Source organism: Lepidochelys kempii, chromosome 6 (genome assembly GCF_965140265.1).
Source record: "Lepidochelys kempii isolate rLepKem1 chromosome 6, rLepKem1.hap2, whole genome shotgun sequence".
NCBI lineage: Eukaryota > Metazoa > Chordata > Testudines > Cheloniidae > Lepidochelys > Lepidochelys kempii.
In genome coordinates this window covers 57477528-57621706 of record NC_133261.1, presented here as the reverse complement: position 1 = coordinate 57621706, position 144179 = coordinate 57477528, and the positions used below count along the sequence as shown (strand labels likewise).

General features: G+C 42.4%; 2 protein-coding genes and 1 non-coding gene across 9 annotated transcripts; 1 reads left to right on the top strand and 2 right to left on the bottom strand.

The window, feature by feature from the left end:
- Positions 1-28435: 28435 nt before the first annotated feature.
- Positions 28436-112840, bottom strand: TTC17 (tetratricopeptide repeat domain 17). 7 transcript variants are annotated; one of them, XM_073348040.1, is made up of 26 exons: positions 112616-112697; positions 110688-110782; positions 98278-98367; positions 96844-97013; positions 93425-93536; positions 92496-92627; positions 91619-91728; positions 89208-89352; positions 88643-88782; positions 88225-88385; positions 86919-87031; positions 84004-84150; positions 83336-83451; positions 82728-82902; positions 82050-82127; positions 78984-79208; positions 75349-75535; positions 48758-48931; positions 45819-46069; positions 44592-44757; positions 39688-39808; positions 37970-38129; positions 37158-37241; positions 34776-34895; positions 32234-32377; positions 28436-29552 (listed from the first exon to the last, which is right to left on the bottom strand). In XM_073348040.1, the coding sequence occupies exons 2-26, from the start codon at positions 110730-110732 to the stop codon at positions 29421-29423; spliced, it is 3498 nt and encodes a 1165-aa protein (XP_073204141.1). In that variant the 5' UTR covers positions 110733-110782; positions 112616-112697; the 3' UTR covers positions 28436-29420. The 7 variants fall into 7 exon arrangements, 6 of the variants coding, with proteins under 6 accessions (XP_073204141.1, XP_073204144.1, XP_073204143.1 ...); XM_073348043.1 differs by lacking the exon at positions 110688-110782 and having other exon boundaries at positions 112616-112840; XM_073348042.1 differs by lacking the exons at positions 110688-110782; positions 112616-112697 and adding an exon at positions 109268-110527.
- On the top strand, positions 94806-94878 carry TRNAV-AAC (transfer RNA valine (anticodon AAC)). The gene has a single exon. It is a non-coding gene; the product is annotated as a tRNA-Val (tRNA).
- Positions 112841-118659: 5819 nt separating the features above from the next.
- On the bottom strand, positions 118660-136084 carry API5 (apoptosis inhibitor 5). Its single transcript, XM_073348044.1, has 14 exons — positions 135877-136084; positions 133807-133968; positions 132065-132158; positions 131591-131656; positions 130999-131150; positions 130010-130216; positions 128208-128312; positions 127176-127265; positions 126152-126333; positions 125743-125836; positions 124054-124110; positions 122723-122799; positions 122090-122226; positions 118660-120925 (listed from the first exon to the last, which is right to left on the bottom strand). The coding sequence occupies exons 1-14, from the start codon at positions 135943-135945 to the stop codon at positions 120846-120848; spliced, it is 1572 nt and encodes a 523-aa protein (XP_073204145.1). The 5' UTR covers positions 135946-136084; the 3' UTR covers positions 118660-120845.
- Between the last annotated feature and the right edge of the window lie 8095 nt (positions 136085-144179).

Sequence of the window (144179 nt, the reverse complement as noted above, 5' to 3'; positions counted from 1 at the left end):
ATTGAATCAGACTTCAGCAAGGGGATGGGGAGGGTTTACAGTGGGACGCAGAGCTCTTTCGAGTGTCGTTATTCATTTTACATTGTATAAATTATGAATCCAGGTGGTGTGTATATTTTTGACTCTGCATCTGAAGAGAAGGTGATGGGAGCACCATATAAATGGGACAATGAACTAAATACAGTGGGTCAAATTCTGCTGTCCTTTACACTGATGTAAATCCAGAGTAATGCCTGTAAACTCAGGGGGACAGTTCCCCACAATTCACCCCAATGTAGCAGAGATCAGAATCTGGCCAGCTTTTATTGGGATTTTTCTCTCTTCTTTTACAGTCTCTGTCCTAAGCAGAATGTAACTCCAATAACACTTGATTCAAACATGAGAATCCACTGCATTCCTACCTTCTGAAATAGTGCTGGGCTAGAGGAGGAGGAGGAAGATTTCAGTGGAAATAAGCAGCCAGGGCAGGTGTCCTAACATGGGCAGGTGTAGGGGTGGGGGAAATAGGGACATAAACTCCTCTTGGTGTGAATGGCACTGGTAATTAAAGAGAAGATTGGGATGGTTGGGGGGGTATGGCAGAGGGTGGCAGAATTTCACACTATGGTGCTGGGAAATGCTTCCCTCTGGTTTTTAACCAGGTTGCTGTGGGTTTATTTTCCCCAAACACATAGGGGTTGTGTGTGTGTGTTTTAAAATATGGATTCAAAGTCTCCCAATTTCAGAGGAGAGGGCAGAGGCTGTGGCTTGGCAGACTGCAGCTCACTCCACCTCAGCCTGTGTCATGCTGCAGGGAAGTGAAGGGGGAATGCACTTCTGATTTAACCCCGTGTCCTGAGGAAGGTGTGATGTGTGTTGGCACTGAGCTGGTTTCATGTGCTGGAGTCACATGTAACTGCTCACACAAGGTGGTGGTGTGTGGGTGGATGAAGGTGGAGGGGAGGGGGGCTGCTGGTAAGGCCTTCCCCCCTTCTCACTGTCTCACTGCATGTCTTGGGATAGGAAGAGGGATCACAGAGTGGGGATGCTGCTAAGCTGAGCCAAATCCCCCTTAAAGGTTGCAGTTTGGTGTCTTACCGGGTATTATTTCTCCCCCGTTTTCCTCTCACCCTGGAGTTCTGTAGTAGCCCTGAATTAGCATGTCACGTGTACGGCATGTGGAAATGAATCAGGGGCATGTGAGGAGGAGGAGGAAGCCTGTGTCTGTGTTTGCATCCAAGGATCTCCTCTCGCTCTGTGTTTGCGTAGGTGTCTAGCTGCCTTCTCTCCCCCCTCCCTTCCCTGCCTCTTTCTCTCTCGCTCTACCTCCCTCTCATCCCTCCATCTGGCCAGCCCAGTCCTGCCTGCCAGCTCAAGCAGTACCTCAAGCAGAAACTGCAGCTTTATCACTGCACCCCATTAGGAAAATGGGATGTCCCTTAATCCCCTTAAACCTGTATAGGGAGAGATTACACACACACACACATGCATGCATGCACACACATGCCTCTTCACCTCTGCTCCCTTAGTCAGCACCTAAAGCCCTGCAGACTGCACCAAGGGCAAGGTTATTAATGCTAACCACAGAACATGGCTGTGAAACCAATCCCCAGTGGCTGCTTCTTTTATGGGGCAGGTCACACTTACCCCTTTTAGGAAACTGCCCCCAGCACAAATATGCATGTAAGGAAAGGGATGAATCAAACCTACCCACAGGCTGGCAAAGGAAAAAGCCTGAGGGGGAATGGAATAAGGGAGGCCAGGGACAGCTGGGGAGAGGGGAGAGCCCAGGATTCGGGGGGGGGGGGGGATGGTTCTCTGAGGGGGCACAATAAAAAGAAGGTTCTGGATGCTGGGACCACTTTGGAGTCTCTTACGCAGCCACGGAGGTTGTGCCACATCATCCCTTTACTGCCCTGTGTCTGCAAGCACCAGAAGCCAGTGTCTGTGCACAGGCCGTACCCTGAGGAAGGGAGGAGGATGGTGATGGGGGGAGGGGGGGGGGAGGAGGCAGGGAGGGTTGGGCAGTGAACATCAGCCCGAGTCATTCGTGACAGATGTCTGAGAGAACATGGAGTTCTCAAAGCTTTGAGATGTACATGACTAGCCCATCCCTGGCAAGCTTGGGCTCTGCTCTTGCACAAATCCCTCTTCCTCCTAGCTGAGCTGGGCTCTTCTACCCCCTCCTCCCCCCACCCTTTCCCATCAGGTGAACTCCACCCCCCCAAAACTTCTTTCTTCCAAGTGAGCCCTGCCCTCCAATCCCCATCGCTGCCATGTGAGCTGGGCCCCCACATGACATGCCCCCCCAAATCTCACTCCCTGCCAGTTGAGCATTACCTCTAATTCCTTCCCATACCCCTTTGTTCGAAATGATGGCTGCCTCACCCCAACCCTGTTTCCCACCCCATGTACTAGGCATGCTTGGCTCTGCCCTCACTTCCCTTCCTCTCCATACCAGACATATTCTGTTCCCTGCTTCTCCCATCTTTGCTACACCAGAAATTTTCGGCCCTCACTTCCCCCCAAAAACATCTCTGTGCCAGATAATCTCTATCCTCCCTGTACTCAGCATACTCTGCCCTCTGTTCCCTCTATAGGAGGTGCACTTCTCCTGCCCCCTACATCCTAGGCAAGCTGTGCCATCTCCTCCCTCCCCCTGCCGTGGGGGATGTGGCTGCTGGAAAGGTGCAGCCGCGTGTGGAGACAGACTATAAATAGCTCAATAAGCTCCATTCTCATTGACACCGTTTGGACAGAGCATGGAAAAATAAACAAAGGAAACTCCATCCGAATCCAGATCGAAACAGCAGCCACATTTCTCATGCTAAATAATAACTGATTTTCCACGAAGGTATATGGATAATATACAAAGCTGTGTATGAGAGAGAAGGAACCAAAACAAATTATACACACCCAGTGGATGTCAATATTTTGGTCCCCTTTGAGTCTCCCCCTGTAGTAGTTAAACACATGCAGATTGGCTATATTTAGAGAAGGCTATATTTTTAAATACTCTGAGATGGAGATCGCTGCCATTAATAACGGTGCAGCAAATTTAAGAAGGCAACCCTGGCTGGGAGTTGGGGATGTTGCTTTAGTGAGGTATTGAGGCTTGAGAGATAAAAGACAGGGAAGGAGGAGAACAAATATTTTGAAATCAAGCAGCAATTACCCCGAAGTTTGCAATTGTCTTGCTATTTTTACAGAGGTTGGTATATGTACTTGGAGATTATTGGTAGTTCCCTGAAGCAGGGGTGCGGGGGGGGGGGGCAGGAGGGGGCGGGTGACGAAAAGTTGTGTTGTCAAGAGTTTGTTTTATTTAAGTTGAGGACAAAACAAATTCTGCAACAGAAAGGTCTCACTTCAGCCCACAATGAATCAGGGCAGCAAAGGATACAGGGAAAACAAATGGTGTTTATGCACCAATTCAGAGATGCTAACTCAGCCTCACTTAGGAGGTGCAATAGCTGCATTTTACCATAATCTTTATTTCCCTCATCCTGTCTCTCCAAGATAACTTCTCCTACTCCAAAACATTTCTATGGGGATTTTAATGATTATTTCTTATTTATATTACAGGAATGCCTAAAGGCCACAATGAAGACCAGGGCCTTATTATACAATAGTAAGAGACAATCTCTGCCCTAAAGATCTATGTAGACAAGACAGAGAAAGGATGGGGGAAAGAGAGCATTGTCCTCATTTTATAGATAGAGAACTGAAGCAGAGAGAGATTAAGTGACTTGCCCAAGCTCATAGAAGGTGTGTCTGTGGCCAAATCAGAAATTTAACTCAGATCTTCTGAGTTCCAGTACAGTGCTTTAACAACAAAAGCAGCCTTCTTCTTAAAGAATCCCCTTGTTTTTCTCCCCAGATGTCTCCATATGGATTTCAGAGGCGGCCAGGTTTATAGAAGCATACATTCTCATAGCCATCCCTGTGTGATGGGATGGTGGGAAAGGAAAGATTGTCATTTCAGAAACTTAGCCAAAGTGGGATGTGTGGCTAGAGATGGTGACTGTGCCTCCATGGCCATATTTAATTCTCATATTTAATATGGAGCCACGAGCTGCAGTGCCTACAAAGACCCAGCAGGCAAGTCATAGAGTCCAAGGCCAGAAGGGACCATTGTGATCATCCAGTCTGACCTCCTGGCCAGAGAACTTCCCCAAAGTAATTCCTAGAGCAGAGCTTTTAGAAAAACATCAATCTTGATTTCAAAATTGGAAGCGATGGAGACTCCACCATGAGCTGTGGTGAATTGTTCAAAGGTTGTTTAATCTCACCATTAAATATTTATGCCTTACTTCCAATCTGAGTTTGTCTAGCTTCAACTTCCAGCCATTGGATCGCATTATACTTTTCGCTGCAAGACTGGAGAGCCCATTAATAAATATTTGTTTCCCATGTAGATACTTATAGACTATGATCAAATCATCCTTTTAACTTTCTCTTTGTTAAACTAAATAGATTGAGCTCCTTGAGACTGTCACTATAAGGCAGGTTTTCTAATCCTTTAAGCATTCTCATGGCTCTTCTCTGAACCCTCCCCAAATGATCAGCATCCTTCTTGAATTGGGTACACCAGAACTAGACCTCGTACTCCAGCAGCGGTCACACCAATGCCAAATAGAGATGTAAAATAGCCTCTCTACTTCTACTTGAAATTCTTCTGTTTATACATCCAAGAATTGCATTAGCTCTTTTGGCCACAGCCTTGCCCTGGGAACTCATGTTCAGCTGATTAGCCACCAAGAGCCACACATCTTTTTTCAGAGTCACTGCTTACCAGGACAGAGTCCCCCATTCTGTAAGCATGGCCAACATTCGGTGTTCCTAGTGTAGATAGGTACATCTAACCATATTAAAACACGTATTGTTTGCTTGCACTCCACTTACTAAGTGATCCAGATTGCCCCATCTTGAGCAAAACAACCAGGCTGCATTGCATTCTAACACATACAGTTTTCACCTGTGAAAACTCAGGGCAGCTGCAATCAGCTGCATGTGTTTATTGTTTAATTGTAGTGCTGGTGGAAGGCACCAGAGGGACTGCCCTAGAGACTGAGCTGATATACTCAGGCTGCAGGAGCGCTACCTTCCTTACCTTTCACTGCCCCTGTCAAGATGCCTCAGGCCTGACCTGAATGGACCCCACTAAGGGAGAGTGAGAGAGAAGTGCAGTCTCCTTGGTCTCCCTGTTTAGCTTTTACCCCTCACCTCTGCGAAGACGACTAGCATATTCCTCTTTGGTCAGGTCACTGAGAATGAAGCTCTTGGAGTGGGAAATTGAGGGGCTCTTTTCCCATTTCTGAGGGACAGTGATCTGTTCCCAGCCCCCGTGACAGAAGCAAATAAAAACTTACCTGTTGTGTCTAATCCTCCCCTTTCCTTCTCTCTCCTGCAGAGCACACAAGTTGTGCAGTTACTCACTTCCCACTGCTGCAGGGCAGGTTCACAAGCCTCTCTGAGCTGCCCGCAAGACCCATGAAAACAGACTTGCCATCAGATTTTAGGAGATGAATTCTCAGGCTGGTAGGGGGTTATGTGACATTGCAGCAAGTGGGATGATATGAATGGTATTGAAGGGAAGAGTAGCCTTTCAGAAAAGACAGGGAGTGGTGCTTTTCACACTGTGGCCTCATGGGATAGTGCCAGACTGCAACAGCTACAATACCTACTTATTTATTGACTTAAAACAATACACCCAAGCTTCCTAGCAGAAATTCATTTGAGCATCACCATTTATTACAACTTAATGGCATAACTGTGTCAAAAGAGGAAGCATTATCTAATGGGTAATAAAATACCAGGAATCAGGACTCCTGGGTTCCATTACCAATTCTGCCACCCTGTGACCTTCGACAAATCACTTTACCTGTGCATCTGTTCAATAGGAATTCAACAGGGCAGTTGTAGGGTTAGATTAATTAATCTCTGTAAAAAGCTTTTGCACCTTTGGAGGGAAGATGCTAGAAAGGAGATCAGAATATGGTTATAAACAAGCCCCTTTTCCAACCTGTTCTACAGACAGGGGAGGCTCTACCGATTTTGCCACCCCAAGCAGTTGCTGCCGAATTGCCGTCGCGGGACACGGACTGCCGCCCCAATTGGACTGCCGCCCCAAGCACCTGCTTGGAAAGCTGGTGCCTAGAGCGGGCCCTATCTACAGACACAGTCCATGCAGATGGTAATGTCCAAACTCAGCCCCTGTGATGGAGTTTGGTTTTATTAACAAAGAAATCAACATGAAAGATCAGTTCAGCTCCTAGGAGCTTGGCTAGGATTCTTGCCTCAGGACCACACCCAAAAGCAGCAGTTCCCAAACTGTGGGTCACACCATCAGCAGATGGGGTTCCAGCAATCCTTAGTGTGCAGGACACCATTTTGCTCCGTACAGCAGGCCCTCTCATGTACAGTGTGTGCAAGATCATGCTGCATGGAGGACACCATTTTGCTCTACAAAATGGCATCCTCTGCACAGTCTGACTTTGCATGTACCGTATGTATGAGGTCATACTCTGTGGAGGTCCTCTAAGCGACATGATCTTGCATGTATGGTGTGTGAGAGCTCACACTGTGTGGAGAATGCCATTCTGGTCTATAAAATGGTATCCTCCATGCTGTCTGGGGTCCTGGGAGGAAACAGTTCACTAAAATGGGGTCATGCTGGCAAAAAGTTGGGGAACCCCAGTCCTAAAGCCTGTGATGTCCTGGGTCTTGAACCCAAGCCTGCGAATTCCTAGACAGCTGTTGTATCCTGGCCTCTAGCCAAAATCTGCTGAAAGCTGCTGGGCCCAGGAGGTAGTAGGACTACAGCCTTAACCAAGGTGACACCCACAGTAACCCTGACTGGAGAATCACCAGCTCCACTGATTGGTCCAGCCACGCTGTTTAAGCCAGCAGGAGGCACAGAAAGTTATCTAAGCAACTAGGTGATTCTCTGTCGTTGCTGCACTGGACCCTGCTTGTGCCTGCACCCTACCCTGTTCCTGATCTGCTCCTGCTCAGTGGCGCGGGAACAATTTGTATAGTGGGGGTGCTGAGAGCCACTGAACCAATTGGTAAACCCTGGGTAGAATGGAAACCATTTCAAGCCAGGAGGTGCTGCTGCACCCCGCAGCGCCCCTAGTTCCAGCACCTATGCTCCTGCCTCACCCCTGCCTTTGCGCCTGCATCCTACTATGCGCCTGATCCTTGCCTCTCCTCAGGTTCCTGCCCTTACGCCTCACTTCAAACCATCAGTTACCAGTCCTGGCTCCTACCCCTGGCTCCAAGCTCTGACTTTGGCTTGATCCCTGGCTCTGGCATTTGGTATTTGACCCTGGCTCCAACCCTCAGGTTTGACCCTTGGCTCTGGTATTGGAGAGTTGACTCTGGTGCTGACCCTTGACTCATTCCCTGACCTGGGTGCTTGCCAGTGGTGCAAGTATGGTGGTCCGGTACACCATACCAGTAAGATATTTATAGCTGGTACAGCAGGGGTGGGCAAACATTTTGGCCCGAGGGCCACATCTGGGTATGGAAATTGTATGGCGGGCCATGAATGCTCATAAAATTGGGGGTAGGAGCTCTGGGGTGGGCCCATGGATGAGGGGTTTGGGGTATAGGAGGGGGTTCTGGGCTGAAATTGAGGGGTTTGGAGGGTGGGAGGGGGAGCAGGGCTGGGGCAGGGGGTTGGGGCTTGGGAGGGGGTCAGGGTGCAGGCTCTGGGTGGCACTTACTTCAAGTGGCTCCTGGAAACAGCGGCATGTCCCCGCTCCGGCTCCTACGCAAAGGCACGGCCAGGCGGCTCTGAGTCTGGGTGCTGCCCCTTCTGCAGGCACCGCCCCCGCAGCTTTCATTGGCCAAAGTTCCCCTAACTCTGGCTTCCCCACCCCCTACGCATAGGAGCTGGAGGGGGGACATGGCGGCTGCTTTCCGGGAGCTGCACAGAGCCATGGCATGCGTGGAGTGGGGCAAGCCCCCAACCCCACTCCCCGACGGGAGCTCTAGGGCTGGATTAAAAGGTCTGACAGGTCGTATGCAGCCCGTGGGCCGTAGTTTGCCCACCCTTGTTTTATGGCGTGCCGGAAAGACAGAGGAGGAGCCTGCTCCCAGCCCCACCCCCCACCCCTTCTTTCCATGGAGCTGTGTCTCCTCTGTCTGTACAGCAGCCCTCCAGGACGACTGGGGCTGGGGGGCGGTACAGCTGCTGGAGGAACTGATGCCATTCTGCTCCTTTCCCCACTGGGAACCTCAGCGGGGAAAGAAGCAGAACGCTGGCAGCTTTTCTGGCATGGCTGTACTGCCCCCAGCCTGCCCCCCCCTCCCAGTAATGTGGGATGGATGTGGATCATGTGTAGGGGATGGGGAGAGCGTGGAAACGCCGGGCTTCGGGCAGGGCGGAGTCACATGGGGGGTCACGTGGGGAGGTCACATGCCCCGCCTTTGTGTCCCTCTTTTGAGTGCAGCATACTGGCAAGAAATGATTTCTACTTGCACCACTGATACCTGCTTTGCTCATTACATCTGGCTTCTGCTCTGTCCACTAAGTGAGATCACCAACATCCCGATCCCTAACAAAGGCTCTCGCTGTCTAGTGCGGGGGGGGTGTGCGAGACATGCCAGATTTTTTTAGAAGGTAAATCATCGAAAACACAAATTTAGCACAGGCACATAAGTACAACTACTTTGTTTAATCAAACCTATGTATTTATTAATATTATACATTTTTAACGATTACTATAATATACAAACAGAAATATATCTAGGTTTAAAGAACTGACCTACTTCAACGATTTTTGATAAGGGGTGCGAGAACATATTTTGAGAACCAAAAGGGTGCAGGCTGCAGTAAAGGTTAAGAACCACTGGTCTAGTGAGATACTCACAACTCCCTTATACTCATGTTGGGTATAAATAAGCAGAACCCACTTTCCCCTTTCTCAGCTAGATTAATATCTGCTAACAGGGCTGGGCATTTCAGGGAAAGCCTGCTACAATTATTCAAAGGTGCCCCTCCTCCAAATATGCCTCTGTAGTTCAATTCCATCTTCTGCCAAAAGATGGGCATAGCCCGATACACTGTACTGGGATTTAATGGAGAACCAGAAGCAGAACTGTGGCCTCCCCACTGAGAACACCCACTTACCCCAGACCTCAGATCGAGAGGCTACTAGCAGAAGCCGCCTAGATGATCTCAACTTTCAGGAAGGTGCAGGAGAGGATTGGTCTCTAAGGTAGTATAGACACAATCTGTAGAGGGCTGTAGAGCAAAGTTTAGAATGGAATAATTAGCTACATCTAGGGAATTTCAGCTGCCCTCTGAGCTATCCATTATTAGTGGTAGTCAGAGTCAGGATACAGGAGTAGATGGACCATTAGCCTTCTCTGTTGTAGCAGGAGGTGGAATATTGAATTAGATCATTGGTCACATCTTCTGAGGCAGGAAACGAGGCTGGAAAAACCAGCTACTCCAATATGTCAATTCTTATGGTCCTGTGTGTGCAAAATCCCAGGCTTTTGTCATACGTTATTTATTTTCAAAATGAAAAACCACACCCACTTTTAAATATTCCTTTGTGAGACAAAGGGCTTGTCTACACTTAACGTGCTGCAGCGGCACAGCTGCACTGCTGTAGCGCGGCAGTGTAGACAGTACCTATGCTAACGGGAGGGGTTCTCTGGTCAGTATTGATAATTCACCTACCCAACTGAAGGCAAGGACCTTAGCTGCATTTGAAGAAATTTAGCTTAGAAAGACAAATGAGTTTCAGTAAAGTCCAACCATGCAAAATATGGGACTTTTGAGGTCCCAGGGACTCAAGAGGTCCCTGGTTCACATCCAGGTGCTCCTTTGAAAATTGTTTGGGAGGAGGGATAGCTCAGTGGTTTGAGCATTAGCCTGCTAAACCTAGGGTTGTGAGTTCAATTCCAGAGGGGGCCATTGAGGGATCTGGGGGCAAAAATTGGGGATTGGTCCTGCTTTGAGCAGAGAGTTGGACTAGATGACCTCCTGAGGTCCCTTCCAACCTGGATATTCTATGACTTTCCACTGATATTTTAATAACGCACTAGGGGCGTGATTCTCGCTGTCCAGAGAGATTCTCGCTGTCCGCTGTCTTGTGCGGAGCAAGCGTGCTGAATTATTAAACACAGCTCAAGCTGATTAAACAGGACCAGCTAAAAATGTGGTTGGGTGCTCCCAAACTTGGTATGCCAGCACCACACGCTGGCCAGATATCTTCCTTCTGTCTCATCTAGATCTGTGTGAGGCCTCCACATGACAGCCCTGCCATGCTAGCTCAGTCCCTCCAGTCACAACTTGCTTTAGTTTAGAGACAGGCTCAAGCCACAAAATCTGGATGCGGAGTTGGAACACTCCAAAACCAAGAGACATTTGGAAATGGGGCTTTAGTATAGCTCTCGCTCTACATTTAGGTGTGAGGTTGTCGGATGGATGGCCATTTTATGAACACCACAGATTTCAAAGACCTGCCCTTTTATGCTGAATGTTCCCCCACGTCCATATCAGAAGCAGATACACTCTATTCTTCATTGTGTCACAAATCTTTTCCTAAAGCCATTCTACTTTTCTCTCTTTCCCCCAAGACAAATACAACCAGGGTGGAGATTTTAGAGCCATTATGTCATTTTGTTTAAAATCCAGCAGAACAAAAGCAAATTAACATTTTCTCCTCTTTTTTTTTTAAAGTGAAACTTAATGCCTATTATAATCTACCTGTCCCTCTAAGAACCAGCAGATGTCACAGATGCTTAATAAGGGGAGAGTTTCAAAACGATAAGATTACCCAGGTCTTGTGCCCAGCTCCAGGAAACACTGGCTATTATGATGGCTGATAACAGACAGTCCGGAGACTTCTCCATCAAAGGTACTCACCAGGCCTTCTAAGATGCTAGTCATGTCAAGTCAAAACTGATGTGAGAGCCGAGGCCTCTTCCCCATAGACACACTGATCCTGGGGAACATGAGAAAATTATCCAGGTGCCACTCCCTCTAAAGTGTCAGGACGTCTGGAGATTTCCTCAAGGCTCCTCCAAGATTTTCTCTTCACAGCTGTGGGTACTTCAAAACCCTTGAGAGCAGAGCTATGAACCAGGGCAGGTGGGACTGATGTGAGGTTGTGAACTGCCCATGCATAGACGCAGCAAGAAAGGGATCAGTGAAGGAGACACCTGAAAATCAAACCCGCTCACTGTGCTCAGGTGGGGGACAGCAGGAGTTGTTGTGACTCCTGACATAACCAGTAACTGAAGTGAGCCCTTCCCAAATTATACTGCCACTAAGGCTAATGCTCCACTACACAAATGAAAGACTATGCAGAGAACAGGTGCTGAGCGTCTTTATTCTTTTGGTCCACTCAACCTATTGAGCATTCTTTGAGAGACGGGGGCCTTGTATATTCCCAGGAGACAGTGGTCCTTTCCCCCTTCCCTCTCAGGTACCATCAACAACGACCTCCCAAAGAAGATTCTGTTGGGTGGCTGGGATTGCAGCAGCTTTTTCCCTGCCGTTTTAGGAAAGGGAGGGAATGTGGTCCAATGCTTAAAGACAGAGCTGAGACTCCTGTCTCATGGGTTCTATTCCAACCACTACCCATTGTTTCGCTGTATGGTCTTAGGTGGGGCCCTTTGCCTCTGTGCCTCAGCTTCCTCATCTAGACAGGGAGGTTAATAATATTGGCTTATCTCACAGGGGTATTATGAGGGCTCATGAATTAATGGCTGTAAAACATGTTGCGAGCCTTAGATGAAAGGTGCTGTAGTAAAAGATTAATTATCGGTAGTAGTGCAATTTCTGCCCTTGCCCCATAGCCAAGATTCAGGAGACAGGGAAGCAGAATAGGGAAATTACGTTTCCATTTCTCTTCAGACCTTTGCTGCCTATGTCATGTGTCAGTTTCACAAGAGAAATTCTTTTGGATCCTTCATACAGGAAGAAATATCTTGGTCCCAAGGGTTGTATGGGGGGAGACAAATCTCAACATTTGCCAAACATCTATCTATCTGAATTAAATACATTTGTAGCACACAATACACCCTGCGAAATGGAGACTGTGAGGCTGGCTTTCTCAGACAGGAGAGAGTTAATCCCTATGGGGTGCTCATGTACGTCAGAGCAGGTTCCTGTCTGTGCAGTGCTTAGCTTGGATTGAGAGCTTCTGTTCCTTGTTGTTTTTCATGATTTCTTTGCATTTAATAGTGTTTGGATTCCTGGCTTTTTAGACAACATTTAAAGCACGTTTCATGCTGGCAAAAGGGGCCAGGTTGACAGCCCTGGAGATGGCTGCCTTCTGGGTATCCTCAGAATGGGTACAACTTGGGTATCAGCAGGGCAAGCTTCCCTACACTGAGCCCAGCCAATGTGCCCTGCCCTGGAGGGGCTACACACCCTAGGTGTGAAAGACTAGTTCAGACTCTCTCATCTCCCACTGAATTCTTGGGTTCTCATATGACACTAATATTTGCCACCAGGTTTTGGAAGGTTGACAGCTGCTCGCTAGGAGCTGGATTGAGACCTCCACCCCACATTTCCTTTCACCCAGGTCCCCAAATAGCCCTTGGACAGCAACTACTTGTCATTGCCGAGATGGGCCCCAGCTGAACTGGTGACCTAGAGATAAAAAGGTCGTGTCTCTCACTCCTAATTCCAGAGTTTTGACCTCCCCCACCCCCTTGATTTATTTTTAACAGAATCTGAGTCCATATGTCAGAAAGTGGGTCTGTGGGTCTCTGAAACCTGGTTTAAAACCAAATGCAGAGACTATTATATTTGAATCTGCTTGAGTTGGACTCTGGCCTACATTCTAGAAGATATAGAATACCTATGCTGAAGTGCCGTGTTCTAGGTACTGCACTGACAAATGCCAAGCAAGATAAATGGGGAACTCCCTGCAACTTGATTCTCCATTCAGCTCTGGACACCTTGGTACCAGAATCTGGGGAAACGAGCAACCAGTGTGATAAAGGAGCTGAAGAAATTGCTTATAAGGAAGGTCAGGAGAATTCATGAAATACGTATAGATTAGCCAAACAATGACTAAGGGCAGGAGGACAGAATGACCATCTACAAAGAGGGAGAGGAATTGTTTAGTTTGGTGCAAAGAATGAAACTGAACAAAGGAAAATTTAGCCTGAATATCAGGAGATTATTATTATTATTGTGGAAGAGACAAGAGGTGGAATATTATCCCTTGGAAAAATTATAGCTGGATTAGATAAAGCTCCATTGAATATTCTGCAGGGACCAATCCTGCCCTCGACTAGATCACCTCTATTAGCCACTTCCATTGTTAATTTCTCTGATTCAGTACTGGTTGTTTCCTGTCCAGTGCATACAGATAATTATTACTGCTTGGTCTTCAGTTCTAGATAACCTTCTCAGCCCACCCAAAATGCACTGGCACAAACCTCTCATAGTAAATGTTGAACTTCACAATGTTAAACTAAAGATCATTTAGATGGAGAAAAAGGGTGTCTTCCATGCTTTTTGATATGCTATGTGGCCAGACCTTTTAGAATGGCGCCCTCTTGTGCTCATGGAGCTCTGCTGTTTTTCTTTTTTGGAAAAGGTGGGTCCCAATAATAATGAACAACAATCATTCTTTGCGCTCTCTATAGTGATATTCATTTTCATAGTACTGAGGAAACATTAATTTAGCCTCACAATATATTCCATGACCTAGGGACATAATATTAATCCTGATGGAGAAACTGAGGCACAGGAAAACAAAGGGATTTGCTTAAGGCCAGAGGGAGAGTCAGAGGTGGAACAAGAATGTGCTCAGATTACAACGTTCTTTCTACTATGGTGTTTGTCCACAGCCCACAGTGGTGTGAGGGAACTGACTGCTGCATGCCTCAGACTATCTCTGAGAATTATAAGAGGCTTGACTTAGTTTATCATGGGGGTGGGTGTGTGGGGGTGGGGGGAGCTGTAATAATGATGTACAGTTTGTCGGTCATCTGATCTGGATGTTTCACAAACTACACATACAGGACCAGGGTGAAAGTAATATTAAATCCTTACTGGTATGGGGCCTTGGGCAGAAGGGGCAGGGCTGGGGTCAGCTGCCCCCAGCAAGCCCATCCACGCTGCGGGGCCCCACTGCCCAGGGCTCCGGCGGCGATTTAAAAGGGTCTGGGGCTCTGGCCGCGGCCATGGTAGCAGTGGCAGCCAGGAGCACCAGGCCCTTTTAAATCACCGGCCCTAGGGCAGCTGCTCCTTTTGCCCCTCCCCGCGTCGGCAGCCCCGGGCCGGGGCGGTGGGGGGCAGAAGGGGCAATGAAGTTAAAGCACAGCCGCAGTGCTTTAACGTCATTGCTCCTTTTGCCTCCCCTGGCGGTGGCCCTGCCACTGGGGTCCAGCAGGGCCACTGACGGGGAAGGGGCAGCCGCCTGGGAAGTGGGCTGCGTACAGGCTTCTTACCGGTGTGCTGTACTGACCCACTTTCACCCCAGTGCAGGATCCTAATGTACTTTACAAAGTACATATACATGGGAGTCATTTCACTTCCCCCCCTTCCCTCCCGAAATACAGCTACCTCTAAGGTGGGAAGGAGAATCCAGCAAACAACTGGTACACAGCATAGCGGGAAAGGAGAGCAGATGTACACCCTGGAAACCTGAGTGAACCCCCAACTCTCTCTTACCAAATGTGCTATGGGATCTTTAATATCAAATAGCGCTGTATCCAGATCCAAATCCCAGATCTGAATGCTCTGAACTTCAGGGTGTTTGAAATCTGAATCTCAATTCAGAGCCAAATTTTGTGGCCTGCAGCCAGTCCCTAATGTCCATGCAGAGCACACAGCACGTCAGTTTTCAAGGTCTCCTATGAAAAGACTCACACAATAATTTGCATGGAACTTAGCCAATGGATCCAGAGAAAGTGGAAGTAGACAATGGCTGGCTCTGAAAATGAGACACAGTGAAAGCCTACAGGCCTCAGTAACAAAGTGTGAAATCCTAACTCAAAGCTACATTCCAACTGTATGAGCTCATGATTCCTCTTTTTCAAACCATTGCATGTAAAGTGGTCTCAGCACTGTGACATCAGCAGAGCTCTAACAAGGCAATTCTCTGCTTTATATAGCAAATGAACCAAATATTTGTATTTTCTTTAGTGAATTTTAGTGCTGATGAAGGGTGCTGGACTGATTTGGGGGGCAGATGATGGTCCCGTTTGTGCACAGAGACAGGCACCATAGGAGCAGCAGCAGGGAAAGCTTTCCTCACACTCCTCCCTGCCAGTGGACCTCACCCTGGGAGGAACATCTTTACTAATAAAAGCACAGCTCAGTTTTCATTCCTTTTCCTCCAAGGTTGCCCTCAATAGGGGCGGGGGAGAGGGCGGAGAAATCAGTGCCAACAATGCTGGTGGCTTTGTAATACAGACCCCTGTCCACCTAAGCCATTTTACACAGGCTACCAAAGAATCAGGAGGTAACCTGATCATTCACTGTTAACCTGGGTTACACATGAACCAGTGATCTAAAGGTGAGAGCTCTATATTTCCATTACCAATCCCTAGAGGCACATATGCCCACCCATTGTGCTAACTGGGTGTGTGATGAATTAACCAATCATTAACTGGGAGGGTTACTGAGAATTCAGATCCTTTAATAATCTACAAGCCAAATTTCAAGAAACACTCTGTGTCCAGGCTGCTGAAAATGGCAGGAGTTTAAACTAACAGAAACCAGAGCCAAGCCGTTGCAATGGGGACACCCCCCACCCTTGTCCTATATTTGCTGCCCCTGTCTATAACAAAATACATGATGGGATAGGGAGTGGTGCATGGGGAAAACAGTGACTGTCTGAAAATAGGGGATCTGTTGTTTGTGAGAGGGGGCGTTAGAGGCTCAAAGAGGAGGGGAGAACCCTCTTTGTGTTGGGAAGGGCACGGCCTTCCAGCAGCCTTTGCCCCCCTCTAGTCTTCTTCCTTCCCCCACACAGTCCTGCTGTCTCCAAGCGCGGGGAGCTGCCCACCAGTTCCTGGTCATATTTGGCTGTTTGTATGAGTGCTCGTTTCCATAATGCTCAAGCTGGGGTCCAGCTGCCACCTGCAGGATTGAGGAAGCGTAGGCCTCAGCTTCTTTCCTTTTGACCGCTCACAAGTGTAGTGGGTGAGATATGCTTAGAGTGAAAGTGGCCCTTGTGCTGAAATCACCGAGTCCTCCCATTTCCAAAAGGCAATGCCGTTCCTCCCTCCTCTGGGAGGAACAAAGGAATCCAGCTCTGAGGCTGGTCTCTTTTGCCTCCTCTCTCTAGCATAGGGCAGAGTTAATGAGTGAACAGTATGTGCCTCTTTTAGAAATGTTTTTCTCCCTTCTAGCAGTAGATCTGGCTACTCCCCTGGATTATCACATGGCGGTCATTACATAAATGCTGGCATTATTGGTTCATGCACAAGAATTTTCCCAGTTGTAACCTGGAGATACCAGAGGGGCCCGTTTGCTGGTCTCAGTATTTTCCCCAGTGGGCATACGTTCATACTTTTTTTTTAAAAAAAAATCTCTGATTTAACAGATGTGTCTCAGAAAAGAAATAGAACAGGAAGAGCAAGGATGCTATAGGTTAGCGCTGCAGGGCATTGGCACAGCTGTATATGGGCAACCCAGAACTGGAATAGCAAGGGGTGCTGCAGGCTGGAGTTGAGGGAGCTGGCATAGCAATAGCTGGGGTGTGTAAGACTGGCATATCAGGGAGTGCTGTGGTGAAAATAGAGGGGTGTTGACAGAAAAGTGCAGGGCACTAGGACTGAAATCACAGGGGCTGCTGAAGGCCAAGACTGAGGTACATTGTCAGAGTTGCCTGGGGTGAGGCAGGAATGGGATAGCCGCAGGGCCAGAATAAGGTACTTTGGGAAAACTTGTATAGTGTTTACCGGGCAGTGCCATGCTGATTTGGGATTTGACACACTTCCAACGACTGCATGTTTTCAACAGGACATGGATTCCCCAGCAAAGCACACTACTGAGCAGGAAAGAAGCAAGTCTGACCTGCTCCCAGCAGGAGAGACCCTCATAGCTGTGTCCAGCTATGTCCAGTGTTTCCAGGAGGCTACAGTGATAAGCTGTTACAGATCACCTCTCAGCTATGCTGCAGCTTCCCATTTAACAGCTGAGAGGGCCATAGCAATGATAATGTTGGAGTGGTTCCGTATCTGGCTATTTTCCCAGCATGGAAGGAGGAAACCCTTTTAAACTAAGGGCAGGGGAACAGTGAAAGGTGTGGAGGAGCACACAGTTCAGAAAGACACATCACTTAGAGGAAGATTTATCAAAGGTGATGCTCTATATCCTATTAAATAGGACAGGATAGAAGTTGATAAAGTACAGGTAGGAACTGAAGAGAAACAGGCAAATGAAAGTGTCCCATTCAATTCCATCAGATAATGGCAGACAGCTAAATATTGATGAATTTTTTAAGTGCTTGTATACAAATGCAAGAAGTCTAAATACTAAGACAGGTGAACTCGAGAGCTGGGTGTTAAATGAGGATATTGATACAATAGGCATCACTGAAACTTGGTGGAATGACAATAATCAATGGGACATGGTAATAACAGGGTACAAAATATATAGGAATGACAGAGTAGGTCAGAGTGGTGGGGGAGTGGCACTATATGTGAAAGAAAGCAGAGTGAAATACAGTAAAAATCTTAAATGAATCCAACAGTACCATAGAATCTGTATGGACAGAAATTCCATGCTTGAACAATGAGAGTATAGTCGTAGGAATATACTATTGACCATCCAGCCAGGATGGTAATGATGATTGTGAAATACTCAGGGAGATTAGAGAGGCTACAAAGAAAGAAAAACCTAGTAATAATGGGGAATTTCAACTACCCCCATACTGAGTGGGAACGTCAGCTCAGGACAGGACGCAGAGATAAAATGTCTAGACATTATAAATGATTGCTTCTTGGAGAAGCTAGTCCTGGAACTGACAAGGGGAGTGCAGTCCTTGAGTTAGTCCTAAGTGGCATACAGGATCTGATCTAAGAGGTGAATAGAGCTGAACTGCTTGGTAATAGTAATAATGTAATGTAATTAAATGTAACATCCTTGTGGGGGCTGGGGGGTGAATACCAAAGAAATCCACCACAGTGGCATTTAATGTCAAAAACTACACAAAAATGAGGAGATAATTGAACAGAAATTAAAGGGAACAGTCACAAGAGTGAAATGCCTGCAAGCTGCATGGAAACTTTTAAAAAACAACATAGAGGCTTAAACTATATGTATACCTCAAATAAATAATAAAAAACAAAAAAACAACAACAACAGTAAGAGGACCAAAAAAAAAAAAAAAAAAAAGGCCAGCAGAGTAAAAGAGGTTGTTAAAGACAAAACATTTTAAAAATTTGAAGTCAAATTCTACTGAGGAAAATAGAATGGAGCATAAATTCTGGCAAGTTAAGTATAATTAGGCAGGCCAAAAAAGAAGTTGAAGAGTACCCAGCAAAAGACACAGAAACTAATAGCAAATATTTTTTAAAGTATATCAAAAGGAGGAAGCCTGCCAAACAATCACCGGACGATTGAAGTGCTAAAGGAGCTCTCAAGGAAGACAAAGACATTGTGGAGAAGCTAAATGAATTCTTTGAATTGGTCTTCACTGCAGAGGATGTAAGGGAGATTCCCACACCTGAGCAATTCTTTTTCAGTGACAAATCTGAGTAACTGTTCCAGATTGAGGTGTCAAGAGGAGGTTCTGGAACAAGTTGATGAATTAAACAGTAATAAGTCCCCAGGACCAGATGGTATTCACCCAAGAGTTCTGAAGGAACTCAGATATGAAATTGCAGAACTATTAACTGTTGTATGTAACCTATTGAGTAAATTAGCCTCTGAACCAGATGACTGGAGGATAGATAATGTAACACCAATTTTTAAAAAAGTCTCCAGAGGCGATCCTTGCAATTACAGGCTAGTAAGTCTAACTTCAGGTATCAGAAAAATTGGTCGAAACTATGGTAAAGACCAGCATTCTCTCTCTCTCACACACATGATATGTTGGGGAAGAGACAACACAGATTTTCTGAAGGGAAATCACACCTTGTCAATTTATTAGAATTCTTTGAGGAGGTCAAACAAACATGTGGACAAGGGTGATCCAGTGGATATAGTGTACTTAGACTTTCAGAAAGCCTGTGATGGGATCCCTCATCAAAGGCTCTTAGGCAAAGTAAGGAGTCATGGGATAAAAGAGAAGGTCCTCTAATAGATCAGTAACTGCTTAAAAGATAAGAAACAAAGGGTAGGAATATATGGTCAGTTTTCAGAGTAGAGAGAGATAAATAGCAGGATCCCCCAAGGGTCTGTACTTGGACCAGTTCAACATACTAATAAATGATATAGAAAAAGGGGGTAAACAATGAGGTGGCAAAGTTTGCACGAAATACAAAATTACTCAAGATAGTTAAGTCCAAAGCAGACTGCAAAGAGTTACAAAGGGATCTCACAAAACTGGGTGATTGGACAACAAAATGGCAGATGAAAATCCATGATGATAAATATAAAGCACATTAGAAAATATAATCCCAAGTATACATACCAAATGATGGGGTCTAAATTAGCTGTTACCTCTCATGAAAGAGATCTCGGAGTCATTGTGGAGAGTTCTCTGAAAACATCCACTCAATGTGCAGCAGCAGTCAAAAAAACCCCTAATAAAATGTTAAGAACCATTAGGAAAGGGCTGTAGCTCACGAAAGCTTATGCTCTAATAAATCTGTTAGTCTCTAAAGTGCCACATGTACTCCTTTTCTTTTTACAGATACAGACTAACACGGCTGCTACTCTGAAACCTAGGAAAAGGATGATAAAAAGACAGAAAAATGTCATAATGCCACTATGTAAACCCATGGTACACCCACACTTTGAATACTGCTTGCAGTTCTGATTGCTCCATCTTAAAAAAGATATATTAGAATTGGAAAAAGTACAGAGAATGGTAACAAAAATGGTTAGCAGTATGGAACAGCTTCCATATCATGAGAGATTAAAAAGATGGGGACTGTTCAGTTTGGAAAAGAGGCGACTGAGGGGGGATAGGACAGAGATCTATAAAACATGAATGGTGCTGAAAAAGTGAATAAGTATGTGTTGCCCCTTCACATATCACACAAATCAGGGGTTACTCAATGAAATTAATAGGCAGCAAGTTTAAAACAAACAAAAGGAAGTACTTGTGGAACTCATTGCCAGATGTTGTGAAAGCCAGAAGTATGCCTGGAGTATATGTCTGGCCCAGTATGGCCATTCTTAGGATCTTGAGACCTGCCCTGGAGTGAGGAAGAGAGAACCTAGGGAGAGTGAAGTGGAGAAGGCAGCAATCACTACCGTTCCCCATCCTCTCATGTTTGGCAGATGTGGGGAGACAAAGAAAATAAAATAAAAGGACTTGCTGCCCAGGATCCCACTTGGGGCCAGTCTGCAGGTGGGTATGGGATACTGTGTCTTGGAAGAATGTAATCAAGAGATGCTGGTAGCGCCTAGGATTTGAAGAGCCATACCAAATATTTCAATCCTGCCCTGCCCCTGTTGTGTTCTACGGTCAGTTTTCCACTCTCACTAACACTAAAAGTTCACTCCACTTTTCTAAATCCCCTTCCCAGCACCCCCACCCCCCAGATTACCTTCACCTTAACACCATTGGTTTTGAAGAGTTTCAGCTTGGCTTTCTTGGCACACAGAGAAGTTCTTAAAGGTCAGAAGCATGACCTTGGAAGGCTGGTCTCATGTTAAATAGATCAGTCCCAGTACTGGTGGCAACAACAGCTAAGCCAAGGAGTTACCCAGGCCTCAGCTCCTCAAGCTCTGCAGCTGTCTGCCTCTCAACTACTAGGGGAAGGGAGACGTGCAAAGAAATTGGGATTAAATCAGTAAATAAAAAGACAGGGGAAAATAGAAGTTTTCCCCTTGGATTCATATGGATAATGGGCAATGACTATTTCTCTGCCTTGCAGAGAGATAATTCAGGCCACAATAAACATGGCAAGGAAAGCACTTTAAATCACGCCATAGAGATCTAAAGGAGTCCAAATCCTTTGGATGCTGAGAGGAAGAGCCAAGTGGCCAAACAGGCCAAGCCCAGAGGCATTCCCCTCTGGAGACCTCGGAACAGTGTTTTTGGGGTGTGTGGTGCTCAGAGGGCATTTGTTCACATTAGAAAACCACCATGCTGCACAGCAACCCTAAAGGGATTCCTTGTTCAGCAGAGCAAGAGGGAGATGACCATGATCCCAAAACTGAGGTGCATTGCCTGAGCGCAGGCGGAAGAAGTTCACAGCATTTCTGCTCAGCATTCGCCACGGCTATTGGTTTCTCATTCTCAGAGACACTAAAAGCCACCACCAGGTCAACCATTAAGTCATATTTTCTCTGGTGGTGGCTCCCAGAGAATAGAGATCTCCCCAACCTTCCAAACTGTGGGCACCTTTTGTGGTTGCTGTTGTCATGCTGTGCCATTTCCAATCAATCACTTACAAGAAAAGAGGACAAACGTGAATAGAAAGTCAGTCAACTGCTCTCTTTTCCCTCCAATGTAGGATCCAGAGTGTCTAGTTTAAACTTCAACAGCCCTAAAATAATAATAAATAATAATAATATTAAATAAGCTTAGAGAGCAAATAATTTTGAGTCTAGACAGAGATGGAGACAACTAAAAAGGTATAATGCAAAGTTTTTCATTACTTCACTCCTAGGTTAGACGGATCACTGCTTGATTTGCTGGTGTCATATCTTTTGTTCTAGGCAGAGAAATGTGGAGCACTTTAATGCCAACCAAATAAGGACAATTATGCTGGGGCAACAGGGCCACAGATCATTATAAGTCTGGTGGCAATACGTGTTCAAGGAAAGAAATTAGTGCAACAGCATCATCTATTCTCGAACATCAAGAAGTAACCAGGGTATTAGAGTATGATCCTTAATGCACTCAGATACACTTCTCCACTCCTGGCATCTCCCATCCAGGGTGGCTCTCCAGCAGTTCAAAGTTAATGTGGTCAAAATTGAGTTAATAATATTTCCTCAAGCCCTGCCTTATTCCTTCAATTCTCTGCAAGATTTGACATCACCACCATTCTCTCTGTCACTTAGGTCCATCTTCCTCCACATTAAAAAAAAAAAATCTGCGCTTTCCTCTTCATTGAAGTGGCCAAATCATTCGTTCATGCCCTGATCATCTCTACTGTGACTATCACAGCCGCCTTCCCCTGGGTCTTTTAGACACTAACCATGTCCCAGCCAAAAGGCAGTTGCGAACTATCATCTTTCCTGACATCACTTCTACCTTGTCACTCTCGGAGTCACTTCACTGGCACTGGCAAGTTAAAACTTATTTGTCCTTGCCTTCCAAGCCTTACATCAAACAGGCCTAGGCTATGTCTCTGACCTGGTCTCCCTTTGTTTTCCTGTCCTCTCTGCTCCATCAATGACACCAACCATTCTCTCCCTTTTTGTTTCCTCACGTCTGTGCCTTCTATCACCATACTCCTTACACTTGGACCTCCCTTTCAAAATCTCTTCATCTACCCACTCACCTCCTGAAAGTCCACTTCTGCAGCAATACCTATGAAAAATGGCTGCTTGACCCTTTACAAGACACTGTAAATAAAATGAAGAAAAAAAACAACAAAATTCAACTACCCAGAAAAAACGTGTGCCTGCACTGGGTAACCTTTTCCCGCTTCCTTTCCCGGCTATTGCTGGTCTGTGTTATGTCCTTGCTTACCTGCAGCACCAGATTGGACACCTATGGATACTGATAAAAATTTGAACAAACAAGTGTCATTCAATCCCTGATCCTGCACAGAGCCCCATACTGGTGGATCCTTGTGCCCACACATGGTAAGCTTGTTAGAGCTGAGGCCTGCCTTGCCGTGAAATAACTGGCACCATAAAATATAAATAATAAAATTATGTTAATAATGAGACATGGTCTAGCAATATCCTGATTCTGAGGGACTAAAGAAGGGGAAGTGCTTAAAATTAGTAAAGCAAACTCTTCCCTCTTTGTCTCCCCTCCTCAAGTGTTGTCAATTCTCACAATTTTATTGCAAATCTTGCCATATTTAATGTTTTTCTTAAAGCTCCAGCTCCTGAAGACAGGTGATAAGGTGGGACTTCCAGCTTTCCTTTAAAAAGAAAAGTAAGTTTCTGACCCTCATGGATGCAGAGAAAAACTGGGAAACATGATCAGCACACACTAAAAGGCTCAAAAACCAGAAGGCAAAAAGAAATCAAGTCGACTTTAAAAAATCATGAGATTTTAAACAATCTCATGATGTTTTGGGACCTGATTCATGACTTTTGAAGGCTTGTGGTTAGCAATAAAGCTCCTCCAGTCATATCTCTGCCTATGCCTTGATCCTGTCAACACTTACACATGTGTAAGCTTTAACATGAGACGAGTCTTATTTAACTCAGTAAGACTACTCACTTGCTTAAAATTACATGCCTAAATGTTGACAGGTCAGATTATAAAATCTTCAGGGATGGGGCTGAGTCTGTGTGTGTCCAGATGGCGACTAGTGCATTTTTGGGTGCTCTGCAATAAAAAAAATTTATAACAACTGACCCAGGTACATGAAGACATGGAAGCCTTGCTTACCTTTTTGGATCCCAACTGATGTAAAGGAATATGACCAGCTGATCTCCTAAGAAATCAAGGTTCTAGAGTTACTGGCAGCATTCCAGAGGGACACCACTTAAGCTGCTTGAAACCAGGGGATCATTTTGATTATTACACACAAGAACCAATAGTTCTCCAGGGGAAAGGAGCTTGATTTTTTCACACTACTCAAGGGATGATCTTTAAAACTACCTGCTGACTATTGATACGGTGGTCCTTAAATTCCTCCTTTCCTCACCTTTATGAGTTTCACTGGTTATCCTGATATTAATTATTATTCATATTATTTGTATTATGTAGCACACAGAAGCCCCAGCTGAAATCAGGGCACTGTACAAAGACGTAGTGACAACTGTCCCTGCCCCAAACAGCTTATTTTCTAAATAGACAAGCCAGTGAAAGGGTGGGAGGAGGAAAAGCAGCACAGAGAGGGGGAAATGACTTGCCCAGGGTCACACAGTAGGTTGGTGGCAAAGCTGGGAATAGAATTCTTGGACAGAGAATCAAATGTTTTTTGCTGTGTGTATTCCCACTTTAAAACAGAACACAGGTCTCCTGACTCCAGACCTAGTGCCCTAAACCCCGATTCAATAAGAATGCTAAGAAAAAGGCTTGTAGTTCTACAGTTTTTACTCACATTATGGTTTTGCACACATTTTTTGGGTAAGCTATGGAGGAAGGGGTGAACTCGGAGTTCATAAGCTTAATCAAAGTAGTCTGTTTTCAGGAGCATGTTTTTGACTTCTGTACAGTTGGCTTGCAACAGACACAGAGTGAGGAAAGAAGAATCTAGGGTACTGGTCATGGAAGTCATGTTCCCACTTCAAACTATTACATTACAAAAAGATTTGATAAAATCTTGTGCTTTGGGCCACGATGGGAGCAATGAAGAGGTTTATTTCCCTTTCCACTACAGTGTTGATGAAATTCTGATCAGCAGAACTAGTCTGATTTTGTTTCAGAGTAACAGCCATGTTAGTCTGTATTCGCAAAAAGAAAAGGAGTACTTGTGGCACCTTAGAGACTAACCGATTTATTTGAGCATGAGCTTTTGTGAGCTACAGCTCACTTCATCGGATGCATACCGTGGAAACTGCAGCAGACTTTATATACACACAGAGAATATGATTTTGCTGACTCAGAACTGCCTTTTGTTGGGGACAGGGAGAATTAAATTTTTCTTGCTGTGAGTTTTCCCACTCTGATTTGGACTCACCTGGAACCTCAGTGGTGGCAAAGCACTTTTGAAATTTCTTCTCCACTTTCAGCTGATCTAGTTTCCTGAGTTCCTGGATGTGCTCTGGAAATTTTGGGCTACCACCTACAATTAAGACATGTGTCCTTCTTGGCTGATACGATCTGGTAGGGTGGTACTGGGTCCACTATTGGTGGAGATTGTCTCCACTTGCCTTCCCTTTATGAGGACAGTGAGTAAGCATCTCTCATGTTAGTCCATGGATCAAGATGTGATCTTGACATGGACAATCTTCCCAATTATCACCCTCTGTCCTGAATTTCCAGTTTTTGGAGATTATTGGTGGAACAAGGCTTCTACGGCATTACCTGAAGATGACAGAGCTATCTGGGGAAGGGGAGAGCCCACCCACCTTGTGTCAATAACATACACAACTGGACCACTGGCTATTGCTAGATGCCCGCATGGCAGCAGTCATCAAGAGGGGTTTTTTTGGGCTAGGCGATTGTTACATTTGCCATCAGCTGAGAGAACTTGCGCCAGCTATCCAGGTCTTTGTCACTCTTGGACTGGATTACTACAGTGATACACTTAGAAATGTCGGTCTGTGCACAATGAACTGGCTATTTTTACATGGAGCATCTCACTTTCTGCTCCATAAAATGCACTTGGCTTCCAATTCAGCGTGCTAGTTTTAATTTACAAAGCCAATTTTAAAAAAAAATTCTGTGGTGGTCTGGGTCCAGCATACCTTACCTCTTCATGTTTTAACCTGATATTTGAGAACAGCTGGGATACTCAAGTTGTCAATCCCTATTGAGGCATGGCGTTTGGAATGAAGGACATTCTCTTCGGTTTTGCCTTCTGATCAGACACACCCAAATCTATTGATTCAAGGCATATTACAAAGACTATATCCACTCAGACGTTTTCTTAGGGGATGGTTTTGTGGAAAAGGTCTTAGGCTATGTCTACACTAGCACTTTCTTCGGTAAAACTTTTGTCGGTTCTGGGGTGTGAAAAACACACACCCCAGCTGACATAAGTTTCACTGACAAAAGTACTAACATAAGAATGGCCATACTGGGACAGATCAGAGGTCCATCAAGCCCAGTATCTTGTCCTCTGACAGTGACCAATGGCAGGTACCGCAAAGGGAATGAACAAACAGGTTATCATCAAGTGATACATGCCCTGTCACTCAATCCCAGCTTCTGGCAAACAGAGGCTAGGGACACCATTCCTGCCCATCCTGGCTCGTAGCCATTGATGGACCTATCTTCCATGAATCTATCTAGCTCCCTTTTGAACCCCGTTATAGTATTGGCCTTCACAACACCCTCTGGCAAGGAGTTCCAGAGGTTGACAGTGCGTTGCATGAAAAAAAAAATTTGTGTTTGTTTTAAACCTGCTACCTATTCATTTCATTTGGTGGCCCCTTATTCTTGTATTATGAGAAGGAGTAAATAACACTTCCATATTTACTCTCTCTATAGACCTAGCCAAGATGCAGACAGATTTCAAAGAACAGAGTTTCCCTTAATGGATGAATTATTTATTAGGTATTTGTCTGAAAAAGTTGATGTGAACTCTGGAAAGTAATCACATTAAAAAGGCCTTTAGCACTGAGTTCTGTGATCTTCTTGCTTATGGTACCAGTTTGTGGATATTGTCATGCACACATTCTCAGTTACTGATCAACAGTGTTTGTTCCATCCTGTTGTATGCTACCTGCACGGCTATTTCTAAGAGGAAAGTATACAGCAGTCCTCATAGTATTTTACATCTGGTCTACTATGGTATTGTTAAACATTTTAATCTCTGCTGAATTTGAGCATAATTTCTAGTGGTCCATAAAGATTTGTTGAATCCTATGCCAAGGCCAACGATTGTTTTCTACCTTCCTCCCACTGCTGCTCTAGGTTCTCATGGCCTTGGCATTCACATGAACAACTGGCACCAGCCAGAAAGAGACAGCAGCAGTGTAGAGAATCCAGAGTGTGGCAATCTCTTGATCCTGACCAGAAGATAGAGGGGAACAAGAGGAAAGCACCTCCTCAGTCCAGACCCAAAACAGGAAATCGTACTTTTCCTTTTAAGATTTGTGGATGAAGCGGCAAGGGAGCATTTGTACCATGAACTAGGTGGCTCCCAACATCTGTTATCAGCTCTAATTGCAAACAAAGGCTGAGGTAAGCAGCAGACTGAAAAGCCACTTTGTAAACAGATTTTTCCAGCTTGGTTGTTGCTTCAGTTCAACTATGAGCAAGTCTTTTACTATAATTATTCCTGGCACAAGCAGACAATTGAGATTTCTTTCAATTTATCTTCACCCTACCTCTTGGCTACAGAAACCAAGCTAGACTACCATACAACAAGCCTCTTCAGAGTTCAGATCCAAAAGCTGTGTTTTACCAGATCTTCTAGGAAAAGATTTTGGAGAATCTTACTGAAATTACAATTTCTGTATTTTTGCCGATATACACATTCCTCCTCCTCAATAACCTTTAGCTTTCAGTAAACTTCTAGTCTGGGGAATAACAAGTTTTGTGACACCCTGGGCTTTGTTGGCAACCAGAGGATGTCGCTTAACGCATACATATTGACTAATTTTTATAAAAATGAATCTGCACAACTGTAATATTTGGTCAGACCTACATCATCTTCTTTAGATAAGCAGAAATTGGAATAAATAATTCTCAGCAATTCTTATCTTCAGAGTGCATTAAAGAACCCATAGATCTTCATTACAGGGGTATTTTATGAGCTGGTCAAGAATGGCTTCTGTCCAAAACCAGAAATTTTGTAAAAAAGTTACCTAATTTTTTCCATTTTTTAAATAAAAGCCACAAAAATTTTGATTTTTCTCCCTCTATTCCTTTTTCAATGGCAAAACAAAAAGAGGGACAATAGGATGGGAGGAACAGAAGAGCGGAAAAGGTACATGACATCTGAAAAGAACAGCATTCTAAAATGTTTAAAAACTTCAAAACAAAAAACATTGTTGATATTTTTGTGATTTTCCCGCCCCCTCATTTTTGAACAAGCTGTATCTGTGCTATTATCACTAGATCGGACTAGAGGACGACAGTTCTGTTTCAGAACTTTTGAGGTTCCAAAATTTATTTTTGTTCTGCACTGGGATGAAAACCCTTTCAAATGCTTTTGCACAAATGAAATGGTCTCAAAATGTTTGTTTTTGGATCAAAACCTGAGCTTGGGAAGGCACTGCCTTGGGATATGGGAGACCCAGGTTCACGTCCCTACTCTGCCTGATTCAGAGCAGAGTTCTTCATTCCAGATCACTCTGCATCAGGCAGAGCAGTGGCTTGAACCAGGATCTCCTACATCCCAACCAACGTCAATGCCCTAACCATCCACTACACAGTGAGAGAGTCTCTCTCAAAAAAAACAAAACCAAAAAACCCTAATGACAAAAACCGCAAACTGCTAAGTCTCTGCTAAATGTTTCAGCTTCGATGAAACAAATTTTGATGAATTTAATCTAGTCAAAAGTATTCCGACCGGCTCAAATTAGCATCTCCATTTTTTCTCCCCCCAGAAAGAGGAATCTGAGGCACACAAAAAATTAAACCACAGGCCAGGGTTTTGTTCATAAACATAATTTTATTTTGTTCCAAGTGTGTGCCCTTGTTGATGCAACAATGATGTCTGGAGCTTCAGGTCCTCCACCGACCAAAGAAGATTGACATGGAAACACTTCACCTGACTTGTTTGCTCACAATTTCTGTTCTCTCTCTTCTTCTCAGCAGTTGTAAGGCTCAGAGAGCTAGACTGTAACACTTGCACCTTATTCCGAGATGGGTAAAAATACAGCGAACAAAGAATTAGTAAAACAAAGACTCAGGGCTGCAGAGGGCTTCGAATATACAGACAGATATAAAAACCCTTATTTGGATTTTAACTGATTGGCTTCTTTTTGTCTTCTAACCAAAATATAAACCATTTAGACTGTGGTCTCCTGCTGTTCCCATCCTCCTACTCATCCCCATCCCGCAACAGTAATAACAGTATAAAAAAGGCTTGATGTTCCTAAAACACTTTGTTTTTTTAACTAAGATTTTGTATTAAATCATGTTCCCTCCTCCTTCACAAACTAACTTGGAGCTGGTAACACGGCAATATGGACTGGACAAGACTGGGTAAAGCATGAATTTCTGATGGGTGAAGAGCTGATTATAACTTTTTGCTATTTGGTGCAGGGATGTGCTTTGCATTTCCATTGACTTAAATGCTACAAAATGAAGCAAGTTATTGTTGGTGCTGGCGCCAATTTGAGCATTAAGAAAAACTTAATGATCCTGGAGTAGGTTGTGGACACGTGGAAAGTTTCTTGGCTCAGTATTTACACAGATGTTTTAAATCATGGCTTGTGAAATGTATTTATTCCCCAAAGATAATCCCCCGCCTGAAAAAAACAAACTAAAAATCCCTTGATCCAAACCCCATTTCTTTCCAAGAGTTTTGTTAGAAATCTTGATTCCCCAATTTATCTTAGCACCCCTCATTAAAAAGCAGAATAGTGAACAATGATTTTGTTTTCTTAAGAAAAAAGAAGAAGCTGCTAATCTTTATGGAGACCGTCGCTCTTTTTTCATGAGTAAATGACACTGGATGGTGCGGATTCGACTCTTTGCTGGTGCAAACTCAGGCTGGAGTTTTAATGTTGATTCATACCATCTCATGGCCTTTTCAAACTCCTCCTGTAAGGAAAGAAGATTGAAAATGTCAGCTTTCAAAAAAGCAAAAGCCACAACATATTCTATTCACTTCCTGTCCTACATGATTGTGCAGTGCTGTGGTGGGTCATTAAATGTGAAGTGACCTCTATATTTTCCTCACCTACCTCTCAGGGATGTTATGTGGTTTACAATCCCACAGAATGATGAGTGACGATTAAGCCAATGAGAGTTGAGCATGCTCAGCCCCTCCCAGGATATGACTTTTGGGGGTACATCTACACTAGAATAAAAGGACCATGGAATGGCATGGCTGGGCTGGGTCAGCTGACTTGGGCTTGCAGGGCTTGGACTGCAGGGCTAAATATTGCTGTGTAGATATTCAGGCTCAGGCTTGAGCCTGGGCTCTGAGACCCTCCCCCTTCGCGGGAGTCCCAGAGTTCGGGCTCTACCCGGAGCTCAAATATCTACAGAGCAAATTTTAAAATCCTGCAGCCTGAGCCACCAGACCCGGGCCAGCCGTGGGCATTTAATTGCCATGCAGACTTGATCAATAAGTATTTATAAAGCACTTTGAGATCCTTGGATAAAAGGAGATATAATGCCTAGTACTGTAGCCTATTTTTCAAGATTTTTTTTTCTATCTCAGTTTTTTTCTTTTAAACACAAGTTGCACAGTGCATTGAAAGGCACTGTGGGTCAGCGCTCAGAGCAGGAGACTCAGAGTTAAGACTCCTGGGTGTTGCTCTGCCGTTGACTTAACAAGTGGTCTTGCTTAAGTCACATCTGTTCTGTACCTCAGTGTTTCCGTTTATACAATGGGGATAATACTCACCTCCCCGTGAGGTTAGGAAGCTTAATTAAATCAGGGCTGGTGAGGCTTTCTGAAATTTTTGGATAAAAGATGCCAAGTGTTATTTATAATAGTTACACAGACCAACCAACAAAGTTTTTCTATGATTCACACAAGAAGGGGCATTTGTTGTGGAATTACGCGTAAGTAGCCCCAAACTAGTTTCTTATGGGAAAAGTGAGAAATTAATGAGCAGCATCTGATGTGAAGAACCAGAGACTTTTCCATTTTCAGCTCTTATTATTTACAGTTCCATTAGTAACATACATAAGGATAAATTTTATAGTGATTTGGTTTTACCCTGATGTCCCTTTAGTTTTATTTTCCACACAATTCTACAGTTTTGTGCAAGACTCCATAGAATCTCCCAGAATTTTCTCCACTTGCCAGATGGCTAACATTTCCAAATTATATGACAATTTGCTGGTTAAATCTAGTGTATGTCAACATTTTTAATGCTGTATTGGTAGCTAATATGACATTTTTGATACTTAGCTTACTGGGACAGATTCTGCTCTCAGAAACAGTAAAGTAATCCCATTCACCCTGCTGGAGCTACTCTTTTTGATGTATGTGTAACTTGACCCAGAAGGGGAATTTGTTTCCATGCTGCAGGCCCTATGTAGCGCCTGAGCTGGTGCAAAAAAAGGCCCCTCACAGGGAATATCCCAAGTCCAGGGAGCCCTCTCCACTTGGCACTGAACCAATTCTGCCAGCTCTGTCGTGCCCCACCCCCACATCCCCCACCAAGAACCCCTAGGTCCAGGGGGCATTTTGGAGGCAGGGAAAGGGTGTGCTGAGGATGGGAAAAGGCATGGTGGTATGTATTTTCAGAAGGTTAACTTTAAAGGGACACCAACGACTCAATTTCACTTTTGTCTGACGTGTTCTGCATACTATTACCTCAAGTGACCACTCAGATGACTATAATATAAAAGGGTAGTAGAAAAAAAGTCTCAGTTTGTTTCCACTGTACATTTGGCAACATTGTGTGCAGTTAGTGCCACAATATATCTAATTATTTATATGTTCCACCCTCACTGCAGTAGTACCTGGCCACCCAGTCAGTTTCCTCTGTTATTTGTGTGGGCCTTTCATACAGCAACAAAGGAGAGTCAAAACATTTTAAAATATTAAGAATATGTGACTAAGTCCTGAAAAATTGGCAGGGACAATCAGAGGCAAGTGTAGTACCTGAAAATACTTCAGACTCATTCGTTGATACCAACTAGATTTCAAGTTGATGGTACCCCTTTAACCATCCTGATTTCTTGGCACCAGCTCTACTAATTGATTAGAATCAAGTATACAGGATAGGTCCAATGAGAAATGGACGATCTAGGAGCATGAGAGACACTTGCTCCTTTTAATCAACAGGGTGTAGAATCATATGTTGAAAGAAATATGTCTACAATGTGAGGAGTTTAAACTCTCTCTAGCAACTAGTGATCTTTGTGGGTTGATAATCTAGATATTGAAATTATGCCTCACTTGCGTTATCCAGTTATTTTGTATTGTATTGTAACCCTTGGGCCTATAGACAGTGACATTATTTATAGGGGAGATTAAGCAGAATTATCTACAGCTGGCTACTGTCATTACTGGCCTTGTAGCTATAGCATTGTGACACCAGACTATAAATACAGTAGCCATCCCAGTATTAAATGATCAGTTCAGATGTTGGAATAATTGAAAGAGCATATTTGACAGAATATTCCTCCTTTCTGATCTTGCTCATCTCCACTTCCAGCCTCCTGAACCTCTAGCCTAGAAATTCTAAGTTTGTTCTTGGGCTCAAAGCTGCTTTACACTGTATCTGGAGATGGGAGAAAATCTAGCAGCTACTACTTACCATTGCAACATAGACATTAGCTAGTGTGAAATGATTAACCACGAAGTGCGGGGCTATTTCCACTGCCATGGTAGCCACGATGATGGCATCATTCCAAAGTTTTGCATTGTGGAAGATGTTCGCTAGGCTTATTAGTGGGACATCCTGAAAAGAGAAGAGCCAGAGGTATAAAGGGAGGGGTCAGTACAAGCTGCAGTCTCTTGACCCTGCATCAGGGAGTTGGTAGTGAATGCTATCGGCAGAGGGGTTCTGCCCTCTCTTCCCTTCCACTGGATTATTTCTTGGAGATGGATGGGTTGCTCCTATTTTATTTCTCATGGGTTTAGACTTCAGAAGTACAAATCCAGATCTCTGTAATATTTAAATGTAATTACACACAAAAATCTACAACAACAGATCATTCATTATGGTTGCAAAGTCAAGCACTCAAAGGTTAAGAAATGCTAGTTTTAAGGTTGCTTCTGCAATCCTAATTTGGCTCCCTTAAGCATATGCATGATATAATCTTTAATTACATGATCCTATACTATTTTTCCCCCACGGGACTCCGCTGGGGATAAATCAGTGTTGTGTAGTGAAGTTCTCATATGTTGCAGAAGTTAGAAGGTGTGTAGTGATGAGGCAGGGGATTTTGGGAAGAGAAAGGATGGTCTTATCGTTAACGCAGCTGAATGCTTTGTCACAGAGTTCCTATGTGATGCTGGGAAAGTTGCATAAACCCAGTTTTCACAGGTGGCCACTACTTGTTTATTCCTCATTTCCTGGGCACCTCACAGGGGTCTGATTTACAGAAGAGCGGAGCACTCACAGTTGCAAATTAAATCAATGAGAGCTATGATGTGAACACACAAATTGCTACATAATGCTAAGTACTCTTAAAAAAAAAAATCAGGCCCTAGACATCTCATATTGGGCACCCAAAGCTAATGGACACTTCTGACATTAGTCTCCCTGTGTTTCCACTCCCCATCATTAAAACGGGGAGAGTACCTCATTTCACCGGGTGTTGTAAAAATAAATTCATTCATGTTTGTGAAGCACTCAGATACTATAGTGAAGAGTGCCACAGAAAAACCTACAAGGAAACTCTGTAGTCAGAAAAGGGTTTGAATAACATTCCGTAAATAAGGCATGGAGACACACACGAGGATAAAACAAAATATTGAATAGCTGCTCATTCAGTGCCAAACCTCACAGAGTTTTCAAGCTGTTGGATTTCAACAAACCAAGCCCACGTGTTTTCTGGAGACAGCTGCTCCTTCAAGTAGGAAGACAAGTTCTGAGCTTGGAAAGCATTCTGGTGTTGAGCAATGACATGAAATTGCTGGAGATTGGTCAGCACTGCAAGGGTGTGTTCATGCCAAGTTGGCAGTGTGCTAACAACTGCCAATCATGTTACTCCAATTCCTCCCACAAAACACATTGCTAAGGGAACCAATTCTGAAGACCCTTAAACAGTTCAATAAAAAGAAAGTGGTGGGGAGATAAATAAAAAGTTGATGGTGCTTAACCTGCATAATCTCCTAGTTCCAGTCTTCCTTTAAGACATGCAGGACAAAGCAAGACTGAATTACAGAAGTGAAACAGATGCAGTAGAAGTGAAATAGACACAGTGTTGTCAGGTGGAGTGTACTTGGGACAGGGAAGCCAGGCATAAACTAATTTATCTCTTTCCACCCATGAAGAGCCCATCACCACAGTATCTGACCACCGCACAAACACATATACCTCCTCCCAATACCCCTTCAGGTAGGGAAGCACCCTTATCGCCATTTTACAGATGGGGAATAGAGGTGCACACAAAGACTAAGTGATTGGGCCAGGAAGTTTGTGGCAGAGCCAGCAACAGACCCCAGATCACCCAATTTCAATCCAACGCCTTAATGACAAAACCATTCTTCCTTTTTTCCCCTTCAGTTCTAATCCCAGCTCTGCCATGGACTCACTGAGTAGACTTGGCTACGTCCCTTCTCCATTCTATGCCTCACTTCCCATAGCTGTAAACAGAGGCTAATAACTATGACCAACCTTCCCAACAGAGGTAAAACTCTTTGTAGATGGAAAGTGCTATATAAGCAGTAAGCATTCCTAGAACATATTAACTAATCCCTGGGTGGCAGAAACAGCAAATTCCTGTTCCAGCATGCCTACATAAATTTAGCAGCTAAGGCAACTCCATATGATCAAGGGATTCATGTATGTATCGACAGCCTGCCTGCCATTTATTACTGAGCATGTCAGTCTTGAAGGACATTCACCTGCCTTTCCAGGCTCGGGGAGACTTATAACTGGTTCTTCTGCTGCTGTGTAAAAATACATCCTATATTAAACAGGTGATGAAAGCCTCAAGGACCTTCACTAGGACTGGCTAATATCTTAGGTCCATGTGTTGGCCAGGTGAGAGTGCATATGACATTTACACTAGTTGGGGGGGCGTTGATGAGAGCCAACTGATGAGAACTCGTTATCTGGCTACATATGAGCCACAAGTTGGGAAGAGCTGCCAGTATTTCATTTCAGCAGTGAACAGTGTTGTACATACCTTCATGTGATGCGGCGCATAGTGCAAGGCCTGCCGCAGACAGTCTATTGCCTTCTTCCCTTGACCTTTCACCCTCCAGTAGAGAGCTGCCATGCTGGAGAGGACCCAAGACGTCTGATTCTGAAAAAAAACAATGCAGCAGGGGGAAAAGAATTACATAAACCTGTACCAAACATTCTCCCAGCCCCACCTCCTCCCTCTACATTCCCCCCAGATCCATAAGCAATGTTTTCCATTTAAAAATTAAACAGTATACCTTTACAAAAGGCAGCAGAAAAGAGTTTGTTGCCTAATAATGAGATATACAAAACAGCTAAGTTATTTAGGTTGCAAAGTCAAATGCCTGAAAATGCCAAATTTATGGTTGCTTCTGCAACTTTCATTGTGACCTGTTGTACATCCATCTTGTACACTCTTGAGGCATGAGTCCTATGGAAGTATGTAATTAAGGACTGTAACAATGTATCTGCACCAGCAGGCCAAATCAGTGTTGCCAGAATTAAGGACAACCTTAATTCTGGCATTTCATAATTTCTGAGTGCTTGACCTAAAGAAAGAAGAGTTTAGTCACTCTCAAGTAACTATGGTCCTTTCAGATGTGTTGTCCACCTGGATTCTACTATTGGCATGCATACAATCCATGCATGTAAGATTGAATTCTCCTAGCCAGCAGTGTTTGTTGGGACTACACCTGCACCCTAGTTGTCATTATGCCTCCCCACCCCGCCAGCTGAAGGCACAAAAGAAAGAACAGGCCCAACCGTCCGCCGGTTCCTTCACCAATACAGAATCCCAAAGGAGGAGGACTTCATAGTTGTGGGGAAGGGGGGAGGGGGTGTCATGGAATCCATATGTATTACATCTTAAAGAACCACAGTTACTGTAGGGTAGATAACTGAGTGACTGTTCACACAGATTTCACTCTTGGTAACTAACAAGCAGCTATCTGGCTGCTTCGAGATGGCTAGTCGGAGTCCTACTTAAACAAAGACGTCAGGACAGCCCTACCAAAGTGGGCATCTGATCTAGAAGCCTCTACCAAAGAGTAGTGGATCATTATGGAACTAACAAAGTCTAGGTTGTTCCAGGGCTAGTAGATAGTCCAGTATTGCTGAAATGAGTGATATCAAGACAGACCATTGACACTGAGATGCCCAAATAGGAAACCTCTTCCATTAACTTTATAAATGAGCCTGGTTCAGGGTTTCCTGCTTTGGAGCAGAGTGTTCTGAACTTCACCTGATCAACTTCTTTTGGTGGATGTCAGTCAGACAGCAGATATAATGAAACTGGATCCAGGTATAAAATCTGACCATTGTTCTATGAGACGCACACACGCACATGCACACTATTAACCAGGAGTGAAAGTAACTTGAAGGACTTACCAGTACTCTGGAGTCCTGAGCAGGGGCATGGCCTCAATTGGAAGAGGCTGGGCCTTTAATGACTTAAAGGCCCCTGGATCTCTCAGCTGCAGTGGCAGCTGAGAGCCCCGGGGCGATTTAAAGGGCCCGGGGCTCCAGCCACCCCTACTGCAGCATAGCTCCGGGCCCCTTAAATTGCTGCTGGAGCCCCGGGCCCTTTAAAGCGCCACCCGAGCCTCACTGCCTGAGCCCCAGGTTAGCGGCAACAGGGCTCCAGCGGTGATTTAAAGGGCCCGGGACTCCGGCCACTGCAGGTTTGGTACGCCGTACCAGACTGTACTGGCTTACTTTCACCTCTGCTATTAACTCAGTAGCAGGCTTGCAGTGTTTGGATAGGATATATGGCTAAGGAATAAAACTAGCTGATGGATGATCTGTGTTCTATGCTTAACCCAGCCAAAGTCTTAGTGAGAGGCCTGTGGTAGACCACAGGGCAAATTCCTGGTTCACTTATTTGGGTGAAGCTCACTGGATTCAGTGGGAGTTGTAACTGTGTAAGAGAGGAGAATCTGGACATTAATCTCTCAATATTTTAGTTTCCTCAGCTTTAAAACAGACTTAACAGTACTGTCCCTATTTGGCAGGGGTGTGCCAAGCCTCCATTTATTAATGTTTTCAAAGTTCTTTAAGATCCTCAGCTGGAAGCCAGTGAAGAAGAATGAAAACACTGCCCAGTACACAGATGATGTCATATGGGTTGAATACTTTAAACGTTTTATTTTATTAAAGTGATACGCACAGAGATCTGATGGATTCACCTCATGTTGTATAAGCACAGAAGGTGGGTCAGAAAAAAGCGTACAAGCAATTGTAGGTACTGCACAGAGACAGAACTCTCTTTAAACTATCATCCTAGACTGAGTTTCTAGACACATAGCCCTGAGGCTGGACTGTCAGGCAAGTAAAGAACAGGACACTATAAGACCCTGCTTCAATTTTGTTTGTCGCACACACATACCTTTTCCAAAACTTTGGCTATTCGAGTTCCGACTTGTTCTAATGACTGTGGTGAATATTGGTCTTTGCCAAGATTCTGTAATACCTGGGAAGGAGGAAAAGGCAGGTGCTTAGAGGATGGAAATTGACAAGATGAAATCAAGGAAAAACAGGTAAGAAAATGGCTTCTTAAAATCTGATGCTGTCTCCCAGCAAAGACCTGATCCCTCCCCTAAGAAGCACTCTGTGTTGCCTGCATATCTGGGGGCTTTTGTGCATGCTACAGTGAGAACAGGGCCCCTGAAGTACAATACTGAAATGTGGAAGACATGACGAGAAAGGATTCAGCATTTTGTGATCTGCTCAACATACATGGCAAACTTTTCTTTACATAACTTCATTATTGGCAAAAGATCCCAGATTGACAGCTCTAGCGACTGTTTAGCCACAGAATAGATACAGCCTTGGCGGCAGTTGCTTTACAAATTTCCTCTCCAGTGTGTCTTAGAGGGACCACTTCTAGGAATGAGGAGGCAGTTCAGTGTCCAGGGACCATTTGATTCTCATCTCTTTTGTTTAGAAAGCCAACAAGGGAATTAACAATATGGCCTCTGAGCTACTAAAAAATGATGTGAGATCATCATAAGCTGCTGAATACCCATTCGATGGTAGTATTCATCCATTACTACCCATGAACAGTCAATCAGCGAGGAAAGGTTCATTAGCCTATTACAAATCCTTGGAACTATCCTATCCTTAACATAAACCTAATTGCCTCTTGATTCTTAAAATCTCAGATAGCCACCAAACTGCAGTCTGAAGACAGAAGTGTACCTCTTTTAGCTGACTCTCTCCAGTGTAATGCAGGCTAGCCCGATTGGAAACCCCTTGCAGATGGTCCAAGGTGTGCATACTGGCAGGTAGATTGGGGCTGCAAAGGGGCTCCATGGCTGGTTCTTGCAGCTGTGTGGCAAAATCGATGTGCTCTGTAATGCTAGAAAGGAATTAAAACAAGTTCTAAGTCATACAAGACCCTCCTGGTCAGGAGAAGGAGAGGGAGGAGTCAATTAACAAAAACAGCTTATCTAGCAGGTAAGTTTTGTTTGGATGCTGGCAGAACCTCATTTGGAGAACAGGAAGAATTTGACCTTCACTCTGAAGACAAAATTCTAAAACAGCAGCCTTCTTTGCTAACCCATTCTAGTTGATGCTTGTCTATCTTATTAGATTGCATAACTAAGTGGTAGAGAAACAAGGTAGGCGAGATAATATCTTTTATTGAACCATCTTCTGCTTGCGAGACAGAAAGTTTTCGAGCTCACACGGAGCTCTTCTTCAAGAGTGGCCGTTAACCACAAGCTAGTTTCCTTACAGCAGCAGAGTTGATATAGGTCACCAAGGATGGAGGTATATTGGTAGTTTTTCCATTAGCACTTCATACACGTATGATTATACAGCTCACACAACCCACCCACCCCCAACCTGGCTCAGTGTTTGCATTAGTTAGAGCAGGTTTTCAAATCCAAGACAGCTCACCCTCCTCTGTCTGCCTAATCAATAGGTTTTATATTCTCTTCTGTGAAGAATCCAAATACAAAGGGGACTTGCAATATTACAGAATGGGCTAGAAAGGGATGAGAAAAGGGGAAGGGAAATAGTCTATTTATTTTGTTTTAAATAACAGTCATTACAAGGAAAAACCACTCAACAACAGAATAAAACAAAAATTAAACTAACCAGTATGTAAATCAAAAAACCAAAATATACCCATGCAAACCCACAGCCCTTCCCCAAAGCCCGAGCAAATAGATGGCCTTTGCAGCAATCCCTGAATGTCAACAGATTCCGACCAAGGTGGGTATCAAGGTCCAGAGTCGAAAGGCTCTGCTGGAGAATGACCTGCTGACAGCTTCCTCTTTATTATATCACTGGGATCTAACTCAGCACCTCCATTGACCGCAACTACAACACTATCACTCACAGGCAGCACTCTCTCAGTCCTTAAACACCATCTGGAAACCAGCAGGCAGCCCAGGTAAACCTGGGAGCATTGGTGTCATGCTCACAAGATACTGTGCATAACAAATAGGCTGCAGGATTCCGCACAAGAATGGATTTACGGAGGAGGATCCCCATGTATATTGAGGTGACAGGGGCAGGGACAACAGTAACATGGTTTGTATTTGAGAGAAAAGATTCTTGCCAAGCACAGATAGAAAATAGCTGCCCTGTTCATTGCTGCTAGAGGACCGCCTGAAACAACTGAGGATCTACCACTACCCCTAAATGGCAAATGTGGGTGACCCACAGGGACGGACACCCTCAAAGCAAAGAAAAAAGGGGCTGTCTCAGTCCCCAGCCCTGCTGTTGGCTCCATGTTAAAGACTCACCTCCTTGGATTGACTACCATAGAGGTGGTATCAAGATTGGCTGAAGCCATAGTAGAGTTGCCATTTGCTTTAGTGGGCCACTAAGATGTTTGGCATACGTACATAAGACCACCATATAGCCACCCTACCCCAATTACTTAAGTTCACATGCATGATACTCACTCAATATTTTTAGCAGAAACAGCTAGCCATGTGCTGGCTACAGTAGTGAACTCCACCCTCCGGAGTTTCAAACACTCATCAGGACTTGGCCAGCCCAGGCTGCGATAGTCGCGCCTTTTTCCTAGAAAGAAGCGGGTAATACAAGGAATTATCATAAAAAAAAAAAAAGAAGCAAGCTACAAAGATTCATTTTTAAAGATTTATAAAGCGTCAGATTTACACAGCACTTTACACATGTAGAGGCATGTGAGGTATTCCCTGCCTCAAAGAGCTACGAGCTCAATCCTGCAATTGGATCCCTGTGAAAAGAGCCCCACACCTGTATGGAACCCAGAGGTCTGCCTATGGTGATCTGATTGCTGGATTGGAGCCTAATAGGATATGACAGGCTACAATATGTATGTTTAAAAACCTTTTCATTAATACCTTTCCACATCTGAAGTTTAAGAATAATAATTCTCTGGGTTACACACAAAAAAAGCAACGTGTTACCTGCATTTGTGCACTTGAACTTTCTTGAGGTCAATTATTAAATAGAAAATATTACCAAGGAGGTGCTGAGCTTTCCTTGTCAGTTCTGCAGTTACTTCCAGAATCAATGCAAATATTTTTTGATTATTGTAGCTTCTGTTCTTCTTGTTTCATGGTGAGATGGAATAATGTCAATATTTTTCAGGGAATAACATTATTATTGATCATGATGGATGATAACTTTTACACCGTCTTGCTTGTGGATCTAAGAGTACTTTAGAAACCATTAAGAAATTAAATCTCGGAAATCCCCATTAGGTTGGTGAATATTATTCTTCCCATTTTACAGATGAGTAGATTGAGGCAGGGACATAATTTGTCCATGGTTACTCAGAAGATCAGTCACAAAGTAAGGAATAAGACCAGTTGGCCAAAACCCACTGAAGTCTTTCCACTGACTTCAGTGCATTTTGGAACAGGCCCTAACATTTCAGATTTCCTGTTTTAATCACCAGTCAATACTGTCTCTCACATGGGAGTTTCAAAACAAGTGGAGTGTATATAAACAGAAAAACATTTTAGCCATTAAATAGCTCAGCAAGAGGCTAACTATGCTGGCCCTATATGGTTCTCACTATTACAGTGCTTAATAACATCAACAATACTATGTAGAGAAAAAAAAGCAAGCAAGCAAAGAGCTAAATACATTGCCTAGGCAGCATTTCAAGATCTATTTCTACTTACTTGATTTTCTTTCGCCATTTGGATCCAAATCTTACCCCCTACGCCTGCATGAAAGTGCTTTCCCTTTATTTTTGCAAAATTAAAATAAATCTATTACATCAACTCATAGAAGACATTGATTAGAGGCCCGTTAAGGGAAGTTGCACTCAGTGTGTCAGTGGGAAAATTCATGCCAGGGTAATCATTTCTCAGCATGTTGGTACTGTGGAATGCATTTCACTTTTCGGTATTCAGTAGTTCACATGGGCATTTCTGAGCCCACCCTGCTGGTGGTGGTGGTGATCATCTCACTAAGGAATGATAATATATAACAAGAGAAAGGATGGTCTACTGGTTAGGGAGCTAGCCTGGGAAGTGGGACATTTGAGCTTATTTCCCTGCTCTAGCAGAGATTCCTACATGACCCTGGGCGTGTCACTTTGCCTCTCTGTGCTTCAGCTCTCCATCTGTAAAATGGGGATAAATATTACTTCCTACCTCGCAGGTGTATTGAGAGGATAAATACAATAAAGAATATGAGATGCTCAGATACTATAGTAACGGACACCATACAAATATCTATGACCGAGATAGCTAGATAATATTTGGGAGCTCAGCATTATGGGGGAGTGTAAGGTCACAGGTACAATCCAATTTCCAACCTGCTTAGCCTCAAGTAATCTTTACTGTTTAAATATTAAACAAATCCAAGTCTTCCAACTGCTAAAATGGGAGCTTATTAAAAGCGCATACAGTAACTCCTCACTTAACGTTGTAGTTATGTTCCTGAAAAATGCAACTTTATGCAAAACGATGTTAAGCGAATCCAATTTCCCCATAAGAATTAATGTAAATAGGGGGGCGGGGTTAGGTTCCAGGGAAATGTTTTTTGCCAGACAAGACACACTGTATACATATACAATATAAGTTTTAAACAATTTTAAACCAACAGTTTAATATGGTACCCAGAAATGAATGATTGTAAAGCTTGGTTGAGCTGGTGGAGTAAGAGGGTGGAATATTTCCCAGGGAATGCCTTTCGGCTGAGCCCCCAAGTGTTAATACTCCACTGTTAACATAGCTTCACACTCTACAAGACAATGTGGACTGAGGCAGGAGGGAGGAAACGGAATAGATGCAGGGCAGTAGCTGCAAACACTTCCCTGCAAAAACTGAACTTGATGATGAACCCACGCTCCGCAGCTGGAGCGCACCACTCCCTCCTCCAGAACAGCACATGCACGGCTGCACAGGTGCTGACTTTTCAAAATGCTGGGGGGTGCATGCATGAGTGAGACACATATGCATTGCCCCTTTAAGTATGCTGACCGCACTTCAAGTATGTTGCCCTTTTAAGCAGATCAGACAGGAAGCAATAGCTTCCTGAAGCTCCCCCCAAGCCCTGTCCCCTCCTCAGCTTTGTGGAGAGGGGGTACAGAGCGGGGGTGGGGGCAGGAACAGGGGGACATTCTGACATCAGCACTCCTCTCCCCCCCATCCCCCAGCAAGCAGGAAGTTCCAAGGAGCAGCTTCAAGGGAGAGGGCAGGACAGGAGCAGCACGGCAGTTGGGGGAGGGACAGCTGAACTACTGGTAGGCAACTGCTGAGCCACATACCCTACAGGGAATTTAAGGGAGCTGATGGGGGAGGGGCTGCCAGCTCCCCCGGTTCTAATCCCCACGAGGAGGGGTTGCTCTTCCAGAGAATCCTGTAAGCAGTGGACATTGGTGAGGCCTCATCTGGAGTACTGTGTCCAGTTTTGGGCCCCACACTTCAAGAAGGATGTGGATAAATTGGAGAGAGTCCAGCGAAGGGCAACAAAAATGATTAGGGGACTGGAACACATGAGTTATGAGGAGAGGCTGAGGGAGCTGGGATTGTTTAGCCTGCAGAAGAGAAGAATGAGGGGGGATTTGATAGCTGCTTTCAACTACCTGAAAGGGGGTTCCAAAGAGGATGGCTCTAGACTGTTCTCAATGGTAGCAGATGACAGAACGAGGAGTAATGGTCTCAAGTTGCAGTGGGGGAGGTTTAGATTGGATATTAGGAAAAACTTTTTCACTAAGAGGGTGGTGAAACACTGGAATGCGTTACCTAGGGAGGTGGTAGAATCTCCTTCCTTAGAGGTTTTTAAGGTCAGGCTTGACAAAGCCCTGGCTGGGATGATTTAACTGGGAATTTGGTCCTGCTTTGAGCAGGGGGTTGGACTAGATGACCTTCTGGGGTCCCTTCCAACCCTGATATTCTATGATTCTATGAAAGCAGGCAGCTGCCAAACGACGTTATAAGGGAGCATTGCGCAACTTTAAACAAGCATGTTCCCTAATTGATCAGCAACGTGACAACGTTAACCGAGACGACTAAGTGAGGAGTTACTGTATTAGAACCTTTGAAATGGCCTCCTAAGTCACAACGTCAAATCCACCCCAAGTGATCAAAGTCAAAAAGTTTCCCTGAGCAGTGGCTCATTGACATGATATGGTCCAGGCATATCGGTTTCACAGCGAACAGTACACTAGGATGTGATGTCGCCAGCATCATGTCCAACCACTTTGACTGTCCTATTCCAATGGATCAGCTACCCATTTTGCAGCTGGGTGAACTGGAGGTGGTCTTTAAGTCTGAGATTGAATTATACTCAAACCCACAACCTTCAGGATTGTAGTTGAGCACCTTACCCACTTGGTCATCCCATCTTTCAACAGGTCACCGACTAAAATTTGGTGCAGTAAGACAGCCCTTTGCTTGAAAATACCAATATGTCTAGCATCAACTCTGCAACATTACCCAAGGACAACACAATCTAGACTTCATGTCTGCTGAAATCCTCCCCATACCTTCATTTCATCTCATCTTGACTATTTGAACTCTCTCCTCTATGGCATCCCCAGGCTCCAGGTGCTTCAGATTCCAGCATGTGCAGAATACCACTGATGGCTCCTGTGGTGGATGCACACCTTCACACTTTCGTCAAGCCTATCTTACAGATCTTGCTTCTTTCTATTTTCCTTCTGCTTTCCCTCTCTGCTCCCTAGCACAACCTTCATCTCTCTCTTCACCTTACTTCACCTCAGTTGGTGCAAGAGTCTTCTCTTCTGCAATTCCTGCTATCTGGAACAGATGTCTAGTCATTGTTTTAGGCCATCACCAAAGAAAACAGTAAAAATAAAAACTCAGCAGTACTTTGTGACTGGGACAATATCTGATTTTTGTCTCAAGTGTAAAGTCCTTGGAGCAGGGATCATTCATTATATCAAATGTATCTCATACTGTGTCTGTCACTGGGGTATCTGAACATACAAAAATGCTGTGCACTTCAATGACACCAGGTAAATTACTACTACTACTATTACTACTAACTTCTCCACCTCATTATCTCTCTGGCTTCATTCAAATACTACCCCAAAACGTCTTTCCTCCCTTGCTTTTTCTCCTCTCAATTTCTCTCTCTCTCTCATTATTTTTCATTTTACCCCCGAAAGTGTTTTGAAAAACAGCTGAGGTGAAAGATGCTATACAAAACACAACTGTGCTGCACTCTAGAAATAGGGGCTCCTAGGAGAATGTTTGTGGGATAGAATTCTAATTGTGCCACTTATTCATATAGACCGAAATATACCTCTCTAATCTCACTATTATCCATCTAATGTATTAATACAATGGAATGTGAGGCACTGAGGGATTTGCTTTCCCTGAAAACAGTAATTTACCTGGTGGTCCAGGGGAGGGTATCTTTGGGCCACTGATCTCCAGAGCCATTTGGTACAGGTTTTCATCTTCGGCATTAACCCCTTCCTCTCCATTTCTCCCAGGGGGCTCCTGAAGATCCAAGCTTTCTGCTTTTGGTTTCTTTAAACGTTTGACCTGGAATGTGATCTGTGAAAGAACAACATTGTCACAGTTACCCCTACCAAATTATACTGTATTGCACAAATGAAATACATTAGAGGATTCATTTGTGTATGTGATAGAAAATCCATTTAATTGCTACAGAACTGGAACACTTTCCTTTTAGTTCTGTTCCTAGCACCATCAAAATGGACATCAGGTATCTTCACACTAACTAGACCTTTTAGTTAATATTGTACCCTCCCTTTTATTACAATTTTTCACTGGGGGTAAAAGTCCAAGGCCAGTTAAAGCAGAATAGCATTTTGTTTTTTAGTTTTCTGAATGCATCAAGGTAGATACATTTTTTTAAAAAAAGACAATTGTTTATTAATGTTTTTCATGTTGTTGTCACGGTCCCAGGGTATGCGAGAGTCGGGGGTGAAAAATCTTTTATTGGACCAACTTCTGTTCATGAAACAGACAAGTTTTTACACTCCACAGAGCTCTTTTTGAGGTCAGAAAAATACCTAAAGAAGAGTTTTGTGGAGCTCAAAAGCTGCTCTCTCATCAGAGAAGTAGCTCTAATAGAAGTTACTTCAGCTGCCTTGTCTCTCTAAATTTATGCATTTATCAAAATGAATTCAGTTCTGGTAAGTGCCAGATCTGAGAGCATAGGAGAATGAAATCCTCTACCTGCACAATGAAGTGCAAATTTCATTCACCAGCCGTGAGACTCAACCATCGTCTCTTGCCTGGACCGCCCCAAAGATAAGAGGTGTACTCAAGCTCCATGGTTCATTCAATACTTGGCCTCTTTGCTACCAATAAAGATGTCAATTAGTAACAATGCTGATGGCAGTTTTGTCTGTTAGGAAGTGGACTGAAACTACCAATTTATTTCTCAGAGGCCATCAACCAGCTCTCAGGTGGTCATGTCTTTTGGTCATTTACGACTCAGGAAAGACTGGTGACCTAGAGATTAAAGACTCTGTATTCCAGGCTGAAGTGTTCAGCCTCCCTTCAAACCATCATTGTTACAGTCATGGTAAATTAGCATATGACTTATGAATGCTACTAAACTATATCTTGCAAATGAGTGCTCTTACCCATTCAGCTTCATCATCATCTCCACAATCTCCAAAACAGGAGCTAGCCAGCCCGTCCTGAGAACCCGTCTTTAGAACCCGAATTCCCTGCAAGTCCATCCGACGACCTTTCACCTCCAGTGCCCCCTCAAAGGCTTCAAGAGACCAGGAATTTTCAAACTCGTCTACCAAGGCCAACATCTCTTCAGACATCTGAGCATCTCCCAAACTCTCCATCCCTTCTGAGTCATTGCTTTCTGCAACAACTGTGTCTGAAATGAAATGTCAGTAAGTGTCACTAAAATTATGTGTGTTACAATAGTATCCAAAGGCAGTACAAAGGGATTATGCCTAAAGTCTTCTACCTGTACAAATATGATGCAGACCATCTAAGACCTTTCATTAAAAAAAAGTAAACACCAAGCAAGGAACTTCCTACAATTTAAAAAAAAAAAAAACCCAAACAAACAAAAAAAAAATCACAGTTTCCACTTTTTGAGAGCCGGAAAACTGATTTTTATTCAACACACCCTGGCTTGTTAAAGTTCTTCAAAACTGTTGAGTTGCATGGTTTGTTATTATAGGGCTGCTCATGAAAGCTGGATTGATGACAATATTTTGTTTTAATAAATAGAACTGAAATATTTCATTTGAATGAATCCCCTTCCTCACCATGAACACACGCATGCACACAAACGACTCTGAAAAGTGACATAAGCAAACAAGTTTTAGGTGAAATTTAGACCTTACCATGACCATGGCAGTTGTACTCTCAGTACCAACTGCTGTTTTATTTTTTCAGAATCAGAAGTATTGAATAGGAAGATCACTGCTCGCTCACTGTGCATCACAAATGGTCAGAAGCTATTGGAAAGTCTTTAGGAAAATATAGGTCTTTGCATAATGATGCTTCATCAATTGCTGATTCAAAAGTGGACAACTCTAGATCAATTCTCATTCTTCTTCTCCCTGTCCATGACAATTGTCTTTGTTTCAGTGGGAAGATAGACAGCTGCTTCTCTGTAGCCTTCTGAGCTTGAGCACTGAGGACATGGCTACACTTGCAGATGTAGAGCGCTGGGAGTTAAACCAGCCTTTGGAGACCGCAGCAGGGAAAACGCTGCCGTGTGTTTACACTGTCAGCTGCAAGCGCACTGGTGCAGCCACATTAGCAGCTCTTGCAACGCCACAGAGAGCAGTCCATTGTGGTAGCTATCCCAGTGTACAAGTGGCTGCAACATGCTTTTCAAATGGGGGGGAGAGGGGGGCGGGGAGTGTGACAGGGAGTGTGTTGTGTGTATGTTGGGGGACAGACTGTGTTTTGGGGGGCAGAGAGTGTGTCAGCATGCTGTCTTGTAAATTCAGACAGTTGCAGGCCCCCCCCCCCCCCCCCCCGGCATTCCACAGTAATTTGCTTTGTCTTGCAGCAGATAAGCATGTCCCCTGTCAGAAAGGGAGCTTTCAAAGGGGATATCCCAGGGGTTCTCAAACTGGGGGTCGGGACCCCTCAGGGGGTTGTGAGGTTATTACATGGGGTGGGGGGGTTGCAAGCTGTCAGCCTCCACCCCAAACCCTGATTTGCCTCCAGCATTTATAATGGTGTTAAATATATAAAAAAGTGTTTTTAATGTATAATGGGGGGTTGCACTCAGAGGCTTGCTGTGTGAAAGGGGTCACCAATACAAAAGACTGAGAACCTGTGGGATATCTGCATGCCTGCAGCAGAGTTGAGAGAGTGAGTAGAGTGGCCACTTTACTTCAGGAGATTATGGGATGTTTCCGGAGGCCAATCACAGTGCAGTAATGCAATGCGTCGTCCACACTGACGCCCGGGAGTTTCAGCCGGGGCGCATCAAACTTTATGCTTCTCATGGAGGTGGATTACCAGGAGTGCTCCAGCTGCAGAGTCCAGGCACTCTAAGTGCCTTGCTAGTGTGGACACCTCAGGAGTTAGGGCGCCCGCGGCTGATTTAATGTGCTCTAACTTGCAAGCGTAGCCAAGCCCTGACATGGAGTAAAACTCTCCATGTCCTGATCTTACCTCTCGAATTACTAAGGTGAGAATGAGATGGCTATACAAATGAACATAGTGTGTTCTAGGAAATAGTATCCTTAAATCTGGACCATACTCTACTCTCTGGGCTTTTACTTGGACCCTAATACTTTTTTCTGTTAGGCTTGAGGAAGAAGAGTGGGGAACAGAATAGGATCAGCTTTAAAGGTTACTTGTTTCTCTTCCTCTCTCTCCCTGGATTAAGGAGACAAAATAAGGAGTTTTCAAGTGCGACAGAGTGAAACTTATCAAGATCCATTTCAGCAGTTTACCTCATTACTATTGTGTTTCACTAGGGAAAGTAAAAGGGAGGAAAACTCACCAGGATTGCGGTCTGAGGAGTTCAAAATCTGAAGCGTGTTAAATATTAATGCACACAATTCTCTGACTCTTATGTCATGCAGGGATTGCTTTAAGGCCTTCTACAGTACACCCCTAGTAAAACTCACATTAAAGAGGCAGAATGTGTCAAAGATGCTTCACACACTATTTTAAAAACTTTATAACGTCTTAAAGGTTCCATTATTATTTCACTTTGGGAGGAGCAGCAATTCGAGAAACAAGTCATGTTCCAGTAAATGAGAGTATTGTACACAGCCTGTGTTTTTGCCCACACAAACTAAAAGAAACAGGGAACGTGAAAGGTAAAAGAAACTCGGTCATAGCCTTGGCTGCAGCACCTTTAATTTGTCTGCTGTTTGGGAAGGACTTGAAAGATCATAAAAGAAATCAACTGAAGAAATAGCCTTTCTTCTGTCTTGTCATAAGTGTTTCATCCTTGTGGCAAGCAAAACTGGAGAGCATATCTATAGGAAGGAAAACAGCTCTTCCGAAAAGGAAGCTCGGCTTGAAGTGTAGAAAGTGGCTCATTGTCCAAGCATGCACCGAAATTCTAAGGATGACTTACTTTCCAGTCTCAGGGAGGAAGGGTCTCCTGTTGAACTCTGAACAAAGGCTTCTGGATCTTCTTCTATATCTCCCTCAGAGTTTTCTTCCTCAGCTGTTATTACAGACTCTTGGGGGTCACTGAAGTACTTCTGCTTGTCATGGCTGCCATCATGGTTTCTCTCATGACAGGGGCCTGTAAAAAACAGAGAAAGAGACACACCCATTATAAATCACCTTCCTCTGGACACATCTAATACAAACCCTAAATTATTAAGGTGCAGAAGCAACACTCTAGAAATGACATTCCACCCCTTTCCTTCTTCTCCTACATAATAAGCCTATCCTACAAGGTACCGAGGATCCTCAACTCAGTGAGATTTTAGTGGAAGTGCAGAGTGCTAAGTACTTTGCTAGATCAGGCCACTAAAAGTTCAGAATAAAAGGATCTCAGATGCTTAATCTACTCTGATTTTCTCTTTCATTAGTAGCCCAGTTTCTTCTCCTGGAAGATTACTGGAGCAACTAGTACCTGGGGAAAAAAAACACTGGGTGCTAACTGGGATGTATATTTCTGAAGCACGATTTAGTCATATTATAACCTAAGCCAAAATCATAAATTCATTGAAATTTAACTCAAAATTCAGAACTCCTTGGTGTCGGCATACAGATTTGGAAGCCCAGAACCCACTGAAGACATAAAAAGGACTACACAAGATGTCTGGGAGAAATTTCACAAAAATCAGACCCAGAAGGAAAGATAGTAATGAGCATAGACAGAGCAATGTATCCATTTATCCTGCATTATGACTACACTCCTCTCTTGACATTCTTAGGTAAAACCTCAGGGTAAACAAGTGATGTGATTAAATCTTAACAGAGTCTGAAAAACAGCCTGAAATAAGAAGTAGCCACTTAAGAATCTAACGACAAACTCGTAACATTTTCAATCTCTAAAGTACATTTCAACTGCAGATCTCAAATGCTTTATCAGTGTTAATTAACAGTAAATCTCAATGTTCCTACCTTATGCACTTATATGACCCTCATCACAGTAGTATCTGAGCACCCAGTAAATTTTATTTATCAATGTAAGGAATCAAATGCCCACCCCTCACAAAACCCCAGTGAGGGACGGAAGTGCTATTATCACCATTTCACAGCTGGGGAACTGAGGCACAGAGAGACTAAATGACAAAGGAAATCTGCATTGGAATAGGGAACTGAGCCCAGGTATTCACAGTTTCAGACTAGTGTCCTAACCACTGGACCTTCCTTCTTGTCTCCTGTGAGTGAGGTAAGAATTATTGCATTCTGTTTCCAGATGAACATACTTAGAGGTGAAGTAGTGAATCAGTGGCAGAGCTGGAAATAAAATGCAGGAGTCCTGAGGCTCAGTCCCCAACTCTGTCCTCAAAGATGCTAGTCACATTGCTTACTGCATTATGGAAAGTGTGCCAATTCCACAGTGATGGGTGTGGTAATAAGCTCCTGAATAGATGAGTCGTTTTCAACCTTTTGCACACAGTTTTAGGATCTCCTTCCGACAAAGACAGACACACAGAGAAAGGGAGGATGGTTGTGACTTCCAGACTGAAAAACCATGGAACAGATCATGCTGTCTCCAAAGCTTATTCTTTGATACTGGAACTTTAGAATTTCTCTGTCTTTGTAGAAAAAATCCAGTTGGAATTGTGGGTGATCAGAACCTCTGAAAAATCAGCTCACACATTTTTACTGGGGAGGCACCAAAAAACCAAACCAAACAAACAAACAAAAAAAAACGTTAGATCTTTAAGCCTCCTAGTGACAGTAAATATTTACTTCTCTTTAGCTTTTCAGCTGTATATTGAGATGTTGGCTAAACTAAATTTTTTGAAATGGGTGAATGATTAAACAAAATGGAGAAAGTAAACGTTATGAACTGTTTTAACATCTGCCATACAATTAAATTCTGATTTTCACACTTTACTTCTTTCACCAGTCATTGTATCTCTGCCTTTTTCCCCTTCTACTCTCCACGCCTTCAATGAATATTTAATTTGTTTCATCTTTTTAAATCTCTGCAATACGCAGAGAGCTTCATATGTAATTTATAAGAAATGGTGTGCACAGGATCCCAAAGCTGAAATTAGTCCTTCTGGCTGACATCAACACCAGACTGACTTTGATGCAAGTCAGGTGCATTCTAAGACTATGATGCCCTTCAGCGGAGGGAACCTTGGTCAACTTAGCATTCTGATGAAGAAGAAGAAGAAAGTAGAAGAGACGGAGGTACAGACAGGTTTTTTTTTTAAAACTACTATTTTAAAATTAAAAAAACTTGGAATAGCAAAGGAAAAATACTAAGACATTTAAAAGAATTACTTAAGACTAGCATCGTTAATATTAATTTACAAACACTGACAGCTAAAAACAGACTGCATGAGAGAGTTGGTTTCTTGGGATCAGAAGTGCTTCTATATATAGAAAGCCAAGTGGCCTAATTTTTTTTAATTACTGCTTCCAGTTGCCTGGCATCACTGGAGAAGAGAGAAGCTAGTTGAAGCCAAAAATCTTTGCAGATTGGATCAAGTTATTGATGCTGGTGAAAAGTCTCAAGTTAGAACTTTAAATCCTCTGCGCCCAATGATAGGTGCCAGAAGAATAACTGGAGAACATGGGGTTAGAAGGATGGACTAAAAGGTTGTAACATAGCCCAGAAGCACGTGACCATTCACGGGCTGTAGACTTTTATTATTAATTATTTGTGTTACTATAAGATCTAGGAGCCCCAGTCACAGATCAGAACTCCATTGCATCAGGCACTGTACAGACAGATTAAAAAGAGTTCCTGACCAAAACCCAGGTAAACATTTCCAACCTCTCTTGTATTCTTGTTTCCCAGTTGATCAGCAGTAGAGTTGTGTGTGTAGAGCTACTGCTGATGAAGCTAAGACAGAACACAGGGGATTCTATTCTACCTTGTGCAATACCAACAAAATAGTTTACTAAGTTCCAGTCAGTTGCATCTGTGTTACACTGACAATAAAGAGGTTGCATAGGTGACATTAGGTCGTTATTTGGCCTGCAAGGCCTTTATTATAGGATTTGATGTAAGAGAAGCGGGGAAAAAAAGCCCAGATTGATTCTTCAAGTCATGCTAACTTTGCAGAGCTAGAAATTGGAGGGTTAGGTGGAAACTCTTTACCTATAAAGTGAGTTCATTTAATGGGAAAATCAGCGACACATTAAGAACCCTCAACGACATACTTTGAAAGTCACTTGTGAGTAGGAATGCATATCAATTGCATTGTTGTACTGTCAACTGCCACATCTGTGTTTACTTTCCTTCCATCCCCGTAATTCATTGTTAGGCTGTGGGCATCCAATGATGAACACTAGGCTAGCAATAATTATGGCTGTTGCTTATACCATTTCCCTTATTAGTGTGGAAAGAGTTTCCCTTCTCATTCCCCACCCCTTGCCCCCAGGGTATCATATTATAAAATACATGGTTATGGCATGTTTTTTCCAAATGAAAGTCTCAACTCACCAGATAAATGGTGCTAGAAACCACCATGTGTAATCATGGTTGACACTAGCATGGTTTCAAATACTAAACAGAACAGGTACATTTCATTTGAATTAATAGAACTGCAGTATGCAAATACACTAAAGAAAGAAGGTATCTAACTAGGAACTTACATGCCCCCATTACCATAGTATGAATACCTGATTGACTGGGATACCCTGAAGTCAGGGCCACCACTAAATGAGCCAAGCTGTTTGTAGGGCAGCAGCACAGAATGCATACAGGAGTACCACAAAGAAAGGGAAAGGATCAGAGATATTAGAATGTCCTCTTTTAATTGATCTGTAAGGCCCTCTCCTCCATCTATTCACTCCTAAACATTTCCCGTCATGTCAAAAGGGGATAGGTGGCATTTAGTAAGAAATATATGAAGTATCAAAACAATGAAACTCCCTATACCATTTTACATTGCAATTACTTTGGGGACAACTGTGCTTGTGTTTGTAGAGTACCTACTACAATGCAGTCCTGATCCTGATTGTGGCCTCTGGGTATTACTGTAATAAAAATTTTAAACAATAGGGAGAAGACCCGTTAGATCCTCCATTCTACTTAGCACAAGGAGATAAACTGCACTGGGAAGGAAGGAAAAGAGCAGTACAGCAACAAAGGGGAAAATGGGGAAGGATGATTTCAGCCTCTAGCAGCAATTGGAATGCACATTTGTGCATGTGTGGTGATAGAAAAAGGGTAGTGAGCAGGAGAAGAGGAGGAGTTGAGAGAGGGCAAGCACTGATCATCCCATCCTGGGAAGAGCTAAGAGTTGTATGTGTATTAGACGCTACGCATGGCTCATGAGGTGCCTCATGGTCTCAGACAACATCCGACGGTCCAGGGACATCTACATCGAACACGTCACCGGCCACCGACAGTACCACGAGGTGTGAGCCGGAACGACATCGTGCTTCGACTACAAGAAAGAGACAGAGACTTTGTCCATTGGACCATATGAACTGGAACCATAATCTCACTGAACGTTAAATCTCATCAAATGAGGGTCAATCCATCCTCATCATCGTATCCACTCATTATATACTCCACACCTGAACATAGCCGTTATATGAACAACATACCCTCATATCTCAATGTCTGTACTTTGACCTGTCAACCTTTTACCCCCAATCAGGAATACTGAATGCATCCAATGAAGTGAGCTGTAGCTCATGAAAGCTTATGCTTAAATAAATTTGTTAGTCCCTAAGGTGCCACAAGTACTCCTTTTCTTATTACAGACTATGTCTTCCTTATGCCATCCGATCCTAAACCAAACTTCGCACCCTTGATAACCTGTACGTTATTCCCTGATAACAAGAAACTTTTATGCTTCAAATCTGTGCCATTCACTTTTTAAAACCATCATCTTAATAAAATTTTTAAACTGCAACTCAAGTAACCAGGCTTCTCTTTGAAGACAAAAATCATATTTGGGGAAAAATATCCATCTCTTATTTGTGAAGTCAAAAACTTTTTTGTGAACAGCATAGAATCAAACACAGAGTCCCTGCCCCAAAGAACTTGTATGCAGAAAAGACTGGATGCCTGGGAAATTGCAGAGGTTTTCATTAATTATTACTGTTGGCTTATGCCTTGTGGGTCTCATGGAAGCAGCGTGTCCAGAAGGGACTCAACCATGGAGTCAAACTTTTTACACTAACAGCAATGAAGTGATTCCTTGAAGTGTTGTTCCTTGACTTTAGCAAAGCTTTTGACACGGTCTCCCACAGTATTCTTGCCAGTAAGTTACAGAAGTATGGGCTGGATGAATGGACTATAAGGTGGATAGAAAGCTGGTTAGATTGTCGGGCTCAATGGGTAGTGATCAATGGCTCCATGTCTAGTTGGCAGCCGGTATCAAGTGGAGTGCCCCAAGGGTCTGTTCTCGGGCTGGTTTTGTTCAGTATCTTCATTAACGATCTGGAGGGTGGTGTGGATTGCACCCTCAGCAAGTTTGCATATGACACTGAACTGGGAGGAGAGGTAGATACACTGGAGGGTCAGGATAGGATACAGAGGGACCTAGACAAATTGGAGGATTGGGCCAAAAGAAATCTGATGAGGTTCAACAAGGACAAGTGCAGAGTCCTGCACTTAGGACGGAAGAATCCCATACACCGCTACAGATTAGGGACCGAATGGCTCGGCAGCAGTTCTGTAGAAAAGGACCTAGGGGTTACAGTGGACGAGAAGCTGGATATGAGTCAACAGTGTGCCGTTGTTGCCAAGAAGGCCAATGGCATTTTGGGATGTATAAGTAGGGGCATTGCCAGCAGATCGAGGGACGTGATCGTTCCCCTCTATTCGACATTGGTGAGGCCTCATCTGGAGTACTGTGTCCAGTTTTGGGCCCCACACTACAAGAAGGATGTGGAAAAATTGGAAAACGTCCAGCAGAGGGCAACAAAAATGATTAGGGGACTGGAACACATGACTTATGAGGAGGGGCTGAGGGAACTGGGATTGTTTAGTCTGCGGAAGAGAAGAATGAGGGGGGATTTGATAGCTGCTTTCAACTACCTGAAAGGGGGTTCCAAAGAGGATGGATCTAGACTGTTTTCAGTGGTAGTGGATGACAGAACAAGGATTAAAGGTCTCAAGTTGCAATGGGGGAGGTTTAGGTTGGATATTAGGAAAAACTTTTTCACTAGGAGGGTGGTGAAAAACTGGAATGCGTTACCTAGGGAGGTGGTGGAATCTCCTTCCTGAGAAGTTTTTAAAGGTCAGGCTTGACAAAGCTCTGGCTGGGATGATTTAGTTGGGGATTGGTCCTGCTTTGAGCAGGGGGTTGGACTAGATGACCTCCTGAGGTCCCTTCCAACCCTGATATTCTATGATTCAAACTCAGATATCTTAAAATCTAAATTAGTCACCAATAATGCTGTTTACTTCTTGCATTACATTTGCCATGGACAGCAATGGCACATTGCTCATTTTCACAGCCTGATTCCCATATAGCATCCCGCAGCCTTGGGCTAGTAACAATGTAGGAGAATCAAAGTGAAAACATACGCAGGTTTTCATTTTTAAAGCATGTAGTTAATTATAGGAATGGAGTCTATGTTGTGTTTTTATTCTTGGCTTTTTGGTTCACGGATTACAATGTTGCCAAGCTTCAATATTTTATCATGAATCTCACGATGCATGTTAAGTCCCCGCTCCTGGTTTCATTTGATTACATAAGAATCTCAGCTTTCATTGAAAAAATACATTTTAAAAAGTTTCTAGCACTCACGGCAGCAAAGAAATGCTTGCAAACATGACCCATAAAGGTTCCACCATCACCACAAGTCAAACAACAAGAACGCAACCTGAATAAATTTTTAAAACCATGATTTTTTGGGGGCCTGACTTACTATTTTACCTAGCTAAGGTGTTTGAGAACAAGGGTTTCCTTGTTAAATAAAACCACTGCAGTGTAACCAGACAACCCCAGCACAGCAGGAAGTCAATCTAGTGAGTGAGTGTCAGGGTACAGACTGATGGAAGGGCTAATAAAAGAAAATTAATCCCATACTTGTGCACTTGGGTTTACTTCCACAATATAGTACACCTCACAGTGAATTTAGTATAGTTCTACTCCATAACTCAAGTGTTTCTTTCACTGTCAAAGCAGCACACCCCTATGCTTCACAGAGATGGAAATGCTACTCGGTAGATAGGCAAGTCCAACCGTAAGTATTTGAGGAATGTTACACTATAAACTGCATCCTGTTTAACCTCACTGCCAATTGCCTATATAGAACCACACAGGTACATATCGTATTGCCAGCTAACAATAAGAGATAATGTACATTACTCATTCTCACACAAAAACTAGTGACAATTCATGGATCCCAGGAAGGTTTAAGGAGACACTTACTACTAGGGTGTCTACAAATTAAAATTTAAAACTGAAGATTTTAGATATAGCCACTATACAACTGAAATTTCAACACAACATATCATTTATCGTGTTTACAGGCCCAGAAGCGTGTTTGGTGCTTTACAGAACCAACAGGATAGAAGAAACGGTTCATGCCTCAAAGAGCTTATAATGTAATTTAGTACTAGTGAGCCTACCACCAACACCACCATTTTGGGTGGTGATCCTTACAGGTCTCAAATTATCCAGGTTTTAGATCCAGCAGGCACTTGGAAAGGAGATCTCCATGGATGGGTGATTCAGTCGATGGCACTCTTCTCTTTACATCAATACTGAGCCAACATCCCAGCATAATGTTAGGAGCAGTTGTGCTGCTAGAGGTGACATCTTTTAGGTGAGACATAAAATTAAGGCCTTGACCTCTTACAGTAATTAAGATTCCCATTCCACCTCCTGTAAGAGTTGTAGTGTTAAATCCAACAGTTATGATTCGAGTGATTACATTCTGCATCTCAGAATACTTCCTGCAGTTTCAGGTGGATATGATATTCAGTTTCTTAAAATTTTGTGCACTATTGAACAGCTGCTACTTTTCATCCCACTTTTCAGTTATGGGTGATTTACTTTTGTATGCCATTTTGGTTACAAAACACGCTGAGACCCTTTGGAGTGAAGACACTCTAGTAACATAAGATAGCATTAACTAAATTAACTGAATAGCGTGCAATCTTAGTTAAAAATAAATAGTCTTTGCAGAAACTAGAGGATAATGACCAGCGCCTCAGATAGCATAAGACAGCAAAGCTCCACTGACTTCAGTGCAGCCCCGCTCATTGAACAATAGCTGGGATTTGGCTCTAAACACCAAGCAGCATCCACACCATCCCATTTGTCACTGCGTTGCCTAGTGTTTCTTTATAGAGCAATACATATTTACATTATTATTAAAAAAAACTCACCATCCTGAGTTCTGTTAGTACAGAGCACAAAGTGAGACATGCTTACTCAGCAAGCTGGGACTACAGCGTCACCAGGGATTCTTTCTGATGACGTGACCTAGCCTCCCATAAATGGCTACAGAGAATCCTGCTCCACGACTGACATTCAGGAGATTAGAGTTTGCTATTTACAGCACCCAAAGATGTGCAAGACAGGGCCCCTACCCTATAGAGCTCGTAATCTAGTCTTGAGATGAGCTACAATAAATAAAGGAAACAAGCAGCAGGGAAGGGATGGGATAAGGAAAGATGCTATGATCATGGGGCTTTCCAATACTGTCCTAGCTGTGTCTTAGTGGGTCAGTAAAAAAAATTAAAATAATTAAATAAGGAAGATAAAGTGATAATAGACTCTACTGTTGTACTGACTCACTCACTGGGATTACATGGCTATGGTAAAATATGGAACAAACAAACAAACGGCAGTAGGACATGCATCACAACAAACAACAATTCTCTCCCCATTTTTCAAACTCTGAACTGGCTTTTTGCCACCACAATGCATGATTCTGCTCCCACTGAAGCCAGTGGAAATTTTGCCACTGACTTCAATAAGGGCAAGATTGGATTCCACAATGCTTATAAATAATGCAAACATACTTGAAGTTCCAAAGCATGAAGTAGCCAGTAAAAATCATAGGCAGTGCTGCCGAGGACTACAGTTGGCATCCAGCATTCTCAGGTAGCGAAGGACATAAGGTTTCCTTCTCCAGTGGAATACTGCAATGTCAGCTCAGTAGCAAACATTTAACTGAATAGCTCTCTTTTCCTGCTCTCCATTTCTCTGCTTGGTCCCTGCTTTGGACCTAATTTGCTGGATGTGCACTGTACTCCTGAAAGCATAGGCTATGATTTCTAATGGCTGCTTCAGTTGTAGAACTCTCAAATATTATTAAAGAGCTAACATCCATGAAGAACTCAGAATTCAGATTAGTTTAATTTCAACTCTTTTCATTATTTCATACAGAAAGGTTGATCATATTTACAGGGTGTTTTTTTAAAACTGAAAAGGAGCTTGCAGCTTCCAGTCAATAGTATTTGCAACAATACCTATGAGTCAGAAAGTAGAGCTAACTAGAAACTGAGTGAAATGCAAAACATAAACCACCCTCCTGAGTGGCGAAAAGTAATTTTTTTTAAATTGTCAGTTATAATTTAAGCCTTTAGTAGTACACTCCTTCTTTAGGTTACCTGACAGTGGTCCTTAGTCATGTGGGTGGGGCTTTGCAAAAGCACTCCGTGCTGGGCTCCCAGTCAAGTTAATAGTTTCAGGTGAGCAAAGTTAGGCCAACAGAGTGATTCTGAACATCCACCCACGTACACCAGTGTGTAGAGGGCTTCACAACTTGTTGTGCGTTATGCAAACAGAGCAAGCCACCTCATTCTAATTTTACAATGAAGTATGTAAAGTTCATTCTTTTTATTACATTATCCCAGTAACAGGTTTTCAATTAAGAGGATTATTACATAGTAAATCAGTCTTCAATAGTAGGAAAATATTTTGTTTTTTTAACCTGGGGGGTAACCAAAAATTCATTTAAATTGGCTTAGCTATAGATTTATTTTTAAGACTAACCATTAATCTCAGTACAGCAGTTTTTTATGATGAAGTCTTTTTATTTATTTATTTATTTAAACAGAGATGCTGTCTGATAAAACCAGATTTCTTGTTCATGTTAAGAGATGGTAATACCTTACCATTGCATAATGGACCTATCCCTGATGCACACAGTGCCACAAATTGCCCTTATGAAATATAAACCTACAATAAATAAAACATGAAAAGAAAAATTGAAGAGGAAGATCTGCCTGTTTAAATTTGTACGCTGTGTGGTTTGGAAGGGACACACAACAAGGGAGGAGAATCCATTGGGCTGCTTTACAAACAGTGTAGCAAACTCTTTAAAAAATATCCTCTTTAATAATTAAGGGGGGGAATGAAGGGCAAGAGGGGACCTAGCTATATTAAATCACCGCACACCCTCCGTTTCTTCTCCTTGATCGTCACTGGCTACAACAGAAGCTCGTTCTTTATGACGCGGGTATAGAAGCCACAGTGTGCTCTCAGAGCTGTCTGGGAACAGGGCCCAAACATGGAAGAAGGTATCTAAATTTAACTCTCCATCCCCGTCAGCAGATAAGAGACTAGAAAATGAGATTAGCAATGCCTCTCTCAGAGTGCTCCACTGCTACATATAGAGCAGCAGGTTAAGCAGCATTGTGGTCTGAATTTCAACTAGTGAATCAAAAATTACTCGACTTCCTTTGGAGAAAGGGGGGGGGGGGAGAGAAAGAGACACACACAAGTTCAGAATGCTGATGGCTCGTCCTCAGTGAGTTCTCCTATGCACTTGGTCCTGCATTTGCTAAATAAAAGTATTTAAAATTTAAAACCACTATTACTTTTCTCTCCACATGGCTATGTCAGTTCATAATCACACAATAGACCAGTCAGCTCACTTGTGAGACAGACCCCACCATTGGTTGGCAGCAATGAACTTCCTGAAGGGGGTCTGATGTCAACTTTTGATCCGGGGTGGATTCTCCCTGTCACTACTACAAATCAAGGCAACAGAGATCCACTAAGTTCAAATTAAAAATAAGTCTACCCAGAATTACTTGCCCTCACTTTTTATAGAAGAGTCAGGCCTGATCTACACACAAATTTTGTATGGGCATAACTATTTCGGCCAGTGGTGTGATTTTTTTTTTTTTTTTTTTTTTTTTTAAGAACCAAAATAGCTGTACTAGAATAAAAGTGCCGTTATACTGGTATAGCTTTTTCTCCTTCCTGTACATGAGTAAGTTATATGGGTATAAGCACCTTTTTACCCCCTGTGACCCGTGGTGCCTGGGGCAGCCCTCACCGGAAATGCCAAGGTCAGGGCAGGCTGCAAAAGGGAGAGCAGATATACAGAATCATCTCTGTGACAACTGAAATATCGTCAACCATAGGCTGAAAGGCACCATCTGCCTGCTCCACAGACAAAGGACTGGAGGTACATTCGCCTTCATTAGGCCCATTGCTATTTTTAACAGGCAAATAATTGGAAACAGTTTTCCCTTCAACAGATAAACCATTGCTTTCCACAAACAGTGGCTCATCACACTGAGCTACTTTAAGCACATCACTTTTACTTGGGTCAGGCTCACTTTCATAAAACTTCACTTGCCAGCAATCCATCACCCACCAGAAATCTGCCCTTTCGTTAGGGCTTCAAACTGACCATCAACTTTGATTTGCTCTAAAGAAATGCTTCCCTGAGCTTCTTTCTGCACTTCATCTAATTCCAGATTCACTTCTGAGATATTAGACATTCAGAAATTTCTTCACCATATGAACTGCTTTTCTGACTGGACAAACAGCCATTTTCCACAATCCCAAGGCTAGAGACACCCTCTTCCTTGTTACAGCATACCTGGTTAAACACGCCACTGCTTAGAGTCAAACACACCCACACACCCCCTCCACCTTCACAGACAATACAGAGGATTCACATTCATACTTTTTCTGGGACTGGGTTATGACATTACCCTGATTAAACATAGTTACCACATTATTAAACATACCAACGTTCATATAAACTGAACAGACTATCTCCATCATTGCTGTAGAGAGGAGCTGGGCTTCCAGAATAGCACAGTTCCTGCTGTTCTTTCATTATTTTGATTTGGAGTTGAAGTTTGGCAACTTTGGTCTCAGCTTGCAGCAGCTCCAGTCACCTCTTGTGAGATTCTGTCTCTCTCTCTCCAGCTTGCTTGGTTCTTTCCTCAGCTCCTTTTTCCAGCTGGGCCAAGGCTTGCTACTCTTGCATCCGAAGTTCTGCCATTTCTCTCTTATGTTGAGGATGCTGTCCCTCTTTCAGGGTTTGCCGTTTTGATTGTGGATCACTCATTGTGATTAACTTTAACCTTTGACACACTTAGTTTTAAAATTTCAAATTTGGAATAGCGCGGGGTTCTGATCCAAAACCAAATGACCTGGTTCTGTGAATCCTGCCGACTACACCAATGTGACCCGTGGTGCTCGGGCAGGCCTCATTGGAAATGCCAAGGTCAGGGCAGGCTGCAAAAGGGAGAGCAGATACTTCCAAGCCTGGTAGGTAACACTGAAGTTATTCTCTTCAACCAGTCACAAACTGTGCTTCTCATTCCCCACACTGGTTATCAAGAAGCAAAAAAGAAATCACACAGCCCTCTTTATTGCATTCCCGTTTTCTGGCTCCCAATCAGCACCTAGGTCCAGTACAGTGAGAAGTTATTTTAAACTCTGCTTACATTTACAAAAATGTTCTTCTGACCCCAAAGGGTTGGCCAGGTCACCAGGTCAGTATAGGTTTGGATCTTACCCAAAATATCACGCTGCCAGCCAATCCTTTAGTGTCTAAAACTAAAGGTTTATTATAAAGAAAAAGGAAAGAACAAGAAGAGAGATGTTAAATGGTAAAACAATCACATACGTACAAAGACTTCAAAGTCCATATATTAGGTTCCTAGCAGTATTGGTGAGTTTGCTGACTTAAAGGTCCCTCTGGAACACATCCACAGCTTGGATGGATCATTCAGTCCTTTGCTCAGAGCTTCCGTTTGTAGTAAAGTTCCTCCAGAGGTAAGAAGCAGGATTGAAGACAAAATGGAGAAGATGCAGCTTCCTTTTATTATAGTCTTGTGCCATGCAGCCTGTGCTTCCTTTGTTTCCAACACAAGTTGCTTAGCACATGGCTTGGAAGCCGTGCATGCCCATGCATGCCTTTCTGAGTCATAAGGTGTATCCTCTGCCTTCTCTCAATGGGTCAATTGTATAACTGATGGCTCTCGATGGGCCATCAAGCAGGGTAGGCAGTGCTGATGCCAAACTGTCTGGGGGTGTCACCCAGAAGCATAGCACAATTTTTGAAACACAGACATACAGATCTATAACTCATAATGCAACGGTGATACAAACGTATAAAGAAGATCACCACATTTGACAAATTATAATGTTTTCACAGATATCTTACATGGCATATCTGGCATAACTCATTGCAATTTTATTCATAATATCCCAAAGTGTCCCCCAGATTCCAAAGAGCGTCACATCCCCACTAGAGGTTGTGCTGATTTAATTATACTGGTATAGTTAAAGTGGTTACATTTATGTTTAGACAAGTCCTGAGACTAACAAACATCACAACTGACCAGCCCACACCCAATCCTCTTTGAAACCCCACCTCCTTAGCACAAATTCCCCCAACGTCACTCTACTGGGCCATTGTTCTAGGTTTTTTTGTCTCGTGCTAGTTAGACACATCCCCTGTCCTGTAAACTTATCTATCTGTTGGGTCAAATCCTATAATCCCTATCTGCTTGAACGGGACTACTCATATGAGTTAGACTACTCACATGTAAGGGCACTGCAGGATCAAGCACTATGTTTGATAATCAGTTCAACTAATGGTGCTAAAAGCCACTTACGTAACTATAAAAAATAATATTGGTAGAGTTACTTAAACCACATGTTGTGGTAAGATCCACATTGCAAAGTCATGTAACAAACTGCATTAACTTTGATTGTCTCACGCGCACTCTGCCCATGAATTTTCTGTGGCAACTGCTTCTAACACTCCTACCATCCCCAGATTTCAGACACCTAATATTTTTAACAATAATCTGCCACAAGTGTTTCCTTATGTTCCTCTACATGTGGTACTTCTTATCCTTCACCAAACGACATTAATTTTTATTGCATGAGTAATATTCAGGCCCAAAACAATGATAGATTTAATTAACCTGTATGGGATAGGCACCTGCATAATTCACTCATGGCTTTGTCACTCATGAGTAATGCAGCCATCCAAAACTCATGTTAATTAAACTTTCACCACATCATGTGCTCCTTACACAGTAAATTTCATCCCACAGCCTAATTGCTTGTAAAGGACTATGCAGCCCTATGGCATTCTAAATTTAAAGAAAAGTGAGTCCATTTCTAAACTGAGATTAATTTACCTCAACATAAAAAGGCAACAACTTCTGGGCTGGAATACGACAGCTGTTTAACAATACTCAGCAATGGCACCCAACAGTTTTAGTCCAGGAAGCAAAGAATACCATAGTTAGCTAAAATTGCTAGGGGAATTTAGGGCAAAAAGTAACGCTAAATTTGGCCAGAACTAGTTAATTTCTCTACTCTTGCAAAAAGCATGATGGGATCTTTACTGGACACTTCAGTCAAGATCTTGGTTTCTGTTCGAGAACATGTTGAGCAGCACAGTACTGGAGCACTGGGCTATTTGCTGATGCAGAGGCAGGAGTGCCACCTACTCAAGCATCAGTAGTACTTCCTGAAGAACACATGCCCTCTGTCCTAGCCCACCACTCCTTTGCTTGCAGAATCTAAAAGAAATACAGAACAACGTTATTTCTTTTTTCTATAATAATTATTCTCTTCTTACTCATTTGACACACATTTATTAGAAATGTGGGAATAGCCATTTTTGATCAGACCAGATCAGTCTATCTAAGTCTCATGTCAGGTCTCTCACGCTGGCCAGTACTAGATACTGCAGAGAAAGATGCAAGAACACCTTCATGGGCAATTATGTAATAACTTACCCAGAGGGGAAATTTCTTGCTAATTCTAGGCAATTAGCAGTTGGCTTATGGTCTAAAGGACAAGAATTTATATCCTATATATTTTTTTCCAGCCATATCTAATGTAACTGTGGACTTTCTCATTGTCTATATAACTGTTTAAACCTGTTTCCAATCCCAGTGAGCTCTTGGCTTCAAAGATATATTGGACCATCAAGATACATACATTAATAATGTGTTTTCTTCTATCCTTTTTACATTTGTTGCCTCAGTTTCATTGGATGCTCCCTGTTTTGTTCCTAAATGAGCCAAAATTACCAGTTTTGGTTTTTGGTTTACACAGTATCACTGCTGAGATAACTCGAGAACACTGCCTGCTAGCTGGCATCAAGGGCTGAGGAGTTCATGTTTTGTTTTTGCAGAAACCAATAATAAAAACAAACAAAAACACTACCTGCACTAATTTGTCTTAAAGTTTCTAAGTCACTATAGTGAAAAATGGTGAGTCAATGGGACATTTCCTACCAGGTTAGGATTTTTAAATATAGGCCAAATTTGGAACAAAACTATGAATGTCTTTAAAGTTTCTATTATGCGACCAATTTTATATCACACTGGTTAATTAAAAAAAAATGTAAGAAATTCAGGCTTTTGTAAAATTACTGAAGCAGCTGTGGAAGATTTGTTCTCTCATTTGCTTTTCATTCTACAGGTCTTACTTTCAATATTTTGTCCTTAGATTTAGCAATTTGGCCCATGTTTACTCACTGCCATATGACTGGAGGACGTGGTTCTAGCTGTTAAGTAAGCAAGAATCCCTGGCCAGAGGAAGAATTTAAGAGGGGGCAGCCCAGAGAAGCAATACAGTGAGGGACATGAGCCACTGAAAATAAATGTCTCCCTCTGGGCTACAGATCACAAGGTTCAGAGGCACTATGTATGTGGAACAACACAAGAACAGGTATGGCTCAGGTGGTCAGGTAGGCATGCTCATTATCAGCCTATGAGAGCTCACATGTTCAGCATTTTGCCTGACAACATGGGTCACCTTTCACACAAGGCTATGAAGGAGGAAAGACTCGTTGCTCTCAAATAAAGGCAGGGGAAATTGACTGAGCTCAATGTCCTGGCTCCAAGTGCACAGTGAACAGTAAGTAGGATTAACTTCCTCAAGAGCCCAGGCAAGGAATCCCTGCAGAAAGCAAAGGCTGACAAGAACAGCATGTAAAAGCAAAATAAGGCTGATGTACTGCCAGTGACATACTATTTTAGGCTCCAATATTGAGGATTTCTTCTCCATTGTTAAAACAGTACCAAGCTCCCTCCTACAGCTAGGATAGGGATTTTGTAGTGGGATGCTTGGAAAGACCACACTGCCCCCCTCCCCCCCAGTAAATACTGGCCCAAGGAACATCCGTTTCCTTCCATAGGGAAGCTTTCAATTGTCCTAGTTCCACAGTCACTGGTAGCTGTACTAGGTTATAGTTTTAGAGCTTTTGAGGGCACTCAAAACAGTGCAAGACAGACAACAAGAATCGGGATCAGGCAAAAGAAAAACAAGCCAATAAAATAGATAAACCATGGGTCACCAAAGTCTACCTCATGGGTCAAAAATGGTTATGGGAGTTAGACAAGGCCTGGGCTCAAAACTTTCCCTTGAGTAGGGTCATATATCCCAGTGATACTAGTACTACCGATGCCACTGCCAGCATGCATTGCATCATCTCAATTGCTCAAAGCCCCGCATACTGATCTGATACAACCTGAACATAAAGCATTGCATGGTGGGCCCTTCAATCTCCACAGGCCACGCTCTGAGGTTAAAAAGATCTCCAGCTTAAGCAAAATAGGTACAACCTTCAGGATCCTGGCAAGTTGCTATTGAGGACATGTTTTGGCCCCTCATGGTAGATGCAGATATCCCTATTCCAATTGGACTCTAGACAACTCAGATCTGTTCTGGACCACCCTGAGGTGGAGCCAATCTTTTCTAGCCTCTTCTTTACTCTGAACAGTATTGTCTAATCTGGTCTAAAAGTATCAAACTCAAAGAGATGAACTGCTCCCCAAGAGACCATAGTAATTTGGAAATGACCCACAACTACTTTGTTAAACCTCCCTGCAGAACCTTGCTGCATTACTCAGGTTGCTAAGAACTCAGTGTTGTGCCCAGCACTACATGAAAGGATTTTTAAATGTGGTGTATACATGGATAGGGAAATACTAAAATTGGCTTTATTTTGGAAAAAAAAAGTTACAGGGAATTATTGTGAAGAATCTTAGCATCTCTTTTCACTTTCCATGGGAGCAAGCAAGTTTGGAAACTACTGTACCTTGGCTTACATCTATTTCAAAAAAGAGCCACTAGACAAGTAAGAAAGTCTGCAGGGAAGGACTTCATTCAAGCAGCCATCCCTGGCACAAATTTGTCCTGTGAGTACTGGAAAGTCTACATTAAGGCAACAAAGGCAGGAATCTTGTTTTCTAGAGTAATTCTCTGACAAAAAACTGTCTCCTAGTTATATGTGGTGAAGACACATCCAATGGATTAGCTACTTAGAATGTGGAACTAAACCAAAGCAGATTTTGGTTCTTAAATGATTAATTCTTGGTTTGAATGATTATTGAAAGAAGCTGCAAGGGAGGAGGGAACTGTTACCTCCCTCCTTGGGACTGGTGAGACTGCAGCTTGGAACCGGGGGATCAGTGAAAGACCAGAAGACCATATTTTCAATTAAAAGATTTCTATAGACCCTACCAGAATAAGTTCCCTTGGATTTGCAAAAGACTTTAGACATCTATCACTGCTGGGTCTACCTCTAAAGAGAAAACAACTGGAATAAGTACCACTCTTATTCAACAGATCTGCTCCGTGTATTGAATCAGACATATTTGTTCACTTTACTGACTAGAATAAGTTTGAACCACTCTTGTTGGCATTGCAGAGCCAATACAGTTTAGAGAAGGTGACCTGATTCTATCTGCAAAGCAACAGATCCATTAACTGAAATGCAATTGCAAGGTCTCTGTTGCTGACAATGCTTAGGACAGAAAGAATCCAGCTTGACTTTCAGATCCCAGGGTTAGCAGTAAGAAAAAAAATTCAATTCACAGGGAAAATATTGCCATTATTTAGTTGTTTGCCAACAGAATACATATATACTTGTCAAAGCCTTTGAAACACAAAGGGTAGCCATCAGTAGATATTTAGAGTTTCTTAATTCTGTTACAAACAAAATCTCCAAGACAAATCCTAATGTAATTCCCTCTCCCCAACTACCCTTGCTTCAGAGAGTTTATCTTGCTATAGAAGTAACTGAGGGCTTGTCTACACAAAGTTCCATAGCAAATCCACATGGAAACATTTTTATACCAGAACAAAAAAGTGGGTTAAATGAAAAGGAACAAGGCACTCTGTTTCCGGAATGAGAATGTCCGGACATGGAGTTGATAAGGAACAGCTACTGTGCTTTAAATTCACACCCTACCTTAATCCACACTAACTTTCAAGACCTGATTGATGTTAAACCTCATCGCACAGTAGGGGGCAAGAAATGAATGTAACAGGCTAACTTACTCCCTCTAATGCATGCAGAATTCAAGGGACATACTAACAATGACCTCTAAATACTAAAAACTCAGAAGAGATCAAGTATCCTCCATTCAGCGGATAAGGGAGGGAGTCATTAAGAAATAGGATAAACTTTATTTGGATGAAGATACTCACTTGAGAATCTAACCTAGTCAACGTGTGTTTCACTTGCAGCTTTTATCTAGTGTAAATGATGGGTTCTCTGTAACTTGAAGTCTTCAAATCATAATCTGAGGACTTCAGTAACTCGGTCAGAGGTTATAGTTCTATTACAGGAGTGCATGCGTGAGATTCTGTGCCCTGTAATGTGCTGGAGGTCAGACCAGATGATCATGATGGCCCATTCTGGCCTTAAACTTTATGAGTTCCTAGTTGGAACAAAAAACTCTACAACAAAATTAGATTCTGAGTTTGTCTTAAAAAAATACCAAAACCAGACACCTCTAGATAAAGATGAGAATGTCTTGAAGAAAAAGCAAGTTAAAGCAGCTTGAGCAAGGGAAACCTCAGTTGATGCCAATACAATAAGCACAAATGTCTACGGACTATATCCAAGACAAACTTTGTGGAAAGGATACCTTTAGCAGCTTTCCATTTAGAACTGCAAGGCTAATCATGCTCCATAGACTATCCCAGGGTCCAATCCTAGGTAAGTAAAGGACAGAGATGCTTGCACATATTTATTAATTTAATTAATTTCATATGAAATATTTCCATAGGTGATAACACAAAAAATGTTTCATAATTAGTTGCAAAGGTAATAAATACACCATAGTTTTATTTGAAGTGTATAGCACTTGAAAGTCTTTTTGCTTTGACTTTGTGTGGATGAAATATTACTCTACAGAACTAGGAGTAGAGTCTAGTGGTTGCAGCCTGCTGCTGGGAGTTTGACTCCTGGGTTCCACTCATGAGTCTGCTACTGACTTATAATGTTAATTTAGGCAAGTAATTTAATCTCTCAGTTCTTTATCCTATCTCCCCAACCAAATGGGCATCTGATGCTTGAATAGTGCCTATCTAAAAGTTATGTTGAGACTCAGGTTTCTCCTTTGAAGCCAGTGTCACTTGGCTTATGGTCTAAGCACCCCAAGTGTCTACACTTTGAAAAGGCAAAGAAAGAACAAAAGAAAATGCATTTTTTTTTTTTTTTTAAGAAAAGGGAGCAGATACTTTCCCCCATGCTTTATTTTAAAAGGAGGTGGATGAAGGAATCTAAACTTTTGACTTCATATGGTGTAGGATATTCAGACCACAAGAGGGCACCAAAACCAAAGCATCCTCTTAAAAATAAAAGTGTACAACTGCTGTTCAATATATAACCTGTGTTGCAAAATATGCACATCATAACATCACACAGAATGTGATGAAATGCATATTACCTAGGAAAACATGCACCTACATGCAAAAAAATTTGCATTCATAGTACATGATGGTATGAACATAGTGTATGCTGAAAGGCTTACAGCAAACATCACCTGTACTTTGTGACCAATAAAAAGGCTAAATATTTAATAGCAGCACACCCACCTGGTGTATAAGTCAGACAATTTGAGACCAAAAAGACACTGGAAAGTCTAAAACATTAAAACAAATGATGATTTCAAAATGGAAGAAAATGTATGCAGTCTATACACTATTAGAGGGTTGCTTCAATCTTCCTTTTAAAATGGGTTGCTTTTTAAAATGACAACACAACTTGAGGCCAGGAGATCATACAAATGGAAATAATTAGAAAGAGGGGTGCAATTATTCATAGAGACAATAATATTTTGTTTAAAAATAAAAGGGGTTTTGCCTGCCTATAGTTTAGCATTATATGCAATAAAGCAGCTTTTTTGAGCACAGGGCATGGGAAGCTCCCATACTACAGCAGCTGCCTCTTTTCAGCAGTCACCTTAGAACTGATCCAACTGTAATCTCCAGTGCAGTTCCAAGTTACTCTAATACTATGGCAAGCAGCTCTTCCCAATATCTGAGTGCTCAGATTATGGCATTATGCAGCGTAAGGACAACTGCTTTCCAAAAGGGTTAAAGAATTTTCAAAGAGGACGCTTCTTATGTTAAAATGGATTAAAAAAATCCTGCTCAGGGATTAAAAAAACGTGTGACATCCAGGACAGAGTTCCTTTCATTATCAGACGGAACATCTGCGGCTTGCTACACTAGCAGGACCAGCAGAATATAGTTGACAGGAGTGGCTAACTCCTGAGTAGCAGCTTTTGGGATGCTATGGAGTTGACCAATGTTTCCTGTTTGCATTTTAACTCCTTTATGTCAATTTCTTTGATCCTGTTACTTGCACACCCTTTAAGACTACTTTAAACAGCTGTTGTGCCACCTGTCCTTCCAATTATGTTTAATATGCATATGAAATACTTGACATGTCAGTCTTCTAATAACCAATCACCAAGTAATTAAACATCTCCTGAGCTCCCACATCACTTTCCATTAAGGGCCAGTATAGGTAGGACCCTTGGCAGTTAGTCTCTTGGTTGGTACTCCCCCAATTTCCTTGGAATGTGGGAAGTGTTTCTGTTGGTCTAAATTATGTAAAGTGCACTCAGATGCTAGAATGACAGTGCCTAAAGACTCTAATCATCATCAACAAGAGTCCACAATTTTCACCTGTTGAAAGAAACACATTTCCTGCAGTGACATTGCCTGTCTAGAAACCTGAAAGTAAAACAGTTTAATATCATATTGTGCATATTTATAGGGACATGGAAGGTTAGGTTTTTATCAATCATTTTTGATAAAAACAATGAAAACTGTTTTGTTGATTTACCCCAATCCCCTGCAGTGTTTATAACCCAACCTCAACAGTACTGGGTTACTGTCCTAGATCTGGAAGGTGAAAACTAAAAGATAAAAATGAGATAGAGTAGGACTATTAAATTTAACCTGCTTCAGACACTAAGTGCCCTGATTCCAACATGTCAGTCAGCTCCCCGCAAAACAAAGATGGCAGGAAAACAAAGCCTGCTATTCAGACGCTGGTTGTTTTCAGGTGGGGTGGGTAATCTAGCAGTAATGAGCATCCAATAAAAATTTAGCATTCCTACAGCACACCTTCAAAACTTCTACATAAACTTTAATACAGTGTCTCAACACTCCTGAGAGGTAGGGATGGGTTACCCTCATTTTACAGATGGAAACCAAAACAGAAAAAAAGATACATGAGCCTCACAAACAGTCTGTGCAAGAGCCATGACTACAGTTCAGCAATGTGTATTTCCTAATCCCATGCTCACACCATTACACCATGCTGCTTCCCAAATTCCTCCCGAGCCCATTTGCTCCTTTCTTGTAAGCATGCACAGAATCAAAGCAAACTAGAATTCAATACCTTGTGTGCCTTGCTACCTGTCCCAATTCATACTAACGTAGCAGACAGGCAGAGCACAGGGATAATACAACTTGCACACCTTCCAGTAAACTGAAGCACAGAAAACTTTGCTAGTGTTCTTTTAAATAATGCTTATCAAAGGTCGGGGATTATACAAAAGTTTAATTCACAGGTACTGAGTTTTAAGCATAGCACATGCTGCAAGACTGCTCTTATATCTGGCAACATATGTGAAGGGCTTCAAAATTAAGGAGTGGGTGTGTGTGAAAACTATGCTGATTGACCCTCCAGAGGGTGTGTGTGTGTGTGTGTGTGTGTGTGTGTGTGTGTGTGAACAATGAGACAAAGTTGAAAAAGGGGAAAAAAAAAAACATATGAGCATCAGGAGACTATTTTTAGCAATAATTTATTTAGGCTCTGGAAGAGTGCCCCAAGGCAAACAGAATCCCCACTGCTGAAATTATTCAAACATATGCTTGAAAATGTGCTGCATTGGCAGTGGAAGGACTGGCCTTTTCCCATTTCTAAAATGTATGATTCAGTAAGTAGCACATAGGTATGCAGTGTGCATCTGATCACAGAGGGTGCGTTTCAATTTACTATGAAGCCAGCAGTAGTGGCAGCAAGTACATCTCATAGTAAATTACTCATGTATTTCTCAGCAAGTTACTTGTGTACTTCTCATATGTTTCCATAAATACCTGAAGACGTAACAGATTTTAGATTAGAACACTGTGGGTTGTTTTACATATTTGTAATGCAGTGTTCGTCCTTTTGGTTATGCAGTTTATGGCTCACTGTATTTCATAAGATGGTATAATACTAAACAGCAATTAAATCATGGGATATATGTGCCTGTCCCACACTAATTATATTCTTAACTAAATCTCACAATAAACCTGTCTCATCAAAAAGCTAGAATTGAAATTAAAATCTGACCACTAAAAATGGTGATTTCTTCAAAGTTGTGCAAACACTTGTGTGCAGGCCTGAGATAGGCAGGAACAACCCAAAACACATGTACACATATGTAGGTGTCTGTGTGCAAACCTCAATTTGTCTGTGCACTCAGTATGTACGTGCTTAAGATGGTCTCAGACCGTCTTGGCTTTCACTTTCCAGGAACTGCTGTATATTTTCCTTTTCAGTCCATCTGAGGCTACAACTACACCATGGTATAGGGGTGCAATTTCCAGCTTGCATACATACTCAATGAGAGTTAGCATGAGTTATAAACAGCATAGCCATGGTAGCATGGGCAGCAGCAGCACAGCTTAGACATGCTGAGTACAAACTCATGTGTGCCTACTCAGCATGGATGCCGCCTGTACTCGTGAGGCTACTCTACTATTTATAATCATGCTAGCTCTCCCCAAGCTAGCATGAGTATGTGTACACGAGCTGGGAATCACACCCCCAGCCTGTAGTGTAGATGTAGCCTAAATGTGCAATGAATAAAAATTCCCAAACCATTCTCAGCATCCTGGAACCGTCTTTCTTCTCCCTCCCCTAAATGAAAGACAAACAAGTCTGTTTTTCCAGTTTTGCATTCTTAAGATTTTAGATTTTGGTTTAAACCCATGTTTTAAACCAGAAAACTCATCAATATCAAGATTGAATACACTGGTAAGTTTATTTTAAACATTTCGATAAAACAAAGACATTTACACCATGTGTCAATTTCATACTTCTAATTGTTCTGCATTAGCCAATGATGCGTAAGATAACCTAGATGGTCTTTCCCATCTCTAATGTCTCTAATCTCTAATACAAAGGAGTAGCATGACACGAAGAGGCACAAAAAAAGGGGAACAGTACAAATATATGGCAAGACACCTAGAAACTTGATTTCTGGCATTAGTGAAGTTAATATACCTGTTAAATGTTCAGCTTCCCTTTTGAATATAAGCCTTACAGGTTCCCTAAAGGACCTCACCAGTTAAACATTCCTGCGCTGTTAACACATGCTCACATTAGCAAAAGCCATACTGTTCGCATAGTTTTCGCAAGCAGTGTGGGCACAAGTCCCCAGCCCTCCCACCCTCTGAGAACCATGCAAGTCTCCTAAAGTGGTCTACAACCCAATGTTATAACATGAACAGAAAATAAAAGCCCTGGTTAGGGAAACCATGCTAACAGCAGCAATTAACATTTGTTGGAGAACACTTTTAAATGTGGGGACGATGAGATCAAGAAGGTGCAAGTACAAGGAAATGCGAGACTGAAAAACTCTTGTAGAAGCACAGGCAGTTTCAGACAGAGCCACTGTTCATGAGACTCTCAGGTCATGTTAAATAAATAGAGTAATTTAAAAAGGTGTCTTCTCTTTCTCCTCCTATTTCAAAATAGGATTGGCTTTTGTTCAGGTTTCAGTCCAACAAGGTTCTAGGGATTCAGGTAAACAACCAACCCCAATAAAATCATTTGAAAAAGACAGAGGAAGATTTTTATAAGCCCCACAAAAGGCTGCAGTAAAGTTCCATCCTGGCTGGGAAAACTGCAAGGGAAAACATTTTGAATTGACACACCATTAGGGAAATGACTTCTTTAACAGACTTTAGGGATGGTAGCCCAGAATTAAGAGCTCCTTCCAAGTCAGCTTCAGGAAAGAGGATTTTGGAATGGAGGTAAATGAGAAGCCTAACACTTGAGCGGTAATACCACCTACTAAAATATATTTATAAAGGCCAAATGAAGAGGTTTTTTGTTTTACACACCAAATAATGAAATGAAAATGTTTAAATGCATCAGGAAATAATATTACTCTGGTGGCATAGTCTTGGAAGATCACCTATGTTGTGTGGCATTCACATCAATCAGCAGCTAACATATTTCTTGGTATACATTTAATGTGTTCTCTGAATTAGCATCTGGAATTGAAGAGATTTGTTCCCATACATTTTCAGGAACTTAGGGGAAGATACTAGTAATATTAAAATCAAACACATTTATCTCATCATGTGAGGCTTTCATTTAAATACTGAGTAAAATCATCCAGAAGTGTCCCTTGATGATGGTTTCACAGAAAAGGGACTGCCAAATACATTCATAAACGGTCTTCAGGATAGCTTGGGAGCTGCACATGAACCATTAGCAAGTACAGAAAAGACATCTGAAATAGTCAATGAAAGGCCAAGTGAAATTGAGTGAACCTTCTCCACAAGGTTGTACCTTGGATCTTAGAGTAGCCATTAATGGCAACAAAGCATCATGTCTCCAGACAGATTTTTTAAAAACATGTCTTTTTCAGCCCCCATCTCACTGTGGATTTTTTATTTATTTATTTTTTTTAAATAAAAGAACTAGAAATCCAGGAACACTTACTGTAGGTCCTGCATGAACAAATAAATGATCATGTAGTGTAGTAAGAGTGCATTATGGAGCATTTCTAAAAAGTAAATGTCATTTAAAATCTATTATTCAAGCCTGGAAGTACTGGATTAAAAAATAAAACTATAATAGACAAGTTTCAGAGTAACAGCCGTGTTAGTCTGTCTTAGCAAAAAGAAAAGGAGTACTTGTGGCACCTTAGAGACTAACCAATTTATTAGAGCATAAGCTTTCGTGAGCTACAGCTCACTTCCTCAGATGCATATCATGGAAACTGCAGCAGGCTTTATATATACACAGAGAATATGAAACAATACCTACTCCCACCCCACTGTCCTGCTGGTAATAGCTTATCTAAAGTGATCATCAGGTGGGCCATTTCCAGCACAAATCCAGGTTTTCTCACCCTCCACCCCCCCACACAAATTCACTCTCCTGCTGGTGATAGCCCATCCAAAGTGACAACTCTTTACACAATGTGCATGACAGTCAGGATTTGTGCAGGAAATAGCCCAACTTGATTTTACACAATGTGCATGACAATCAAGTTGGGCTATTTCCTGCACAAATCCTGACTGTCATGCACATTGTGTAAAGAGTTGTCACTTTGGATGGGCTATCACCAGCAGGAGAGTGAATTTGTGTGGGGGGGTGGAGGGTGAGAAAACCTGGATTTGTGCTGGAAATGGCCCACCTGATGATCACTTTAGATAAGCTATTACCAGCAGGACAGTGGGGTGGGAGTAGGTATTGTTTCATATTCTCTGTGTATATATAAAGCCTGCTGCAGTTTCCATGATATGCATCTGAGGAAGTGAGCTGTAGCTCACGAAAGCTTATGCTCTAATAAATTGGTTAGTCTCTAAGGTGCCACAAGTACTCCTTTTCTTTTTATAATAGATAGTAGTCCCTACCAGAACCTATAGCTTTAAAAGAAAGATCTCACAATTCTTGTCTGAAGAACTTAAATGAGTATATAAGGGGGCTAAGAGTAACACACTAGTTGTAGCGGTAAAATGACATGGAGAGACATGGATTCAACCCACATAACATAGAAAACGAGGGGTTAGGTTGCTGTGAAGGCAGCATGTGCTCTGTACTTAATGGCAGCCCCTCTAGTAACATAAGTAGCCCTGAATTAGCTCTGAATGGAGTACTATTCTCTTTCCCAGAGGAGATGTGCCTCAATGCTAGTCCTTGCTGGGAGAGAGGAGTATAAACAGAGGAAAATGGGATGATTCTTGGGAAAGAATATAGTGGTCTTGAACTCCAGTAAACAGCCTTACAGGCAGAGTGCACTCTATGTCACTTTTTGGCCATTTTTCAGCAGCTGCTTACCACTGCATACAGAAGAGGTGATGTTGTACACAAAAGGACAAAACTGCAGACAGCGGATCAACTTCAGGCTGCTCTCACACTCCTGACACTTTGTAGTTAAATCCAGCGCATGCCTGAAGGCTTGCAAGGCTTTGCTGATATTCTTCAGAGCCAGATAGGCATTTCCTAAACTCAAGAAAGTCAGGGGCTGCAAAGAGAAAAGCAATCTTGTATCAGCACAACAAATGTGTTTTGGGTTCAAAACCGAAGGTAAGCTATTGCAATAGACCAAGTCTCATTCCCTCCACACTCCCAAATCAGCGAGAAGGGTTTTAAAACCAATAATTAGTTGGACATACTGACTGTGCTTAGAATTTCAGGCTTTTAAAATGATACATAAATCTGACATATACCCACAAGTATAACATAAACCACTTATTTACAGCCCATCTTAAACATGGCACATTCTACATATGGCAGCAAAGAACGTGAAGTGAAATGTTTTAGGGGAGTTTTTAGTGAGGAGCCAAGAAGTCTAAAGCAAAAAGGTATCACGTAACATGAGATTTAATATGGGACGGGAGGGCCAACTAGTCTTTTGCCAGTCCAAGCTTATTGTTCTCCAGAAAATAAATAATTAAATTACTCAGAGCTCCAATTTCACACTAGCTTAGGATTTGTGTCTTTCAGCCCATTGTTCAATTCTTTCCAGTAGTAAGCAGACACTCTTACTCATAACTTTGACTATCCAAGAGCAATCTCTTGCATCAGAGACAAAAGACATTGTAATGATTCTTCAAAACTAACTGACATGCATTTTAGATATCATCCAGTGATTTAAGTCCTGGCACACAATGAAGCATTACACTTTGTTTTCAAAAGCATCTTTATGGTTTATGCAGAGAAATTAAGTGCTGCATCTTACCCTGTGACCAGAATAATGACCACGCTCACGCAACAGAGCAGCCAATGTCCTCCACTAAATGATACTCCTTGTCATGGAACTTTTAAGACTAGTCATGGCTTTCAAAAATTTTGCTTCTAGTATTAAAAACATGCTTCAGAAGAGTGTGTGCTTTTAACAATCTGATGATGCAATTAAGTCACAAGATACTAATTCATGTCCAGAGAGTTAATTCAAATTTGAGTTCAGTCTGATGCTCCAGCCAACCTTAGTCAGCCAGTTTATTGGATTCTTCTTCTTATGACCTCCCATCATGTGTTTGATACCTTCATTTGGTGGTACTACTTCTTGGGTGCCTTTGGTAATTCATTGTACCTCATTCATTCAGACAAGCCCCAAATCATCCTGCCCTATTGTTAAATCATACCTTCTTGTTCACATTATTTTTCCCTTACACACCAGAGAATCCCCTTTAAATGCCAACTCTAATCTATCCACTGTCTGGTTAGCATTGTTAATATAAGGCTTTTGTGGTAAATTAACTGACATCACTATAGCACGGCACACTCAAGTTTGATTGCAATACTCTCAGTCTTGAACTGCTGTAGAGTTTTGCCAAAGGTACTAGAAGAACCTTTGGAAGAAACTCCCGCCAGTGCAACCTGTTTCTAAATACCATGAGTATTGTCACTCCCTCCCTCCAATTTCCTAATTCAATTATTTCATCATTCATCCCTTGCTTTCTTGTGATCCTCTTTTTTCATACACTTATCTGCGATCTAAACTGGTTAGATTCCTTTTCAGATGGTTGCAAAATTGCTGCTAGCTCTTCTATTAAAAATACCCCGATGCTACGCAGCTGATTCTAGTTTTGCCCTCCCAACTTATTTTAAAGTGAATTTAGTGCGGGAGGGGCTGACGACCCTGGAGATTCAAGTCCTTTGTCCAAATAAAAGGGACAGCATGGGCAGAAGCAACCAAATCTAATTGTGCAACCATTAGCTTCCCATAGTACTGCTGAAGTGCCTCAATTCTCGGCCCCAAATATGATGGGGGAAGGAGGAATTGTGATCTGGACTCTTGTCCCCGGGGAACTGGAGTGAGACAAACTCATTTCACTTAGGGTAGTTTTTGTTTAAGACTTACACAACTTTTTCTGGCCAATCCAGTAGTTATATACATCTCTTATTACAAGCAGAAAAGTTGCAAACATGGTCTAACTATATTTAAAAAGAGAATTGAATACCAATGTTTTCCCCAAGAAAATTTTCTTCAAATCATTTACAGGCTACAAAGTATTTTACAAAATTTAGAAATATAACATAACTTTGTACCAGGCATATTTATAGTTAATGAGAAGTAAAGTTAATCAAAATATTTGCAAAGATACAACAGCTCTTGCAATAGTCTATTCCCACAAGATATCACAAGCAGCATTAAAAAAAAATGCAAAGAAAGGAACGTAAAATGCATGAGATTAATCAAGAAAACAACGGAATCATCCAGGCAGCAGAGATGGGTGTGTGTTATGAAGGGATATCTAGATAGCCAAGAGACTATTTTTACACACTACTTCTTTTGGAACACCTATTGATCTGCAGTAATCCAGTTTTGCACTGTCTCCCCACATTTCTGAAAGGCATGTTATTTATCTTTATATCTATCTACCCATTATGTAGGGGGCAGCAGATTCCAAATTAACTCTTGGGCACAGCTAAGTGATGACTAATATTCAGGCCATGGCTACACAAACACTGTATGGCAAGCCGTGGTGTAGTGCCAAGCACTAACTGTCTGCATGTTCTCTAAAACCCTGTTGTTGTTCTCTAAAAGCTTTCTAGTGTGCATTGACGTACTGTTTGAATGCGCAGTAGGGAACTTTTAGTGCACAGTACCTGAGTCCATGCAGTTAATGTATGGCATGCTGGAGTGCTGTAGATTTACACCCCAGCTTGTTGTGCAGTAAGTGTTTAGGTAGACGCACATGTAGATTTCCAAACCTAATTCTGCAACCATCAGTTTCCAAAAGGAGAGGATACAGTCTCATACTTTTCATTTCTCTTGCATCTTCCATCAGAAAACTTCACAGCACTTCCAAACATGAATGAATTAAGCCTCACAACAGCACTATGAAATAGGGAATGGGGAAACTGAGCCACAGTAGATCAATTACTTGTGTAATATTACACGAGGAGTCAGTGGCAGGGCTAGAACAGTACTTTGATCTCTTGACTCCCAGTCCTGTGCTTTAGCAACAAGACTACATTTACCCTCATGTAAAACCAGCCTTAGTAAAACTGCTGGGTAGAAGCAACTTCTCAAGGATAGCTTACCTCCTATCAAACCTGATCTAAACATATTTTATGTAATGGTTTCTCTTTCCTCCAACACACAAGGATTAAATGTTAACATAAAGAATCTCCATTTTAGATATCAGTGATGCCAGGATTTGAATCCAAAAACACAGCCAGCTGGTTGGAATTCTGGTGTCCAGAAGCAACCTAATTTATTGTCCATATTTAAAGCTATTTATTCTTCCAGACACTGATACTTTAAGCATCCAGTGTTATCTGGCACTTTAATTTCCTGATCTTATCAAACATGAAGCAGCAACTTAAATGAACACGTTCCAAATGAGATGCCTGAAGAATTACATATATGAGAACAAAAGTTGGGGATGGGAATTAATGAAGCAATGTTCCAGGAAGACTTTTGTTGTTGATTACTAAATTAATACAAAAACAATCCTTACCTCAGAATTATTGATGGCCACAGCTTTTACCAGGAGCTTACTGGCATCCAGATGAAGACCATAATGAAGCAAAAGGTTAGCTAGATTGACTAAAGGGATATCCTGATACTCATGTGGGGCTAAGTTCAATGCTTTTCGCAAGCATGAGACAGCAAAGGTGCTATTTCCAACAGCACGCCAGTAGAGTCCAGCCTCATTAAGCATAAGCCATAAAGGATCCCTTGGCTGAAAAAAAGTCACAACATTTCAGGAAATTACAATCACTTACCATAAACTCTCTCCAACATAAGCAACTCAGTGTATTGCTTTTTGAACTGGATACAATTTATTCTACCTTGGCTGAGGGTACTTAGCTTACCATTTGAATGTCACAGGTGCAGGGTAGATGAACTAATGTTAATTTAGTAGCACCTGTTGCTCAGCAAGAGCATTCAGCTAGCAACCTTGATTTATGGGATTGTCCTGAATGATTTCCACAAAGTCCTTTAATGCATACATATGACAATCCCGCCTGGCCACAGGAATCAATGATTCTTAGCCCTTTGCCATTTCAGGGTGCAAGAACCACATTGCCACATGTACACATAAAAGGATACCATCCATTTGAGAAGTAGTCAGTTTCAAAAAGTAGTTGAAGGTGGTTCCAGTTCCTATATCTGATTCAAGTCCCTCTACCAATTTGAGGTTTTAGAATATTTTCCTATTTTAAATAATTATCTATCCATTTGTATTTTGGGTAGTGCCCACAGTGTGCTGGGCAACTGTCTAAACATATAGCAAGATAGTCACTGATCCAAAATGCTCACAACTTAAAGTAGTAAACATGGTGGGGCAGAGGGATAAAACGTACAATCAATCAGATTTCTAAATATTCTTAGCTGTCCCTTGACCTATAGTTACATGAAACAGACTAATTCATTCTTTAGAGAAGGAACAATGAAACTACGTAGAGTTGTGTCAAATGCACAACAAAATATGTAAAACAAATACTCTCTCTCTTTCAGCTGTAGCAATCTTAGGTGTTTCTTATAACCATAGTGGGTAAAAGTTTTCAGAGAGAAGTACATTTTGTAGATAATGGTATTTCTGTAGTATTTTTGAATCAATAGCCTCATACTAAAAGGTTTTATTTGCATTACAGGATATAATGGATAGTTTAATATGCTATCAAATCCGTTTTCCAATTTTTTTGGGTAATCTGTAATTGTAGGACAAATCTAATGCTTCAATCCTGCAACAATTTACACATGTGTAATGTTACTTGTGTGAGTAAGTCTTATTGATGAGACCACTCACTGAATAATGTCACGCATGCATGCAGATCGGTCAGGGGTGCATTCTTAGGCCCTATACTGAAACACAAAAAAATACAGTGCTAAATGCAATGGTCTATATGCAGGGCTTGGAGTAATTGTTTTACTCCTAGACATAACTGTAGTCATAGCTATTATTGTCTAGAACCTTCAGAATTCTAGAAAGACTTCTGTATTTCAGTTTTTAGGGGTGGGAGACATTTTTGTATTTCTAGTTGTAAATTATGGTTCCTCCTCCCAGCACTTGGTAGGAGAAGCAGTTATTTTCAGATTTACTACTGCTTTCTTAGCTGATTTTTTACTAACTGTAAGAGACACCCTAACTTAAATAAAATCATTTTCAATGAAACAGTTGTAGGGTTTTGTGCACAATTCCTTTCCTCTCCCTTCATGTTGTGAGGAACAAGCGACATGCTGCCTATCATTCTAACCAATATTGTTTCACTGTTTCCATGTAATCTCCACGTTGGCCTGTCTCTATGCATCCAAGTATTATGTACTTCATTTGGAAGCTCTCTGGGGGCAGTGACTGTCTTTTTGTTCTGTTTGTACAGTGACTAACACACATAGGGTACTGGTCCATAATTAAGACTTCTACGTGCTACAGTAATAATTAATAAATGCTGTGCAAGAGTTAGCAATGGCATTGCTTATAAGGGTATTGCAAAGGCTTTAATCCTATTTTTTCAACATAAGGCTGTCATTAATTTAAACATTCAAACCTGTTTGCAGACAGATTTAGTCTTTCCCCAGGAAGACCATGATGCTTACTGCTGAACTTCTGCTCTGAAAATGCCTCCTGTCCTCTGCAATTTGTGCACATAAGCATGACAAGAACGTGCTCATGACATGCTCTAACTGGTTAAGAAGTTGTTTATTGGAGAAGCTTTTTCAGCACTAAAGCCATGAAATAATTGAGTATTACCAAGGGAAAAAAAAAAAACTATGCATTCGGATGGCCACTTAAGAAAACTCAGAAGGTAAGACATTAAGCCTGCAAAGAATTGTTATGTGCACAAGAATATGAATACCACTCAGATCTGTACTCCTTCTTATGGTCAATGAAAAGATGACCAAAAACTCCACATATTATATTTAGGCTTTGACAACGTGGTATATACACGAAAGGCAGCATGTCAACAGAGTGAATTTGACATCTGTTAAGACTGAATATGATTTCTCCAAAAGTTTTTCTCCATCCTGACATTTACTATTTGTATTGTGGTAGCACTCAAAGGCCCTACTCATGATCAGGGTCCCATTTTGCTAAGTGCTGTGCAAAGACTTAAGACAGTCTCTGCCCTGAAGAGTTACCAGTCTAAACAGACAAGCCAGACGAAGGGTGGGGGAAAGGAATATAATATAAGAAAAGCAATGTCTATTGGTTGGCGAACATCATGTTCGTTCCAGGTGTATTTATTGTTTGATTCAGGAAATGGCATTGTATTCCCTTGCTCAATATCTTGCAAATTTTTACAGGAATGAAATTCACTCACTCCACCAGTGTTCTTACGTAGGAAGAAAGCTATAATAGGGTCCACTGAGTAAGCTGAGTGAAAGGGATGCTTCTCTGAACATTTGTGGTTCTTTGTGGAACCTAGATCGAAGGAAGTTAAAAATTTCAGCTCTGCTATATCCACCAGGCAAGGCAAATTGTAAATAGTGTGCCACTGAACAACATGAGTCTAGTTATGACACCTCATAGATAAACAAGTATTCTCAAATTTACTTTGAACTACAATTCTTGACTTACCTTCTTTATAGCATGATAGATGAATGCTCCTATTTGCTCCTCTGTAATAGTTTGATTGTTGATACGCGAATGCAAGATCTGAACACGAAAAAGCATTTAACAGAAAAATAGGGTGGAAGATTTTAAAGTTCTCTCTCAAACACAGCTATATCCTGTAAAAACTATCTGGCTTGATCAAGTCTCATGACCCTAAAATTTCCTAAACCCCTTCTTTGTACTGTAGCTGAAAAGTGATCCCTACAGATGCACTGTTGGTGGTCTGGGGGAGGGGAAGAGTCTTAAGACCAATTAAAGCAACCAAGGGACAGTAAGCAATAACGAAAGACAGGTAAAAGCGGGTGTCTCTCCTGTGTCAATGAGGTGGTAAAGCCAATGAACAGTTTTCATGTGGTCTTCAGAGGTTTTAGAAGACGACAGTACTTTCTAGATTAACTATCATTTTTTGTCTACACACTTTTGATAGGTGTTTAAAGAGGCCATGTCATGGGACCTCATGCCAGATATTAAGAATTTACACTTCCCAGCAAGGGGAAGCCTATGGAAGTACTGAGCACCTTGCAAAATCAGGTCTATCTTTTTGTTATGAGAATCTGTCAAATCCTGAAGACCTTAGCTCTAAGGCCGTAAAAGACAGACACTCAGAATGAAAAGGTTACTTATGAAAACAGTGCCTCTTACTTGTCTCGCATGATCATCCGGAATTTTAAATTTCAGCTCCAGATGACCATCTAGTTCTTTGACCAACATGTACAGAGTTTCATTGTTACGGACATCAATAATAGACGAACAATCTGGCAGCTGGGCCTCTCCATGCACATGGGCCTCTCCTGGGCTACTCAGGATCGATTGGACTCTGACAGGGAAAAGAACCGAGAAGACATGAGTTCATGTTTCAAATGGTGGGATGTAAACACACAAACAGCTGAGTGGCATATGGCTGGTCCTGTCCATACTACATTTTAACCATCTTAAATCCAGGAAAGGGGACAGTCATTTTGGAAATGGTTTCCTGACTTGGTTATAGCTGTAGTGTGGACAGAGCATTAGATGGATGTGACTCCTTTTGTGGAGTGGAAAGAAGGAGGGCCTCCAAGAGAATACAATTGCTGCCTGCTACAATCAAAGATTGACACATCATCTTCTCCAGCCAGAGGGAGACCCAGCCACTTTAAAAGAATAATACACCAGTTGGTCAGTGACCCCAGATTCTCATAATGAGGCCACATCAGTACAACCAGATTGTACAATACAATGGGAAATTCACTTTATGATTAATCAACACTTGCCCGAATCCTCTGTTTTCTGGAGGCAGGAAATAGGTTGGCAGTTCCTCTGGGTTCGGGATTGTTGGAAAGGATTTTACACAGTCTGATCTTTTAGGCCAAAGAATATGCTGTTTATCCTAAATGCAAAGAAAAAAAATCCTTAAACTATTGAGAAATAATTAATCAATCTTGTTAACGTTTTCATTAACTAAATGATAATACCACCTCAGGAATACAGTAGGATGACAAAAAAAAAAAAAAAAGAGCAAGCTCTTCCTTTAAGATAATGGTTTCCTGTCTTTTCTGGAAATTGTCCCAATTTATCAAGCCAAGATTTCCGTTGCATCAGCACAGTGCTTTCTATTTTTAGTAAATTGTGCTGCTCTACCATGAACAGAGGTTTGGGCTCTAAAGCCCAATTCTGCAGTCATGAGAGCAACCCAAATCCACATTGTGTGGTAGAGTTCACACAAAAATGAATGGGAGACAGGCAGAAATAGTGGTCCACTAGTGCTCAGCAGAGCAGCTTACCTGAGACAATGAAGGAGAACTCAGGAGTACCAGGCACATAAGTCCTGCTACATATGAGTGGCTGGACACTGCTGCTTTAGAATAAACTTTTACGAAAGGAGTACACAATCTTTCATGATAGCCCTGTATAAAAGAGCGAGCTCATACGCTTTGCTCACCCTGTAGGCATCCGATTCTAGGCCCCATAGTGAAACAATAGAATGGGCAACAGGAGAAGACTGCAAAGCGTGGCTGAGATCGCTGTGGTTTGCGTGGAGATCCAAATTCACGGATGTCATACTGGATCTCGATGAGTCTTCTCCAAACTGTCGATAAAGAAGAAAATGACAGGGACATTATCACTATTTTTAGACAGTATTTCCTTTCAAGGTAATGAACTACTAACACTGAATTTTGTAGGTTAGATTTGCTTTTCATCACTTATGCAGGTTGTTTACTTCTTGCAATTCCCTTAGCTTTGGCAGCAAAACGAGACTCGTTAATGTATGAGTCATTTCTGGTCCTCTTGCACTAGCACAATATTAGGGTTTCAAACGTATCAGGAGAAAATGCAGATCAAAGCAAAATACTGTTTTATTGTTTTTTAAAGAAATATTGTGAAACCCTTTTTATTAATATCAGGCTTTCCAAACTTTTTACGAATACAAATATGATATCTACTTTTGCAGAGTGTTTCAACCTTTCTTCAGGCACTATCAAACCCAAAGCATAAAAGCTGGCATTTTAAACTACTAGAACAGTAGCAGCAACTCGATTAGTATTGAGAGTCATTGTCAGATGGGCAGAACTCACGTTATCACTCACACTCTTAGCCACATAAAATATTCGGAAGTATAATGCTGATTCCCTCCTCTTTAAATCTCATTATGTTACAAAAGTTTTTAGAATGATGTTCATCAAGATGAACTGACTGAAAATATCAAGAAAGATGGATCGCTATCCATCTTAAATAATTTGTAAAAGTGTATATAAAGTAAAAACCAACAATTATTTATATATACTGTGATAGACCCAGGCCAGTTGGGTACAGCAAAGTAGCCCTATTGGGATCCAGGAAGTGGGCGGGCAAAGCCCGCCCACTGCTAAAGGATCCACCCCCCGCCCCAGCCTAAGTGGGGGTCCACAGGACCTGGAAAACCAAATAATTACGGGGGACAACTAATGAACAACAGGGACAGGAGTGCGGTCAAAGGGTCAAATGAAGAGAACCGGATGGGGACACTGAGCAGAGAACCTGGACAGCACCCACTGCTCCTCAAAGGTGTCAAGGAGTCAGTGGACGCCGCCCAGAGGAACTCTGCCCGGAGGCGTGAACGGACAGAGGATCGGAAACAGGCCCCACAGTCACAGGAGACTCCATCGGCCAACCTCCTCACCCTGGTTTTATAGATGGCCACTTTAGCCAGGGCCAGGAGGAGGTCCCACGACTTAGTGGGGCCACGGACAGGGAGTGCATAGATAAGGAGGTGAGGGGAAAAGTGCAACCAAAATCTTAACAAAATATTCGTGAGGAGCCGGAATAGGGGACGCAGCCTGGCGCACTCCAGATAGACGTGCACCAGGGTTTTCCTCACGCCGCAAAAGGGGCAGGTGTCCGGGATTGGGGTGAACCACGCCAAGTACATGCCCGTGCTCACGGTCCCGTGAAGGAGCCGCCAACGGATATCCCCAGCGGGCCTCGGGACCAAGGTGGAATATAGGCTGGCCCACCAGGGCTACAGCAGAGTAGCAGAAGGTAGATATACCGCCTTAACAGTTTTTTGTTTCCTGACTGACTAGAGCAGGGGCTGCGCCAGGCTAATGAGAACACCTGACTCCAATTAACCTGCAAAGAGTCAGGTGAGGCCATTAAGCCAATGTGACCACCTAACTCTAATTAAGGCCCCTTTGATAATATAAAAGGGCTCACTCCAGTCGGGCAGAGAGAGCTAGAGGAGAGGAAGTGTGGCTGAAGGGCTGGTTAATGAAGACACCCTCAAGTCATGGGTAAGGGTGAAGAAGGGAGAAGCAGGAGAGCTGTGTAGAAGTGGCCCAGGGAAATGTAGCAACTCTGGCAGTGAAAGGTTGGCTGCCAACAGCTGCTACCATAAGGGTCCCTGGGACAGAACCCGGAGTAGAGGGTGTAGTTTCCACCACTACAGAAACACCTCCTGGGAGGGGAAAACAGGCCCCTGTCAGGACAGGAGGCTAAACTGCTTTGGCAGGAGGCTGTAGGAGCAACAGAGACTGTGGGAATTCTCTCACTAACCTCTATTGCTGGCTTATGATGAGAAGGGCACAGTAGACTGTATCCCTGGCTCTAGAGAGAGAAGGGCTACGTGGAGGGTTGCAGTAAGCCTCTAAAGCTAGCATAAACCGCCTGGAAGCGCGGGACCCACGGGGACAAGGTCGGAGCTCTGCCACAATACACACACTTCTTCAGCTGTCATAGTGGGGTACATTATTCTATGGGAAGTACTATATGTGGATCCAAAGAGAAAACTGATTCCTTAAAGGCATGTGTCTCTTTATGTACATTAGTTACCTAGTGTACGTTTGCTGTGTCCTTCAAGGAAACTAGATTTTGAAATGGATGCTTCACATCTCCAGAGGCACACCCCTAGCTACAGGACATTTAGCATATTCATGTAAGACAACTACACTCCTTCTCAAATCATCTGATGCCTGTACTTAATAGAAAGAGGGCATTCTATACAGAGGAAAAAAAAAGAGTGATTGAAAATCCAGGGCAATGTTGGGGTTTCACAAAACACTCCAGAACATTTTCCTCCCAAAAAGATAGTTGAGAAGAGCCCTCATTTTGCTCCCTCCCTATGCAACAAAACAAAATCTTTAAACAACAGGCATTGGGCTGCCAAAATCCAGAGTTATTTTCGGTTCTCCCACTATTAGCAAAAGGGTCACAGGAAAGTTACACGAGCAGAATGTGCCTTTTACTCATATATATATATATATAATTTATTAAAAAAAAAAAAAAAAAAAAAGGATTGTGTGGTAGCAATTATGGACATCTTATGCCCCAAGGACTTGTGTTGCTTGAGTGACTAGTAGTGGTGCTAATTCACAGACAAACCTGAACATATTCCACATTTTCAAAAATGTCCCCACGGTGATAGCGAACAGGCTGGTCCCACTGGCAGTGCAAGCTGTGCTGTTGGTTGCCAAGCCGACATATCTGATGGTTCCCTATGGAGCACAAACATTAACAAAAGTTCATTGCTGTGAAAGAGCAGAAGGTTTCTCAGCTGACCAAAACCAGCACATTAGCTTGCAACTAGACTCGGATACCTTGTTGACTGGTATTAAAGGAGAACTCCATCTTTGAAAGAAGATAGCTAAACTAATATTTGTGTAAAGGACTACATGACATTTGACTACACTTCCTGCAGTACAGTTTGCATGGAGTTTGGGATTTGACATACCCAATTCTGCATTCCCTACTCATTTTCCTACAGTACTTTTGCACTTCATTCAGCCTTTTTGGCAGTCAGTCTTTTCCAGATAGGCACAAGAGTGCTGCTGAGAAAACTGAATGGTTGCTCAGATACTGGAGATGTAGGATAGATTTAATCCTTTAACTACGAATTCACAGAAGAAAGGACATTATGTTCCAAAAGTTTGCTCTTGTAGTGCATTGAGTGTCCTAGATTTACTCGGAATTCCCTCAACTCTAGAACCTATAGCTTAGGGCTTATCTACCCAGCAAATTAGTGCCAGGTATAGACAGAGTACCTTGCCTTGCTGCAAACACCCTACTACATGTGCACTAAAAGTTCTGTAGTTGAAATCTGAGTACATCAAAATGCACTACAGAACTTTGTGTGCTGTAGTAAAGTCCACATGGTGAGTTAGTGCTTGGCAAGCTAGTGCACTGCAGATTCACACCCTGGCTTCACACCCAGCATTAACTTGTTATGTAGATAAGTCCTTAGAATAATTTATCTAACAAAATTCAAATATAGTTTAGTATTAAGTAGGAGGGATGGGTTTTTTGTCAGATGTTTTCCTGCACAATTTCCTAGCCTCCATTATTCAAAGGCCTCAACATTTCAGCATTTCCATTTCTAGCTATGATGGACTACAGTTCCTCCATAAGCTAATCAACATGGGCTGTACTAGCTCAGGGCCCCTAAGAACAACAAAACATGCTCCCTTTTCCTGAAACTAAGCGTGTTTTATAGATTTTTGCCTTTGCCAGACAAGGACCCATGGACTGATCGGAGAACATGTCACACACAACTTTTTCAAAAGCAAAATGAAATGGCCACCTAAGAGCATCATAACCCAATATGGGAGTGAATTGTTTCACTGCATTACGCTGTGACTGAAAGTGACTAACTCTTACTCGTTACATTCAGTGCTCATTACAAAATTTGTACCTAGTTGTGCCTCTTTTGCCATCTGCGTCTCATGGATGATGTTCCTCAGGATTTGCTCTTCTTGGATCAGCTTGTGCTTCTCTAAGATCTCCTGTTGTCTCAGGTAATGGTCATGCTGTTTTTGATATTCCTTCAACTCATTTAGTGTTCGCTGAAGTGATCTTAAAATTTGACACCAGGAAAGTTTATGCTGAATTGTTTTAAACAGCCATCTGTCGTTTCACATTCATATGAAACTTTTGGTTGCTTACAATATTTGTATTTATGATTATGCAATAGTTGTAAACTGTTGTAAGTTAAAACATATCATTGTTTTACCACAATGGTGAGCAATAATCACAGGAACAGAACATTGAGAATGAGACCTCTTGCATATGAATTTTTATTAGGCTTTTCAGAGGATGCATGTCTTAGTTACCTATGCTGAGCTTCCAGTTTCTGCTCAAGTTTTTGCTGACAAAGGACAGCGTGCTTCCTTTTTACAGCTTGCTCAAACCCTGGTTTGGCCTGTAAAGCATGATCATAACACAGGACTGAGTGGTTGTACTCCCCAAGCATCTGAAGAATGATTGAAAGAGAGAGAAAGTTAGCCACTGTTCAGTAACATTTAATGAAACACTTTCAGTGATTAATAAAGATCAGTTTTTTACTTCAATTTAATATTGATTTGTTTTAATCAGCAGCCAATCTCTTCTGAAATTAGAACCATGTTGTTGGGTAAATCAGCTACAAGACTGGTTTTGCTCTAAGAGGTGTTTTCAACAGCAGATATAAGCTTTTCTTTGTTAGTTGAAAGATTAATTTCTCTGCGAAGTTGGTTGGATTCAGACCTCTTAAATATCAAGCTTGAACAATGTGTGAAATTTATTGCAGGATCATTTAATCATTGCGCTGTATTTTAAAAGTGCTGCAACTGTAGCCAAAGAGATTAAATTATACCATCTGGTTTTCTGTAGTTATTGGAAAATAAAAATCTTATTTACTGCGTATATATTTCCCAAAGTGTAATAGCTGGTAAAGAAGTCACTGTAATCCAGAGCTGCATGGACCACGATGGCTGCATCCGCTGAGAAATGAGCCCTGTGTAGAACATTTGCCAAGTTTACCAGGGCAATATCTTTACTGTGCCTAGAGAAAAAAGGAAAAAAAAATATTAAAAAGATGTCTGATAATGACTTTCTTTATTCATGTTTCTTGTTTGCTTTCCAGGCACACGTTACAAGGACTTTCCAAAACTAACAGCAGCTAGTAAACATTGCAAGTATGCAGTGCTGACTTGAAGCCTTAATTGCATGATCTAGCCCAGTGGCTCTCAACCCTTCCAGACTACCCTATCCCTTTCAGGAGTCTGATTTGTCTTGCATACCCGCAAGTTTCACCTCACTTAAAACTACTTGTTTACAAGATCAGACATAAAAATACAAACAAGTGTCACATCACTCTATTACCAAAAATTTGCTTGCTTCCTCATTTTTCCACATAATTATAAAATACATCAATTGGAATATAAATATTGTACTTACTTTTCCATATACTATACACTGAAATGTATAAACAAGTCATTGTCTGTATGAAACTTTGTAATGACTTCCCTAGTGCATTTTATGTAGCCTGTTGTAAAAGTAGGCAAATATCTAGATGACTTCATGTACTCCCTGGAAGATCTATGCATACCCCTAGGGTATATGTGCCCCTGTTTGAGAACTACTGATCTTGCCAAAATATATTCTAAAAGTATGTTTAGCTTCTAGATTGTCTGTGGAAAAACTACTCATTACTCAGTCAGGGGAACTAACTTAATATTGGATTGTTCCAGCCAAGGTGTCATTTGGATGGATGGCATTATGTTTATGAAAGCGTTGTACTGTTTTTCATTTTTAATACTCCATCTGTGTACTTTACAATCAAATGTACATGTAACCTTTATTTCTCATACAGGGTGTATAGACAAACTACTCAAGCTTCATTTAGCAGTCCAGAATCATAGAGCAACACACATTTAAAATAAAACTAGGTACATTACTGAATCTCTTCACAATAGTATCTGTGCACACCCTAAAATATTTATGGATTTATCATTATAACATCTCTGTGAGGTATTATCCACATTTTGCTGATGAGTAACCGACAAGGAAGGCATTCAATGACTTGCATCAAGAACATGATTTCATGGCAGAGCCAGAAACTGAACCTAGATCTTCTACATCCCAGACCAGCATCTAAACTATAAGATCATCCTCTTTCTCCTTTATCATTCCAAAAGTCACATCATAAGTCACAGTGAGCAAGCAGGATTTGTCTCATCAAGGTATTTACAAAATTTGCTGAAGTGCCATCTTGCAAGTTTCAGAAAACTAGAAAGTATTGTTTACTAGAATATACTAAGATTGAAGCACAGCTTTGAACTGCTGCCACCTATAACCAACCTCAAATTGTGGTTGAGAGAATGAAATCAAAAGTGGGTTTATAACCTCTAAAGAAAGCTACCACTATTCAGCTATGCAGCCACCCCAATGGCACAGCAGAGGTTTCTTCAGTGCCAACCATGTAGCATAAGTTATAAGAGCACTGAGCTTAATTACAAAATACCATATATTGCAACTACTCTGAGTCATCAGTTTTCAGTTTCAATTAATTCACCGTATAGGTAGTGTCTACCCTCACTTGTACTGTTGCCCCAGGCCAACCTTTTCTAAATGGTGTTTTCCTGGAATGTCACTGGATTTTGAAAATTGATGTTTGAAGAGTGGCTTTGAATGGATATTAATATTGTTAGTGGCACTTTCCTGATCACTGTGCACTCTCCTGATACAGCAGATTGCTACTCATTCATCTAGGGGGACGATCACAGATTTAGTAGCCAGAGAATAACCCTTCCCACCAGACTAGACCATCTCCAGGGATGCTACCAGAGCCCTAAAATTGCAACAGCCACCGTTGTTCCTGTGTTCCCAATCTGACAAGACTCCATTACAAGATGTGCCTTGACACAAGTAGCTTAGTGTTGGTTACGTTCACATCTCATTGTACCAACTATTCTGCAGCACATTTCATACCTTCTCTACAGAATTTGGCCAATAAATTTCTACTAAAAAGCAGCAAGATTGTCATTCTTTTGGTATTGTCAGGTTTGTGGATTACTGAAGTGAAAGACTGCACAAGTCTAACATAAATTGAATAAAATTTTCAGTCTTTACCTCCTGGCTATTTCACCCTCTTAAGAGCTATTTAAAACTGTAGCTGCTTAATAGTGAAACTCTGAATGGCAGTCTCTATTCAGTAGACTCTATCACCCATTTTCTTAGGATACAATTTTCAGTAACTAAAAAACTGTATACTGTTTAGGATAAATAGAAAGCAGACTGGAAAAGGAACCTGTATCAGCTGCTCTCACCTTGAGGAGAAGTGGAGAGCCCGCATGGCACACTCTACTACCTGATATGGCTCATTCTTTATTCGCCAATAAAATGAGGCCATATTATACAGCACCCAGGAAGAAGAATTCTGTAAGAAAACACATGACTGTAACAACTGTAACAATCCAAGAGCCAAGGTATACTATAAACCAATAGGCTGACTAGACTTTCCAATTGGTACTGGAGGCAAAATTAAACTCTGAACATGCCTTCAGTTATGCCTCTCCTTCTGCAACAATGCCCTTCAATAGGAGCTGGGAGCATTTAAAGGGAGAATGAATCAGCATATAAATACATCAAGGATATATGAACCCCAATATTAACTTTCACAAGGATGCCTGAAGTGACCATTTAATCATCAACATTTTTATTTTAAGCTGAATAAGGAATGTGCACAGCAGTATGATGCAGAAAAATCTTTGAGAAAATGGCCATTTCAGTTCCATTGTTTTCTCTTTTTGATGCCTTTGCTCTTTAACTACTTGGGTTCTATTTCAAATGTTCAGGCTGTTAAGTGATGACTGTGCATTTTCTGTGGTTTGATGAGCTATATCTCACCAGTTACTAAAGCTGAACTTTAAATCATGTCCATTTACTTCTCTGGCTGCTGATCCTCACTGCAGTGAAAGACATGGCTTCCCGTGATGTGTTTATTTTCCAGTGGAAAACACTGAAGTGCTGCCCCATGTACCAGGGATCTCAACATTTGTTGGTACTTGCACATGATGAATAGTATGTGGACAGACAGTACCCATAGCGTTGTATTCCACAAATACACTGTATATGCAACAGTACAAGAGCTTCTTGAGGCTGTTCTTGTGCATGCCACAACTATGAGGGTCCCTACTGTCATACCTTCATTAGACCTTCATAAATGCGATGGCCTATGTCCTCTATACTTCTTCCTAAACGTCTGGATAAGTAAATGGAGATAGGATCTTCTTTAGGTAACAAAGGTGCGGAAAGATTAACTCTTTCTTGAACACCCTAGATTGAGGGAAGAGAACACAATAAATGTCTACTGAAAGTTTTATTGAGGCTACAAGAGTAAAATACAGCAGATTTCAGGAAAATTTACAAAATAATACTTTATGCTCCTGTAGCATCTTCCACCCGAGTATCTCAAAGTTTCTCAAGCTTCATCCTTGAGACATCAGCATTATACTCACTCTTTTACAGATGGGAAAACATTAGAATGATATTAATGCAAACACATCCAAAAGCAGCCTCTCATCCTGCATTTTTTGGGGTCCCCCCCAAATTGAGATAACTAGGATCTTATTTTCTATGGTACTGAATACTGACAGCTCCCATAAATTCAACTGTGGGTGCCAAGTATCTCTAGAACATCAGACAAAGTGTGTCGAGCGAGGCACTGCAAAAGTTAATGCACAAAAGGAGTGAGTGGATGCTTTTGAAAATTATTGAAAATAATTCAGGACCCAGCCAGGAATAGAACTGAGAAACCCTGGTTCCTGCTTCAACTGCAAGAATATCCTCTCTCTTTTGGAAGTAACAGAAACCTTTTATTAAAACCACTTCTTTTTAAAAAATAATCATCAAGAGACAGACCCTAAGGCCAGGTCTACACTAGAAACTTTTGCCACTACAGTAATGTTGCTTAGAGGTCTGATTTTTATACAACTTTTCTATACCAGCATGAGCACTCTTTTGCTGGTACACGCTAAAATTTAGATTAGGAAGGTTTCCCAAAAGCTATAACAGCCAACCTCTTCAAACCATCAGGCAGCAGGAGGAGAAACACCTTGCAATTGCCTACTTACCCTTAAGTGCTGAAAAGCATGAATGCTGTATGGAAGATCTAGAATTTTTGTACAGTCTGGTTGTTCTAGGTCAGGAGGTACAGGAGACCGTGTGTCTATATAGTCTTCGGGGCTAAAACCAGAAAGCAACATATCAAACTCAGTGCTTACAAGTGCTTTAATCCATAAAGTTCATGAGAGGCACTAGTGAAATAGTTAGTTAAAAATACCAACATTTTGTGCTGAACAGACCACTACTTCTAAAAAATGAACATCTGTGTTTGAGCTAGTTAGCACCCCTGAAGCACTCTCTCAGATTTATGAGTCAGTACAAGGGATAAACAGTACTTTACTGATTTGGGGCTTTGCTCTGAAAGTGAATTGTTAGCTACCTTAGAAGAGACAGATTGATACTTAGAAATATACTAGCTGGGAGATTTTGGCAATACATGTTGAGGAACATCTGTCCACCCAGTGTGTTTCTGTTGTAATTATTCTTCCCTCTACAAGGCAGAGAGTAATACATTCTGACCAGAGAAGTCTCTCTGCCCTGGTCTACACGAGTTTAGGTCGAATTTAGCAGTGTTAGATCTATTTAACCTTGCACCCATCCACATGATGAAGCCATTTCTGTCGACTTAAAGAGCTCTTAAAATTTATTTCTGTACTTCTGCCTGACGAGGGGATTAGTGCTGAAATCGACATCGCCGGGTTGAATTTGGGGTACTGCGGATGCAATTCGACGGTATTGGCCTCCTGGAGCTATTCCAGAGTGTTCCATTGTGATTGCTCTGGACAGCACTTTGAACTCAGATGCACTAGCCAGGTACACAGGAAAAGCCCCGGGAACTTTTGAATTTCATTTCCTGTTTGGCCAGTGTGGCAAACTCAGCAGCACAGGTGACCATGCAGTCCCCCCAGAATGTTTCTACGCTCCCCCATCATCTCCGTCCCTGAGGTTATTGCAGATTAGAAGGCGAAAAAATGCACTCGTGAGGACATGTTTTCCGAACTCATGAAGTCCTCCCGCACTGATAGGGCACAGCTTAAAGCATGGAGGCATTCAGTGGCAGAGGCCAGGAAAGAATTGCTGTGTTTGCTTAACAACAGAAGTATTATGCCTCGCTAGCGATCCTGCCCGAGCCAGGTCACTGTGTCACAAGCACTCCACGCTGTGTCAGCCTTGGGCGGGGGCAAGACCGCTTTGTGAGCGGGAAGGCCATAGATATAGACATTGCATTAGGTAGCTTCTGTAGCTAGAGAAAACAAAACATTCTTGTGCATTCGGCAAAATCTGTGGCTAAAAAAGAGAAGTCCCGTGACACACCAAACTATTAATAATACACAACCACACGTTATATAAAGTATAATAGGGACCACGCGAGGGGTACGTTCAAGTTGGGTTTCCATAGTGTAGTGGTTATCGCATTCACCAAACACGCGAAAGGTCCCCGGTTCAAAACCGGGTGGAAACAGGTCCCTGATCCTTTTTCTGACTCCCCTCCTGCATTTTTAGTCTTAGAACAGACCGCACTGCGAAACTTTACTTTTAATTATATCAATTATGAGTTAAACAATATGGAAGCTCTCTCTAAGTTATAGTCCCGGATTCCTTACCCTTTCAGCTGCTCTGATAAATTAACATTTTTGTTAGGGGCAGGGGAAAATTTTCATGAAGCCTTTTATAGGGACTAAATGCTATCTAGGACTCTGAAATAATCTTAACGTGGCCCACAGAGTGCAATCCTTCATTCTGGATTTGTCATTCCACAAGCTGAGCTGCTCCTTACTACTGTCCAGGCTTCATGAGCCATGGGAGGAAGGGGTAGGTATGACCGTGCGGTGCTGCCAGCTGGGAGAGCAGCCTGAGGCAGAAGCCTCCAGCTTGCATGATATTCCAGGCAGGACTGAATCTCCATGAGACGAAACTTAAAGAAGAGAATGACTTGTAGTCACTCCCATTCGGTGCTCTAAGAGGAGAATAGCCATGTCTGTCCAGGCGCCCCTGATCGACTTCACCTAGGTCTACAAGGAGCACCCAGGAGACGTACGATGGCCATCAGTCCTACTGCACCATCTGCCACAAAGGCAAGGAGCTGCTGCTGTGTAGCAATGCAGTACCGCGTCTGCCAGCAGCACCCAGGAGACGTACGGTGACGGTGAGCTGAGCGGGCTCCATGGTGGTATGGCAAGCATGGCTGCGGGCTGAGTGGGGCTGGCGGCTGAGACCCCGGCTGGCAGGTGCTGGCGGACAGAGCCCCAGACCGGCAGCGGGCTGAGCGGCTAAGCCCGCTGCCAGTCTGGGGCTCCGTCTGCTGGCCCTGCTCAACCCGCTGCCTGCCTGGGGTTTGGATCATCCAGGCAGGTAGCGGGCTGAGCTGGGCCGGCGGACGGGACCCCGGAAAAAAGGTGAGAAACGATTGTCTGCCATTGCTTTCACGGAGGGAGGGGTGCCCGACGACATGTACCCAAAACCACCCACGACAAAGTTTTTGCCCCATCAGGCATTGGTAGCTTAACCCAGAATTCCAATGGGCAGCAGAGACTGCAGGAACTGTGGGATAGCTACCCACAGTGCACCGCTCTGTAAGTCGATGCTCGCCACAGTAGGGAGGACGCAGCCTGCCGACTTAATGCACTTAGTGTGGACATACGCAATTGACTGTATAATATCGACTTCTATAAAATCGATCTAATTTTGTAGTGTAGCTATACCCTTAGATTGTGATATACAAATATTATGAAGAGTGAAGAGAAACCTGTAGAATCTGGGAATGGGGCTAGACAACTCAGATCTAGGGAGAGGAAGTTTTAAATAAAGTAACCCTTTTCCACACCTCAAGTACACACATGGCAAGGCAGGAAGATCAGCCCTGAAGATCACCTCAACCAAAAAAGTTGAGCTTCACATGGACTATTCATATTCCTTTTATCTTCTAAGCATTACAGTTAGGTAGCATTTGATTCATTAGTTTTCTATTTCTGGAGATGCAACTTCAAATCTGTCTTGAGTTAAAAATGAACCAGGTGGTTTCAGTCTGCTCCACACTAGAGGAAGTTTATCCACTTAAGAAAAAAAAAAACCACCCTAAAAAACCACCACCATGTAGCTCAATTCACATGACTGACACTCACTACTCAGGAAAAATCCTGGTTAGGAACATTAGAGTCTTTATAGATCATCATAGACGGAAGCCCCGAAATGCAACACTACAAGTCAGGATTGAAGTGCATTAGTTTGGGGTGGAAAGCAGTACTCCTCCACATACAGTGAAAACCCCTCCAACATTAACACACAATAAAAACAGATGCCATCCAAGGGAACTATCATCGGACAATTTCTTAAAAATTCTCGATATGAACTTTTTTTGATCTCACGCTCACGTATTAATCTTTATTTTGTAAAACCTTATTAAAGTACAAGAGTTTCATCTCATTACCTGATATCTTTGCTCTCTAAGGTGATGTATGTGCCATCATACAGATCCAAGTCCCCCAAGGGCACCTTTGCTTTAATACAGTCTGGATCCTCTTTATTATGCCTTTGTTCCAGCCCTGTGTCTCGGTCTTCATTCTCCTCTATATGAATCTTTTGAGCAACTAACTGTTTCTGTAGGAATAAGAGAAATAGAAACATGCATATATTGAGGTAATAAAGCACATCCCCACTGACAGGACACTTGCCCAAGCCAAGCTTCTTTCTTACCAAAGCAACCCATTCAAACAAAAAACAGCACCACTACCTAAACAGGTCTCCCTTGAGAAATGAGAGTCTGTTACAGATATTTTGATTTACCCTATATATATATATGCTTACAGAAAAAACAGTATAAACTGACCAGACCCTCCTTTATTTCTCCCATTGTCCCTAAAGAATGACCAAAGAGCACTCAAATTTCACTGTAGGTAAATTTACAAACAGAAAGAGGAAACACTACCACAAAGTGTAGACTCCTTGTGACAGGGTGTACCAGGTCTTCACAACTCCATACAGGAGGGCCCACTGCTCTGCTGCACCCTGCCCCACCAGGAAACAGTTAGTTGAGAGGACAAGAGCAGCCGTTTTCAAAACCAGTGAGATCTGATCCTCCAGCAGTCAGAAAGGCTTGGGACGAGCAACAGCCAAACAATCAATAGCCAGAAGGCCAAAATAAAAGGAGCTGCCTGCAGCCAGCAAGTCAGTTCCCGGGTAGAGCCAGAGGAGCAATGAGGGACACTCCCTAGGCTGCAGCCAGAGGAACAAGTCCAGGCCGCCTCATTACTACACGCAATCAGTGGCCGATGAAACCCTGCTGATTCAATTCCAGAGCGGGTATTTAACCCGGAAAGGGCCAGAATTTATTTTGCTTATAAACTGGCCCAAAAGAGCTTGGAACAGTTTGTATTTTTGAGTTCATTATGCCCTGGAAGGTGTTTTGGACTATGTGACCTGGCCAGAGGGCTGAGCCACAGAAGACTCACAGAGGCAAGCTGACAGCCTGCAGCAAAGTCAATTCAGAACTCTAAGCAATGCTTCTCTATAGCAGCCTGTGGAATTCATTACACAAGGCAGCAGAATCAAATAATTTAGCAGGAATATCTTTTAAAAAGCTAATGTAGGTTTTATGGATAACCTTTTATCCATAAAATATATTAACAATATATTTAGCAATGCAACCCAAGACAATACCAAGAGATTGATCAAACTTCCCCCAGAAAAAGCTTGTAAAGGGAGGGAAGAATTCTTTATTCTTCCACTGAAACAGCACTGCACACTCAGACATGTGAATTACATTCCCTGCTCACACCTCTGTCCCTAGTTGGAATTTGCACAGCCTTTTTCATCAAAGCACTTTGCAAACAGTAATGTATTATTCCTCACAACACTGCATTACCTCCAGCTCTCTGAGGTAGTTTACCGTTGTTTCTTGTCTCATTAGTATCACCAAATCATGAGGATGTTTTAAGTTCATTGGCGAATCCACCTGCAAGACAGTTTAAAATGTAATTGTTTTAATCAGGAGAATGTTACAGCTTTGATAAATGGAGTTTTAAAAACGAAAATTAATGTCATTCAAACTAAGGCTCAAACCAGTTTTATGGAGCTGTTGAACTAATTTCAGAAGTTTTTATCTTCAGACATTGACAGTGCATCCATTATTATTCTGTATTACAGTATGTATGCAATATTGTGGCCACCTTTGGGGCTCTGAGTTTGCAATTTAGTTGAGCATTTAATTTCAACCCTATTCAAATATCTTCAGGTGTACAGCTTCCACTAATGATAATGGCAAATGGATGATTAAACCCCTTATTTTATATGAATTTCTAAATCGTCCATTACTGTAGTACCAAGGACCTTAAATAGAGATTGCAGTGATCAGTTTTAAAACATTTCCATCATAAAGTCCCCCTGTAAATATACAACACAAAAGTAATGTAACCTTAACATACCCACCTACTTTCAACCCTTTTCAAGAATTTACTTACTCAGACGACTGGAAATAAATGAGCAAAACACTGCACCATGAAGCGTCAGATCAAGAGCAAAACACACTCCAGAAGTTAAGGTTCTCAACCAAAACCACCCTGCCTCTGTCTCAATAGATTGTATGCAGGGACTGGTAGCTCAATATGTAAGGTTACACTGTGACTAAGTCAAGTCACAGTCCATGACAACGATGTGCAGTAGGAGGCATTCAGCTAGCTGTGAAACTGCATACCAGAGTTGGAATGGTGTGATCCTGTCCCGATGCCAGTTTAGCTCTGCCCCCAGAGCGGAAATGGCAGGGCCATAGAACCCTTCAGCTTCTTTGGACAAGTGTCTCACACTGCTACTGGATCCAGACCCTCTCAGACTTTGCACTCAGAAGTATAAAAACTGGGATTGGAGCTAGCTACTGCACGGGAAGCTCCTTGTGTCCTCCCCTAGCTCTACTTCCCACACCACAGTGGGCCAGCCAATCTGTAATTACTTACACATGCATGGGATTACCAATACATCCTTTTCTATACAAAGGTCACAGAGAATATTAGCTTACTGTGACACTACGCCCCATATTCCTCATAGTGATATGATTATGGCATAATTATGGTGCATTTTGTATAAGATAGGTCATGTTAGGTGTCATTGGAAAAGTTAAGATAGCCAGGTTCAGCAAATCGTTTGTGTGCATGTATCATTTTTGCATCTAAAGTTATGAATATTGACTATGTATCTGTATTTCAAATGTGCTTACTATGAGTAGCATGCACAGCTAGCCTTTCAGGTACAACAATGAAGAGGCTAGACAGTATTGATGGCCCACCAGCAAAGGCAATGGGCTATGGGAGAGTTTAGCCTTCCCATAGAAGTTTCGGCTGGCCTGTAAGTAATGGCTGCTATGACACAAGAAGGGCAAGTGACCAGACCACATGATACTGAACTCCATTTTGGGTACCTGTGTTTTTCCACAAACTGGGCTGGGAACTGTTTTTGGAACAAACGGTTCCCGCCATATGTTAAAGCTATCTAAAGGGGTTTGTGTGTGTGTGACATCATCTAGGGGCCTCACTTCCCACACAAGAGAATTCCTGGACACGTCTGAGAAACAAAGACTGAATTGGGGGAAGTGCTGGTCCCAGGCTAAAAGGATTTCTAGCCTGTGTATAGAAACCGGATGGACTGCTTGTATCATCAGTAAGGCTACATTTTAGTCACAGCTATTTTTAGTAAAGGTCACGGACAGGTCATGGGCAGAAAACTAAAATTCACAGGCCCATAGTCCATGACTTTTACTAAAAAAATTCCTGACTAAAATTGGGGCTGGGGTGGGGGAGGAGGAGAGACTCGGGGGGCACCACAGGTGCTGAGGAGGGGAAGTGCCATGGGTGGGGGAGATGGTGGGGCTGGGGCAGGCTCCTTACCTAGCTCCTGGGAAGCAGGGCCTCAGCTTCCTAGAGCGCCACGTGCTGCCTCAGCTCTGCTCCAAGTCCTGGTTCTGCAGCTCCCATTGGCTCGGAACCGTGGCCAATGGGAGCTTCAGGGGTGGTGCCTGGCTGCTGACAGAGGCAACATGTGGAGCTAGGAGAGCCGAGGAAGAGGAGCCCCCCATCCCAGGTAAGCACCGGTCCCAACTCCAAGCCCTGAGCCCCCACCACACCCAAACTCCTGCTGCTGTGGGGCTCCAAGACTGCCCCAGCAGCAGCCAGTGAGACTGACCCGAGGAATGAATGAGCTGCTCAAGTGGCTCCTGGGCCAGCTGCACGGATTATGGAGCCTTAATCATCAGCCTGGGTGAGAAATTGCTTATTCACATCCATTCTATCTAGTATCTTACACTTTGTTTGTAGTTTTGTTTATTTGTTAGGTAATCTGCTTTGATCTGTTTGCTATCACTTAAAGTCTATCTTTTGTAGTTATAAACTTGTTTTTTGCTTTATCTAAACCAGTGTCCCTTTAAATGAAGTGTGTGGGGGAAAAAAAAATCTCATCATGGTTAACACAGGCTTGTTGCATATCTTTCCCACATCGAGGGGAGAGTGAACTATTTATGAGCTTAGGTGGTACAGATCCCTGTGCAGTGCAAGATGATATAATTCTGGGTTTATCCTCCAGCAAGGGGGTACATGTCTGGGGAGCTGGGAAGTTTGCTGGTGTCTGCTGTTAACGCTCAGGTAGCTCAGTTTGGGTGAGTGGTGTCACCTGGGTGATAACGGGGCCTGGTGAGGCTGGCCATAAATCTCCCACAAAGCAGTGTGAGCTGGGCCAGCCCAGCTGGGTTGCTAGAGGGGCACAGTGATGCCCATAGTTCCCAGATTGCATCCTGGGGGTGACAACCCATCACACCTATCACCAATGCCAGCTAACAGCTGCTCCTTTAGCACATATGAAAAAAGTCTGCATTGTGAATTTGAATGTTCCAGGTTTAAACCTTGATGATTATCCATGGGGGGAATGCAATAGAGGGTCCATTATAGAATAGAAAAGGCCTAGAAAATTCCATACCAAGAAAAGTTAAGATTATTGTTAGGGTTACAAAATCAAGTTCAGTTGTGACAATCTTTAGTTATGAGATCACATATTGATTCTCCCCCACAGAGCCCTCCTCATTCAGCACACAAGCTAGTATTACATAGTGAATGAGGTGGCTGTCCTTAGGACCTTTACATTTTCAGACATTCGAATGTGGGCAAATGAATGAGGGCCGTACTGGCTGCAATCTATTTTAAAGTTTATTCTAGTGCCCAGCATAGTATCCAAGCCTTGTAATATTTTACTGCATTATTCCTTTAAAATGGAAAGAGATTGTTGCTCAGAAGAACTTGAATACCCCTCTCCTCTTCCTCACCCCAATAAAAAACCAAGCAGTAACATCCTTGAGTTTACTCAAGCCCATCTCCACCTCCCAGGAAACTACATCAAGTTTGGTAATGTCACATTTCCCACTCTCCAGCATTTTCACCTTAAGTAACAGAGTCTGTAGTTTACATACAGAGGTAGAGTTTGGTTTTCTGAGGACAATCATTACAGATACTCTACATCAGTATAAATAATGAGGAATATGATCAAATACGTTTGTTGACCTTTTTTTAAGAATGGTGTAGAGCCTGAATTGAGCAAACCATGAAACTGAACAGTTTTTTCTGAAAAAGACTGACTTTCTCCTCTGAAATTTGATACCTTAGGTTTCATATTCAAGTGTTTCATATATTCAAAGCTTCCCATTTCAGAAGAGTCAGAGATGGCATTTACCCTAGCATGATCTGACAAATTAAGGAGTCTCCATGTTGTAGTACAATTGCTACGAAGGATTGATGTCTACTGAAGAATCTGAATGCAGATGATCTCTACGTAGTATAGGTTTGTGATGAAACTCCAGATCCAACACACTCAAAGTGTTCCTCTTTGGCAGCCTACAGAAGTTCTTTGATTATGGCATATTAACCTCTCTGTACTTCAGTTTACCTATTTGCAAAATGGAGGTATACCAGGACTTCCCCATCCTTTGCCAACAGCATTGAAATCCACAGAAGAAGCGTGCCATATCACATTAAACAAAGCAGTGTTAACTGAACAATTACCAACAAGATGTTTTATGGCATGCAACACCCCAAAATTTATCAAGACATGATTAGAAGTTGAAAAATCATACTACCAACTGATCTTTGGAGACTATATCCTATATTTGGGGGGACGAAGGGAAAGTGATGTGAAATCTTTCCCAAATCTATTTTCCATGACATTTCGCATTTAAACAGCTGAAATATTGCTCCTCAAATCATTCAGAAAGCTACCAAAATAGACTTCCTGGCTCATGACCCCCTCCTTTCACCATTTTCTCCACACTCACACCACACCCCCAATCCTTTTTCCAGTGTAAACGTAAATTGATCATTTACACCTCTAAGGGCTTCTACAGCTTAGCCCTGCCCTTTCTAGCTGATCTACTAACGTATAAGAATGCTGACACTATTGCTCACATTAAAAGCCATAAACCTAATTCATGATAAACCGTAACAGAACTAAAGCAATGGGTTCTAAGATAGGACTGTCTAGAAGGTCATTCTCTCACGCTTCAGCTTTGTGTCTGCCAGCAAGCATGCACACTGATCCTCTCTAGTAATCAGTCTATTGGCAGGTCTCTATTTGTCTTATGGGGGTAAGTTCCAAGGATTTTGTAACGATCACATAGCTTATGAAATAAGACAAGATGTTTCTATGAGATGCTTGGCAGTAAAGAGCAGTGGCCTCTTGTTTGCTGCGGTTGTTGTCCTGACACACAGTTTCTGAAGCAAATCTTTCCCTTGATAATGGTTCTTCTTTCCCATTAGAGAATATATTTCCTTACCCAGAAGTGGTAAGCAGCATGTGGGGTGCTAGAAATATTCTGAGGAAGAGATCCATTTTATCCATGTAGGTCTAGTTTCCACAATCACATACCATTCACATTCCAAGTGGTGTGTGTTTATGAAGTACCAGCCCATGCCTTTGCTTGTAAACCAAAAAAATTCACACAAAGGTATCTGCAAAACTAAGTGTGGAAAGTCTAGACCTGCATGACTGAAGAGATCATTTAGGCCCTATCCACATGGGACCAGTGATGTTCAAACATGGTTGCTGCTAGCAGAATTGTAGCACAATTTTTCTAAAGCGTGTGGGTAGGGCTTTGTTTTGAGAACTGTGCAAGACAAGTTATGCTGCAGGCTACAGTTGTAGCCTGAGTTTTTATAGCACAATCTTCAGGAAAAGAATCTTTGCCACCATGTTTAAAATCAGCTGTGTAACTTGCATAGTTCTGAGAGTGCTCACAGATCTTATGACAGAGGTGTTCATGTTTCCACTTCACCACTATTATGATAGCACAAAAAAAGTCTTAGCATGACAACAAAGTACAAGTTATCTTCACACTTCCGAATTAAGGGAAAGCAGTTGCACCATTAGTATGTAACAGCATAAGAAGGGTTATTCATCTTTGCACATTTCACATGTTAAAAATGACATGTTTTATTCTTATGCTTCCTGTCACACTTAACATACCCCCACTTTCTCAAAGAAAGTAGCTATGGGAAAACAATGCACACTAAGATCCCAGTTCAGTGCCTACATGGAGCTCTATTGAAATCAATGAGACTTCAGGAGGGCACAGTTCTATGCCTGTATGCAGTGAATTACAGGATTGGGGCCTTTTAGTTTCATACTGTGAACACGTGGTATTCCTCCTTTCTCATACCGGTGCATACCCTGGATTTGGTCCAAATTTACCCCTTTTCTGCAAAAAGTGTATGATGTGGTGGTACAACTAAATTGGCCACCTTAAACCAGGGGTTGGCAACCTTTCAGAAGTGGTGTGCCAAGTCTTCATTTATTCACTCTAATTTAAGGTTTCGCATGCCAGTAATACATTTTAATGTTTTTAGAAGGTCTCTTTCTAGAAGTCTATAATATACCTAAACTATTGTTGTATGTAAAGTAAATAAAGTTTTTAAAATGTTTAAGAAGCTTCATTTAAAATTAAACTAAAATGCAGAGCCCCCCGGACTGGTGGCCAGGACCCAGGCAGTGTGAGTGCCACTGAAAATCAGCTCGCATGCCACCTTTGACACATGTGCCATAGGTTGCCTACCCCTGCCTTAAACTAAACTTTCCTCCAAACTTGTCCATTACTGTGTTTTTCACCTTTCTGAGCCTGCTTCAGGTTCCCTCTGCCTCAAAGACTCTGACTCTTGAAAGGAGCTAATAGAAGCTAGCTGTTTTACACTTGGCTTGGCAAACAAATAATTCTGCATCTCTGTGACTGGTCCCAGACCTGACCCACACAAACAACAGAATCACTATTTCAATCTGACTAACATCTCATCACTGATCTTCACAATATACAAACCTATACACTTTAACTTTCTGTCAAGCTACAAGCACACATCAATAGGTGCTTGACCAAGTACTTGCCATTATAGGTCAGAAACTCCCAATCATCTGGACCCATCAAGCTAGGTTTCTTAGCTCTTAGGTACAGAAAGACAGACAGTCAGGATCAAACTTGAAAAATGCTCTTATAAGACAAAATGTACCTGCAAACGTCTTACAAGTTTTTAAATAGAAAGGGCCTGACATCCTATTAAAGTTTTCCATTAAGCAGGCTAGGTGAAAAGTTAAGAAAGCTTGGCCAAGGATAACCTGATCTCACACACAACTTAATTTTAAAAAGCAGCTGTATTTATGTTGTACGTCCTTCCCTGAAGGCTAAGATGCTACTCTGATCTACACTTACATTTGGTGTTTTGATTGTCCTCTTCATGCTGGATGTGCTGGTCAATGATCATTGACCTCCAGCCCTTGTCTCCTTGTAAATGCAATCAAAGGGAGTTGTACTGCAGACAGCGCTTCAGGAAACACACACAATATTAAACACTTGCCCTCCTCCCCAATTGCACAAGGACCTAGCAGAGCTGGAGGAAAAAACTCAGTAAAGCAGTAGGCCAGATGGCCAGGCAAACTGGCATTTACAAGGAAAGTGAGGCAGGAGATCAGTTGTCACTTTTAGTTTTATCAAGTGTGTTGCTCAGTCAATATCACCAGGAAATGTAGGGGCAGGGCAGCAGATACTCTGGCAGGCAGAAAGTACCGTAATTTTTTTCATTTGTCTGTATTGGATTTTAGATTGTCCCATGCTGCTAAACTGCAAATATATATTTTTCTTCTCTCTCTCTCTCGTTATTGCATTAACTAGCTCCTTCATGAATCATCCTGATGTGGAGACTCTCCCTTGTTTAAACTACTAGCACAATTACATTCAAACCTCTGATCAGTCACATAACTGTTATTTAACTTTTCTTTGTTTGCACCTAAGAGAACCAGGGAAGAGAGAAAACACACATTATGGGACTATGTGGGATTTTATTAAGATTCATTGCTGTGATGTAAACTGCTGGTTAAGCTCCCCACCCCACGAAAGTTTAAATGCTACACCTTGGTTCTGTTCAGGCCCTTTCTATAGGGCACTGTTTTATTGATTGCACCATCAACCTTCAGTAAACCTCCAAATCAAGCAGTTCAATGTAAATCCAACAGCTTCCTTTCCCCTGACTCAGGGAACTCCTCCATACTCCTGTCCACTCTTCCCCAGTTCTCCTATAAGCCATCTACCTGGAAGTCGCCCTGCTCCAGGCCCTGCCACAGGAGCCAGCCTGCTTCCCACAACTCTCCCCCTCAAACTCAGCTCTTTCAGCCTTCACAGAAATCAGGGCCTCACCAGGCAATCTTCTGATCTTTTCCCAGATGGATCTGATAATGCCCTCTATCAGGCCCAAACACCTATTTTCACACAGGCTGGTTGCCCCTTAAAGAGACAAACCACCCAGTTACATGACAGGTTTCGGAGTAGCAGTCGTGTTAGTCTGTATCCACAAAAAGAAAAGGAGTACTTGTGGCACCTTAGAGACTAACAAATTTATTTGAGCATAAGCTTTCTTAACACCCATAAAACACCCATTTTTTCATGGTTTGTGTGTATAAAAACATCTTCTGTGTTTATCACTACAGGGGAGGAGGGTTGCAGTATTGCTATCCTGCTTCTGCACTGTTGCTGGTGGTGGTGGCTCTGCCTTCAGAGCTGGGCAGCTGGAGAGTGGTGGCTGCTGGCCAGGAGCCCAGTTCTGAAGGCAGAGCCACCACCACCAGCAGCAGCGCAGAAGTAAGGATGGCATGGTATGGTATTGCCACCCTTACTTCTGCACGGCTGCCTGCAGAGCTGAGCCCTCAGTCAGCAGCTGCTACTCTCTGGTTGCCCAGCTCTGAAGGTAGCAGCGCAGAAGCAAGAGTGGCATGGTATGGTTTTGCCACCCTTACTTGGCCCCTCCAGCAGCAGCGCAGCTGTCTTCAGAGCTGTGCACCCGGCCAACAGCCGCCACTCTCTGGCCACCCAGCTCTGAAGGCAGCGTAGAAGTAAGGGTGGCAACATTGCGACCTCCCTGCAACTCCCTTTTGGTTCAGGACCCCCAATTTGAGAAACGCTGGTCTCCCCCATGAAATATGCACAGTATACGGTAAAAGCACACAAAAGACCAGATTTCACGGAAGGAGGCCAGATTTCATGGTCCCTGATGCGTTTTTCATGTCCGTGAATTTGGTAGGGCCCTACTTACAAGGGTACAGAATGCAGCATCTTGCACGAAGGCTGGTGTTTCTACATTGTCTCCACTTTCAGCTCCTGATGCAGTGAGTAACCTATAGTCCAATTTGCAGAGAAATGTATGGATCATTGTGCGAAGCGAAGGTCAGGGATGGCGTTACTTGTCACTGTTGCTTATTTAAGTATCCAGGATTAGTGACTAACCTAGTAAGACCCAGAAGCTTCACATTACCTTCCCATCAGCTTAAGCCTTGCCAACACATAGTTGGGTACGTCTACATTGCAATCATAGGGTACGACTGCAACATGAGTAGACATATCTGAGCTGGCTTTAATCTAGCTTGCTTGAGTCCCAGAGCAGTGAAGCTGCAGCAGCCCACATTTCATCTTATGCTCTATTAGCCTGCTTGGAACCCTGGTTAACTACTCATGGGGCTAGCCCGTGTTGACACAGACACTGCTGTGGCTTCACTGCTCTGGGACCTAAGCTAGTTAGATTAAAGTAACTTTATATGTGTTGGCTAAAGCTACAATCATGCCACATGACTGCATTACAGACATATCCTCGTACACCTGCTCTTCAGATATTTCATCTCCACCTGGGCTACCTCTATAGCTCTGAATAAGTCAAAACCTCTCAAGTTCAGTTCTCCCTTCCATAAAATTATAACTATACTTTCTTTGCAAATACTAACCTTGACAACCACCTAAGTCAATTAAGTGCTATTACCACCAGGTTAAGACCTTAGTTACCAATCAGTTACCACTTCCCATTTACTTTGGCATTACTCAAACTGGCAATAAAATTGAGCCTGCTCCAAACCTGAGAGTCCTTTGTGAACAGAAGGTAGGAAGCTATGGGGGCACCAAGGCCCAGAACACAGGCTCATAATTAAAGTAGGGCCTGGGAGGCTAGAATACCAGTGAAAAATTGTGAAGCAGTAGCAAACGAACCTGAGAACTAGTGACTTGGAGAAACTAATGATATCATTCAACAGAATAACGCAGGATACCCTAGAGTGTGAAAATCAGAGAAGTGCCTAATATATGTGGCCTCACTTAAGCACTACACACAAATCTTCACTGCCTAAGGGCTCCTGTTGCCAACATTTAAGAAAAAGAAAGAAAATAGCTGCAGAGGACAGCCCTATTGAAAATGTAGCCACCTGTCCTGCTCAATTAAAAATTATTTTATTGAACAGTAACAATAATTATACAATTGGATGACCAATTGCTCTGGTAACAAGACAGACTCACCTGAAAGAACTGCGGACCTAACTAAAAACCAATAATGTTTTGGAAAATTAAAACAAAAAGATGCACTGGTCGGAATTTAGGTTTACACTCTATTTAGTGCATTATCTACTGGTACCAAAGGAGTATGCTCCCATGTAGCATCCGGCACCACTTGTGTGCTTCCACCACTGAAGTGGTAAATAATCCCTCTAACATCTAGTTGCCATAGGCCAGTGGTTCTCAAATCTGGTCCACCGCTTGTTCAGGGAAAGCCCCTGGTGAGCTGGGCCAGTTTGTTTACCTGCCGCGTCCGCAGGTTTGGCCGATTGCAGCTCCCACTGGCCGCGGTTAGCCGCGCCAGGCCAATGGGGGATGCAGAAAGCGGTGCGAGCCGAGGGATGTGCTGGCCGCCCTTTTCACAGCCCCCATTGGAGTGTCGAACCAGCAGCGGACCAGAGATGAGAACCACTGCCATACGCAGTGGACGACAGTCTGTTGTGGTTCACTGATTACAGCTCAAAAATGTTACATGATCATATTTTGGCATTTGAAGAAAGGGCACTTATGGATGCAGCAATAAAACTAGACTATCTTTCAATCCACTTGGCAAGGGAAATAACTTCAGTTCTGTTTTTTAACTTACGAAAATCCAAATAAATGAAAAATTAAACTTCAACGCAGACCTGCTGGGGTGAGAATGGAAACTCAATGACCACACACCAGCTACTAAGTTAAGATTTTGATGTACATTAGAATGAGATTTCTATAATCATCTCCTTTGGGGAGAAAACAAAGGAACAAGTTCAGAGATGGGAAATAAATCAAGGTAATAAGGTTATGCTGCATAATAAACCATTCCAATGGGAAAGATACAAGATCTCCAGCTCCGCACTAGAAATGCATTTACAATATGCCAGACAGTTCCTTGGTGACAACGAAAATGATCACATGTTCACCCAGATGAGGTCAGAAAAGCACACACTAGCTGCTGGGTCATCCCTGTGTCCTCTAAGTCTGTAGTTTTTAATAAATGATTTACCTTGCCAATGTCAGCACAAGAAAAGTTAGAGATCGTTGCTTTCTGCAATGAAACAAAATGACCTGAAGTCCAAACAAAATCATGTCATTGATGAACTGAAACCCTCAAGATTATAGGTTTCAGAGTAGCAGCCGTGTTAGTCTGTATCTGCAAAAAGAAAAGGAGTACTTGTGGCACTTTAGAGACTAACACATTTATTTGAGCATAAGCTTTCGTGAGCTACAGCTCACATTCCTTCAACAGGATATGCTGGATACATGCTAACTTACAAAACGTTCTTTGCTGAAGGTTATTACAGTTTTTGCTGCATAAGCATTAGTTCTCAGAAACAGATATTACTACAACCTCAGTCATCTCTGGTGCATTTGTATTTGCTAGGATACAAACCTAATGGCACCTAGATACTATAATGATAGGTGCAGTAGAAATATTGTATTTATGATAACTTGAATGAAAACAATCTTCAGTAAATAGAATTTCGGAGCCTTTTTTATACAAACTACATCTCAAGGTGCTTTAACAGAAATACCAACAGTGGGATGGAAAAATTAAGAAGGAACCTGCTGAAGGAGAATATTTTCAGCCAGGATTGGAAAGGAGATGGGAGATGATGAGGCAAAGACCTAGAAAGGGTGTTAAAGAAGATGCAGATGGAAAGAGGGCTTGCTCCAATAGTGCTGAGACTGTAAAAACAGACAGAGGCTGATGCTAAACAAGCAGCGGGTATTTTCATATTCACTAGTGGAGCTTTATGCTATTGCAGCAAACGTCCAAGGTTTGCTTGACAAGAGAACAAAAGAAGTGCTTATTACTTAGAATGAATCCCTGGGGCAGGTGATACACCATAAATAAAAAGTGATGCTCTTTGAAACTTGTAGTACCTAAACTGAAGGGAACTAGGCATGCTATTTTATATTTGGAAAAGTTAATAACCATAAGCTTCTTCAGTAATATTAGCAATTGCACTGTAGAAATTCAAGCTGACAACAATGTAGATTTCAGTTTAATAAGAGCAGCCAGGCATCCCCAACTAGAACACTGAGAAAAACACTGCTTAAGAGGTTTCAGAGTAGCAGCCGTGTTAGTCTGTATCTGCAAAAAGAAAAGGAGGACTTGTGGCACCTTAGAGACTAACATATTTATTTGAGCATGAGCTTTCGTGGGCTACAGCTCACTTCACTGGATGCATGCAGTGGAAAATACAGTAGGACAATTTTATACACACAGAGAACATGAAACAATGGATGTTACCATACACACTAAAATGAGAGTGATCAGTTAAGGTGAGCTATTACCAGCAGGGATTTCTTTTCCTGGGTTTTTCTAGGATATTATTACCTTCTGACTAAGAACACTGGGATTTTTAGCAATCTGAATGTCTTCCTGGAAGAGAAAGAAACACCTAGACAGAAGCCATTACCTTTTCCAAAACTGGAACTTCCCAGTCATTCTTCCTACCATCCATCCAGAGAATTTAGATCTTATTCGGAGAGATACACTGAAAAATTGCACCACCTTATGAAGAACAATCATAGTTACAAACTACTGAAAAAAGGAGCCATTTCACCACACTTCATATAGCCAGAATACATACAACTTAAGAGCCCATTTCACTAGCTGCCCACAAAGTAGCTCCCTCTTAGAGAGGGAAGACAGGATGTCTAAGTCAGTCATTCACCTTTCCCTATTTTCTCTGATTCATCAGTTAGAGAAAGGGAGAAGATGCCTTGACTTTCTCCCTTCTGGGGTTTCCTCTCCTCCTTTTCCTTACAGTATGCTGAACTGGCTTTTGAACTGAAGTTTAGGTTAAAGGTCGATTTAGTGTAAAGTAGATTTGGATGGTTTCTCTTTACAATACAGAGGGAACAAATCAGTAAAAAAAGAGCAAAATCAATGGGAACTACTGCTCTTCAGTAATTGAGTGAACTGAGACACAAACCTTAGTATCAAAATGAAAAGCTGTGACCAAGAATATACAAATATTGTAGAGTGGAGATAACAGCTAGCTGCATTTCAGTGCAAATATCGTGTCTGTCTCATCCTAAACCAGCCCATAGGAATACGGAAGAGAATAAGTAGAGAAAATCCCAAACTCATCCATACTTCAGATTTTAACCATCACTAAAGCAAAAAGACTCAGTGACAAAAGAAACAGGCACAGCAGTTACTTTCCATCATCTTCCAGATAAAGGACAGTGAGATCTGCTAATACAAAAAGGATTGCCTGAAGCTTCACCACGGGGTTACTGAGCACTTATTGCATAGGAGGACTAAGTTATTTCAATGTTGTGACTCAGAACTCAGATTTATTTTTCTTTTGTGTCACCACCTATAAATCTGAACATTCTTAGTGAGTTACATCGAGGCACTGAACCTGAATGTTCTCTGAACTTACATTCAACTTCCCCACATACTTATTTCTTCTGATTAATAACCTCAATAGCCAGTGAGGGCCTACTGGGTTGTCCTTACTTCATTGGTGAATATTATAGAGTTCCTAATCAATTTCTAGAAACTCTGGTGCTATTTGAAACAGACATTCAGCCAACAGGCACCACAAGTGAAGATCTAGCTGAGCAGTTATGACTATGAGCTAGTAAGTGATATGAGCTCTCAGATCAGCCTGGCTTTGCACCAACACACTGAGTTCAACCTAGGTATCACCACCCATAACAAGTATTACCCTATACTAGACTCAAGGAGTAGGAAAAAGTACCCATACCCTGTGCAACAACCATCAGGGAGTTTCCGCTGGAGAAATTACCACGTGACATCAACATGCCTCCATCTACAAAATGAAACCTACACATCTGCTTCTCTTGACCCTTTCAGCATCTTCTCTGGGACACGAGACACTCTGGTATCAGAGAGGGAAATGGCAGAGACTAAGTTCCAACAGTTGCCCAATGAAGGAGGGGGGACGGGGGAGAGAGGTGCATCTAACAGGGGTTCCTGCCCTGAGCACCTTGCGGGGATCGGACCTAACTAGGCCCACCCTGACCGGCAACAGCAGAGAGATTCCCTGGGAACCGGCTCTGCGAGGGGGGCAAAAGGGCCATGGGAGCCGGCGGGGAAAGCCATAGCAACAACGGCCACACGCTGGGGAAGGCAAGCGGGGTGGGATGGGGGGAGGGGACTTGTCACCATGGCGATGTCTCCAAGGGAACGGAGGGAGGGGGAGTGTCGTGGGGGCAGACCATATGGGGATACCCTACGAGATCACCATGGCGACAGCAGGGAGGCGGTTTCCACACTCTCGTTGAGAACTGGATACCCCCGCACTATGGGGGGTGCTCTTTCTGGGGGGAGACATCTCCAGGGTGACGGTCTCTAGGGGACCCCTTTTACCTGCTGCTGTATCTTGCCATCCTCGGTGACCACCCAGTGGGTGGTGGCAGAGCCGGGCCGTGCCCCTAAACCCAACAGCAAGGTCAGACCCAGCACTCGGCCCCATACCGGCCAACGCCAGCCCCACCCGGACGCTCTTGTTGCCACCGCCATCTTCCCCGATCCCGGCCTTCCTGGACTACCCGGAACCGGAAATACCTGCTCCGCCATTTTGGGGTGAGAGCGAGGGCGAGGCTCTTGCTTGTCCCGAGGGGAGGGGGTGTGTCTCTTCTGCCCGCGGCTTCTCGTGCCCTGTGAGGCTCGAGCCGCTGTGGTTCCGGCTGCCTGTACGCGCTAGGGCGACCGCTGGGTCCTAGCGGCTGGGCGGCTTGAGGGCTGAGACAGAGCCGGGGCGCAGTCCCTGTCTGTGGCCTGGGAAGAGCGGGGCCGAGCTCTCTGCTGGGAGCAGGAGAGCCACGAACCTCCCCACTGGGGCTGGGCCTCTCGTCTCGTCTAGGTGAAGGGCTGGAAAGAGGAGAACAGCCCCAAATGCCCCTGGGCTGTGAGGCCCGCTGCCGTAGCGGGGGCGTGCTCAGTTCTCCCCGCTGCCAGCGGGTGCTTCCCAACCGCGGCTTTACAGAGAGGAGCCGAAGAGAGGCCCCGAAAGGGGAGCGGGCGTAGCCGCTCCAGCGGTGGTCGCCCGAGGGGCTGACCTGTCCCCCTCATCTCCACGGCTTGTTGGCCCATCTCTACTCCTCTCATCTCTGCTGGTCGTTTAAAGGCCGCCTTGGTTAGCGAGGTCGCTGCTGCCCAAAGCGTGTGAGGCAGGATCACAGTGATGTGGAGATCTGCGCTATCGCCTCCGAATGCCGACTCCTGGTGCCAGCAGTTCACAGTGCTTGTTGGGAGCTGTCACCCCCTTTTTGTTTTCCAGTTGAGAAGGCACCTAGGAGAGACCTACCAAGGGGAGTTTGAGCTTCAGGAGCCTAGCAGGGTACCTGGACTCCCCTGAGGTGAAGTCAAGCCAAGTCCAAGAAGCCCAGCAAAGTATGCATGCTCATATTCTAAACATCTGCCCAATCTAGTGGGAATGGCCATCTCCATTTGTTGTTTTAGGTAGGTAGAATTTGGTAGAGTACTGCTAATTTGCTTTCTCCATACTGGTCCTTACTTGAACCCTGACCCGAGGGCTGAGTGGCTGGGGCCCAGGCCTAGTGTGGACAACTGTTGCCGTGCTCAAAGCTGGAGAAATCGACCCCCCCATGTGTCCAAAAGCCAATCACAGACCTAATCCTGTGAACTCTTCCCTTTTCACTGCCTGCTCCTCTGCACACTCTTTTTTGTGCCCCACAACCTCTTTCCATTCTTTCTTTCTAGTTAATTCTGCCCAACTCTCACTTTCACTCCTTCAGCCTGTATACTCCCCCACCATATTAAGGGCTTTAAAATGTACTTGGCTCCTAATAGCCAAAGAATTAAACGAAAGTGATGGTGCTACTGTCTAGGAGCAACACAGAGTTGAAAAGTCAAGCCTCTTTCTTCCTCACACCCAACCACTGGGATTCCTGGCAAGGTGCTGTCCCTGGAGTCTGCTGACTGCTTTGGGGTTCCCATCTTTTGTAGGCTCCAGCTAGCCACCTGCTAATAAATTTGAAGTGTCTACTTCAAAGCACCTCTGGCTGCTAGGGAGAAAATGCTTCTTCACCTTCCTTTCTTCTAAGTCTCCTGACTTCTCCAAGGTAGAAGAGAATCTCCCCTAGCCTCCCATTTTAAGTTTTCAGCTCTAGTGAATAGTTCCAGTGGTTTCTATGGCAACTGTGCAAAACTTATACAAATGAAAACAGAATAAAGTGAACCCTCTGCTTTTCAGTTTGGTCAGTTTTCACTCTGCTGTAGCTTGGGACTCTGAGAAGCTTCTGAGGTGCTAGAGTTGTCTGCCTGCAGGTTCAGGCAGACATCCCTGTATAGGCTTATACTTTTACTTCACATTTGGAAGGCCATCTTCAAACTGACAACTAGAGCCTTCAATTAAAAATTCAAACTATTTGTTCGTGGTATCTCTCACCACTGTGTCCTATCAGAAGAAACTGGACTTTTTTTTTTGGTGGTGTTCATGTGTGAGGAGTAGGTTGAAGTGTACATCCAGATTTCCTGCAGAAGTGAGTTGCAAATTTGAGGGCCAATCTGTGTCCAAACTCTGTCTTTATTTTGAGAACATTCACCATTGAGAGTGATAGCTCCATCATCTCCATGGAATGTAGCTGGCTAGGAAGGTAATATCAGGTAGGCTGAAATGGTCCCTCAGGTGACTTGGGCCATTCCTACAATAAATAGGCATTGAGGTCCATGACTAAGTTGCAAACGTTTCCTGACCACATGTGGACAGGAAGCTTTAAGTCTTGTCTTCAATTTTTTTATTTGTTTTCAGCAACTGGCATAACTACGCTGATACAAACTTTATCGTAGATCTGGTCCATTTGTGCAAACTGCACCTTGAATCTGTACAGTTTACCCCAGTTTCAAACAAGCAAGGCATAAGACTTCAAATTTAGTAATCTAAGAAGAAAACTTGGTTGTCCCAAGTTTTGAGGGTTGTAGTTCCATTCTGCCACGTACATTAAGAAGAAATGTTGTGATTTTTGTAAAGGCATTTTTCTGCATCCTGCTTGTTCTGTTTTGGACTGTTGGGCCAGGGATTTATCATTTGTATTATTTCTTTTAATGTGACAGTCTTGTGTTTAGTTTTGTCTTTAATGTAAATTAATGCCACTTCTACTACTAATCAGAGATGGAAGCTATATCATAATTTATTTAAAATACAATAATTCTAATTCCTTTAATTATATGCATATACAAAAGCACTACATTGTATATCACTTAACATATAACATCTAACAAAACCACACAATAAATGAAAAGTTCAGTCATCCAACAGTACATACCCTTCACATTCCTCCATGCATAGGCACAGACGTCACTAACAGCAGAACCACCATATACTACACACACCACAACTTTGACTCAGGTCTCACAGGGATACCAGAATTTCAGAATCACCTTTCCCCAGATTCGCTCCCACAAAGCGGAATAAAAAGTTGCAACATGTGGTTTGTGTTGGTTGTGCTAGTCTCAACTTTTTCAACAAGTTAACGACAGGGTAAGTTTGAAGGGTAACAAGCTACTGTGTTTGTTAGCTAGAAGGCTCAAAAACTTTCATTGGAGTCGGAAGTGATTGTTTCTTAAAATTAAGACCAATTAACTCAAATTTAACAAATTATCTTAAGCTTATTTCCCATTACACTAGTAAGTTCAATTCCAGCTTTAAGAGAAGCACTGAAGAGAACCTTAAATAAGGAATTGCTACTAGCACCTTCATGGTTATGGATAATATGTCCTCCTGACTAGGAATCCAGATCTCTATATGCAGAATAGCCTTAGTCTAATCCTTTGCTAGAGCTACCTACTCTTGCTGCTGAATGCTTAATCTGAATGTGTCCACAACTATATTCTGTCCTCCTCCTCCTCCAAACTCACCGAGAATAGCCTGATGGATATGGAGGCATCTGCATTAGGCTGTTTCACTAATAGTGGCATCAGATTCTGGGATGCGCTCTGCTACACATTTGAATGCTTGTTTCTGATTTATTGTGGGAAAACCAAGTTCTGCTACTTCAGTGCTACAGGGCATTAAGGTCAGTACTTCCCCTAAAATCACAAACTTAAAGGTATGTGGAATGATATTGAAAAGCTCTTAAATATGCGGTTGCACTACTAACTGTGGATTTGATGGTCATGTCATTGTAGAGGCAGTCATTTACATAGCACTTTGTCCTTCTCCTTCACTACCTGAGCAAAGTGACCTAGAGATTTAAGGCATACAATGCCATAATTATTGTAATGAGACAATTCATTTGATTTTATTACTAGGCCACTATGTGCAATCAAAGCATTGAAGCCATATGAATGGTGACTGTAGTAGGCCTGGTGAAACCGGCATCTGACTATAACCCGCAAGCTGTATTTTCCCTATTAAAATCAAACCACAGTATAGCTTACAGCTCACTTTACAAGGTTGTGTATATTGCTACACCGCCTATTCTGGTTTGAATTGAAACATTAAACCATTGCTGGTCTTTCTGGAAGGAAACTGAACTTTTCCTTTGAACTACATGAAAAATCCAAATCTCTCCCACTCCCTACCTCTAATCACAGTAGTAACAGAGAACACATTCAAGCATCCCAAGACATGCTCCACAGTGCACTTTCCAAAGCAGTACCCAATGTCACTGAACCGTCCCATGACTTCTCTACTGAACTTTTCTGGAATGCAGGAAACTTGACAAACGTCCTTGCTCTGAAGGTACTTCTGTTTGACTTAGACTTTTGGGCAGTAGGATTGTTCCTAGCCTGAGGAGGTCTGAAACCTTAAATTTGACCCTGTAGGCATCTGGAAACCAGAGAAAAGAGCAAAGCACAGCAATGGTGTGGTCTCAGCAGGCCTGTGTTGCTGAACAGACAGGCTGTTTTAATCTGAATCAATTTAAGGTAGTTTTCTTTTTAAGAAAGGAATGAAACATCTGCCATAGGTACAGAAAATTATAGTAAACAAGCTTGGAGGCCATATGAATGTGCTCACAGAGGCTAAGTCCAAACCAACATATAGATTTAAGATTCTTCTAAAGTGGAGACATGCTTCCTGGAAGTCTGACTACTTGATAGGGTTTTCAGGCCCAGCAAATTCCACCAAATAAAACGAGGCAGAGAGTAGATGGAAGTAAACTCATTTCACAGAGATCATTTCAACAGCCTCAAGCTGCTAATGAATCTAGACCCTGCCAATGGGAGTTTGGGTCTACAATGACAGGCTTCAGAGTAGCAGCTGTGTTAGTCTGTATTCGCAAAAAGAAAAGGAGTACTTGTGGCACCTTAGAGACTAACCAATTTATTTGAGCATACCCCAAGCAAGATATGTTCATACTGGCATCCCACCTAAATAAAGGTAAGTGCAAAGAACTTGACTTAGGAATGAAAAATCAAATGCACAGCTACACGAGGAATAACTATCTAGACAGTAATACTGCTGAAAAGGATCTGGAGATTGTAGTGGATCACAAATTGAATGAGTCAATACAATGCAGATGCAAAAAAGGCTAATATTCTGAAGTGTATTAACAGGAGTTTTGTCAGTAAGAGACAGGGACAGAATTGTCCCACTCTGCTTGATACTGGTCAAGCCTCAGCTGGAATACTGTGTCCAATTCTGGATGCTATATTTTAGGAAAGATATGGACAAATTAGAGTGAGTTCATAGAACAGTAACAGAAATGATAGTTTTAGAAAATCTGACCTAGGAGGAAAGGTTTAAAAAAAACAAAACTAGGCATTTAGTTTCAACAGAGGACTGAGTGGGAACCCGGTAAGTCTTCAAACATGCTAAGGGCTATTATAAAGAGGGTGGTGATCAATTTCTCCATGTTCACTGAAGGTAGGACAAGTAATGGGTTTAATCTGCAACAGCGGAGATTTAGGCTATATGTTAGGAAAAACTTGCTAACTGTAAGGGTAGTTAAGATCTGGAATAGGATTCTAAGAGAGATTGTAGAATCCCTATAATTGGAGGTTTTTAAAAACAGGTTGGACAAACACCTGTTAGTGATGATCTAGGTTTACTTGGTCCTAACAGCACAGGAAGCTGGATGCTGACTTCTCAAGTCCCTTCCAGTCCAACATTTCTATGAATTGTAGCATGGATCATTGCAATCAGCTGACCTAAACTCATGCCATTTCTATTAGAGGTGTATCTTTCATTTCCTATCTGAAACTTTGCTTGAAGTGTTGCTTTAGATAGTTAAATAGCTACAACATTGTCTTAATGGTGGCTGCTTCTAATTTGGAGATTAAACTATTAATTCTATATATCAGTAAAATAATCAGGGAGCTCCTACTGGAATGAAAGCCATTAGAAAATAAGATACTGTAATGTCCCATTAGTGAGCCATTACAAAATGGTCTTAAAAGTATGAAACTGTTTAAAACTACAGTAATGAAACAGTAAGCCACTCAAACAAAATTACAAAATGAATTTATTCCAAAAGCATAAGGGAAAGTTTACAGTTGAACAAGGTGGTGCACAGGTGTCTCCAAAAGAATTCACTGCATCAGAAATTAAGAATGAAAGGAAGGGGGGGAAACTAGCTATTTCTGAGGCAGCAAGAACTTTGCTGAAGCTGCACCCATCTCTGAAAAAGATGTCTCAGAAGTTCTCATTGAAACTTCAGTGAGCAAAGAAGCTGCTTGCATCCAGTGATTAGAATATAAATGTGCTTACAAATAGGCTTTGACATTCATTTAGAAATCTTCAAATTATACAAATTATTGCCCTTTGTGAAACAGGCTGAATTTTCAAATGGAAATAACACATCGATCCTGTGCCTATTTTCAAAATGACATTTTGATCATGTCAATTTGTATTTGAAAGCCGAAGTTTAATTGCTCAGCTTCTTACTGACCATCTGAATTTAGCAAGTGTCTTGTAATCAGTAATGTAAGTTCAACTCAAGTGCTTATGGAATGTCCAAAGTTTACCACCACTGTTCCAAAGCTGCACAGAAATCAAGTTTGGAAACAGATTCTGTAGTTTGATAGTTTTGCTGTTCTGGCTTTTTTTTTTTTTTATTATTATTATTAAAGGGTCAGTTTTCTAGAAGATCTTGCAATAGTGCCAGAAATACAAATGATGCATTCCTCAGATTGCAGTGATAAATATCAGAGAATGTTAATGAAGACACCTGTGTCAGATTCACAAGCTATTCCTCACAAATACACATGAAACTAGTAGGAAAACATTACTTTTAGGCATTTGGTTTGGGGTATGGTCATCAAAATGTTGAAAATAAAAGTTAGGGAAATCTTCAGTCCTCTAAAGCCTAAGGTATTTTATGTCAACAGAATTTGTTAATATTTCTTCCTTCCCCACAGCTTTTCTCCATTTTACTATCACACCTTTTACAATATTCAATCTCTACGAATGACCTGAGGAGAAAGTAAAAAAGTTTAAAGTGGTGAAAATGTGTGTGTGCGGGGGGGGGGGGGGGGGAAGGGGGAAGAAGAGAACGACAAAACCAAACCTCTGTGCCAGATCTGCTCTTAAATAAAGTTGTATTTACTGGGTGTCCACTGTTAAATCAAAATCTTAGGTTACCATGAAGGACAAACTAGTACAGAGTCTTTAATTCTCCACCTGAATCAAATAACATAGCTGGATTTTTACAGTGGTACCCAAAATAAAATTTTATTTATATGTTTTTAAAATGCAGTTGGTATTGTTTAAAAAAAAAAAATTTCAAGTGCCAAACAATCCAGAAATCTTCAAACGCACAGGAAAGAGCCAGGCCACTGCTGCTGTCCAACTGCAATTTATGAAGCTTAATTATTGCATCTGACTTTTCCCACTCCTGAAGTACTTCTAGTTTTTTTTTTTTAACCTGTTTTACTGAAATTTCATGGCATATGCATACATATTCATACTGAACATTAAAAACCCATTTGCAAAACACCACTTTTGTATTACAATGTAGGGAGAAGAGTAAGATGTACAAAAACAAAAACATCACATTCTCCACAACTTTAAGTTAAATGATTGCTTCATGCTACAAGCAAAAATTTGTATGTCCATGTTACAGACTTTAAAAATCCAGCATTTGTCTGAATAGTCAACGATTCTGTTATAAAGAGTAAATAAATGCTAATTTAATAATGGTACTCTTCTCCACATATTGCAAGATATTGTTACAGATGAGGAAAGGATTACTGCAGCTGTCAATCTTAATGGACGTGTACCTTTGTAGTCATCCCTTTCCTGTCCATTATTTAATATATAAACTCAATTACAATATAGTTTTAGTTGAGTAATAGCTGATTTTTAGGTTAATATACAAACTGTCAAGATGTAGTTTCAGATAAAACTATGCTGTTTTCCAATTCCGAATAAACCCTGAAGACACTTCTAAAATAACTCAAAATTGCTGACTAATCATCCAAAAATACAGTTGTAGTTTCACTATGGACAAGTTTTGTAGTCCGTTAGAAAAGTAGATCATACATACAAAGGTATAAAGAACATTTAAGTCAGTCTTTAGCAGAAGGCAGTCCTTGAAGGGATACAGTACTCCAGGCAATCCTTTGATGAGCAGTACTTTCACTTTTACTGGTGTTTTACCCCATAATGGCTCTGGAGAATGCAATGGTCTGTTCAGTAGATTCTTCCTCGACTGCGATTACCTCGTCCTCCCCAGCCTCTCCCTCGGCCACCCCGGAAACCACCTCTCTGCTCTGAAAATAAATGCAAACGTTTATCTTATACAGGTCTCTTGTGTTTGAATAGCTGATTAAAAATGAAATTGCAATATATTATCATGCCTGTTACAGCTGTTCTGTTTTAGGTACAATTACCTGGGCTAACCCCATCTACGCAACAGTACTTAAAACCTTCCAACAAGATTATATTATATTGGTTTAAAAGGTTCTCTGTATCAGTTTAAATTAAGAGTTTTTATTGCCTATCCATCACAATATGTCTCAAACACTGACTTCAAATGTGGCTAATCACCTCCTTAAAATTAAGCATATACTTAAGTGTTTTGCTGTACTGGTATCTTAATGTTTTCAGTTTAAGGCTCCAACACCACTGGAAGAACCAGAGGACATAAATGAACTGTTTGTATATTGGAGTCGGTTTTTCATTTAGCTCCATTAAGAATGAGTTTGATCTCACTGGAAGAACCAAAGTGTCTCAAGGTTTCTCAGGCTTCTGTTAGTAGCCTATCTAGAGTCTGATCCCAGTGGAAGCCTAAACACATCAAAACATTTTAGACCCCTACTATTTTTTCCTCCCCTTGTAATAGTTATTAAGCCTTTAAAATTACATTAAGCTTAACTCTACAAAGGGAAGGACAGAACTTTGGATATTTAAAATTAGACATATTTGAATGAAGACCTCAAAGTTGACCATCCTCAGAGGATCCTGCACTAACGGGGACAAATTAGATGAACAGAATCATTTCCAGCTATAATTTCTAAAATGATATTAAAAGTTAAGATAGCCTGTAGCCCTTAAGGGTCTGCCTACCATGTCTAAAACTGGTGTTGACAAAAATTACAATATTGGAGACAACAGAATTTTCTTTGTTAAGAACAGAACATTACTTTATATCATAATATAATGTGGAATCTCAGCTTTCAGACAATTTAATCCCCAGATCTGCAAGAGACCGGTGGCTGCTAAAATGATGTTGCAAAGTTGCTTAGTTATTAGGCTGGTAAACTTATCCTATTGCTAGACCAGTGATTTAAAAAAATATAGATACAATTACATGGAAAAATCATGACAGCAAATTCTGGATCATCTGAGGATCTGGAAAGGAACTTGCTTAACTGACATCCTTCCCAGAGGGGTATAATTCACCCTGCAAGGTTCTTCCAAACTCTCCAACTTACCATAAGAAAAGCTACCCAGGTTGCTACTGTATTTCCCACTGGGTGGGTTGTATATTTGCCTGGCATCCCTTTTTGGTCCTGCTGGAGCCTTCTTCGGTGGTGAACTTGAAGTTGTATCTTCACTAGTTCTTTTTTGACTACAAAGGCAAGAAAATATAAAGAGAAGTCTTTGAAAGATGCTGCACTATTCCCAAGGTAGTAAGTACAGACACAGTATGCTCACCCCCATAGATTAGCATTTATGAGCCAGTAGAGCTGTTAATGAAGACACTCTGGAAGATGGTATTGTAGAACCTTCCTAAAAGACTGATCCCCATTTTGATTAAATTATCTACTGTATCATCCCAGCAAGTCTTGACACCTTATACCACTCGCCAACAACTAGAGCTGTTATGTGGCTCACGGTGTGGGAAACTGGATCCTGAGACTACCACTTATGCACAATGCCTACAACGTACTATTATACAATTGTAACCTTAATTCTATCTAAGATTTTTGCATGCGAATCTTTGGTTTTTAGCTCATGTGCTGAACAACATATACTGGCAAGTTGTTGTACATCATAAAATAAAAATTCCACAATGTGTGTATGCAATAATATCACTTTAAGCAAGTTTTCCTGGTAACTCTTACCCTGCATCAGCCTTCTGTACAGGTTTCCAAGACAGCGTAACTGTGCTCTTGTAAGAAGGGGGAATGTGGAAAAGGTCCTAAACAAACAAAATTGTGGACATTTTACCACAAAATGAAGTCCACACCAATAATACTCCATAATCTTACCTATATTATGAGTCTGCATTAATCATACTTCCCTATTCCCCCAACCTCCTTCAAACAAGCTCTTTAAAACCAAAGATGTTAAGTCCTAGGATCCAGAAACAAGAATTACCTGGATGAACCACTTAAAAAAATTCAGCTACTTTATTCCATGCACTCTAATATGAAATTCTAATTTCATATGAACAGAAGTGTCTCATGCTATGATTCTGCACAGTATATTAATATGTGTACTGTACATTACTACAATGAATTACAATGGCTCCTGTGTGGATCTCTGCTATTCCCACCACGGTGCTAAGAAGCAGCATGGGATTGAGCAAAGAATTGGCTCACACTAGAGTGCCACGGTATGAACTTTGAAAGGAAAGCATAATCAAAACAATTTTCTTTAAAAACATTACATTAAACCTTAAGTCAGCATTTCAGGGATATATTTCTAACTATAGATACCGAAGCATTGAATGTTACGAGGCAAGACTTGCTCAATCCTTAACTTGCTTTTATGCTTAAATATCCTGTAAACTCCATCAAACCTGCTGAAATCAGACACAGCAAGTAAATCCTAAACTGAAAATCATTGTTATAGAACAATTGGCCCAAATTTCTGATCAAAATGACACTGCAAAGGACAACTGACCCATTATAGTGTTTTTTTTTAAGTAAATCTTCCCCTCATGATACTGAATCATCAATTTATTGGCCTACAAACAAAGGGCTGCAACACTTAAAATTCCAGCTCCTCAGCAGGGTAATCCACCCAATTCAAGGTGGCTGGATGTCTTGATAATGATGCCACAAACTTTATACAGTGAGCAGGTAGAGTACTGAAATGGATTTCAGTCAGCCAGTCACTGTTACTTTCAATTCAATAAGCCGTTTATTTATTAATTTCCATTGTTAGTTGCTAATATGTAGATCCAGAGAGTTCACAAAGGAAATGTACTCGAATGACAGAAGGGGAGCACTGATCTCCTCAGACCAGGAAATTAACAAAAACTTAAGAGAAGAACTTTAACGTAGTGCCAATGCTGAATTTGATTTACTCCACGGTAGAGATGACAGTGGAGCATCTTGACAACAACATTTGATCCCCACCTGGGAAATTTCTCAATAGCTCTCTGTTCCCGAGCCTTCTATTACAGACCTGTTCCATGTTTAGACATAACAGAAGATTTAAGGCTTACCTTGATTAAAACATTGATGTTATTAGTTATTTTCAAGGCGACCACTTTAATTTTGTTCTGCAAAAGGGGAAAAATACAGCAATTTTAGTGATTTGAGATTATGTCCGATGCATTTAGTGAAGACAGATATACTGGAATTTTACTGCACACCTCCAAATAAATTTCTATGACCTTGATGAGAGATCTATAGCAAATTTCTGTAAATGACTTAGCTGTTATAATTTTTAGTTCTCAGTAATTTTGCATTTAATGAAAATCAGTTGGCTATAGAATTCCAGGATCTCCAATTTTCTACCATTCTTTGTTCAATACATTTAGGTGTCTCATTCAAAACAAAATGTATGGTGTGTAACTAGGCCAAACAGACACAATCTGTGGGTGAACAAAACACTACTATAATCTGAAAGCCAAAGTTCAACTGTGACCTGTTGATCTAGCTGCATGTGGTTATGGCTTAGAAGTGTCCCCCCCATCTCCAGAAGTGGCACCTGGATAGATGACATTGCCTGTCACGCATCCACTTGTATCTATCTGCCCCAATTCAGGTTTGCAATACAAACCCAGTCAAGAGAGCGTAACTGAAACAAATGCAGGAACTAAGGGATGTTCAACAGTAGCAGCCCAGCAAAAACCTTTTGCAGAGAACTCTCTGTCACTGTCTTGTTTCAATATGCAAGGAAGATTGGCCATGATCAGGCATAACTACTGAATAATCAGATACTGACTTCGGAAGCTAGCATCACTGGTTTTTTGTATGTGGAGTAACATTGCTTTTGAAATCCATGATTGGTGCTGCAACAGATGGGAAACTTAACTGCTTAGAGAATTGCAGGACTGTCACATTGACAAGCCCAGGACACTGAACACTGCTTTCTGGTATAAAGCGTTGGTAAACTGCCTGTATTTAAATAAATAAATAAATAAATAAATAAATTTGAGGATAATGCTCCTGAAAGTGACAGAGCACTGGTTAGAGACAAGCAACAGTACAGTGAGGTACTATGCCAGCTTCTCTCTGCAGCTCTGCTAAGCCAGTTCAATCTTCTCTGTTGCCCTCACTGTTCTAGTGCTTGGCCACTGTACAGCTCTGGTAATGAGCCTCAGTCCCAATCTGCTGCACTCCCTGCTAATCAGTGCACCCAAGTCCTGATTTCCAGCATCCTCTGGCACTGCAGTCCTGTGCTCTCACACAGCTCTTTCAGCTTCCTTGACTGCTGACCTGCAGCACAGTTGGTACTCCAAACTTGGACATGGCCAAAGGCACCTAATTTAGTACTTTTGTAGTACTGAGAAATATCATCAACAAATTTGAGTTCAAATTCATTTGCACATGAGGAGAATTGAACCTGGGTCTGTAGAGGTAAGAGAATGGTGCATTCATACATGCTGTCATCTAGCACTTAATAAATCTAGAAAACATTTGCCACTTTCCAGACCACGAAACAAAGTTTATTCAAACTACAAGAGCTTTCTCGCGTCTAAAATACTTGCTATCAGCTGTATTGATAGTATTTGCCTGACATGCAGTGTCAATCTACATTCATTTAGTAGGCTTAAGCAGCATAGTGACAGTCATTTCCCAGTATCATTCAATTTTAGTCATCTCAGCAAAAAAGGCTGGCTTTTATAATGGTTTGCAATAGCTATTCAGTAGAATTGATAAGAGAACTGCTTCCAGGGAATACATACCTCTTCTGTTTTTAAGGCTTCACCTGTTTTTCCTTGAAGTGCCAGACGAAGCTGTCGTATATAAACCTGCAACCCTCGGGCAAAATACTGTAGCCTAACAGAAAAATGAGTTTAAAGTATTTAATGAACCCCAATCAAGCCAAGCACAAAACTTCACACATTCCTGTAAAAGAATAGCACAAGCAAAAGGAAAACCGTGATATGACAAGAGTGTTTTTATTTTTAAATAAATGCTGAAAACATTTTTCAATCAGTTCATTATTTTGCTTTCTGATCTGATTTATGCTTCTCCCGCACCCGAACAGTTCAGCAGAGGAAGGATCAATAATATTCTACACTGACACTTCCAGTATGTTCATTGCAGCTGGGTTTGCAGCTAAAGTGATCATTCCAGTCTCTCATGCATTACCTGATTTTGAAGTCTTTCAATTTCTCTGCATTGAGCTTGGACGTGAGGAAGTCTGGAAGCTTTCGCCCCAGCTGATGAAAGCTATACAACAAACACTCCACATAGCTGAACTGCAACTTGGGCTCTTCATTACCTGCATTTTCCCCATTCTCTGCTTCCTCTGGAGGAAGTGGCATGTACTCCTGATGAACACCAAGCAGAACAGATACATGAGACACTTTCACTCACCTGTTCCCTTTTCTCCACTTTTTGCATCCCACCCACTTTCACAGGAGGGCAAGGCTACGAAAAATAAAACCTCAATATAGGAAATAAACAGCATTACCAAATCAGTTAGCTAAATATGTGAGCAGGTTAGCAGTCTAATCTATTTACCAGTTTCTCTTGAATGTATGGTCATACAAAACTTCTCTTTAACTTCAGCGTTTGGAAACAGCCAGTCCAGCAAACACCTAACTTATCAATACCACTCTGTGCATTGTTGGATTGTAGGGAGGACAACTAACATTTTTTCTATAGGCTCTGCTGCAGTCTTGTACAGACTTCAACTAGTTTAAGCTACATTACATAGAGCCTTATCTATTCTGACAATTCTAACAGAGTCTCCCTTCATTGCACTAGCTCCATGTTACTATCATTTGTTTCCAGGCTAGTGCAGATCAGCTACCAACACTTTTATCAGCATCTCAACTATACCTGCTCTGAGCCAGTAAGTGTCTGTGGTAGCCCTGCCACTACTGCCAGCACGGACGGATTTTAAGATCATACCAACACAAACCGTACTACTTTCTTCAACTTGGATCAAAAATGGTGTGTAGAGAAATCATCCAGTTCTGCAATGCTATGGAAAGATTCAAAGTGGGCAAAGAGATCTTTGCACTTATTTGTCTTGAACAGAAGAATAACCAGGGGTAACTACCTTTACAGGAAGGGACCAAAGATAAATGGGTAATAAGCAACTAAAGGTCACTCACTTTTAGGAGTGCATTTTTTATTATTGTATCACAGCAAAAGTCTGCCTTACCAGTAATTTATCAAAAAGCTTCTTCAAGTTTGATTCTAACTTTTCCATGTCACCACAAAACGAACTCATTTCAGCAAGTAGTTTCAATACCTACAAACAAGAACAGCTCTTGGTAAAGCTAAGAGTTATAATCACATAGTTGCATAATTTTAAATAAAAGTGGATTGCAACATTAACATGGCTTCTTCAGCATATCACAACATTCATTTGCCACAAACATCAATCATGATTTTGTAAAGTCTATAAAATACAACTCATGCCAGGTGAGGGACATCTTACCTTTAATGCAGGCTTTAAGTACCAGAGATTTGTAGAGAACTAAAATTAACATGTGACAGTAATATTTATACATGTATCTTAACAATTGTTAAGCAGTGAATGCCAGACTAAGCTTGTCTGAACCTCCTGTCTGCAGTCTACCAGATATTCATTCAAGCCTCCTTCCTCAATGCATTTAAGTTCCTCCTAAAGCCTCACTCCCTCCATGATATCCACAAGAAGTGACAATAAAAGTAATTAATATAAAAAGGTATTCAAGTTATTCCCTCCTGGCTTCTCAGTGCCTCTTGTCTATCTGGCTCTTTCAGCTTGTAAGCTCTTTCAGGCAGGAATTTTTCTTTTGTTTGTTTTGCACAGCACAAGCACATTGCTGATAAAGAGGTAACTCTGAGGGGACTATTTAGAAGACAATGTGAAGGAATAGCAACAGCTTGGAAAGTTCAGTGAGGTTACCACATGACTAATGACTATAGTCATTATTCCTCTTAATTAGGGTAAGGCTTTTGCTTTCTGTATTTACTCTTAGGCATTAGAAGGTTCTGCTCAACCCAGCTCCATCAGCTGGCAGAGTTCTGTGATCTTTCCTCATGTTATTAACTAGAAGAGCCATAGAACAGTAGATCAGCAAATTGCTGGAAAACACACTGAAGTTTTTACAATCTCAAGAGTGTTATGCAGAGAAACACTCACTTCTGCAATAAGCACTATGATGTGTATATTTGAGGTTTATTAGCTCTTACAGGCTTAGCTTACCTCTAACTGGATATCAAGGCCCTCCACTGGAGTAGTCAGGGAACTGAGGTTTGGTAACACATGCTCGCAGAAGTAAGTCACAAACCTTGTAGAATGAACATTTTTCTGTAAAAGTTCAGAAAGACACTAAGATTACTGCAGGAGTTTGATTTAATTTTTTCCCACCTTCCCTGCCCAATGGACACCCATCATTTTGCTACCCCTTAGCTAATTTCTCCCTTCAAAACACACGGGCCCATCCAGCTAAGAGTGGTGCCTAGGCTACAGGTGATTTTGATAAAATTGCAAATGCTTATTTTTTCCTATCTGTAACAGTTCCATTTCCCGGAAAACAGGCTTTAAACTACTGCAGTATGCCTGGCAATGGACCGAGTTAATCAATGTTTAAATTTAAATCCATCAGCAGAACATTTGTCTATTGGACTCTGCTCTCACCTCTGCAATATTCCTAACCCTCACTGAGAATGGAGCAAGAGGGTGAACTTAGGATTCAAATCCAGCTCTCTCTCTTGACAGCAGATAGTGCTAGGTCAGCCCAGTGGATATGAGGTAAGACACTATGTACAATTAATAGCATACCTGGCAAATATTCACTTTTTATGTCTAAAGAGGGGATTGTTACAAGATTCTAAAGTCTGAGCCAAAAAAAATACAACCCAGGAACTTTTGCAAGGGCTCATCCCTCTCTGGTTGTGTGAGTGCCAGTGTTTTAAAAAGAAGTTATTAACCTATTTCTGAAGTTAGGCTGAAGCCTTTTTTCAATGACTCTCTTTCAGTACAAGTGGTAATCTGTGTCTGATATAGTTGAGAGATGGCGCTTTCACTTGGCCAGAAGTCCTTGCCCATGACCTTAAATCCTGCCTTTATCTTATGATGACTTTCCCTTGCAAGACTGGAGCAAAAGCTGACAAAAAACTCTTGAACACAGGATATCTCAGAAGTTGCACAGTTCCTTCTGTGCTATAGGTACCAAAAGAAACCACCACATTTTCCTTTAAGAGAGACTGTCAAAGTCTCCTGGAGTGGAGGAGTGCATCAAAAACAGTTAAATCAGTGAAAGTGTTAGAATTTCAGCGGATTCTCCATTTTACAAGATGGGGAGCTAGGGTTCAGAGATTAAATAACCTACCAAAGATCACAAAGGAACTCTGTGACACAGCCACAAATACAAGCCAGTGCTTTAATCACAAGGACATACTTCCTTTCCCATACCCCTCTTATAATGTTGACTTGTGATGTTTTCTGAAAGAGCAGTTCCTAAAAATTACATTGGGCACATAGAGCCAAGGCAACAGAATTGCCCATCTGCCAGGGATGCTAACAATGAGAAGAAAGAATGGTATTAAAAGCCTTCTGTAACCATGGAAGAAAGTTATCTTTACTAAATTAAGCCTAGAAATTGCACAGAGTTTATTAGAGAGAGAGCGCCTAGAATCATGTTGGCAAGATTCTCTTCCATAACCAATAAAGAAAATTTCAATTCTCTCAGCTAACACACTAAGACAAATACCACATCTGCTGACGAATAGAGGTGGGAGACTGAGACATCATTCACATCAAATTCTTCAATTTGTGAGAAAGCAGGAACTTAAGGAAGACGCAAGTTCTTATGATTTACAAATCTGAATGGAAATTCTCCAGAACAGATCAGTCCAAAATACATGTAAGACTTAGGTCAGAGAAACTGCTGACTATAAGTCACAGCTGTGCAATCACTCTGACACAGCTAGTCATGACTTTAAAGACATTACAGTCCGCAGCTTTAATATCGTACTAACTATACAAAGGAAAGAAATACATACTGAGAAGAGTGGCACTGCCTGCCGAGTGCACTGCAAGAGTCTGTCCACACAATCTGGATCGGACGGATTAAACGTTTGCTCCAGGTCAGCTTGTTCAGCCACCAGTTCCACCAGTTGCTGCCTCCCGCTCACTGTCTGTAAGCTTTTTAAGCCAGATAATATCTTCATGAAAAGGACAAATTCCTCACCCGTCACATCTTCAAGGACCTTAAAATAAAAGCAGAAAACAGAATCCCACTGAGGCAATTTGTAATACCCGTCTCCTATTACACTTAAGTTGGTAAATAGCACTGTTATCCAATAGTACAGTTTTAGCTCCCTACATTTTTTAAAAAATGGGAAAACATACAGTATCTCTGTATATGCCTCTGGGTTAAAGTAACGAGAGGGTGCCACAGACAGAAATGCTATCAAATTGAGCATAGGACCTCACTTTGCTCAGCCAATTATTTTTAAATATCGACTCTCTTTAGATTACTAACAAAAACTTGAATGCCTAAAACTGAAAGAACTTTAACCATGTAATTTACTTCTTATTGTTTGGTCAGTTTTCTTGTTTTTTGCATTTCTCTCAGTCTGGACAATGAAAACAGATTATAAATAAAAGTGGACAAAATAGTTGTGTCTGCATTGACACAGTCACATAATGCTGTAACATCTGGGTTGCAAACACAGAAGCATAGAATATCAGGGTTGGAAGGGACCTCAAGAGGTCATCTAGTCCAACCCCCTGCTCAAAGCAGGGCCAATCCCCAATTTTTGCCCCAGATCCCTAAATCCCCCCTCCCCCCCAAGAACTGAACTCACAACCCTGGTTTTAGCAAGCCAATGCTCAAAACAACTGAGTTATCCCTCCCCCAATCACAGAATCATGTATACAGTCCCATAACTGTGCATGGCGTTTTAAACAATCGAATACTGGAAACCTTTCTATTACAAAAAAAGCTGATTTAACAGAACCTAAATTTGGAGTGAAATACAACACTTACCTTCTTTGATTCAGTTAATATGAGCTCCTCTACTTCCTTTGTTAACACTTCTTCAGGAAGGGTCTTGAGTTTGGTAGAGAGGAACTTGATAGCTCGTTCTCTCACAATATCCTCTCCCTGAAGAATCTGACTGAACAAGCCTCCCAGTGTCCCTGAAATCCAAACAATTACATTAATGCAAACCGTTCAACAATTTTATCATTATGATATACAGTAAAAAGAAAAACTACTTTCCAAATTGGAAAAGCTCCAGAACTTATTTTAAAATTGCTAGTTTTAGAAACAAGGTAAACATACACCACAGCAGAAAGAAATAGCTCTTAAGGGCATAGATCATGCCTTCCTGTATGTTTGCATATCAACCACCACATTTTGGGTGCCACTATATTACAAAGTTGTAATGGCTCTGTATTTACATAAGCCAAACAGCTCAAGATCTGTGACACAGAACAGCAAGTGATAACATTTGCTTAAAATTCTACACTGCCCTGCAGCAGATTCAAGGAGTGAGATCAGGAATGGTTTTTGTAACTTATCAACGATTGGTGAGCACTTTAAACAATAACATTATATATAAGAGTCTGCTATTTACCTTTAGCATCCATCTTAAATATACTTAACAGAGCATTGTTCACCAAGTTGAATTCTGCGGAATCATCTGGGGAAGAGAAAATTCAAAGTCATGCATCTTTCTGATATGCTGAAGTAAGGGCAAGAATAAGAGGTCAAAAGAATACTTCAGCATAATACAAAAAGGTTTCTAACTCCTGACATCTGGTTACAAAGAGCAAGTCACTGCAGAGTTTAAATGTTTAACAAATATTTCCTGTCATCCTGGCATATTTGCACTGCAGATATAAGATGTCAACGACAGGGGAAAAGAAATGGAGCAAAAACAGGATATGAAGACAACTGTGACAGATTGCTACATAACAAGCTAATGAATCAACAGAGGAATTCAGTTTCCACAACTATAACTCTCTTCAACCAAACCAGCCACAAACATACATGTAACAGAAGCACATGGCAGCAGGAAATAGGCAAGGAAATCATCAGTACACGTTACCTGACTGCAGAAGCTGGGTCAGTATGTCTGCCACCCGGGGAAGATTATCTCCTGTGGCAAACTGAGGCAGCTCCTTGATTGCTTGGCGTCGGATCTGTCAAAATGAAACACTGTCATCATCTGAACAGAAGAGTCAAAATCTTAGCACATAATTACAGGCAGATTAGAATCAGTGCAGTCTCAAACAAGGTTCAGAAGAAAAACAGCTGAATGAGAAAAACAATCATGCGTTTGGTATCTAAACCAATGAAGAGTAAGATGATTTAGGGCTAGTCTACACTGGCAATGCTAAAGTGCTGCTGCGACAGCACTTTAACGTGCCTTGTACGGTCGTGGCACAGCATGGGGGGAGAGAGCTCTCCCAGTGCTCTAAAAAACCCACCTCCGCGAGGGGCGTGGCTTCCAGCACTGGTGCACTGTCTACACTGGCGCTTTACAGCGCTGAAACTTGCTGCGCTCAAGGGGGTGTTTTTTCTCACCGCTGAGTGAGACAGTTGCAGTGCTGTAAATTGCCAGTGAAGACGAACCCTTAGTGTGTGACTTCTGCTATCTTTTACTTCCAGTAGCATCCCTGAATTAAATGCTGAACTCAAATATTCTGAATTGCAGATGCTGATGTGAACTGCAGAACCCATGTGAGGTTTCTGATTTATCTAACTGTGCTGTGCCATTAGTTCCATACCGAAAAGTCTCTGCCCCAGCTATTAATCAGACACTAGTGACAGCTCAAACTTCAACATTTATGGTTGGTTTGGAGAAGTCTTATGAACAGATATTTGCAGATTATAAAATAACTATGATTTCATCTTGAGCCTAATTTTGTTGGGAAAATGCCATTTTAACAGATTCTTTAAACGCTTACATAAAAAAAATCACTAACGGATCAAAACCTCACGAACCAAATTTGGATTAAAAAATAATACAACTTCCATCCTTTATCTGATCATTTTCTACCACTTCTAGATAGGTATTATGGGCTAAAACAGAAAGGATAGGTTCATTTAGTGTACAAGACAGAGCCAGAAATACTGGGTTTTCTTCCCAGCACAACTGAGACTTCCTGTCTGACCTTGTGCAAATCACCTAAGTCTCGTTTCCAGAGGTGCTTAGCCTACAGAATCCCCCTCAAAGCAAACCAGAGTTGTGGGTGCTTAGGATGCCTGGAAAATCAGGTGTTTTTTTTTATTTTCTGCCTCATGTTTCCACTGTGTAAATGTAAAATGGTAGAAATATTTCCTTACCTTCAAGAGAAGATGTAAGGCTTAATACATGTAAAGTACTTTGATATAAAAAAAGTGTTAGGAACATGAAAAGTATTTTTAGTTCAGTCTCTGGCAAGAGAATTTTTTCCTGTAACTAGAAAGCGTCGAGTCACAAGGGATGGTGAAGAAAAAAACCCAACAAAGATTTAGCCGGTGATAGAAGATGAGTACAATTACAATGTGTTCTTCAGACATTATTAGCATTATCATGAGCTAAGTGACAGGCATCTGTAGGAATCAGCTTACTTCACCCAAAGTGATAAGAATTGCTTTGACTGAAATAAGAGGAAGGCACTAATGTAGTGTTAATTTAATTATAATTTTATGACACACAGACATAATATGTTTGGAAACATATGGACACTGAAGTCCAATTTTTTGGAGGAAAATACTTATATAAAATGGGAGAGGAATAAAAGGGAGCACAAAATAAAACTCAATATAGCAGCATGCTACAAAATGTCCAGCATGTATCCTTACAGAAACATCTTCATCCTCACAGAGGTCCAGTTGGGCATTGATAGCTGAATCAGCCAGCTCAGGGAAATGTTTGAAGAACTTTGGAATAAACTGTGCTGCTAGCCTCTTCTCCTTGGCACCTCCCTTTACGCCATCCAATATCACCTGATAAGCATCTTTATGCTAGAAGAGAAGACAGACTATATAAAGCAGAGCCTACTTTGGATTTCCCTAGGACCTAGAAAGGACTTTTTACTCTCAGTTGCACTTCAGTTTCATCATTAATACAGCAACCTATTTACAAAAAGTTCACGTATATTAATGATAAATTAACTGGACTATAATTTTCTTTGGCATAACTGTACTGGCTACTAATCAAACCAACAAAATTATTGACCAAAAAATAAAGGCTGCATTTAAAGAAAAAAATTACTGTCCAAAGCACCAATAAGGTAGGAAATGGCCTTATGGTATTCTACTTCTTATGAGTGGCAAAATTTCCACTGACTTCAGTAAGAGTAGATCAGGTACTTAACAGACAATTGGATGAGTAAATCACCTTCTGTTCAGCTGAATAACGTTAAATTTTTATTTATACCATCTAAGAGCCAAATGCTGCAATCAGATCCACATGAGCAGACCCTAAAACACAAGCAGGGTCACAATGAACTTGATGATTACCAGGGTTCCATGGCAGGATCAGAACCTGGAAATCTACTATCTAGACAGGGGAAGGAATTATTATTTGTAAAAGCTATAAGAACTACAATAATTAGTTTCTCTCTCAGATCAAGTTTGACATTTGATCTTTCACCTGGCCTTGCCAAGGCATTTTTTTTTAAATTAATCTAGCAACCCAGGAAATTCTACTGAGAAGCTTTTCTTTTCATGCTCCAAAGATGACTGCTGGCCAGAACTGGACAAGCAATCTTTCTGTCCCCAAATTGTACATTAGTACGTGACAGTAATTCACAGATGAATAATTATATTGCTCTTAATCAAATAATTGTTCTTACCACCTGTATTTTAAATAAACTATTGAACATAATTTCTATACTTGGAATTATGTTTTCTCTCTGACCAGTAACCCCTCAGTTGTCATTTACTTTGACTGTTTTCATTTTCACTCCTACATCTGCTTAGATGTTCAATACACACAGGCCCAGATCCTGCAAGCTCTTCTGCACATCCTTAACTCTACTTGTTTATGTAAAGTTATGCAGGATGGAAACCTTAAAATTCTAGCGGAAGTTTCCCAAACAACATACTATAACTGGAGCAAAAAATCCGAATACTTTATTCTAAAGAAAATGAACTGAGTTCTATTTTTAACACCCTACTCTCCTCAGTGTTGCAGAAAGGATGCTTTACTTAGCACAGCCTGTTCTGTGTGGCGATAATAAATTTAAAAGCTGTAAGACATGTCTTTTTTTCTTTTTATGACTGCCACAAGTTTTTCTGGGTCAAACACTGATCAAAGCAGGTCTGTTTTCTGAGACTGAGTTAATAACTCCAACCACCTAACACCACATTTAAAAGAGAGCCTCAGGCCTGACAAGCAGGACAGAGCTTCAAGGAACTGATTTTTCAGAGGTGATGGCTACCCACAACACCCAATAAAACGGAACAGGAGCAGTGGGGGCTGCGCACTTCTGGAAATCAGGCCTTCAACGTCCCGGAGAAACGTTGGCTACAAAACCCTTTCACGCCTGAGATCAAAGCGGCGTGTCACGAATGCAAGGTCGAGTCCCCCCTCCAACAGAAGGAGGCCGGGTCTGCAGCCACAGCAAACGGCCGGAGAAGAGACGAGGGCCAGGCTAACGCCACTGGCCCAGGCGGGCGCGCTGGGCGGCGTGCGCAATATTTTCATCAGTTACTTTTTTTTGCTTAACCCGCTGCCCGCCAACCTGCTCAGCCCCTGGCCGATCCCCCACTCCTGGGCCCCCCCGCCCCAGCAAGCCGCCCCTCCACCCTCATCCCGCTCCTTCCAGCCCGGGCCAGGCCTGCGCCCCGCAGCTTCCCCCCAGCCGGGAGCCGCCGCACTCGAGCCCGGGGCTTTCCGGGGCCGTGCAGGCCGCGGCCGGGACCCACCTGCCCCGCGGTCTCGGTGGCATCGGCCAGGATCCCATAGTTGCGGTAAAGCTCCTCCACGGTCGGCATCGTGCGGCGCGGGCCGGAGCTGGAACCGAGGCCGCCGCGGCTCAGGGCTGCTTCTCCGGCGGCTGCTGCTCAGGCGTCTACCGCCTCGGCCGCTGCGACGGCTGCTGCGGCTGCTGCCCCCGAGCGAACGCGCTCAGCCCCGCGCCTCCTGCGGCAGCGACCCCTGCAGGCGCGGCGGACTCACTGCGGCCGGGCGGGGGCGCGCAGAGCCGCCGCGGGAGCGCGCCCCTGGGCAAGAGCCCGGCCGGCGGACTGGCCCCGCGGGCCGCCTCTTGCGCAGTGTTGCAGGCCGGGGCAGCAGCTGCTGCTGTCCTGCTGGTCCCCCAGGAGCAGACCCTTGCCCTCCCCAGCTGCCCCCAGCGGCGCCTCCGCCACAGGAACAGCTGCAGGGACCCCTGGCAGAGCCCATGCCCACCCCCAGCCCTGCGGGGAGCCTGTCCTCTGATCGCCTCGGGGCACTGCAGCCCTGGGCTTGGCCCCAGCTGCTACCCAGGGGTGTCATTAGCCAGCAAGGCCTTGTCCACACACAGACACAGGTGGAAGGTGCAGAGCGGGAGTTGCGGGCTTTGGTGTGTGGCTGCTCGGAGGGGCTCATGAGTGGCGTGATCCTGCTGTAGCGTAAACTGGGTGTGTTCCACAGGGTGCAGCTAAACAGTGCTTAATTTGTAATGAAAGAGCTGCTGAGGCTCAAGCAATTTTTTTTTACTTTCATAACTGACATGGCAAGCAGGGTTACAAACTGCCAAGCCTAGAGGTGTTGGACATGGGCTGTGGGTGCACCCCAGCTTGGGGAGGGTAGCTTGTGGCCCAGCCCACCCCACCCAGTCTGCCCAAGACCTGGAGCACTGGGTGGGCCGTGCAGCCGCCAGTGACTGGCAGGCGGGCGATGTGAGCACTGGCTCCAGCCACCCAGAGCCCCTGGCAACACGCCGGCCCTCACTAGCCCCAGCTACAGGGGAAGAGCAGCAGAGCGCCAGCAGGTAGCAGGAGAGGGCCTGGGGGTGGAGCATGGGCAGGGCCATGCAGGGCTGTTTGAGGAGGCTTCGCCTCCCCCAGCCTGTGATACCCACCACCCATGGTGCTGGGGCTCAACCCTGGCACAAATTAGGCACTGTAGCTAAACCAAAAGAAGCTGCTTCACTCTGATCCACCTGTCGATTGCGGACTATCTAGATGGCACATGGCTCCATTCCTGCAGCTGCTAGGACCTGGGAGATGGAGAACTCTGGAGAAATTCTAGATGGTCCAGCATGCAATAGCCTGTCTATCTGCTGAGTAATGGGTTAATGAGAACATATCAGGCCAATGAGAATACCAATACTTCCTCCACACTGTCAATCTGAGTCCTGAACATGCACCCTCAATACCTTCTACTTAAAAACCAGGAAAAAAACCCCACACACACATTTTTAAATGGGGTCAGGGTTGCATGTGATCACAAGTGCAGCTGTTCAGCAATGCCCTATACTTCTTATCCCCTTCCAGAACATGAACTTGTTTCCCCAGATTCACATACCCACTGAATGTATCCGATGAAGTGAGCTGTAACTCACGAAAGCTTATGCTCAAATAAATTGGTTAGTCTCTAAGGTGCCACAAGTACTCCTTTTCTTTTTGCGAATACAGACTAACACGGCTGCTTCTCTGAAACATGTCATTATGCAAGGCACTGCATTTAGCCGTATGGAGTGGAAATCTATCAACTTCATGAAAAAACTCGTACAGATACAGACAGACATCATCTTCCTTTCCAAATGCAAACAGATGGACTTCATACCAAAAGGACTGCAGGTAAAAAATCCATTACAATCTACATACCACACAGACTATGCTGACAGCTTGTACCACACGCTCTCAAAGAAACTGTGGAACCACCTGATCAACATCCTCTACAGCAAACAGGGAAAGATTAAGAATGAGCTCTCAAAACTGGATACTCTCATAAAAAAACAACCTTCCACACAAACTTCCTCGTGGCTGGACTTTACAAAAACTAGACAAGCCATTTACAATACACACTTTGCTTCTCTACAAAAGAAAAAGGACACTAAACTATCTAAACTACTACATGCCACAAGGCCAGAGCAATGGTTCCCTTAACCCAACCAGCAATATTGTTAATCTATCCAACTATACTCTTAGCCCAGCAGAAGAATCTGTTCAATCTCGGGGCCTCTCCTTCTGCCCCTCCACCCCCACGAACATGATACAGTTCTGTGGTGACCTAGAATCCTATTTTCGACATCTCCGACTCAAGGAATATTTCCAATACACCTCTGAACAATGTACTAATCCACAGAGACCTTCCTACCAACACTACAAAAAGAAGGATTCTGGGTGGACTCCTCCTGAAGGTCGAAACAACAGACTGGACTTCTACATAGAATGCTTCCGCTGACATGCACGGGCTGAAATTGTGGAAAAGCAGCATCACTTGCCCCATAACCTCAGCTGTGCAGAACACAATGCCATCCACAGCCTCAGGAACAACTCTGACATCATAATCAAAAAGGCTGACAAAGGAGGTGCTGTCGTCATCATGAATAGGTCGGAATATGAACAAGAGGCTGCTAGGCAGCTCTCCAATACCACTTTCTACAAGCCATTACCCTCTGATCCCACTGAGGGTTACCAAAAGAAACTACACCATTTGCTCAAGAAACTCCCTGAAAAAAGCACAAGAACAAATCTGCACAGACACACCCCTGGAACCCCGACCTGGGGTATTCTATCTGCTACCCAAGATCCATAAACCTGGAAATCCTGGACGCCCCGTCTTCTCAGGCATTGGCACCCTGACAGCAGGATTGTCTGGCTATGTAGACTCCTTCCTCAGGCCCTACGCTACCAGCACTCCCAGCTATCTTCGAGACACCACTGACTTCCTGAGGAAACTACAATCCATTGGTAATCTTCCTGAAAACACCATCCTGGCCACTATGGATGTAGAAGCCCTCTACACCAACATTCCACACAAAGATGGACTACAAGCCGTCAGGAACAGTATCCCCGATAATGTCACGGCAAACCTGGTGGCTGAACTTTGTGACTTTGTCCTCACCCGTAACTGTTTCATATTTGGGGACAATGTATACCTTTAAACCAGCGGCACTGCTATGGGTACCTGCATGGCCCCACAGTATGCCAACATTTTTATGGCTGACTTAGAACAACGCTTCCTCAGCTCTCGTCCCCTAATGCCCCTACTCTACTTGATGACATCTTCATCATCTGGACCCATGGAAAAGAAGCCCTTGAGGAATTCCACCATGATTTCAACAATTTCCATCCCACCATCAACCTCAGCCTGGACCAGTCCACACAAGAGATCCACTTCCTGGACACTACGGTGCTAATAAGCGATAGTCACATAAACACCACCCTATACTGGAAACCTACTGACCGCTACTCCTACCTACATGCATCCAGCTTTCACGCAGATCACACCACATGATCCATTGTCTACAGCCAAGCTCTGCGATACAAGTGCATTTGCTCCAACCCCTCAGACAGGGACAAACACCTACAAGATTTCTATCAAGCATTCTTACAACTACAATACCCACCTGCTGAAGTTAAGAAACAGATTGACAGAGCCAGAAGAGTACCCAGAAGTCACCTACTACAGGACAGGCCCAACAAAGAAAATAACAGAACTCCAGTAGCCATCACCTTCAGCCCCCAACTAAAACCTCTCCAACGCATCATCAGGGATCTACAACCTATTCTGAAGGACGACCCATCACTCTCACAGATCTTGGGAGACAGGCCAGTCCTTGCTTACAGACAGCCCCCCAACCTGAAGCAAATACTCACCAGCAACCACATACCACACAACAGAACCACTAACCCAGGAACCTATCCTTGCAACAAAGCCTGTTGCCAACTGTGCCCACATATCTATTCAGGGGACACCATCATAGGGCCTAATCACATCAGCCACACTATCAGAGGCTCGTTCACCTGCACATCTACCAATGTGATATATGCCATCATGTGCCAGCAATGCCCCTCTGCCATGTACATTGGCCAAACTGGACAGTCTCTATGTAAAAGAATAAATGGACACAAATCAGATGTCAAGAATTATAACATTCATAAACCAGTCAGAGAACACTTCAATCTCTCTGGTCACTCGATTACAGACCTAAAAGTTGCAATATTACAACAAAAAGACTTCAAAAACAGACTCCAACGAGAGACTGCTGAATTGGAATTAATTTGCAAACTGGATACGATTAACTTAGGCTTGAATAGAGACTGGGAGTGGATGGGTCATTACACAAAGTAAAACTGTTTCCCCATGTTTATTTCCCCCCACCCCACACTGTTCCTCAGACGTTCTTGTCAACTGCTGGAAATGGCCCACCTTGATTATCACTACAAAAGGTTTTCTTCCTTCCCCCTTCCCCCCGGCTCTGCTGCTGGTATTAGCTCATCTTAAGTGATCACTCTCCTTACAGTGTGTATGATAACACCCATTGTTTCATGTTCTCTGTGTATATAAATCTCCCCATAGTATTTTCCACTGAATACATCCGATGAAGTGAGCTGTAGCTCACGAAAGCTTATGCTCAAATAAATTGGTTAGTCTCTAAGGTGCCACAAGTCCTCCTTTTCTTTTTGCGAATACAGACTAACATGGCTGTTACTCTGATACCCACCTAAGCCACACCACACCAGTTACTTTTTCTATGCTCACCAGAGCACCAGTTCCACACCCCTACTCATACACTTCAATGAACCCTCACTGGGCTCTAGGCAGCATGACTGTTGTGGGGAGCACTGGCATCTAGTTGTCAGAGATGACACTGGACTAAGAAGCTGATATATGGCTAAGGTACTGTGATTTTGAGGGATTTCTGAATACAAGAAAAGAAAGGTAGGAGGGAGAGAGAGAATAAAAATAAACATTAAAGAAAAAACAACCATGAGGGAAAACAGACACGTAAAAAGTTAGCAGAAAAATTCACCAAGATATTCATTAAAAGGAACGTGGAAATAAAGTCAAAGAAGTGGGAAAAGAAATAGAGGAAAAAAACCAAAGGGGACATAACATGTTCATTTTTAAATTATTTAGTAGAAAATTGACCAATTAAAAAGACACTGAAATGTTTTATGATTACATAAAATCAAGCAACATTTTAAATGCTTATACAATTCTAACAGCTCCTTCCACAGAGAAAATCTATACATGTGAGGCATAACTGCATCTGATAAATAGAGGGAAACTCTGGAACAGTCATATGACACACTCAAGAGATATTGACTGACCTAATTGGTCCTAGTAGAAGGCTGTGGTTTTGGAGCTCAAAGTCCACATCAGTGCTAGTGTATTTGATCTATCAAGTGATTGAGTCTCTTGTCTGGATGGATTCACTATGTAGCTCTGAATGCCCATATAAATACATGAGAGAGACAAATAGGCAAAGTGGTATCTTTCATTAGACCAACTACTGGTGGTGGTAGGTACAAGTTTTTATGTCTCACAGAGCTCTTCCTCAGATCTGGAGATGGTAACAAGAGTGTCTAAGCTAAATACAAGCTGGGACCAATTGTTAAACATAAGGGGTTCACACTGTGGCATTCTGTACCACAAAACAGCACCCTGGAACACTCATATTCATCCCTGTAAAAGAATTATGATATATTTCATACAAAGCGTGGCATGTAGGATATCATATGAAAGGTCATGATCTGCTGAAATCCTTTGTCAAAATATGTATATCATTAGTGTATAAGAAGTTACTAGATTTTGCTGTGTGACTGTTAGTGAAATATGCTGTGAGTCTGGAAGTCACCCATGCTAGAAAGTGACCAAGACAAAGGAGGTGACCAACACCTGGGCGGGCGTTGAACGATCATCACCAGCCATTGACCAGAGGGGAATGAATAGTAAACAAGGGATTTACAATTCAATGACAGTTCTGCAAACACCACATAATGGGGACTGCTCAACACTATGACTCAGTTGTACAAGACCACACCAGGGAGATTGCTCAACCCTGTGATTCAGCAAGGCCCATGAGGCATGCTTGGGCTAATGTCTTCCAGGAACATGGACTGAGGATACAAAGTAGGGGACAGTAGCATCATGGTTTGGCCTTTCTCCTCCCCCACCTACACTGGAAGCAACAAGAATACTGGGAAAATAGGGTTGCCAATTTTCTAATTGCAGAAAACTGAACAACCTTGCCCTGCCCCTGCTCCGCCCCAAGACCCCGCCCCGCTCACTCCATTTCCCCTCACTCCTTCGCTCGCTCTCCCCTACCTTTACTCACTCGCTCATTTTCATTGGGCTGGGGCAGGCAGTTGGGGTGCGGGAGGGGGTGAGGGCCCCAGCTGGGGGTGTGGGTTCTGGGTTGGGGCCGGGGATGAGACGATTGGGCCTGGAGGGTGGGGCGGAGGGGTTCAGAGTGTGGGAGGGGGCTCCAGGCTGAGGCAAGGGGTTGGGGTGTGGGAGGGCATGAAGGGTTTGGGCTCCGGGAAGGAGTTTGGGTGCAGGAAGGGATCTCAGGGCTGGGGCAGAGGTTGGGGTGCGGGAGGTATGCAGGCTCCGGGCAGTGCTTACCTCAAGTGGCTACTGGGAAGTGGCGACATGTCCCTCCGGCACTGGCATGGCCATATTAGCAGCTCTTGCAACGGCCACAGAGAGCAGTGCATTGTGGTAGCTATCTCAGCATGCAAGTGGCTGCAACATGCTTTTCAAATGGGGGGGGGTGGAGTGACAGGGAGTGTGTTGTGTGTATGTTGGGGAGAGAGAGTGGGTTTTTGGGGGGGCTGAGAGCATGTTAGCATTCTGTCTTGTAAGTTCAAACAGCAGCAGACCTCCCTCCTTCCCCCCACCTCTCTCTCTCACACACAGCATTCCACAGTAATGGTTGCTTTGTCTCGAAGAAGATAAGCCTGCCAGCTGTCAGAAATGGAGCTTTCAAAGGGCATATCCGCATTCCTACAGTGAGTTCAAAACAATGACAAGAGTGGCCACTTGACTGAAGGAGATTGTGGGACGTTTCCAGAGGCTGATCAGAGCGCAGTAATGCAACACCTCGTCCACACTGGTGCCGCAGTGCTCCAGTGGGGGCGCAGCAAACGTTATTCCACTCACCGAGGTGGAGTACCAGCAGCGCTGCAGCCGTGGAGTCAGAGCACTCTATGTCCCTTGCCAGTGTGGACGGGCAGTGAGTTAGTGCGCCCAGGTAATAAGGTTTAAGATTTAGATTGTGCACTTACCTTTTATTTTCTTTGGTAACTATCTCTGACCTTTTATGCTTACCACTTATAATTACTTAAAATCTCCTTCTGTAGTTCATAAATCTGTTTTATATTTTACCTAAAACAGTGTGTTTTGCTTGAAGTGCTTCAGAAATCTCAGCTCAGTTTAAAAGGCTTGTGTGTGTCCTCTCTACATCAAGGGTGGAAGAGGGTGGGGGGCAGACTGGTCATGAACTTATACTGGTCAGGCTTCTGACCTGGGCAAGATGGTACAGTTCTGGGGTCCAAGGCTGGGGAGATTAGCTGGTGCCATTCTCGTGTGATTTGTGAGTGATTCAGGGAGCATTCATGCAATCTAACTGGGTACGGGGCTCCACACGCTGTTGTGCAGAGTGATAATAGCACCTGGAGGGATTTGATGTTTGTCACTAGCAAAACACTGCTAGAGACAGCCCAGACTGGAGAGTTAAGGGGACACAGTGGTACCCCTGTTCCACATTGCACCCCAGGGATCCTGTCACACACACACACACCCATGCTGTAGGAGACCACTAAAATGAAGTGGGCAATTAAGGGTTAACAGGCAATAAGATGTGTTACAAATTGTTGTAATGAGCCATAAAACCAGAGTCTCTGTTAAGCCCATGTTTTTTAGTGTCAAATAGAGTTATGAATTTAAGTTACCAGGCTCATCTTTTGAAGGTTTTATGCAGGTTTCCTCTGAGCACAAAGATTGAGAGGTCAGGTATGGAGTGATTGCTTTTTGAAAAGTGCACCCATGATTGAATAGGTGTTTTTGTCTTTTATCATTTTTCTGTGTGAGTTCATTTGAGAGGGTATAAATACATGCACATACATGTACAATCTGCATGTAAATATCCTCACCTGTGTTATTAGTAACAGTGTAAATTAGAAAAACTGTATTTTAAAAGATACTGCTACAAATACATTCAAATCTAATTTACTTCTCACCATTGATGCTGTTTATTTCCTTTCTGCACTTGTCTCAGTTTAGCCAG

Excerpts from the sequence above, each read along its gene's own strand:
- TTC17 (XM_073348043.1), bottom strand. The coding sequence starts at position 112,825 with ATGGCGGAGCAGGTATTTCCGGTTCCGGGTAGTCCAGGAAGGCCGGGA. Across the intron at positions 84,151-86,918 it reads AAAATGTGGAATATGTTCAG|TTTGGAGAAGACTCATCGAG; the intron begins GTTTGTCTGTGA and ends CTTTATCGACAG. Across the intron at positions 38,130-39,687 it reads GTTTCTGCTAAAAATATTGA|CATTACAGAGCACATCGATT; the intron begins GTGAGTATCATG and ends ATTCCTTTCTAG.
- API5 (XM_073348044.1), bottom strand. The coding sequence starts at position 135,945 with ATGCCGACCGTGGAGGAGCTTTACCGCAACTATGGGATCCTGGCCGAT. Across the intron at positions 132,159-133,806 it reads GTGAGGATGAAGATGTTTCT|ATCCGACGCCAAGCAATCAA; the intron begins GTAAGGATACAT and ends TCATTTTGACAG. Across the intron at positions 131,657-132,064 it reads GACCCAGCTTCTGCAGTCAG|ATGATTCCGCAGAATTCAAC; the intron begins GTAACGTGTACT and ends TCTCTTCCCCAG.